This window comes from Pagrus pagrus (assembly GCF_965226575.1).
Source record: "Pagrus pagrus genome assembly, chromosome: 8".
In the NCBI taxonomy this organism is placed as follows: Eukaryota; Metazoa; Chordata; class Actinopteri; order Spariformes; family Sparidae; genus Pagrus; species Pagrus pagrus.
The window spans coordinates 12,063,311-12,207,489 of record NC_140192.1 but is presented as its reverse complement, the minus strand read 5'-3'; the positions used below and the strand labels follow the sequence as shown (position 1 = coordinate 12,207,489).

Here is a 144,179-nt window from a genome sequence, read left to right as displayed (position 1 = left end):
ACACACATAACCTTGTGGAGTTCCTCAAAGTTCAATTTTAGGCGCCTTTTTCATTTATTTACATATGACACACAATGAAGCCTGCCTTAGCAACTTCGGCTTTCTTGTTGAGATTGTGTCACAAGGACCATGAAATATTTTAAATCTTACATACAAAACACAGGTTCAAGGATTCCTGAAAGAATCACACCACTGGATATCAAAAGATATCTAATTTATCATTTGAATAAACCCATTGCTGATTATTCTAACTTTTTAAAACCTAGGCTACCTGACTTTAACTCTCTATTTTAGCATCAAGTCACACATCTCTCACATTTCCACCGTGCTTTGAATGCAGCACCTTGGCCCAACTAAATGGTGAAAGAAGAGTAAATCACAGCATTTCTATTCAGGCATCTCCTCACGGATTAACCCTTTAGAATTAATTACCTTTAAAGCACGCGGTTAAATCTAGTCCTGGGGCACAAAGTAAACATTTTAATTCTGCAAGCCTCTATTTGTCCTCAGCAGCCGCCCCACATGCAGAGTTAAGAATCAAGATGAGAAGTTTTTTTTCTACTTTGGAAAATAATCATGCATTATGAATAATTTTCTTTCAGACTTTTGTGTTTCTTTTATAATAATAATAATAATAATAATAATAATAATAAAAATAAACTGAATTCCACCTTAAAAAAATCAAAGTGACAAAGTGGTTAAGATAGAAAAAGATTAAAACATTAACATTCAACACTTAGTTTATTTATTGAAGTACTGTACTTAAGTACAATTTTCAGGTACTCGTACATTACTTAAAAGTGCAATATATAATAATTGACCACGTGACCACTTGACCGAATTCATATTACAGACAAATACAGGGCAGCATAGCACCAAAGTATCATTAATTGCTGCTAATTGTAGCTGGTGTTAGCAAGTCAATCATTTATTATTAATTATTAAAAATAATTGTTAGCCAATGATGGATGGCCTAGTATTAGCCGACACTGCCTGGACTGAGCCCTCGGAGTACTGGGGGAGTGTTGGTGTTGTTCACTACACTTACATATTGCACCTTTAAGTGTGTTCATTTTCTGTTTGACAGAAAAACCTTGACATTAAGAGGCAAATATCGTACGTTTTTCTCTACTACATTCAGTTGATATCTCACTTGGCAGACTCAGATCAATAATGCAATACATGAATAAACTAACTTATAATGATGTGTTATTGTAGGTTAAGATACAATTTTATTGAAGGAAAAGTCACACCCAGTTGTATATAAAGAAATTAAAATGAGCTCCACCATTACAGTGATGGACACATTAACGCAACAATACTTATAATCCAATAATATGATATACATTATTCTGTAATGGGCCATTATGTAGGTTGAGTACTATACTGTAAATATATGTGTATATATATATATATTGTAATTTAATGTAAAAAGGTTGAATGCAGGACATTTTCTGGTATAATATCATCTTACAATATCCCCCTGCTTTTATAATATTGTTAATAGCCTTATCAGTAGTAGTAGCGGCAGGTGCAGTCTTGTTCCATTGTATGCTGAAAGGATTTTATGAACTATTAGAAAAGCACTATATATTCAATGATGAATGCTATTCTCATTATCTGTAAAGGCAGATTTTCTGAAAAGATGGTGGGCGATAATCTTTTTTTCCCGGCACAATCATCCCCACACACAAAGGAGCGGTGAGAGGACTGTGAAACATATGCACAATTCACCAGCACCTGCTGTAGAATTCAAGTAATGGAGAGGGAACACGAAGCAAAAACCAGTGAACCAGATAGCACATGAATAAAGCAGAAGGGAGACGGATGGAGCAGGGGCTCGAGTCCTCCCTCCCCTCTCATTTCCTTCGGAGCGGGTTGGGAGGCATCCTTGGCTTTAATCAGGCTCACCTAAGCATACCTCAGCGCTGCCATGGCACAATGATGGATGGCCTAGAGAAATACCTGTAATGGCAAGCTCTGTGCTATGCTTTGTGTTTGGCAAAGCAGGTGCTTTCTCTCAAAAAGAATGGTAGTGAACCAAGAAACTAATGGAGACAAGTAAGGCATATACTTTCTAACATTTTCACCATTTTAATTATTGCTTTTCCCAACTCCGTCTTATTTGTATCTGGGGGAGATAACTTTGACGCTCAAACCTGATGCCTGGAAGTACAGACACAGCTGAGAAGTGCAGGTTCTCAGGGCATGTCTGACATTTTTTGTGATATACCACACAGCAGTAACGTGTATATCATTCCTTTTTGCCTCTGGACTGACATCATGTAGGGCTGATAGAAAGATGTCTTTTCGCCTGGTCCTGAACGATACATTTTGTTCTCTGAGAAGTGCCAAAGGCTCAGTTTAATCTATTCACACACTCTTTTTCATGCTGTTGCCTTCCAGGTCTGAGGCTACCGCTGCACACAGAGCTGCTCTTGTAATTGTAATAAATAATGTATGATTAATATGGCTGATTAAACAGTCTGGGAATCCTCTCCCTGTGGGCAACACTACTTCTAGCAGAATAACAAAGATTACCTCAGAGCTTTCCGCTCTTGTCAAACCATTGTCTGATAAGAAGTTAGACAGCCGCTCCAGATCAAAGAACACCTTTGTGCAACGTAGCTCTGCAAGTCAACTTTCAGTCACTTTGAAAGTCTTGGTGTGCAGTTTGGTGACTCTGAACAGACGGTTTTCAGGTCGACTGTGTGTGGCAGATAGAAGGTATTGCACATTGCAATTACAGCAACCCCAACCACCTGGTTTGTGCCTGGTCAGTGACCCAATGCTTCTTAGTTTGACACAGCAGGTTTCCCTCCAGTGTCCTACAGAAAACACAATATGTGGTTCTCCTGTTGTTCTGACCGTTTTTTGTTTTTTTTCCCAACTGTACACCATGAGTCCGACAATGTTGCAGGTGAGTAATACTGACTTGATGGAATGCTATTTTAATTTGTACAATCCATTTTATACGATTTGGAAAACCGGCTTTGGATTAAGGCTAAAACTTCTTGTAACATTACTTTGTGACAAAAAAGTAGTGTGCCCAGTGTCTGCTGCCTCTTATCCACTTTAGTAGTACTTATCACCATTTCTGGTTCGAAAAACGCTACTAGAAATCCTTTTTATTCTCTCAATGTTAACATCACCTGTTGAAAATTGCATTTAGTTCCTGCGCTCCACAGCTCCATGCCTCCTGTCCGCCCTTGAGTCTCACCTTCTCTTGTACCCTCTACTTCAGTCTTCTCCTGGAGCCGGTTACACATCATCATTACTTGCGGAGATAGAAAATTCTCGCCTCCATTTCTCATTTAGAGTTTTTCTTTTTTTTCTTTATAGGACTTTTGGAGTGCTCTGCTGTTAAGACCATGACATTCTCCATTCAATATCATACACAAAGTATAACAAATTACATTTCCTGTCTGTTCTATGTGATGAACACTAAAACTTTCTGGATATAAATTCTCTTTTAACTGTCAAGTTTCAACGGACTTGAGACAAGGTCGGAATCTTTGTCCACGAATAAGCCCCTGATGTATGAAGACAAAATGCTATTATAAACTCAAATGCTTTAGAGGAACAAGCTCTGTCCCTGCACTTTTGCTAATATACCTGATGGGACCACTACCACAAGCGGTCAAGCGAGAGTGAGACTGGCGCGTTTCTAATTTAACTGCCAATGTCTTTGACAGACACTGACCTTTCAGTGGACAGAGGTCCTTAAACACTATTACAGGGTTTTGGAGGAAATAGAAGTCATTTAGTCTAATGTCTGGCTCAGGCACTCACAGAATCCAATAAAGCGGAAGGTTACAGGCTGTCTATTGAAGTCTACAACAGAGCACTTGCTAAGTGCTGTTATCTTGTTGGGACTCCTGGAAGCTCAAACTGATCCGACAGCCCAACACATGAGAGCAGCGGCTTGATTTACTGCCTTGAAGTCAAGTTCAGAAAGAAGCTAATTTGTTATAAAGTTGTTACCGTTTTTATTGTCAAAGTAATCAGGTTTTAAAGCTAAACCAAGTGCTAAGTAAAGACGGTTTATGCTACGAACCCAAACAAAATTTTATGTTCAATCTATGCTCAGTTTTTGAGAAACTCCATGTAATGAGGCCTGGTATGTCTGAAACAGCAAGCTAGCTTAAAGATTGTATATGTAGGAATTGTGTATTGAAACTCCTGTCTATATCCCAACAATGTTTACAACAATGTTCAAACCCAGAGAAATCCAGTTTACTCAAGGTAACGTTGCGTTTCAATTGGTCGCCATCGCTACTTCTAGGATTGAGAGGTCGCTGAATTGAAGGTGAATAAAACATCTGTGAACATTTGTGTCTGAGTCCCGTCAGATAGATTTTCATGAGCAGTGGTGGGTGTTAAATGGTGTGTTCACCACCAGCAAAACAAGTTTGACTGCAGGATAAATCAGCCAGATTACTTTACTACTTTAGCCGTGAGCTAATGTTAGCTACAAGGAGTGTGTCTGTGTTTAAATTCAGGTAAACTCTCACTATTTGGCACTTACCAGCCACTCCCATTCTGTGTCTTCTTTTCCCAGCATATTGAACATTCAAAGGAAAATTTAAACATTTTTCTTCCTGGGTCTCATTCTCATATAATGTTATGTATTTTTGTGGGTCATTATATTAACCTTGCACTTGTCTTGCTCGTTTCTGACTTAAAGTAGGTCTGCAGACAGAAAGTTACCCGTTACATGAGCTGTTTTTGCTAGCTGCAAAGGGATGCACAAGGTAGACAAACAGCTCGCTAGGCTAGCTCTTTGATCAGCCAACTAGCAGCTACCTATTTCTCTGCAAGGATAACACACATTCTTTACCACTAATTTCATATATAGCATGATTCAACTTAAACAGAGATAAACAGACAGTACTAAAAACATACTGAAATGCTTTGACTGCTTTGTATGGGTTGTATTAGCTGCTGCTTACCATATTGAGTGCTGAATGTTTGCAGCGCGCTTCTGACTTTCCTCAGTTTTATCTTTTTGAGAAGGTGAAAAGCACAGCAACATCAGGGCATCAAATTAATTATTTGTAGCGCTGCACAGTTGGGATCACTCTCATCCATGGACAAGTTGAGGTTTGCAGCAAGGCTTTCCTCCTCAGTAAGCCATGGAGAGCAGTGACCACAGAAATATCATAATTTTTATGAGGCACATTGTCCTCTGCTGCCTTTCTGCCTCTGCCTCTATTCTTTGTCCTTCCTTTTCCATACGATTAAGCACGTCTGTGTACTATAGTCTGAACGAAGGAGGTCAGCCATCAAAGTTAAATAACTTACAATCGTCCTCACAATAGACTACTAGATACCCAGCCATAGCATCTTCCTGAGACCATAAATCTCTTGTTTGCTGCTACTTCTCTCTAGCATTAATGCATGCAAAATCAACAGCCACATAAAACCTGACATATAAATATAACCTAGATATAAACTAACCAGTGTTTGCATGTCAACAACTGTTTGGTCAAACAACAAATCATCCATGTGTTTGTATATGCAACCGAGAGAGATTTTTTCACGTCACGTTACAATCCGCTCACCAATAAAAAAGTGATTTATACATGTAAATTGCTGCAAATTGGTACATAGAGCCCATTTAACCATAATTTATGCAGATCTAATTGGATATAAGATTTAAAAATGTATGCAAAATGCTTTGCTGCTGAGTGTAGTCTAGTTTACTCTCCCCACAGGTCAGGATCTGCATCAAAATCCATCATAACCATTCGGATATACTTTTAAACTCTGAACCGTTGGCACCTTATCTCAACTGCACTTGGTGGTAGCTGCAGGTTTCTACCCCTATTTGTTACCATGTAGCAGCTGACAAAAAGACTACCCACTATGAAAACATACCTTAATCGGCTAGATCTCGATTTTTATTTGGATCTGCATCAAGTTGTACTGACTCATAGATGCCAGCCACCTACATATGCCTGATTTTTGTCATCAATTTCCATGGATTATTCCCTGAGACAAAAACATAGAATCTCTTGCAATGTTAAAGAAAGTGACAAAACGTTTTTGGATCCGTCCCTTTAGCCGGATCTGCACCAAAAGTTAACGGGGTCTATTCAGGGCTGATCCTCCATCCAGGTTTCGTGGAAATCTGTTCAGTTTTTATTTAATCCTGCTGACAAACCAACCAACCAACCTACAAACAACACGGACACGGGTGAAAACAGAACCTCCTTAACAAGCTTAGATACATATGCATATGCTGGTATGACTCATCATCTTGGTTTCTATTGTGTACTATTGAAATGTACTATTGAATATACTTTGACAGCAAATTGATGCTGTGGTAGAATCGTTGCAATAGACTAGTTGACCGAGAGTTGGCTGGACTCCAAACAAAACACACTGAAAAAGAATATGTGCATGCTGTCTACCAATAAAAGAGAGCGTAGGAGGCATTGTGGGATTCATCACAATTTTAAGACAGAGGGAGTGTGTGAATAAATAGATGCAAAAATCGTGCAGACATATTGGCATTTCGTAACAATACAATATGACAAGTGAACCAGACAGTGAAAATGAAGAATGGCTGTGATGGTATTTAGCTAATACCAGTGGCATGTGGTAAACCTTTCCATACATTAAATTATTCATTGTCTGGCTTGTTTGCAGGGACCTGAAGTACCTCTGCACATGCTCTGGGCAGGACTCCAGTTGATAACAGGGACGGCACATATTGACAGTCATTCACACTGTGGACAAAATATGATTCCAGTCCAAATAACCTGCAAGTGTTTGGACAACATCCAAAAGATATCCACACAAACGTGGTAAAAATGTGCAAATGCAATGACAGTTGAGCCAACATGTCACATATTTCCATTTGTAGCCCCACAAAATTTTAAGATGTGTTTGTTTCTTTTCAACAACAAATCCAGCAGTCAAAATAATATTCAAAAAAACAACAACAACACTAAGCTGTCTCCAAAGAAGGTCAGCAAACAAGGTTAATGGCCTGCTTGCTTTATGACTTTGGAGGATGATTACTTTTCGTGGTAATTTGCTGTTTATATGAATAGAAAAGCCTATAAATAGTGCAGCCTTGCAGAGTGACAATGTGATTATGGCTTTGGCAACTCAAGATAAGCAAATCGCGTTGCTCTAAGTAAAAGCTTTCCCTGGGATTCACTTTCCTTGACCTAGAAAGTCCCGTCACTCCCACTCATCCACACACTTATTTCCCCTCAGGATGGTTTAAAAAGACATTTACTTCTGGAGACAGCAGGTTCTCTACCGTCCACAAGTACCCCGACTCTTTAGGGTTTTTTCTAAACTACCTACTTTTATCCCCTCAGAGTACAAGACTAGCATAAGGGAAGTAAAAATCAGAAATGAAATGAAACAGCTCAGGCTGTGAGGTGAGGAGTGTGTTTAATACTCCCTTTCACACCAGACAAAAACCACCTAACACCCGCTCACATCTGGCTTTTGTCTTCAGCAGGGAAAGGTAAAATCGCTTTCATTTCTGGGTCAAATGACTGCAGTTGTCCATGGGTATTTATCGACTCCAGCTCCAATCAGCTTTGATGGGAACACCATCGCACCTTGGTGAACACGCTAAGTTTTGCCCCTTTTTTGGCGCGGTATGTCACGCAGTGGCAGACTCAGAATGTTTGAGGGGCTGTGGCAAAAAAAAAAAACGAAAAAGGCACCACATGTATGCAGGGGAGCACCAGCGCTCAGAAAGTCTTGATATATTTACAGAGGGCACTTCACCATGTGAATGGAAAGGGCACCCTAGAGGGCACTTTATTACGTTTTGTCCACTGGAAGGGCACCCAGGCCCTTTTCCACATTTTCTCTACTGGAAGGGCACCCTAGAGGGCACTTAATCATGTTTTATCTATCAGGAGCTTCCAAGACGGCACTTTTGCTGCGTTTTGCGAACATGGGGCGACCAGGGGGGTAACTGCTGTAAAATTGTCATTCACCTCCATGCTGTTCTTTACTGGGACCTGTTTTCCTGTGCTTTTGTAGCACACCAAACAAAAAAAAATGTGGGGGGGGGGGAGTTATTGAAATTTGTAGTTTTGAGTTGACAATATTGACAATTAATGGATGCATTGCCATGAAATTTGGTAGACATGCTTATATCCTCCAATAAGCTATCTGCATACCTAATGACATTCCCATCAGTCTTACCTGTACTCCATGCTTAGTGCTACCAAATGTTAGCAACCTAACATGCTAAGCAAAGATGCGTTTAGTATAAGCACAGCCTTACAGAGCTGCTAGCATGACTGTAGGCTCAAGTCTTGTTAAATAAGTCCACTGTTATTGTCCTTTCTCACATAAACAACTTGTGGCAGCTAATATGACACCAAAAGCAGATCTTGTTTTATGGACTCTTGGATAATCTACCATATAGGATTGAAATGTATCATGCTACAGTTATGATAACTGCTTTTCTCCGGTCTGCCTTTTAACTCGTCAAGCATAAAGTTGTAATGTATGTGGAAAAACGCTGAGTTTCTGAGCAACAGTTTAAAAGGCTGCTTCCTGTGAAGAAGATGATTGGCTTTATACCGACTTGTTTACGACAGGCTGCGGAGCCACAATAGCTTGATTTGACTCAATCACCCTTATGTAATGCAGTCCCTAGTGAAGCATGCAATGTTTCTCCTTTCATAACAGCAATACATGCTCGCTTCTAAAGTGAAAATCCTCTGTGACTCAGAAAGAAATTCGGGTTCGATGTGGTTATCTAACAAAAACTAGATAAAAAATGCTGCATATATTACACTGTGGATCTGCTACTTTGAGATTGGTCACATCAATGTAATGCCTCTTGCCACAGGCTTCGACAATATTGATCATGTTTCCTAATTGTAGATATCTAGTTCTGTGAAGGGGTTCTCATTTTAGGGTTTGTCCATTATCTGTAGCTGCTTATTCTGTGCAGGGTTGCAGGGGCGATGGAGTCTATCTGAGCTCAGTACAAGAACTGACAAGAGACATGAAAGAGGCTGACCGCGGCTCAGGATTTACAATCAACCCGGCACCTCAGGCGAGAAACGCATAAAAGAAATCTGCTAAAACAGCTATGTGGATCCATTCATTCAGCAAAAATGATGCCTAATCGGCTGGATGATGATATTTGCCCCTTTTGCCGTTGAATGTTTCAATGCCACTATATTGTCAGAAAAAAACAACTTCAAGTTAAAGGTCATATTGACAACATTTTTATGGAGACAAATCATGTTTTTTTAATAATATATCTACAGAGCTTGTAGTAAAGGTGCAGAATGAAAGTATCTCTTTTCTTTAAAACATGTCAAGAAGATGTTGAAACCGAACAACAGAAGGTTGTTCATAGAATAGCTGCAGTTTTATTTTTTCAATTTTAAAATCGTTTCTTAAGACGTGAGGTGGGATTAAAAAATTAATGAAATACTTGAAATGTCCACAAAGTTCAACAGCTAGTTGTGTTTAAGTGAAGTGGTGCCACAAATTCTAAAAAAGAAAAGAAAAGAAACTGCTTTTAACTGTCGACTGTTGGTACAAAATACATTACATTTCTGTGTGAGTAGCTCTTGCAGTGAGAACATCTACCTGATGAGAGCAGAGCGATCAGTCTGTCACCCTGTTGGTTTTGCATCTGCGACTATCTCCCCATCACGTCACCTAAATGACACCCACAGATGGCAACTGCGATCCAGAGCTGTTTAATGTGTTGTTTTTATGAGCTGGTCTATAGGCCTCCCACATCATCAGTGCAGTTTTCTCACGATAATATGGAAGTCTGACTACTACACCATACAAACCAAATTCTTTTGCTGAGCCTATTTCGGTGTACAGTGAAGATATTTGAGGCCCTTGGATATTTGAAAAAAAACCAAGTCTCTCTACATTCATTCACTGACATTAATAGGAGCGTGCCTTCTGATGTTTGCCTTTAAGCCAGGAATTATTGACTTCATCTTAGTGGCATTTAAATCAACTTTATTTTCACTTCACCACTCTGTGAGTCACACAAACTCCTGTCTGTGGAAAAGGACTCATCATTATTCTGAAGTCCCTCCATCAGTTTTTCTGCCTGCAAATTTAATGATGTGGTCCCTATCATATTTTGCAATGCAGTCATGAGTGAAATGTGAATATAGAAGTGAAGTAAGGATAGACCTCTTGGGTGCACCTGCGTTCATTACCACTGCAGATGAAGTGAAATTATCTATTCTCACTGCCTGTTCTCTCCCAGAGAAAAAGACTGAAATACAGCCTCACAAAATGTCCGCAGTCTATATATGTTTAAACGTACACGCCGGATAACGATAGTGGTTAATTAGAACGACGCTGTGTATGTGTGACCTTTCATATAGGGAGGAGGATGCTCGGAAGAAGGCAGTTTTGGCATTTAGAAAAGTGAAACTGAAATGTAACCTGCCTGACAGTATACTTTTGGTGACACCTACAACGAAAAACAAGAGTGTAAACAGATCTTGTTGAAGTGCAGTTTCTCAACCCAAGAGTAAACTATATTTACCAACCTAACATCTCTTTTCATTGCTGTCACAGTTGTTGAACATGCCGCAGAACTGTCTAAATAATTGGATTAGGTTTGACTTATATCAGCTTGAAAACAACACAGAGATAAGATTAGTCTTCAAGTTTAATAATGCTGAAAGAATTGCTTGTGCTTTTAAATCATTTCCACCCTGTGACTCCGGCACCTTGTCTGTCTGTCTATCTTACTGTCAGGCACAGTGCAAAGCCTGGCTGCTTTGTCATCAAAAAGTAAACTTTTAATGTCTCCCTGTTGTACATATTAATTCAAACTGTCTCTTTAGCAGGTGTTCAAGTCCTCGCTCGCTGTAGGAAATGTGTGATCTTCCTTAATATTCAATCGTTGGAAAGAAGTTATCTTCCTGAGCAGTCTGATGTAAACACCATGGTACATTTGGGAATAGCTATGTTTCTGAAGGGCAACAACAATGTTAGTACATTTCTGAACAGGATGGCAAGCTGATGATAACAACGTGCAACTTTAAAATTATAATCTCAAAGATTTTCATTTTAATAAATGGTTGTTAAGTCAGCCGGAGAGGGTAGGCAGAGGTTACGCAACAGATTCACTCTTCAACTCACTTGTGGGTGGAGAGACTTACTGTATCTTCAGGCTTCTGCTAGAGTTGGAAGTAAACGGTTTCTATGGTCGAAGATACAGAGAAAAGATCGATAAGTACAGAAGATGAGACTTCAAGAGACAAAATAAAACAAGAACCATACATAGCATACCATACAGAGACTGTTTAGATCTCTAGGCAGTGAGATCCAAAACCACACCTGCAATTACTGCTTATCGTCACAGGTGCTGCCAAAGAAAAAAAAAAAAGAGATATTTGAGATTGATGCTTTAAGTTCATCGTTCCCAACCTATGAGTCAGAACCCTAACCCCAAGGGCTTTCACAATAAATCTTGTGCTTCGGCTCAGTTTCCTACAATGATCAATGTTGGTTTATTGTAACCTTGGCAACAAAGGTCCACTAACCGTAATAGACTTGTAATTTTAAACCAAACCATGATCTTTCCCTAATCTTAACCAAGATGTGTTTGTGCCAAAACACTTTTGCTGCTCTGGAAGTACTTTCTCATTTAATTTGGTTGGATCGTGGATATTTTGACATTTTCAGTGTCCTCAGCTCTAAAATGTATTCGAATGAGTCACTGTAAGAACTGCTCATAACTCACAGGCATATGCATGACCCTGTGAAGAGGGCGTCTCTTTTCCATGCTACTTTTTTTAAGGGTTCACAAGCCAAAATGCTTGGAAACAACTGGCTTACAGTAAGCGTACTCGGAAGAGAGGAGTTGAAAGTGTTCGCAGGCGCATGATGATGGGTTTGGTGGCATGAAGCGCAGTGTGCGGGCTGTCTGACAAAACCTGTGAAAAATCTCACACAACTTCTCTCACCTGCAGCTTACAGTGTCATGTGACAGGTTGCATCATCTCGATAATGAGCATGGTTTGTCTTCATTTTTATCTGTGCCACCCACTTAACTTCCCCTTTTTTTGCTTCTGGCTGCCATCCAACATCATTTACACTTGCTCATCCTAACCAGATGTCACACCCTCAGCACACACCTCTGCCACACAAAACATCCTGAACATCACTGAGAGCCATTTATAGGTGAACAAGGGAGAGCAAGACCTGCATGGGCTGATAATGTGGAATGAACCCAGTCTTTATATCGCTATTTTAATGCCAAAAAGCTCCAGGTTGCCGCTGAAGCAAATGTCGCTGCTGGCTTAGCACTGGCACATTTCCCACTATTCTCAGCTTGCAACTGTGTTTGTATGAGCTCCATGATTTCCGGATGGCAGCACATTCCTGACTGTCAAAAACTTAGAGGAAATTTGCTTCACAAAACACTGTACATTTCCAGTGTAACGACTACATACCATCTTCTCCATCGAGGAACCTACAGAAACAAGCTGTTCAGAGCTGACCAGACTCGACCCAGTGATTGACCCAACTTGCTGAGCTCCCTGTCCCTCACCTCCCAAAGCAATATTCTGAGCCCCTAATTGGGAAGACTGTGGGCTTATGGCAAAGTATGAGCCAATCAGGATGTCTGTCTCTCCACAGGAGTGGAACTGCATGCTGGCTGTGGAGCTTGTTAAGGCATAGTTACTTGTAGCATCATGGGAGCAGCAGCACACAAACACACACAGACGCACAGCAGACATGCAGTGCAGTCACTTAAATCCCCACCTGTCTCTGCACCATTAGAAGCAAAGAGTAGGAATTTTTATGTGGTAGATTTGAGAAAAGTACATAACATCATAGTGCAACATTCTGTAGTAATCATTTTACTGTCCCATCCTTTCAAATGAATGGCATACGGCCAAGTCAAAGCAACATAAAACCCCAGTTCCAGGTACAATTCTTACCATGTTCACCATCTTAGTTTAGTGTCCTGTGTCAGCATGCAAGCATTTGCAATGAGTACATGACACGAAGTACAGCTGAAGTTGATCTGAATGTCATTCGTTTTGCAGCTATTTGATCATCAACCACAGTACTGGACTGGACTGTTTTGCTGATCACTTCCTCATGTGTTATGTTTTACTTTCCACTTCCTGTCTTTGTCTTTTTTCCCGCCCTCTTTTCTGCTCGTCTGTGTTCCATTAGTTAATTAGTCTGTGTTTTTCCTTCAATCTTCATTAGTTTGTCTGTGTCCTCTGTGTTCCTGCTGTGTTCCCTGTGGCTCTCTGGTTTGTCCTCAGGTTTTGTATCACTCTGTGGTTTTTCTTGGAATCTCCTTTGCCTGCCTTTTTGTTGTCTTCCATGTTATTGCTTGCATTTGGATTTTGGGCTTTGTTATTCAAGCTTGTTTTTTTTAACCATGCCTGCCTCTGCCTCGCATTTGAGTCATTTTTTTGATCAACCATAACAACATCTAATAGTTGTTGAGGTATTTCAGTCCCAAAGTGGTGATCCAGTCGAGCACAGCGTGGCTGTAAAACTCGTCCAAAGCAATAAAAAAACTCTTCTCAATAGAAAACTAAACAAAACAAATTGGGCTGTACAGCATTTTGAAATCTTGTAGCGTGAGTGCAGCCTGAGTGGCTGTGAGCTTAAAATATGAGACCGACATGAGTGACAGACACCCCGTGGAAAGATCACAGCACAGGTCACATCAGACCTCGCTGTCCAAAAGAAGGCAGTGAATGATGAGAGCCAGAAAAAACACATCTGTCACATCAAGTTTAATCTTTAGGGGTGTCTGTTTTATGGCTCCAAACACATTTAACACATTGCAAAAGTATAAAAAAAAACAATGTTATCTGCATATACAATAATTTCACAGGATTTTAAAATAGTGTGAGAAAGAGAAAATTCAGTGCTTCAAAATATGAATACAATTATATTAATATATGCTGTTATCACTGTTTTCTACAAAGACTGAAGAGGGTAATTATCGCAAACTCCACACACTGTGTGAGACACACACCGATCACTAATGAATGACAACCTCAGCAGGTGCAAAGTTTGTTAACAAAGTTTGCTAAAAAAGTAATTCAGTTTTTTTAATCACATAATTTAAATTGATTTTCATAATTTCATAACGCTCAGCAGCTGGCACAACTCTACATGTGGTGTGCTGATAGGTTTGACTATTTAGCATAATGCATAAGCCCCTGGAGGCAACAGGGAGGCCAGATGTGTCTCATGATATAAAATCACTACCAAAGACCATGGGAAAAATGCTTTCAGCTCTCCTGCAATTACAAAGAAGGGGGACTTTTTTTGGAAAGCTACCGTGTAACAGAAACATGCTTTTAAAAATGGAAATGAAAGCAGTGGGGTAAACTATGTCATACTCTACAAAACCATGTTTCAACCACATCTCCTTGTCTTTGTACACATCAGAAAATTAAGAAAAACTTACCTGCAATTTCAATGGCTGTATTTTATTTTAGATGTAATGGTTTTTCCAAAACCAAAAGAAAATGTGTTATTGTGAGATTTCAAATTAAAAGAAAATGCACTTGTTTGAAAGACAAACCTTGTAACCCTTCAGAAAATTGAATATTTTGGAAAGATTGGGGGATCAGAAGAATCTTTTAGTCACCAAACACAACATACGCAGATGCTTGGTCAACAAAAATTCCAAATAAAAAGACTTTGGACACATTTACTGGCACGCTGCCTGTTTGCTCTAAAGTGCAATTCTGAGGTACAGTACATTAAATGAGCATTTCTTTACATACTACTGTATATACTCTGCTACATAACAGCCACAGTTATAGGGAAGAGTTACATTTTGGATTTGAATTCTATCCAAAATAAACAGATGAAGGAAATATCTGGCTCTTTAGCTGCCAAAATACTCCACCATGTCCACCAACTAGTTGCTGGAACTTTTCTGCCGGCTGCAGCTGTGAACAACACCAGAGACAATACAGAGGAGACAAACCACTTGAATAGACACATCTGTAATGCCAGAGATGGCAGCTGTATGAGTGACCTTCCCCCCAACAACCAATTGTGTGCTTTATCACAGGCCAATCACGTTGTTGAATTGATGGGAGCACACAGTTAAGATTCAAGACAATTTTAACATGATGAGCAAGACAGGTGAGGTTATTCAAACACGAGACATTACAGTGAACTTGAATTTCTTCAAGAGCTCTGGTCAGATGAGCTGACGAGGTCACGTCGCGGCGCTCTATATTGAGCTGTAAAAAAGGAGTGTGTGTTGTGAAACCGTGGGGAAAAGGCGTTTAATCCTCATTCTGGGGCAAAGTCACCAAACTTTTTAAGTGTTTTTTATTGGATTTGATCAGTGATTCTATACAGTTTTTATGATCCGGTGACCATTAAAAGTGAAGTGAAGCTCTCTCCCACTTAATTTAGATAGTGCCTGGTCCTGTTAGCATGAAATAACTGCCAGGGGGAGTTGCTAAGATGGCAAGACTTGCCTATAAGGACTTTGACAACACTATGAGAGTAGTAAGAGTGAACCAAAAAAAATTGTTGGCTAAACAGCTTAGCAATGAGCTGAAACTCACTAATAAGCTTCATAAAACCGAGTGGAGCTAGATATGAATAATAGTTATTTGAAGTAAAAGAGCTGATATCTTCCAGTGCTGCAACATAATTCCTGTCACAGTGATTTTACAAAGGCCTTGATTGTATTTTTTGTCTTTATTAGTTAGTTGCAACTGTGGCAAACTTTAGAGCACACTTAAAGATTAGGCATCTCAACACTCACAGCAGATTGTTGACATTGAGGAGCGATAATTAAAGCCCCCATCCCTCTGATCAGCGGCAGTCATATCTGAGAATAAACCACAAGGACAAGAGCCCTTAATTTTGAAGTCGCAACATCATTGCATCTTAAACAGCGAGCATCATTAGCACTCTACAAAACCCCAGGCTTTTCACTGAATCAAAAGGCAGTCATCATTTCGCCCTGTATGACAGACGTCTGTGTGGGCTACACACTGTATATACCCACGACAGACCTTATTAAATCTCCAAGCTCCAACATTCAGCCGATCCCTCTCTACACAGCATCTGAAATCTAGCATGACCTTTCAGGTCCCATCAGGCTGCCAGGCTGTCTGCTTGATGTGTTTGGGTCCACTATGTGCTGACAGGAATCCAGAGGAGGAGCAGAGCGTAGCCAAGTCAGAGATGTGACGCTACTTATTCATATCTGCCCTGCTTTGACATTCCCCCCCTCTCTGTACCTCTCTATTTAGGACTCACTTTAAACAGCCCCCCCCTCCCGACCGACTTAAATTTCATGTGACATTGAATGATCAGTATGTAAAAGATTCAGACTAGTCAGAACCACACTGTTCTCAAAGAACTCATGATCGCTCTTTATATAATGATCTATGACTTGACAGCAATAATCCTGGAATAACACTTTCATTTTTATCTCAGGGTAGCAGGAACAAAGTGCTCATGGGGCATGGAAGTTGGATAATCAGCATTCAGCCTTCACAAATGTCAAAAGACTATATAATTAAACTCCTGCTTTCTTTTCATGTCTGAATGTAACGGATGAGTGCGCAGACTCTCATGTGTGTTAAATTTATCTCATTTCAGTTTTGAGTTCTTGAGGCTGATAGCTCGCAGGCTAGCTCCAAATCCTGTGTACCAACCTTACCATGGATCAAGATGGGAAACATCGAAGGAAAGAAGTCTTCAAAGGCATTTGTATTCTATAGTTTTGTGCACAATCTTCTCCTCACACAGTATGATTTCCGGAGTAATGTGATGATGTTTCAGATAACTGTACCCTGGTCTTATATGTGGAGTCTGTCTGCTTTCGTTTCTAATAAACAAAAACCACAGGCTATTTGAATTATTAATATCAGAACCAAAGATGTAATGTGGTTAACAATTTCAGCTGAATAAGAATGGCAGTGTAATAAAGCATTTTCTTCAGTTCTGTGTCGTGCAGTGGTGTAATTTCAACAGAACTAGTTGGTTTATATTTTGTTGCCTCTTTATCCTCTTTACAAAAATATGTTTTGTGTTTATTTCAAAATGATGTTTGTGCTTAATACATTTTTATCTGCACATACTCAGCCATGCTATCAGCGTTGTGAAGCTGTTGTTGTGCTGATGTTAGAATGCCATCATGCTCACAGTGACAATACTAACATGCTGATGTAAGTCAGATATAATGTTTACCATGTTTACATGGAGTTGAACTCAAACTACAATGTTTCCCTAAACCTAACCAAACTGCGACCACATGACTAAGATCATGCACACAGACACTGGTGTGCTGCAACAGTCATGTTGAACATATATAGATATATATCTTGAGATTACCAAAGTTAGTAGAATTCATCCTCTGGGGAACATCAATATTTAAGACAATTTCAGTGCAATCCATCCAATAGTTGTTAAGATATTTCAGTTTGAATCACTACAGTGGACTGGCTGGTCGACTGCTATCGTGGCTAAAAGCTAAGCAAATCAAAAAAAGGCAACAACCAAGTAAGTTAGAAATAAGTCACTATCACAAGTAAATAATACAATTTAATACAGCAGCAACATGGCGTCCTGCAAGACAACAGAAAGGATTTGGCCTGGGAATTTCTCGATATCGAGTGGCTGCACTGTTCACTAGTGTGTGATCAGACCTGCAGGTAGAGGCTGTACTAGACAGGACAGTGTATGACATTACACACCTCCCAAATCAAAATCAGAGCTATTGTGCGTCACCCAATGGAGGTTTAAATCTCCTGCCTCCTGTTAACTGCTATATTCACTGCTGGGCTTGTTCCCCAACACAGTATTTAACCTGCAGCCCTGACTTCAGCAGCAGAGATAAAACTCAAGAGTCTCCACTTTCCCTTCAGTCTCAGTGCTGTTTGCCGTTAAAGCTGCTCTGCCTCCTCCTCCTAACTGATAAAGCTGCTGCAGCAGCTGTAATAACTTCATTGCTGTTTTTTCCTCTCTTTCCAAACTTCTAATCTCCCTCATGGACATTCACTAATCTCTCATTTATATTTAAATCACAACTTTATGCAGAATGTCTGGCTCATGAGGCAAATGAGGCTTGTTACTGTTTCAAGCTCAATTTAAGTGAGTGATAGCATGATGAAGTGCAGGGAAAGCCAGAACTTTTGCCCCCTGATGGTTCTGTTGGAACACAGTCGTAATGAAAAATGAGAAATAAGCCACTGTATATGTTTATTTCCTGAAATTAAATCGACCTGTCTAATATGTAATTGATTGTTTATTACCTTAACCTAAGCTAACCTAGCGTGGAATCGTTACGGACCTGTGTCTGCTCCCTAGAGTACATCTGGCCATATAAAATGGCCTCATATTTCCTGGTTGCTCCAGTGCAGAATAAACATTGGAGCAGTGACTGCCACCAGATGGGTGCCAAAACCATTACAGAATGACCATCACGTTTAATGGTGGGCAGCAGACATTGTAGGTTAAACGCATCCTTTGGCTTTCTTCAAATTCAAACCGTTGCGGATGAAAAGAGGCTGAAAGATGACTCATTTGTTCTTCATCAGCCCCTCAGCGCCTCCGCTCCTTAGACCACATTATGCACCGCTGTGTGTTGACCTTGTATACAAGCGGTGCACCAACTTTCTGTTACAGGCTGTAACTGTGGGTTGCTTATGATGTGCAGTTTTATTGACACTGGGATGGAAATTCAATTCTACACGGAGTGAGCAGACAGTTTGCCCATGCTAGAGTGTTCCCTCTGCAGCATTCAATAGTTCTCAAGCTGTCTGACAGATGCACCTGCAATTTGAGGTGCATCTATTGTTCCACTTTGTAACTCTGCTGTCTTTTGTTTTTAACACTCTGTGCTACTAGTTATACCACTAATTAGCATGCAAATGAATATGGCTTCTCTGTGTGGCTGCTTTTCATTTTGCTTTTGGCTCATTTGAATACAAAGTCACGGCATTTCAGCATTTTGTCCGCTCGTATTGAAATAAAATCTGATTATCAATTAAGCTTCTGTGTCTATTGCTGTCTTTTCGTTGCACACACATCTGTTCCCGACCTTTCTGCAGGGTCTAGTAACTACTAACACAATTCAATAGATGCATACAAAGCATTCAAAAGAAAAAAAAAATCAATGTTGGTTATAGTCTGAGAATCACTGAAACCTCTTTGTGTAGGTCAATCAATTAAATGTATTACACTTTATTTGTTATTTACTCGCTATAGTTCCATGACAAGATGTCTAAAAGGGTAAAAGGATGAAGTAGTGATATTTTGTATCGAAACTTCATAATGACATGATAATAATCTACAAAAAGTGTTCTGGCCATTATTAAACTCGATAGCTCAGGAACAGCAACCATTAGTTTTAAAAGTTGGCTCGCTTGTTGCTTTTATTTAATTGACTTTTTAGCTTCATGTTATTTGGCATGACTTTTTTTTTTTTTTTAAATGAATTATAATGAGTCATTAAATGGTTCTTACCCAGTCTAGCTCTAGGGATGGCAACAAACAGTCTTTCGCTCAGTTTGTCCACCGATTTGGTCCAGACTGAAATATGTCAACAAACACTGAATGGATTTCCATGAAATTTTGTACAGACATGTTTCCGAGAGGATGACTCATACTGGCTTTGGGAATCCTCTGACTTTTCCTCTTGCACCAAACAGCAGGTTGAGATGTGTGTTTTATACAGAAACAATCGCAAAAATCAGTAGATGGATGCTAACATGCCATCATTATATCTGCTTCGCACGCATTGTTGTTGATGATGCATGAGTGCGTGCTGACATTAGCATTAAGGTCGAACTATCGCTGTGCCTGAGAACAGCCTCCGAGCTGCTTGCATGGCCGTAGAGATAAGTCATGTTAAGCAAGGTGGGATAGGATCACATGAACACCAGTGTGTAAGGTACAGTAGCAAGAGTTAGATAAAATAAAAAAGTCTAATTTGTATTGTGATGTTGTGCTATTCATCATAATTCAGTACAGTTTCTCTACACTCACACTGTAGGATTTACCCGAGGAAAAAAAACAGCCATGCAAATAAGCCGAGCTGAAATTGCTCTCATGCTGTAGGTTATGGTGTGTCAGAGTAATAATCCTGTTAGATATGTTAGCCAAGAATCCATGAATACAAAAAAGGTACTTGCTTTGATTTCATGTGTGGTAGAAGTACAGAGTTATCCACTGTTTGAAATTTCAATATCTTAGACCTTGTCATTTTGGTCTAATTTGTCTCATTTAGTACAGTCACAGACCTTTTATTCTCGCCAAGGGGTGCACTCCACACTTAGAATATCGAGCGTCTTATTACAAGAATTTCCATTACTTGTCTTGTTATTGAAGTGGAAGGGAAGTGACTGAGAAATGCCCTGAAATATACAGTATACAGCTTTACGAAGTTTTGTGTTGAGCTAACCGGTGTTTCATTTTTCATTTCAATTTATTTCTCCCTTCAGTGTCAACTGCATCCTTTCAGAACAGTGTTCCTTAAATCATCTGCTAGCAAGAGAGGCAATTTCTATTTTATGAAATGAAGAGAGCAACAAAGACTCTTTGTAATGTACAGTAGACTGTTTGGGATGTACTTCGCTCAATTTAATGTAATCTTTAAGATACAGTTATAAAACTATATAAAGAATATATATGTAGAGAATGATTCAAGAGGAAGTGCACGATTCAACGAAATTTGATAAAAGCAGGGAGCACTTCCAGTGTATTAGTCTGAATCTCTTTTGTGTGCTTGTACTTTTTCTCTTTTAAGACAGAGAGTAAGAAAGAAAAGTTATTGTGAGGTCTCTGAATGCCCTCCAGTGACCTCATTCAATCTCATTTCCAAAGCTCAACAGAAACGCGCCAAGTAAAGAATTGATGTATAATTAGGTGCAGCAGTGTCCTCTTAAAAAAGAGGAATTAGTTGTTTTTTTTCTCCTCTATTTTGCTTTGCTTGCAAGTCTTTAATAGAAAAAAATGTAGATTCGGTCATTCTGTGTAGGTGGGTGTGTCTCGGCTATGTGTGTTCATTTTGTATGACTAGAAATCACCTTTCTCCGGTTTGTACAATTCTTAGATTAATCAATCTACCCTGATAGTTATGTTGCTTGTTGTAAAATGTGCTTTCTTGCAGAGATTGAGATGAGAAGATAGATACCACCTTCGCATGTGTCTGCTACAGTCAGGACGTGGTTAGCTTAGCTTACCATTAAACACCAAAAGCTGACTGACTGAACGTTGACCTGACGCTGTCCATAGATGAAAAAAATCCACCTACCAGCAAATTTAAAGCCTCTAACTCACACATTATATCTTGTTCTCTACCATTACATCTTAAAAACAACAGTTACATTGAATTAAATTGTCTTATTTACTTGCGATAGTGACATATTAAACAAGCTACTGTATGATTTTACCAGGGTTTTTTTGTGCTTCAGCCTTCAAGCTAAACTAACTGTTTCCTGGTTATATTTAACAGACAAATATGATAAATAGGCCTCAATTTTCTCATCCAGTGCTCACTAAGGGGGTGTTGATCAAATCTAATGCTCAACACTAAAATTACAGTGTAGCTGTTGAAAGTACTGAAGCATGCAGTTTCTGTATGAATTAACAAATGGGTCAACTGTCAGAAAATGAGTGAAAGAAAAAATGTCGATACATAACACAAAACGTAGCGCCTGTTGTGCAAGAGCTTGTCGACACTGAGGAGGATAACAATGTTAGCGATTATGAGCAGCCTATACTGTAACAATATGCCAATGAAAATAAGCTTTAGAAAACCAGCTGCTATGTAGCTCATTTGTGCTGAATTATTTCAGTTCACTCATCCATCAGTCCACAGTTGCTAGCATCTAGCTAGGACTGCCTTTTCAACTGTGCATGAAACACTGACTGATCTTGGCGAGTGTGATGCTCTGAGCAACGGTAAGCCTATTCCCACAGTGCTCAAAATTAACGGTTCACTTTGTTACAATTTACAAACGCACCATAAGAAAGCAAATTAGTTTAGTTCCCAAAACTAGTTCCTTATGGCCTGTGTTACTTTTTAGCCATGCTAGCAACATCTAAGTTAACTTTTTTTGGCATTGTTACCTCCGTCAAGGTGGTTATGTTTTCTCCTGTGTCTGTTTGTTTATTGGCTGGTTTGTCAGCAGGATTACACAAAAACTACAGAATGGATTTCCCCAAAATTTGAATGGAGGATGGATCTCAGCCTGAAATAGACCCCATTAACTTTTGGTGCAGATTCAGGAAAAGGGACGGATCTAGGATTTTTTTTTCTCACTTTCTTTAACAGTACGAGATGCGTTTTTTTGACATTTTTCCTAGTTTCTCTGGGAATAAAACACGGATCTTGATGAAAAAAATCAGGCGTATTTAGGTGGCTGGTATCTATGAAATACAAAAGGGGACTTCTGGGACATGGCGGAGGTATACACTCTACTGAGTCCCATTCTAGTTTTTAAATGTAATAACCAACATGTTACCATCATACTGACTCATGCTTTTCCTGGATCATCACCACGTGTAGACAAAATGTTATTTTACCAACTACTCCAAGACCAAACACCTGCAAACCTAATGACAACCCCATAAACCTCAACTGTACTTTCCTTTTAGTACTAATTATCAAATGTTAGCATGCCAACAGGTTAAACTAAGATGGTAAACATGGCAAAAAATTACAACTCCTAAACATCATCATCATCATCAATGTCAGCATGTTGATTTAAGCATTAAGCTCAAGAACAGCCTCGCAGGGCTGCTCGCATGGCTGGAGACTCTTAATCCTGTTTATTAGTTAAATATGAGCTATTGTGCCGTATGCACACTTGCAAAATAAATATTAATTCTTTCATCTTTTGGCCTCAAATGATTTGATAAGACTGGGTGTGCTTACAGCACAGGGTGATAAATACTAACGAGTCGCTGATGGATCATTTCTGATAAGGCATAAAGCAGGGAGTCATAAAACTCCCTCTTTCCTTGTATAAGAGAGAGGCTGCATATCGACAGTGTGCTCTGAAGCTGCCTTCATACAGCTGCTCTGTAGGAGAATTATTCATCTCTTGCTCTATTCCTGGGAGGATGCTGTTGACAGCGTCTCATCTCACTGTCTGAGTACCACCAGCTTCCATTAGGGCAGGAATTGCAATGTGATGTCTTTGTGGGATGTTCACCAGTTGCGCTAAATTTAAAAGCTCGGAAAGCACACGTAATTCTGAGGCAAAGAAAGAAAACATTTATTGTTTATGAATGTGGTGTCACACAGGTCCTGTCAGAAAAAGAACAGGGAGGTGAGGTCTTGGTTTGAGGTCTCTGAAATAATCCTGCCTCCCCTCTTCTCTTTCAACAGGCAGCTGGACTTTGGAGTTGTTCCCATCGAGAACAATCAGCACATTCGTGTAAAAGCGATACATTGCAATTGCAAAAGACAGTCTAACATTCCACATGACAACTAGGTTTTACATTTGTGATGCCCACTGTAGTTTATATCATTATAAAAATTTACAGAATAACATTTTTGTGTCTCAGTGCAAAAGATATATTCCAAAAGAATTTCAGAAAAGCCGTGCCCTTGATAAATGTCCTCCCACGTCTCCCCCTGATCTGTGCCCCGACAGTAAAATAATTGGCCTGTTTACAGGACCACCAATAAATAACCAACAGAAGCAGTTTTACAGTCACCGTCAGATAGCAGCAGTGTTTCAGCTTTGACTTTAAATACATATTCACAAACAACTGTGTGTCACTGTACACCCACAATTCATCAGAACAACTTTAACTATAGATAATAATAATTACAGTTGTATTGATAGTAATTACCATGACAATAACAACCAAAAAAGAAATCCAGAGCGTCACATCTGCATTAAAGTATTTACATTGCTTGTTCAAGTTCTGTGGCTTAATTTCCCGTGTGTGAATTTCCCAAGTAAAAGAAGGCAATGAAGTGTCTCTAAGGTAAAAGGTTGGGGGTGTGGTGGTTTATCAGCTAGTACAGATGCTGTTAATGGAGATGATGGCCGGGTCCACCAGACCCAGCTCCTCGTGCTCGTTAACGCACAGTTGATAGCCGCAGCCCCGCCTACGCTTCAGCGGGGTCACCTTGGAGTCGGGCTTGGCGCGGGGCGGCAGGAGGAAGCCCACGCTCCCTGCGATCAGCATGTGCCAGATGCTGTGGATGTAGAAGTAGTTCTCTTCTGTCTCCACGAAGGCGTAGAGGGCCACGGCAGACGTGGCGATCATGGTGCCCGGGAAGAGGAAAAACACCCAGCGCTTCCAGGTGGGCGGGTAGCAGCGCCGCCGTCGGATGGTGCGCACCGTCTGACAGGTAACAGACACATAAAACAATATTCTCAACTTTACCATTACGACCTTTTTATAATGCAAACTGTGAACTGTTGATGAATGGTCCCTGGGTTTTTTCTTTAAATGGAGTGGATATTCAACTATTGTTTCTTGGAGGTATCTTGCCCAAAAGCCCAATAAGACATTTTCAGACTAGTTCCTGTTGAGCAACAGTTCCTCTGCGCTCATCTCCGCAAAAGCATAATTCCATTTTTAAACGCTGTCTTGGCTATGCCAATTGAGAATAAAATGTGCCAATGCATGCTTCTGCAATTAGTCTCAAATTAAACAGTCCTTTAGAAAAAAAAAAAAAAAAACTAATCAAGAAATAACAGTTAGATATCAATTTTTTTCTAGAAAATTGTTAGCGAACCAAGGGACCCATAAAATACACCATTTCACAGTTTATTTCTTTTGCACTTGATCTAAAAGGCCCCATGCTTAATGTTCTGATATCCTTAATTTAATGAAGACATGTCATGTAGAAACAGGATATTGAAGAGGGAGATCACACAGGGAGCAGTCATTCAAACATGCAGACCAATTGGATTTCAGAGCGGGAGCAGCAGGCAGTTTACTTTGATTTGGAGGAACAGAGGGATGGGGTTCCTCATAAATCTCCATCGGGTTTATTGTCCGAATTTGTATTCACGCCTACTACTGCAGCATAAAGTCCATCATGACGATCATAATCAGCTGATAAATGTTTCAAATTGGTCATCAGTGATTGGCTAGTCACCGCTTTGGCTATTTTTGTTATTGATGCTAATGTATCTTTTGACAGTAACTGGATATAATGTCTCTATTAGAGAATGTGCTCGTTCTGTAAGTGGCCCACAATTTCTGAAAGTGTGGCGCACTGAGACTTGGACATTTCATTTCATTTCTGTCTAAACACCATTTAGAGAGTGCTTCATTATTGTATTCAGACTCTGTTTTCATCGCTTCATAAACACTGATTGCTTGTATTATATTTTTCCCCCAAAACATTACCATAAAGAATCTCCGCGTTGTCAGGGGAAATGTAAGCTGTTCATGAATGACAAAAATAATTACATGTATTCTTGCAGGAGAATGGCTGTGATTAGGTTATTACACTGTGTATATTTTAGGTTAAGGGCTAATAATCGATGTGAAACCAAGTGAAGACAAACATGAATGTGTTTTTACTCGTCCAGTCCCTTTGGACTTGCACATTTTTCTGGTTAAGACAAACAATTTCAGACCAGGGTGGTCTTTCTATGCGTTAGTCAGGGGCCTCATTTAGTGTGGAGACTCTGGGATATTTGGCATTGATAGATTTGAACTTGTCCCCTCCTTCTTACTGCTCATGACACCCCTGCAAAGCAGCAGGCGCTCTGTGCCCTCCGCTTGACTGATCTAATTCGGTAGTGTCTGGGAACATTCAGAATGCCAGGATTTGCAGAAACATGACAAGTTGAAATGAAAAGGGCTCTTGTAGAAAATGTGCTGTGCTCAAACTCAGAGGTGCGGCACTGAGGAGAGAATGCTGAAATGTAGACATACGCTATTGAGCAGGTGATAAATTATGGAGTGTCAAGTAATCAAATCAAGTGCCCCAGGTTTATGCTAAAAAACTGCGACACTGACATAAGATCCAAGTGATTTTACGTGGAAAAGTTGCTCTGCTGAGTTTACTGTTGTGTCTGGTTAGCATGTGGAGCATCGCCATTGGAAGATCAGAGATTATATCTCTGTGTATCTGTCATTTTGACACTGCACAAAATCTGTGTTCACTTCCCTTCTGAAACCCTGTAAAAATACACGGAGAGTGTACACGCACATCCAAACCAAAAAATGGCAGCTGCTTAATGAGAAAAACACGTAACAAAAAAACATCTCACACACTGTAGGGCTCCAATATCCACCTTTATTCCATTGTATGCACCAAAGTAGTGACGTTTCAAGCGTCACTTAAATTAAATGAGTGGATATTGGAGACCTGCGATGTCCATGTTTTGTTTCATGCTTCCCTTCTGTAGTCACATGATGATACATATGTTAATGAGCTAACTATAATTGACTGACGGATGTCCCAATGTCTAAGAAGAATCAGCCAAAGAGTGGAAGCCAATGGCTTAATGTAAATCTCGGATTACACTCACATTTAAATGATACAGCAGTGCTGTGCAAGGATTCTGACAGACTGCTATTAATCTCATCCGTGGTAACATATACTGTCTTTTACCCTTGGTGCTAAAACTTGAGGGTTTACATAGTGAAATTAGATAGAGCTTCATCTTCCACAGTTTTAGCAGGATCCTACAGCTCACAGAAAGATAACTCACAGCTACAACTCCCACACTTTATTCAAAGCAACGCTTTTTTCAAGGAAGCCACAAACCTTGTTTTCAAACTCTCATGTCAGAGGTTTGGTGTTAACGGCTTTTTTTCCAAGAACCTTGCCTGAAAGACTATTATTTTTTATCTTCTCAGTTCAGGGAGCACATTATGACTCGGAGAAGAGTCAGTGAAAGTACAAGCTGACTTATAATGGAACTACAAGCCATGACTAATACCCACAGGCTGCAAAACTTTTAAAGCTCCTTCCATGCTAATGTAAAATAGCTTCATTGGTCAGAAAACCCTCAGTTTTTAGCCATGCACATGTTTCAGCCCCATGTTCCAGCACTAAGCTTAAATGATGGATTAAGTCCTTTTACACTTAACGTGCATGAGGAACAATAGAGGGGCAGCGCTGACACATTTCATCTGCATGTTTGAACAAGCTTGTCTTGTTTAACACACATTATGTATTCAAATTAACGATGTTGTTTCCTGTGAAAAGAAGTCCCTTGACTAGTTGCTCACATATTGAGAAGTAACATCTCTTGAGTGGAAAAAACCTCTGAAATACCAGATTAAGAAACTTAAAATTGTTATCATTCATTTCCATAAACTGTGAAACTATGAATAGTAATTTCTGAATTCAGAGGCTACTGCTTTCAAATGTAAGCTCATGCGGAATAAACTGTTTTTCACTGTACTGTAAAGCGCTGGTCTACTGCAATAAATATAACAGTTGCCCTTACCCATGCCACGGCCATGATGCCCAGAGCAAACAGGCTGGGTCCCAGCAGGTTCCACAGACCGTGACGGTCTAGCTGCAGAGCCATGGACAGAGACATTGCCCCCAGCAGATACAGCACCTTTACAAAAAACACATGGATCAATAACAGCCCTCCATAAACACTGCTGATACTGTTACATCCACAGTAAATAAAAGAAGGTTTGTGTGGTCAAAAAACAGCACATCGCTGCTCGTGGAGAGAAAAAATACTGTCAGAATTGTAATTTTCTTCCCACAGGTGTTAAAAAAACGGTAACAAAAGCTTTGCAGTTGCACTACAAATCATTTAGAGATGATTGACGGTGACTCAAACACCTGGAGATGAGTTTTCGTGACTGTATGTGGAACTGTGTTTTAATTATTTCTGCAGCTGTGTCCTCTTATTGTGGATGTGAGAGTTCTACTTTTCCACACAGCACAGCTTGTGGATTCATGAGGGTCTAGTGGAAAAGCTGTGCTGCTGCAAAAAAAAAAGGTTTTTAAGTTACCACAAACAGGCAGGAAAAAGAAAGACAATGAAACTGAGTGTTGTGGGTGCAGGTCAGTTCAGTAAGGTTCGGCAAAATAGTGAGGGAGGATTGATTTTAATGTCACCATATCTGGAGTTACTTGGTGAGTCACTATGGTAATGCACCACTGAAAGAAATGATCTTTTGTTGGCTTCACCATGTCAAAAATCTAGCAAGTTTATTTGGAGAACCATTTATATATTAATGGTTACAACTGGAGCTTCTATATTTTTTGCCTTTGTCAAGCAATCCAATGAAAGCATGAACACCAACAGTGAATTGATCCTACTAAATTGCATTGTCTGTGCCGCCAAAGTCTGATTATACCTTAAAGCTTATTCCTTTGTGTCTCACTCTTAATAAAAACCCAGACTGTGGCACTGGGTGACATTTCCCTTCATTATCATAGGCATACACAGAAGTTCATTTTGACTTAATCCCACATACAGCACCCTGCTTCAGTAAATATGCACCAGAGCACCAAATGTTCTACACCTGTTTCCTTTTATTGTTTTAAAATCTTACTTACTGTTGTCCTTCGCTTTAACTTTATCTGCCATGTCTGGTTTTAATTTCTCTTTGTAAAGCACTTCGTAATGTTGTTCAGAAATAGAAAAAAACATTATTATTATTAATCTGTAGCTAAAAATAGTCCACGACAAATACACTTTTTACTATTTAAACTGCAGTGCTCAGCTGTTTAAGGAGATTAGCCTTCTTTAAAAATCGAACAATGTATACTTCCGATGCCAAAATCTTGTCCCTTGCCTACTGATTCTGCATTCATATGGATATATCTGTTTATAGAGATTAAAAGTGTTATTTTTTGCTCTTTTCAAGGGATTTGTTGACAATAAGAAAAATCTAAAACAATGTCAGACTTATCCTCTAACTGACAATTACTGAGTTCTGCTGAGGTCAAAATTAGTATTTCAAAGTGCTCGCAGAATAAAACACCAACTGAACGTCCTGTCGATGAGCAAAAGCCACAACATATCAATGAATACAAAACACTAACAATAGAGGCCCATGCTATAAATAATACCAGTTGAACTTTTTTTCTGTCAAGCTCACAATTTGACATAAAGCCACAGGATATAAAAGAGATAAAGTGAGAGGGGAAAAAATCAATACGCTGTGCTGCACATGCCTCGGGAGAACTTAAGCCTGTGCAGGATGCCTGAGGTCTGCACTCTACTGACTGGCAGGGAACGTGAGGAGAAATTGGGGATTTCGGAGCAGGGAAGGAATGACCCGTCTGCAGGAGAACAGGACTAATTGGCACAGAGAAAGGAGGAGAGGAGCAGCGTGGTGCAGCCCGAGGACTCTGTGCAGCAACAGTCATCAGTCATACCGCACCGCTGGATCATCCAGTAGCACCCAAACATACATGTATACATGTATTATATGCAGGCGTGAAAGAATTGATGCATGCATGGAGCCAGGGGTTTCTTTGTAATGAATCTTTATCTGTCACTGTGACGAATGAGCTTGTAGGAATCCTGGTAGGAAGTCTATTTTTATCTCCGTGCTAATCAATGTACAGTAATACGGATTTACACTGTATTTTTGCATGTGTAGATTATAACATGCCCAATGCCAGTGCCACAATAGGCTGTCCTACAGGAACATGTTTACAGACACAAAATACATTTCAAATCATTTGACCATGAACATTCTTTCGTGCCCCTTTGTGAACAGTAAGTGGTGGAGAGCAACTAAGCACACAAGTGCTTTCAAGAAATCTCACGGTCGCTCACTAAATGTAAGACCTTGGCGCTTCACCATACTGAAATTAATAATTTATTAATGTTGAAACATCGTGTTACTGTGTTATTACATGTGCTTTCACAACTCCCTGCTCTGGTTTTAAAGGTTTTACCAGTCTGCTGATCTACATCTATCATTCGTTTCCCTTACGGTTGCTCCACATAACATAAATGATGTTTCATGCAACATCAAGTTAGCTGCTCAGAGTTTCTACCTGCACTGTTGATTCCTTGTGCACCTGCTGATTTGTTGAACCCCTTGTCTAACTATTAGAACTAATTGCATGCACCTAATTTGCATGAACATTAGGTATAATTTGAATAACAATGCTCGAGGAGTCGAGCTCTCAGAATGATTGAATGGCTGAATTTTGAAAATGTTCATTAACGCTATAGCATAAAGAAAGATTCTGGCTTTTTCTTGCAACTTGCTGTGGCAGTCAGTCCCATCAGTAACTGTAATACTTTATACTCGCCAAGCTAATTGGTAAAATCTGGGAAAGAGGTCTAATGGGCCAAGAAACACAATCAGTCAGACAGTGTAGGTTTTAAATACTTATTTGAAAGAGAAAACTCAATTTTAAAATCAAACAAGACGTCTGTTTATACATTCATCACAGGATTACAGACCGACTTCCTGGTTCAACCAAACGTGCCCCTGTTTGGTTTTAGTAGTTAAGATCACCTGACTAAAATGATCTTTTAACACTCCTGTTTCATGTCGTGTTATACCCGGATCTCAGTGGTTACTTTGGTAAGAATAAGGTTACCATAACTGGTCAGTAAATGAGGGCCAAAACTTCAAACATGAGATCCAAGATGTAATCAAACGTAATTATCCTTTAGAACGATTCATGTGATTCTGATGCAATCACCTTCTGCGAGTAGAGATTCAAGGAGACCTGCTGTTTCTAGTGCACGTGCATGTATGAGCTCTTGAAAGTTAAAAAAGCCCAAAGTCCGTGCCAACGTGAGCTCCGATCTCCCACAGAAAACACTCCTGCTCCTGAAATGCATCAAATGTCACACTTTGCATAATGTATGTGTATGTTCATGGAAGAAGTGAAGCTAAATGGAAGCTGAAAAACAGTACAGAGCCAACCGGAGACTCAAGTGGCTTAGGCCTGTGTGAGCTAACCAATCAGAGCAGACAGGAGCTGAAACAGAGCATTTCTAGTAGTCACCCGAAAAAAAATTATGAACCTGAAAATGAGCATATTGTGTCTCCTTTAACAAATCTCGTGAAGCTCTTTCTTTAATGTGAACCTTTAAAAACGCGCTCGCATGTTACTCTGTCGACATATTAGTGAGGACTTTTTGACCTCTGAAGGTCCAAAAGTCATACACACACTATCAGGTGCTCCCGAGTCCTTCACCCTCTGCTGCTGCTGCTGTGGTCATGGACATAAACAAACAAACAAACACACACAAACAAACAAGCAAACACACACACACACACACACACGTACACTGTCTCACTCTTGTACACATACACACACAGCTCCACTTGCCAGTCCTGACATGTGCGATTTGATTAGTGACTGCGTACTGCAGCGCTCAGCAAAAATGAAAACTCTAGAGGACAGCAGATGTTCGTATACTCTCCCTCCCTCCCACTACTCCGCCCCCTCTCCCCCTCCCCCGTCTCTCTGTCTCATTTATCGACACGGACACACATACACACACACGCACACTTTCCTGGAGACTGCTCCATCTTGGTATGCAGCCAGGGAGTGACCCAGGGAGAAGGTGCACCTGTTAGTGTTTACTGTGATCCGCCGCAATATGTCAACAACCAGAGGATTTAGCGCTGCGCGTCAACGATTCTCACACATTGATCTTTTCATTTAGAACTAAAAATTGAGGCATATGCGGCACTCATTTATGGCTCTCCTTCACAGCTCTGCGGCTCTGCTCCTCAGTCCTCGAATCCCTCAGTGCTTCAGGGCTTATCTCAAGTTGCCCACCACTAACACGTGGCACTCAGCTTAGGTGCTTCCAGACTGCAACACATGGCAGCAGACATGCGTTATGGTCTGAGGATGTCTGGTTCCAGACGTCTGAATCGCTGCCCACGTCTAAGAGTTCGTCAAGCAAATCAAAGAGGTCTGGAGTTGCTCTTGCGAATGGCTGCTTCGTCGTTTAGAGACACAAACGAGCCAATCGGCAGGTGACATATTACAACACTGAATTCCTATCAGCTTATACTAAAAACACTTTCCCTTTTCCATGTAAAGTATGTGTTTATCAGTCTGTGCTGTTAATGTTTAACGTGTGTCCATATTTTCTTTATGTGTTGCAGATGCATTGATTCATGTCGGCCCGACTGGCATGTGCTGTTCCCTACAGAGAATTAATAGAGAGCACAAACCAGCATTGTCAGATTTTGAGTGCACTCATTATTAAGCTGTTTCAGATGGTGCATTTAAGTGGGGTCATGTATGGCAACCTACCAAAAAAAAGATCATTTTAACAACCTACTGACATGTTAACAACTTTTGCGAGTGGCTCACGGCTCCTACACTTTATCGTGACTTGATCCACCTGAATGCAGAGCGTATAATGTAGTGTCCTCGACTTCCCACATGGAAAACACAAGCTCACAGTTTTATTGAAGTGGAAACAAGATAGCAGTTTGAATATCAGGACAAACGGTGCCTACACTCTCTGCTCTCTGACAGTCCTTGACTCTCCTTTAAGGATAAATATAGGTAGAATTACAGGAGGCGCCTACCTGTTTGATGATAGACTTTAGTCGGGCCATAGCGATGACAGTGACCCACACTGACATGAGCGAACCGAGGAAGTCGCAGAACTGCAGGACGTCATACTCCATGATGCAAAAGACCACGATACCCGGCTGGTCACATGCATGGTAGAACTGTCAGAAGAGAGGGGAAAGGTAGTGGTTAGACCAACAAGCAGAAGAACATCCTGCAAAGCCGGCATTAAAGAAAAACAAAAGTCTTTTTCACAAAATGTACTCTGATAATAGATGGGTGCATCACTGTTTGATGAGCTGAACGTGGTCCGTCTGTATTTTCAGCGATAAGTCTTTCTGGTTTGGTGTGAATTTAGCCCAAAATTGGTCGTCTATTTTAGCCACCATTATTAAAGCTAATTACTTTCTGTACATCTGTTTTGTGCTTGTACGTGGTCCAACTTAAAAGGTGCAGTATGTAAGAAACGGCCACCTGTCGAATTCATACTCCAAACGTACAGGAAGCACCTCTTTGACATTACGTAAACACTGTTTCTTCACATTCTGTTGATAATTTGGTAAATTTTTGAATGTTGTAAATTAAATTATTATTAATTATTGCACATTTAATGTGTTTAAAGGCAGGATTTTAAAACTCAAAAAGGTTATCGTGTCAGCAACTATTCTATCATTAGAAGGGTATGAAAGAGTAGAATATTCTGTTCCCGGTTCAAAGCAACCCACCAGGAATGTGTGCTTGCATGTGTTTGATTGGCCAACACAGCGCCTTGCTGGTTGATGTTGTGTGGCCCCATGCCTGCATTGGCACCCCTGCTGTGCTGATGGACTGCCCACATTCAAATGAACGAGGAGGCTGCATTTTATCATGCAGGGCTCCAGTCAGTCTGAACGCAGCCTTACAAACACTCTGAGTTCGTATCCTTTCACATCAAACATTTGCAGAGACAATATTTTAAACATTTTAAATGTACAATGTTTCCCATAAGTATTATGATATATATTTAATAGAAGATATACAGTATATGTCCCATATATATATATGTATATGTGTATATATATATATATATATATATATATATATATATATATATATATAGGTATATAGGTTTAGACTGTAGGTGAACAATATATATGTAATTTATATAATATATAATTTTTATAATTTATAAAGAAGTAACATATATGAAATAACCATATTCAAATTTGTATACACATACATCAAAAGAATATGTTTTTTTAGATATATTTACATAATATTCTACCATGTATATAGACTGCATTACACATTTCTACAAATATGTTGTATGTAAAAATAATTATATATGTGACATTTATGCCATAATATGGAAGCCCTAAAGGGCCATGCATTCATACATTTTATTTCCTCCGTTTTCCCGTGATAACGAGTTTTTCATTTGTTTTCTCGAGATCTCGATTTATTATCTCGAAATAACAACTGCCGTTTTCCCGAGATAACGGGATAATTTTCTCGAGATCTCCAGATAACGAAACTTTGTTTTCCCCGAGATAACGATATAATTCATTCGAGATCTTGAGAAAACAAAACGATAGTGTAGTATATTAAATCATTACGGGAAGCATCATTCAGGAAACATCATTCAGTGTAGAGATGTAAAATTATCCCGTTATCTCGGGAAAACGGCAGTTGTTATTTCGAGATAATAACTCGAGATCTCGAGAAAACAAATGAAATTAACTCGTTATCACGGGAAAACGGAGGAAATAAAATGCATGAATGCATGGCCCTTTAGGGCTTCCGTACCATAATGTAAATTACATATATAAAAGTATATATTTGTATGGGTGTGGCATACATGTCAGTATATGAAATTGTAAATTGGAACAGGTTTCATATATGGTTTGTACATACATCTACATATGGGAATTCCTTATATTTACATATACTACATTTACATATGGGTTGCTAGCTTACAGTCTTCTCATCACCTTTGCTACACTTCATTCCATGTTACCCGACTGCTCTCTCACACTGATGTGCATCGACAATAAAAAAAGAAAAAAAATCATGCATTTGTATGCGTGATCAATAACACAACGATTGGTGAAAAATTCCATTCTCAACCTTCAAAGTTCAACCTGTGCTTATAATAATCTGTATGTTTATTTCTATCACAGTAAGTAATGCAGCTGTACAGTTGTTTGTGCTGGCACCAGACCCAAAAATACTTTTTAGGTCAACTCTTGTTCCAGAGGATAGAACATGCGCTGCTTTGTTTGTGTGGCAGTCACTCACAGTGGAGAAGAACATGGTGAAGATGTAGACCGAAGCCTCCAGCAGGTAGTGGCTTCGGATGGCGATGGCCACCGGAGGGACGAACATCAGGTTACTGAGACAGAGTAGCAGGGTGGAGAGCAGCTGGAAACTGTAGGAGTAGGCCTCCGAGTTGTCTGTGCATCCCCAGCCCTCCCAGCCTAACACAGACAAACACACAGTGTCAGTATTACTGTATGTTGATCTAACAAAGAAGAGATCTGAGAGATAAGAGAGCTTCTGTGTCTGAAGGCTTTACAGGTGAGAATAAACTGAAGTTAAAATGGTTACCATCTTCCTTAAACTTTAAACAACCTTTTGGAAAGTCTTCTTACACTTTGTGTCTGAATGGGTGAGAAGAAACTGTGGATGAATCAGTTTGTTTCAGAGGCACATCCCTTTAGAATTTACAGTATCTCTTAAAATGGATAAAATATTTATCTCTTGACAAGATGAAGGCCACATCATCCGTATCTTATAAACACTTTTCTCTGTGAAAAATAATCCAAAAGAGACACGTGAAGTTGTTTATCCTGCACAATAGAGCACCTTGGTGTGAACTCCGTCCTATGTTAAAAACAGCCCTGCTCTGCCACTTAAATTGGATCCTTATCTAGTGCTGGATTGGATAAGACAGTGTGAATTAAATATTCGCGAGCACTGTTGAACAGAGGGTTTGCAGCGTGAGACGGGCCAAGGGCAAGTGCTGAATGCAAAGCGCCTGCCAGGAAGCAGTCACACATATGAAGTATGACAATGAATTTAACTGAAGAGAAACCAGCTCTGATAAAAGAAGATCAAAGGCAGGATTTAAAAAAAGCCTCAGAGGACATGCTTTGTTTAGTTTCATAAGCTCATCTTTTATTGAAAAGCTGTTCGTAATTAGGAGCCTGTTTTATTGTCTTATCAACACGGCTTATATTAGAAGATTAATACCGGGCCGCTGTATGACTCATTGGACAGCGGTGCGTACAATTTAATCGCTGTATTGCCAGTTCAATTCTTGAGGACGACCTGTGCCATCTGACCTTGCTCTCTCTCATTTTCTTGTCACTCTGCATGATGTATTTTCAACAAATTAGAAATTCCTTGCAGCAGCGATGACCCAATTTCCTCTCAGAAAGTTTTATCTTATCTTGTAGGGATAAAAAAAAAAAAAGCTTTTGACTGCTGAAAATCACTTCCAATTATTAATTCATGGTCAAGCTTTTTTTTCTAATTAATAATAACTGATTAATAATTAAAGGCATTGTTGAGCGTAAAGCATATTTACACAATTATTTCTCCACTTCTATGAAACAACTTTGTTTTTTCAGTAAATGCCTGACTACCGTAAATTGATTTACTGAAGGTAAATGCAATTTGAAAATAAAGTGGAAATATAAATGGACAACCTAACGCAAATGTTTGCTCAAATCAACAAACAAAGAGGACGAAAAGTTCTCTTGTTACCTGCTTTGCATTCACATGCAGCATAAAGGTAGTTGTTGGTGCGGAGAAGCTTGCACTGTCCATACGTCCCACAGTCATTGATGCATGGAGTCAGATAGGAGCGCATGTACACCTCAGCCGTGATGTTGGTGCACGGCTCAAATCTGGAAAAGTCACAGAAGATTACACGGAGGTGAACATGAGGGACATCACTGCAGCACTACTGGTAGTGTGGAGGAAGAAAGATTGGATTTTAAATGTATTTTCAACTGACATTCTGCACTTAAAGGGTAAACCCACCTATTTTTAATATTAAAGTGTGTTTGCAGGTCTTGAGGAGTACCACTGCATTATGTGAATATAGTGGTATAAAGCCTTTGGTAGCTCCAGAGGAAGCTGCATGTAATCTGATAAATTGCCTCCAGTGATGTCACTCAGTGACTTAGTTGCATTGTGGGTAAAGTAGGCACCAGGTTTTGAAAAGTAATCCACTGGTCTATCGTTTCATCTAAACAACAGTTAACATAATGTAAATGTAAAAATAAATGATCAAAATAGATAGAGCAGAACCAGAGATATCGCCTTGATAGATATAACATTATTCTTTCTTTTTAAAAACCTGCCGCCTACATAACCCACAATGCACCTTGCCACTGAGTGATATCACTAGAGGTAATTTATCAGATTACTGCAGCTTCCTCTGGAGCTACAAAAGGCTTCATACTACTTTTTTCACATATGCTGTAGTACTCCCTAGGACCTGTAAACACACTTTAATCTGAAAATTGGTGGAGTTACCCTTTAAGGTATCTGTGTGTAGAGGCATGGATCTACAGATGGCAATGATGGTCAGTCGATCCACCACTTTGGTTCAGACTGAAAAGTCTCAACACCTTTGTGCAGACATTCATGTTCCCCAGATGATTGATCTTAATGCTCTTTCCTGACATTTCCTCTAGTGTCACAACACATGGTACATTTCTGGTCTTGTTTGAGATGTCTCTGCACCTATCGATATACTTAAGGGTGAATGATGTGCAAGAAAAAAATCTGATTGCGTCTTATATTGTGATTTCAATGAGTCACAGTTGAAGTGGAAATGGTAATGTTTGCATTTCATTTTCACTGAAATAACTATAAAAATAGTGATGACCAGACAAGCGTGTTGCCTTACATCTGGAGAATATGATTTGTAGGCCGGGGCATCTCTGTAGCAACACAGTGCTTCATTTATGATAGTTTGTTGTCATGGCTTATTGGACCCTTATCAAAAAATTGCAGCTCCTGTGACGTTGATATCGCCCTATATTTGCTTCACACATTCATCCCCCCCTCAGGAGGAACTGTAACAGCTCTCTGAACTGTGCACACCTTCGCCGTCTATCTACCAACATCATCACCAGCAGGTCAAATCTACAATTTTTCCAACACATGGTTTTCGGCCAGGTGGGGAAAAACCAATGACATGAACACCAGCATCAACTGTACCGTAACATTAATAAGCAAATGAATAATGAGAGAATAAACATTATAATCAAATCTTAATTATAGAGAAGCTAGTGTGACTGTAGACTGCCTATCATCAACACAGCACTCGAGATCAAAAGGTCAGTCAGGGTTGAGGGTTGTCAGACTGCTTTACTCTGTTGGACTTCTGCAATCTAACAAAGCAATTACAAAAGTAATTTTCCACAAATTATACAAGATTATACTTTAGTTTAACCGTCATTAGGTATCTCACTTGGGTTCCCCACCTGGAATTCCTCACAACACAATCCCTCACAGCAGACACTACAGTATGTTTATATAAGAACTCAATTTCTCACTTCTCATCCCTCAGCATCTCCTTTTGTTTTGTACTTCTAGAGAACCATTTCAACTAAAAGGTATTTTATTGTGTGGATTCCCACTGTGATATAGGTTTTTGTTATGCCTGATAACTGCACATGAACATATGTATGCATAACTTATCTCTCACACTACATGGGATAAGAAGCAAAAAAAGGCCTTGTTTAATTGCGCTTGCAGTATATCTTTTCTAATTGCTAGTTTATACATCCAGTCACAAAGAATGAATCTCCAGGAGGTAACAAATCTGTTTCTTTGTCTTCTCCCTGAACTCACTTTTTAATTGATACAGCTGCTCACTTCTTTATTTCAAAATTATATCAATCAACTTAACTGTTGCCTTAAAGCGCACCTATCCCTCACGTTACGTCTTTTCTTCTCCAACAAGACCTGATTGATTCTGCGAGTGTAAACGTTTAGAAATCTAAGACGTAGCTACTGTATGTGACTGTTTTCCACATTTTCATACCTCAGCAGTGCTCTCATGTGAGGATGAGACCATGTCCCACACCATCTGTTATTATTTGTTGTTCAAATTCAATTTGAACTCCCAAGTGGCCTGCAAAAAAATCTGCTTAATTTCATTCTGTTCACATTTTCGTGCCATTAAGGTTTCGGCAAAACAGCTCAATCTGCTGAATAGCTAATACTTAAGAACTCGGGAGAAACATTGTGTTTGACAACTTAATGGAGACATTTCCTCGCTTTCTCTTTCAGATATTTCTCACAAAGACTTAAAAGAACAAACAAACAAAAGTATAAAAACTCTGTATGTCTTGTAGGTGTGATGCATTATGTAGAAAAACTAGTCTCTGCCTCTTTTACAATATATTTCGACATGCATGAATAGCAAATGCCGATGAAAGACGAAAGAACACTAAAATCCATCTTTCACCTTTTAGAAAGATTCAAAAATGTTCTGCAGCCTGATTCATTGTAGCAAGTAATACAAAGTTGTTAAATCACGTTGAACCAGAAAAATAGCACCGAAAATAAAGAAAGAAAACACATGCAGTATTCAAAGGTACTCTGGCAAAAGAAAGGTGGATTTTCAATTCGCAGGTCTGTTTGAACAATCTTGTTCACATTTACTCATATGCCAATGTGTAAATATGAAGAATCTGCTTTCTAAACCTCAAAATCTAACCCTCTTCCATGTCATATGGTAGGTAAGCAGCAGAAGCACATTCATGAAGCCAATCCCAAATTAATCTGCTGGGTGACAGATGGGAGAGGACGTAGCTGAATGAGAAAGGCTGCAACAGTGAGCACGGTGTGTTCATTACGGCAATGAATTATTAATTTAGGTAAATAAACTGGTGATTGTTATACAAAGATGAGTTTTTAAGAAATACTGAATGTCCTATTTTGCAATTGTCTTCCTCTAATTGACAGCAAATATTGTATCGCAGAGTTTGCTTTGGGGCAGTGGGCCAAGAATTGATTACGAGACTGTAAAGCATTTATGAGCAACAATCATTCCACTGGTGTCAGTAATTTTACGCTTGTAAATAATGTTTTGGAGACTTCCTGAGTTGACTCCTCAAGAGCGCAAATTTTACTGTTGTTGCCATTTCGACTGATTACTTTGACAGCTCTCTTGTTTGTACGCTGAATATGAATGTACAGCGAGCAGCTGGCTAACCTAGCTTAGCATAAAGACTGAAAACAGAGCCACTCCAGCTGTCTCCAAAGGTAACAAAATCCAACAAACTGTCACGGTTTGTTGTTTTCCTGTTTTATTTGTTTTGTCACTTTCTACTTCCTGCTCACCTGTGTTCCCAGTGTTCTGTTTCCCTCCTGTGTTCCTGTGCTCCTCCCCTGTCTCACATCAGCCTCTTTAGCACTGCCCTGTTCCTGGTTAGTTTCCTTGGTTCAGTTTGTGTTTAAGGCTGTGCATGTCCCTCACATTGTTAGTTCGTCTGTTGACATCCTGTTATCGTCTTTGCGTCAGTCCTGTGTCTCATGTGCTCCTGTGCCTGTTCCCCAGTCCTCATGTTTTCTCTGTGTTCCTGATTTATTCCCCTATTGCTCTCTGGTTTGTCCTCAGTTTTTGTGTTACTTTTGTATTTTCCTTTGCTTGCCTTTTGTTGCCAGTTTTTGTCACCTGCCTTTTTTGTTGTTCGCACTTTTGGGTTGTGGATTTTGGGATATTTTAGAAAACCAGCTCATTAAGACTAGCTTTTTGTTATGCTACCTGCCTGCCTGTGTGTCTTGTGTTTGGGCCATTTCTGTGATACAAACAGGGTGTAACATGTTAATCAGGTGCTCATAAGTGAATTCTTAGCACCAGCACCTGCATTAAGCTGTTAGTATAGAGCCATAGTAGCGGTTTCGATCTTCTAAAGCAGGTCAAGAGAGCGAACAAGCACATTTCCCAAAGTGTCAATATATTTACTGTCTTCTTTTAAGTATGCCAACAGTTTTTCGTACGGTGAATAATAAATGTAGTTCAGTGAAGCAGAGTGTAAGCACGGGATAAAAGAAATACAGACGCAGAACTGCCTGTCTTACCCGTGTTCGGTAGCACATAGGGAGCGCAGACTGAGATACCAGGTGCCTGTTTGTGGGTAGGGAATCCTTAGTTTGGTGATATTCGCCGAGGTATTCACGGAAAGGAAAAACCCGGCCACCGATTCTGCAACAGAAGAAAACCGTGACAGAAGACTGAAATGGAGCGTTTAAAAGAGAAAAAGCCTCTCTCTTAATGAGAAAAATTCGACATTATCTTGATAATAAGTTTATTTACTTAAACAGCTGAGGTCGTAGTCGTGAAACAAATACTGAAAGATGCTGATGTCAGTTGAAATAAAAGAACAGAAAAGAGTTGAAAATTCAGTTGAATTCAAATGTTGAAAGGTCATCCGTGTGTAGGAGATAAAAGGAGCTGCAACTGTCAATGAAGTGGAAGTTCTCAAAGAAATTGGCTCCAACTCAAGTAATTAAAGAGAAGGATGCTGTCAGTCAGTGTTTAAGCAAAACAGATGCAGTAAACTGTGTATGAACAGTCAAGGTTTTGTGAATATGAAGAGCTGTATGAGTGTTATTGTTGTTTCTAATTCTAATATTCTGAAGGAACAATCAGCCGTTTTATTGAATGTGAATACATGTTTGGTGATTTCGTTAAAGTTAGATTTGACTTACCTGATTCACATTTCAGTGAGGAGTTTTCTCGTAAGAAAAGAGGCATCCCGTGGTTCAGGCAGCCAAACACTGTCACATTGGCTCCTTTCAGGGTAGACTGCAGGAGGAAACACAGGCACGTGTCGTTCATCCTTCTATCCAACCATCAACCATCTGCTGCCACGCTGGTGAGCTAACACTGTTCATGATTACCTCTGGTCTCATTCCCCCTCAGTTGTGAGATAGTAAACTTTAAAACTAACAAATCAAGTGAAACTGCTCTTGTGCCCGAGGCACCTAAATGAAGATGTTGGCAGTTTATCTCCTTAAAGCATCAATTATACATTAATGCACTCATGCAATAAAAAAAAAAAATCCCGGGGAAATTATTCAAGCGTCGGGAACTGCATATGCTTAAATAAATTGGCTCATTCTGCGGGGAGGTGAAAGAGACCACTACAGCCCAATTTGGTGTATCAGTGAAGGAACAACAGGGGGAACAAACAGAAAGAAAATGACTGCATGTAGCATCAGTGTGCAGTCAGGCATCAAATATGACAAAACATCCTTTAATTTATTCGCAGTGTCTCTGTGTTTGGGAATGAAGAGGAGCGTTGAAATGTTTTTACGATTATTGTGGAAAGTGTCCGACTAACTTACTAAACCTGCCAGTCAGAAACAGCAGGAGTCATTCTTTGCCAAACAAAAACTTTACACCACAAAGCAAAAGCACATTTCATGCTTTTGCTTTGTGTCCAGAGAGAACTGCGCTTGGTGGTAGGGATAATTTCGGGCAATTATTTCTTGAATAAATCAGATTCCTATCGCCCCCCGAGCGTTAAATGAGGATAATGTATATGCAGGGAGTTGGCAAAGTTGTTGATTAATGCAATGACTCAACAAACACCCTGCCAGGTGCTGAGATTTCAGGCTTCCTAAACTCACCATCTGGCCTGTACTCTCTTGGTACTAAGACTCAATCACACCTACTGGCACTTAAAGATAGTCTCCTTCCTCCTGCTCCCATCTTTCAGCCTTGCAGACCTGCAGTGTACGGTGTCTGGCATGTTTGTGAGTTCTGCCCCGCAGTTTGAAGATGAAGGATTGAGCGCCGAACGCTCCAGGATGGATTACCAGACAGGCTCATCCAGAAACAGACCCAGGGGCCTTAAAGGGGTAAGGAGCCCCCCACAGCTAGACTGACTGATATAAACATTTATAGGTAAGTAAAAGTAGATATGCTTTAAGACAGGCTAGCCACATGGCGATATCTGTCTGTCGGCCCATTACTTTGGCCCAGACTGAAATATCTTGACAAGTACGACTGATATTTACAACAGATATTCAAGGCCGACAGTACATTCTCCAGCTACAAAGCGCATACTTCGCACAGTAAGCTGTATTTCAGGTGCAATTTTCAACCGATTCAGTTTGTCACTCAAGAGAAACAAACTGCTGTTATGGATGAGGAGACACCTCGTACACATCTGGCCCACTGTCCCATCATCTGTCCATGTAAAGAATCAAGGCCAGAAAAGTCACAGCAACGGCTAAAATTGCCTTGTTAAGCCTGTGTGACTGCGAGACACAGCATGTGATGAGACAGGAGAAAACAAGTTCCCTCAAAGTTGCTGCCCCTCCTCCTGGCCCAGATAAAGCTCCACAGAGGTCTTGTATGACTCAACTCCCCTTTAAGGACTTGAGTGTGTTTTTTGCTCAGTGTGGTTGGCCTACCCGACAAATATTTGAAAGCTGAGCCATAAAAGGAAAAGTATATTCTTGTGTTGTGGTTGAAATTCTTATTACTTGTTATTCCTGGCAAACAGAAAATCTTATAACATGTCATCTCTGTCGTCACTGAGGCGAACGGCCAAAAATACCATCAGAGATTTCCACAGCTTCAATGAACAATGAAACTAAATAAAAGACAACAACATAGAAGAGTGACAACACCCTGCATATTCTCACTTTCACTGGTATTTTTCTTTAACTTTCAAAATCATAATGTCACATCACTCCTCTCATAGAATCAACACGATCAGTATACCCTGGAAATATATTTATATCCACAATGAAATGCCCCAAAATGAGGCGAAGAAGCACCCATACTTTGTGCACAAGCCGTGAAATGACAAAGTATCTAAAACAAAATTCTCTTAAACCCTTTTGATAACAGTCATAATCCCAGTCTCCCCTAGAGGCAACTCTTTGTAGTTTATTCTCAAAAGTGATCCTGACCCAAATTCATGGGCACACATTAAAGGTGCAAAACAAATGTTTTTCTTCCCCCATTTTAAACTCACTTCATTTTATTGCTGGGTATAGAAGGTACTGCGATTTGGGATGCATGTGTCCAAGCCTGTGGTGAACAAACACTCCCCAGCTGTGTGTTTAGGTTTGCTTTCAAGCCACTATTTAGTCCACAGAATTAAACATGTTTCCTGGCGTCAATCTCCTCCACCATGGCCCCGATCTCGTCTTCCAATAAGTTAGATTTTCTACCAAACCCTCGTTGTGCTGGCATTATATGAGGGGAAATTGCAAGGCAGGTGTTGTCAATTTAAGTTGATTTGAGATTTAGAGATCACAGGTGTGTAGGTTACAAGTGGGATTTTGAGAACCTGCTTGAGCAAGTTTCTTATGCTCGGCATCTTTTATGAATCGAAAGTAAGCACACCATCTCAAAATATCTTAAGGCAAATTTCAAGTATAAATCTAAGACGATTTCTATAAAAGAGGCCCCAGTTTATTTACATCGTATTGACACCGAGCCTTTAAACTCAGCCTCCAGCATTAGGATCTCTCGTATCATATCGGTTAACGACTGCCAACAGCATGTTTCAACAGGAAACATCTCAAATTGAGGAGGATGGATGCTCTCAAGATTATTTTGCGATATGTTTGATCCTTCTCAAATCTTTCATCCGAACCATTCATTTGCTGTTAAAACCAGGAAATGTCTTTGTCCTCTGTGTGTGTGGAGCTGATATCAAGATTTTACTGATAAAACTGGAGACTCAATCTATCTTCTAGCTCCATCTCATATAACTTCACCTGAAGACGGATGCTGGCATGCTGGTTTCGCAGCACTCTTCATCATTGCTGTCCAGTTACCAATTAGAAAAGGATTTCAATCACTTCTTAAAATACCTTTCTGTTGTCAGGGCATCTTTGTTATTATATTTCTATTTCTTATACCACATTTAAATTAATGCCTGGAATTTTAACATTAATTTTGTTTGGGGATTTATTTATTGCTGTTACTTGTAAAGCACTTTGTAACACCGCTGTGAACATTGCTGCATTAATCATGTGTTATGTTGTGATTTATAGGCCTGATCCATTATGCAGCTGTTAGTTATGATTGTGGAACGTGAGTGGCAGGAGCATAATTCAGTCACAGTGCAGTGCTCAAGGTTACTGACTGAACGAACGACTGTAGAGATTCTTTTGAATAAACATGTCTTCAAAAAATCCCTACTTTAATTATAAAAAAAAAAACTTTGATGAATACCAATTTATCTCTGTTGTCTCCACATGTGGCGTTTGCTTTGCTGAAATTTCTCAGGAGTGTGTCAGGCAGGACATCACGCCAACAGATGCAAGAACATGGCTGGTGCTGGCATGTGTACTATATGCTGCACGTCCCAGTGCCCAAACTAATTAAAATAAACTCTGTGATGAGTTTTGCTCAGTAAAATACTAAACTCTCTTGTGTTTTAACTCATATCAGATATCATTATCTAAAAAGAAAAAGGTTCCTCACTCACTGAAAATAGCTTTTTCTTTCGGCTTTGGTTCACTTTTTTCTTGATAGATTAAAGATATTTTTAAATTCAAAAAGAATAAATTAATGGGCAACATATATGTAAAGCATTTTAAGTGTTTTGGCATATATTTATTTCCACATTTATTCATTTATATGTTTGTTTTTTTCACATTCAATGCCACATTTCCAAATCTCCTGGGTGATAGTGAGAGATGGTGTCACTATCTACACCCTGTCGTGGTGTCTCTTCGCTCTCAAATGGCTGATTACAAGTGTGGCAAGAAATGTGGGTGCATATATATAAATAAATATGGACATCAATAAATATATAAATACACGTGGAGATAAATATACGTATGAATAAATGCAAAAATTCAGAAAATATGCGTATTTATTTACTGCCATTGCCAATTTATGTATTATTTTTGGCAACATTTCTATTCATTATTGTATTTACCGAGTCACCATTGGGCCTCTGTATTCAGAGGAGGGTATTACTGTGAAAAGACACATGTGACATATAAAATGTAACAAGGCGTACACCGATGCGTTCTCAAGGACTAACACTCATTACAGTGCTTACAATCTCTTTCTTTGCATAAGCTCTACCTAAAGAAGACTTTGAAAAATGGATCTAAAGCGATTAAACCGATCCTCTGCCAATTGAGATATCAGTGGAAATAAAAGCCATATGCATTCCTTTTGCACTCTTTCACGGAGAGTGATGCAGGGCAGACAAGCAGCTCCAGCTATTGTCTCCTAAAGCCCTGCAAATCTGCCAGAGTCCCCCACCGGCAGCGGCTGACTGGATTCTGTGCCTGTGACAAGCAAATGACAGATCACCGCCGAGGGGAGAGAAATCTGTCCATAGAATAATATAGTACGACAGTCTCTCTGTGGAAAACATCTTGCGCCTCATACAACAATCGCAGTAACCACGTTTCATCACAGCATACTGTCTCTGTAACATCGGCAGAATCCACTGAGTTAAAATCAAAGTCAAACAACTATCACTTAAGCCACGTTTCCACCCGACGTACCAGGGCTTTTAGTCCTTTTTCAAGGAACTAAAAGGCTCCTTCAGTCCGTTCTTGTCTGTTTTCATCTCCTTCTAAAGACTTCCGAAGATTAGCCCACTGACGTATAAAAAAAGCGACGGCTGCTTTACAGATAATATTTGCATGCAGTCGATGATGGTCTGTAATTTCATGTGGATATGTTAAAGCACAAGAAACAAAAATAAATCGGGTCTTGCGGCTACAGTTTTTTTAAAAATGGTGGCTGAAATAAAATGATTAAAAGTAATCGACTAATCAGAAATGTTCAGTTCTGTAAGCACCACCCCCAAAGATCTTGTGCTTTTGGAAAGTAATACAGGGGCCAATACAGGGAAATTTTGGGTGGTAAAATACATAGTTCTGGAGACTCCCTAAGAGGAACTAGTAGTGGTAACTGCAGTATACAGTAATTATTTTACAGTAATATACATGAAAATTACAGTAACATACTACTGTAATAATCATCTTTAATTATTGTAAATTACCATAAATTTACAGTAATATTACATACATTTACTGTGTTTTCACAGTCACCCTACCAACATTACTGTAAAACTACAATATTGGATTGCTAAATTACTGTATGGTGCTGTACCCTAGTCACAGTCTTTACTTGTAATTTGCCATTGTTACTGTATTCATGAATTCTGAGAAATATGATCATGAGGGGATAACTGTTCTTAGCCTAAAATGACCCTGGAACTATATTTAGGTTCTGGTTCTTGTGGTGGATATGCACTTGCTGAGACTCTCTCCTGACTGGACTGTGGGATAAAGGTCACGTAAACATGGAGAAAGCATGGAAACATACCAGGGAATCCATATAAACCGTGGGCCATCTTTCTGTGAGGTGACAGTGGCCAATAACCCACCGTGTCGCCACACCAAACAGCAATCAATCAATAAACCACCAAATGAATTACAGTCAATTATTCTCATTTCCTTAAAAGACAGCTATTTGTATTTTTCTCTGACATTTTGGGAAATAAGGCTGTTTGCTTTTTTGTCGGCGGTTAGATGAGGAGATCGATTATCAGCTTCATCTCTGTGTGCTCAGTGGAGTTGAAAGATGTGTTTAGCCTAGCTTATCACAAAGTCTGGAGGCAGGGAGAGACAGCACGGTGGCTGCAAGACAACAACTTTAAACCATTTTTTATATGTTGGGCTGCGACAAACACATTTTCATTATCACTTTATAAGACATTATTTTCTTAATTAATTGATTACATGTTTTTATCCATAAACTCTCAGAAAAGCAGGTTCTTCAAGACGTTTCTCTTCATCACTGGCTCTAAATAAGACTCCAGTAACTCTTCGATTTACTGGTGCTCAGAAAAAAAGGAAATTTTAACATTTATGATTCACTGACCACTGGCCAACTCCATCTGTTGAGGAAGAGGACATGGTCCAGTCGAGAGCTCCAGAAAAGCTTTTGGATGGACCATGCGGTGAGATTTTTCTTTTAGTTTTAGAGTCGCTAGAAGGGGATATTTTCCCCCTTTATTGAAGGCCAGTTATTTCCACCTGCCTCTGCCTTTTATGCTAAGCTACAGGTACTGAAGGCTAAAAATACCGTCGACCAATATCTCCTTTGAATGCCGAGAGATAAAACTGATATCAATCTGTCTCCCAGCGAAAAAAAGCACATTTCGCAAAATGTCAGGACATTCCTTTGAACGGAACAATCAAAGATATTTGTTGTGGTTTTATGCTTCATCCTCGAGTTATTCAATGTTGGCTGACTTGCTTTCTATTAGTAGAAAATGTTAGAACCTCCATCTGCCAGCCTGTAGCTCTGCAGTTTTCGGTTCCCTGTAGACCACCAGAGCAGCTGCAGGTGCATCCCTAATGCCATTATGATCTGAAGGACAGCTTAACAAAGACACATCAAATACTGCATGGCTGATTTTTGGTATTTTGTTCGCTCTCAATTATAAGCATATGTCACATGCCCAAACACTGGCGCCTGGTTCATTGTGAACTTTTTCAGCTCCCAGAGCAAAGTCTTTGACCATACGTGCATCCATATTTAGCAGGCGAGCTCAGCCAGACACTTTGTGAGCCCAATTATTCACCCTCGCTCGCTGGGGATTTTCCCTCTGATGCATGTTTACTTTACTGATTACTATCTGATCTTTTTGCAGTAGTTAAGTGTACAGCAGGTGAAGTGTGAGGGAACAGGGTGCTGTCCAACACGTTTGATCAAAATATCTTATTCATCTAGGTGCCTGGCACAGTACATAAGCAATGCCAATAAATGTCTGCATGATCAAGACGTTGAATACAAACACCTAAATCTTGCTGGACATAAAACTGAAGGTTGGTTTACATATATGTACCTAATTCAAGTGTCTTGATGATACAAAATACAAAAAAAACAAACATTGTGTTAAAATGTAATCTTCTTTAAAGCAATCAAGCAATTTCAAGCGAGAGATGTGAGTGCAACACTTCCCAGTTTTGCACACTTGACCAAAACAGACTCCACCCTCCAACAACCATGCAATCACTCACTGGCTGCACCTGATTGGATGAAAGACACTCATGGGCCGTTTGCTCCTGGATTTCAAACCAGACTAACATTATACATGACAAAAATCGCTCAGCAAAATGTGTTCCTGAAGACATTTCAGCCAAGAAATAGCAGAATCCTTCTTCATTCTAACTTGACTATTGTTAGTTTTTATGGGTTTTTTTCAGTAGTTTCCAGAGACGGCTTGTTGTGCTTGACACCCCTGATTTGCATAAAGTAGCCATAATTCAATGTTATGCATCCTGTACTATCCTGACTCATTGCACGGCTTCCTACATAGACAGTGAATGGGTTGTGTGAAAAAGACGGATCCTGTGGACAATTATCTTTAGATTTAGTGTTTATGAAAGCACCCATCGACCAGTGTGAGTAATAGCAAGTCGTCCTTTAAAATGGTCTTTACAGTACCATAGATTATAAAACAAGCAGGAATGGTGTTATCTAAAGGATCTTGTTACTGTTTGTTTTTGTTTTGTTCTGTTTTAGTAGCTTTGTGTGAAGATTGTTAACAGGGAGATTTTGTTGGAAAGAAAGGGATGTCTGGGGGATACATTTTTATGTGCCTTGATGTGCTAAAAAAAAATAGCAATAACAATATTTGAAGAGCAAAAAGGAACTATGAGAGCAACTCACCATGTTGAGTTTGAGCTCCATGTTGAGGACTCCTCCACTGTCTAAAACAGGCATCAGGTTGATGGCGAACACGGCGGCTCTGTCCGGTGGAATCGATATATTCGGACCGAAGAAGACGTAGAAGTGCACCGAGAAGGTGTCCAGCTCGTTGCGCAGAGTCGGACGGATGGGCCAGCACTTGTTAGTGTCGGCGGTGGGGGCAAGGTACACGATGCTGTCCTCCGAGGAGTGCAGTTGACTGGCGTTCTGCGCCGGGCCGGGCAGGGCCGCCATCGACAGGGTGTCAGACAGCGAGAAACCCATCGCGGTGCCAAAGGACTGAGGCATGTTCATGGAGGAGCTGGGCTGTGCTTGATCCTTTGACAAATTGGACTTGGAGCAATCTAGTCGAGAGCAGGAAGACATCAAATTCACAGAGGAAATCAATCAAACTGAATCCTGTACAGCAGGCTTTTCACTGTCTTGCTTCAGAAGGTTTTTAAAAAATGCACCTTGCATCAATCATCATCTTGTGTAATGTCATAATCCCTACGATAAAATCAATCTGTGTCTATGAATGAACAATGCAGAACCAATCCCTGGCAAATCTCAAACAAACAGACAATAACCAAGTCAGTTATTTGACTTGCCGTTATTATGCATGCTAAGCAACCGAGTCTTTTGCAAATGTTTGAAATGATCCCCTTCGGCTGGCTTCCATAATGTAAACAGCAAGGTTCAGCGCTGTACACTGCTTTTTAATGAGACAAAGATTCACAGTAATTGCAAACAGTATGCTTTCACTCAACACAAAGCAACTCACTGCAAAATGGTCATTGATGGCAACTGGCAAAGTACCATCAAATACCGCCAATCCCCAAGGGGAAAGGATTTCAAAGGCTTTTCGAGCTCAGCCTCGTTTGCATAGTGTTGTCTCTGAAAGGGTTTGAAGTATTTTGATGTCCGTTCAGGCAGCTGAAGCACTCCTAAAAATACTCAAATACCAAATACTGCTGGCTCCAGGCAAATGTAACTTTGGTAGAAACAAGAAAAAATCTGTGCAAAATCAATAAAATACGACCCAAATATATCACATATATTTATGGATGAATGTGTGGGTGGCTGGGAGTGAAGGGGCTGTGAAAACATATCGTTTCATAACATTTATAATCCAAAGGACTGGCTTCTGTTTGCTTGTATAAAGCATAACACATAAACTCTATTCAATGCCCAATCTTCTATTGAGGGCAAGACACCTCCAGTGAAAATACTGTACAAACAACGATAATAGATAACCTAGTTTCAATGCTTCCTGTGTAGCCAGCGACCGTGGTGCGTGAAAATTGGACTGGATTCAAATAAGGGCACATATTTCTGAGACAGCGCAAAACAATAACCAATAACAGCGAGAAAGCAGGAGAAAGGTGGGGACTCCAGATGGTCCCTGAACCTGAGGTGTTCTTCAATTTAAATCCACAAAAGGTCAAGTGAGATCTGCCTGGCAGGCAAGGAGAGAAACAGAGTGTGAATAATTAGTGTCTGTGTTTCCATGGTGACAAAGTGCACCGTATAGAGGGAGGGGATCGCTACACGGGAGTAGACTTCCCACAGATTTGTGAGCCATCCCTGTGGAGTGAGCAGAAAGAATATCTCGGCTCCGCAGAGCCCCAAAACAGCGTGTAGCACTTAAGCGTGGTATCACTGGCCTCTTAGGGATCCCATACCAATCGCCTGAGTTTGGGCTGTACAAGCCTCTTAATGGTCTGATTTCTCCCAACAAAACACATGTTCAAACTAAATTTCCCAAAACATCTGCACGCTATACAAGACATCTGAGATTTTTTGAGGACACAATAACATTTGAAGGAGGACTCGTGCAAGCTGAAGGCTACAATCCTTTTAGCGTTTGGCTGCATCATTTTGGATAGCGGATGTGATACGCTGCAGAGATCTCCTTTGAGCTTTTGCTTGGTTTAATTCATGAGCGCTCAGGTTTACAGAAACGACTCCAGTATCATCTTAAATTACACATCAAAGCAGCAGGAAGGAAAATTATGAACAACGCTGGAAGCAAACATCTCGAGACGGTGGCAACAAGCATTATCACAGTTCATCTGAAAATGATGAGAGAAAAGAGAAATCCAACATTACCTCTAATCACCAAATAATCATTAACAAAATTGGTTTAATTGGCGAAATTGGTGAAATACTCTCATTTACAAAACTGTCTGCTCATTGCATTTATGGGAGTAATAAATAAAACATTTTTTACAAGTTATCTTCACATTAAGACAAGAAGCAAGAATACCAGTGAGCTGAAATATCCTTGAATGCACACTGCTGCTGTGTTTTACAAAGACAAAATAAATAGAGCTCAGAGGCGGCTGAAATTCACATCAAGCCAAATATAAAAAAAAAAAAACTCTGAAGACTCATCCATCATATTTCTCCTAAAAAAACAAACTCACCTGTGATCTGCACCCCGATTCGGAAGTAGACGTTGCAGTTAGTGAGATATCGCTCCACCAGGATGTAGTACCATTGTTCCCAGGCAGGTACGAGGGTGTCTAATTCACAAGGGTTCCACTCCCTGCAGTCGAGGGCACTCGAGTTATGCACCGGTGGCGCCCGCGCTCTTATCTTCAGCACCACGGGACAACTCTCGCTACTCTTGTTCTTGGTGCTGCAGTTTACCAGCTGAACCTTCACCTTTGATATATAATTGGGGATGAACACTCTGCACAGGCGCACACACAGACAAAAACACACACACAAGAATAGATTTCAGGAAACAATAGTACAAACCTAGGCCGTATGATATATCACACAGAAAAATGTAGAGTAGTACTAAATGTAAATGTATTCAAGTTAATGTTTATTCATGTTTGTTAGACAAAAAGGCCACAATAATTATGATAAAGGACTGCGCCTCTGCTGTTATAGTTTTAATTATACAAATGATTTTTATAGTAACTTTGCTGTTTTGTGGCAAAAACTTTGCAGTAACGTCATCTCTAATGTAGTGTTAATTTGGTTTAAAGGTGCAATATGTAAGAATTTAAGTAAAAATGTTAAAAGTAGTTGTAAAAGTATATAATGTTCATATGTACACGCAACAAAGACCAAAAACCCACCAACAACTTAATCATGAACAAACTTTTAATATTCTTCTCATCATTTGTTTATGCAGAACAGGTATAATATTACATCTTCCTCCTTCAGGCACCTTCAAAAGTTCATGAAAAAATGAACAATAAACCTTGAAATAAAAAAATCATATTGCTCTGCTCATATAACTGAGGTGACTTTTGGAGAGGAGGGGAAGTTAATAAAGGTGCTCATACTAGAAGCACACACATGGAAATTGCATCTTTTTGGAAATGAAAATGTGAGATAAGCTCACAGAGAAGACTCCAGGAGAATCAACTTAAGAGGCAGATGAGGAGGTGGACTGTTCACAAAAAACAATATTTTTCATGATTAAGTGTGTACTTTCAAAGCCTTTTCAGGCTTTTGGTTTTTGGAAGCTCATCTGGAAGACTTACTTGTAAAGTGCAGATCTGTTGTGGACGGGGATCATCTGGTCGATGAAGTATCCAGGATAAAGCACTGAGATCCCGATTAGCCTCTGGACGATGAGCTGAGGTTGGAACAGATACTGGCACTCTTCAGAAAGACCCTACAAAGGACGCAACAGTGGTTTAAATGGCATTTCCGTGGTTAACTCACTGGTATTTCTTAAAAGCTGGTAAGGAGGAGATTAGATATCATTCAGACTGACCGAGAAATCCTAATGGACTGTGTGCATAAAGCCTGTCACCCTCTTGGATTAATATCACTCTGTCCTCCCTCTGCCTGCCACACACAGTAACATGCACCCACTATTTCACTCGTGTTGTTCTGAACCATTAATGCTTGATGTGCATTACTTTGTGAGATGAGCCGAGCAGACCGAATGACTTGGAGCCAGGCGAGCGTGCATTGTTTTCAACACATGATCTGCTGTGAAATTTGTTTTAAAAAGGACTGGGGGCCTTTTGCACCTGATTCAAAAGGACAGGTGTGAATGCCAAATGAGGTCGTCCATTTCTGTCAACCAGTCACTAACCCCTCCCGTTTGGGCCACAATTACTGTGGCATGTGGCATTAGTCCGGGAGCTGCGAGGTGACCCTTTGATTTATTACAGCCTGTCAGTCGGAGCGGCACGTGAGTCTTGTAGAGCAAGTTGTGTTTTAATTAAGGCTTGACCAGTATGGGTTTTAAAGTCCAATGTTTTAAGCGCAGATGGCTTTCGATGGTTTTTAATAGCTTTAAATTTGAACATTTTCATGGCAAAAAACATTAATTTATTTTCCCCTGAATTTCAGTCTTGGCAGGATGTTAAAGCCTATAATAATCAGTTAAGGCCACAGAGCACTCAAACTCCCCATTGAAACTGCGACTAATTGCATTATTTTAGCGCTTTCAGTCAGAATGACCCACAGAGAAAATGCAATTTTGGGGGAAACTCTGGGGTATACCCAGAGTTTCCAGTTTATTAGGTACACCTGAACAATCTAATGCAATCCTCTGCAATAGTGCTGCAATAAATGCAACCTTTTAGAGCACATTTTCAGCTTTATTGAACAGAAAGGAGCACTTCGCAATATAATTTTAAGCCAGACTTGGGAAGGATTTATTGCAAGAGTAATAACTTAGATTGCATTGGATGTAAAGGTACATTTTATTAGCTAAGATAATTTAATGTGTTTGGATGGATAACTAAGCTTATTCACAAAATAAACAAATATACAGTATATATGAACAACTGAATTAGGAAATAATGTTTGAAAAACAGATGTGCAACTGCAGCATTTACAGACTGGTATAGTAGATTTTTGCATAAATAGCGCCATTGAACTGACAGTAGACAACGCTGAATGGCCAATGTCTAATATATACTGGCAAACTGCTATGTCAAACCGATATGTAAACAATGTAAAGATCATCATAAAACACTTAAATAGAGTAAGTAATGGATAAGTGAGACAAAAGGAACTGACTGATTAATGGAGACCTATTCTGCTTTTTCGCTTTGTTTCCCTTTCCTTCAGTGTTCTATACATTTTGTTCTTGTGCATAAAAGGTCTTGAAAGTTAAAAAAGGTCCACAACCAACAGAAGCTCCACTCTCCCACAGAAAACACTGCTCCTGAAGTGCTTCTTCAGTAGTCCCGCCTTTAAATTGGTCACCATGTCACACATTCACATAATTTATGCCTAGCCGCTGGCTGGTTATACGAGGGAAGGGCCTTAAAGAGACAGGAGCTAAAACAGAGCATTTCAGACAGACGGCGAATACAGAGGAACTGGACAGTATGAGAAAACTGATGTGTTTTTTGAGCATTAAAGCTTGTAAACCTATACTAGTAGTGACCCCAAAACAAATTATGAGCCTGAAAATGAAAATAATATGTCTCCTTTAAGAGTTAGTCTTTTTCACATCCCCATCATTTGGATCAATTTGTTGCTCTATGCTTTAATTAAGTCATAGCAGCAAACAGCTGGGGGCACAAAAGGTGCTCAGATGGATGGGTAAACAGTTTATATCATTCACCACTCTTGTCACTTCCCATCAATTTCCTCATTTTACAGTGAGCGTTGTTTGATTATCCCTGACTTCAGTCAGGATATGATGCACCTGATCTTGATAAGCAAGCGATGGAAAAAGTGTCTGGATGGTATCCAATGTTGGATACGGAAATAATAATAATTAGCTAGGTATACAGGTCAGATAATTAACAAAAAATGATGCCTGAATGAAACATAAGAATTTGCCTACATACAGAGAGTCATTACTCTCAATCTTGCTCTCAAAGGGAGGCATTTTGTGTTTCCTAATTGCAATAACGAGATCACTGTTTCTTTGTTTTTGGGTGCTAATTACTTACATCCTTTGTTTTAAGCTCAATACATAACTGAGATGGTTATAATTGCAGTGTGCATCCCCTCTGTGCTCCTTTTGCTCCCACCCATGTTTCCTTTCTGAACTGCAAACATCACATCTTTGTTGCTAGAAAATTGCTTCAGAAAGCAGAATCTGAAGGAGGTACGCTATTTCCATCTATACTGTGTGTCAATGCAGGCTGGTCGCATTTTAGCCGTCGCTGCCTCTATTCCCAGTGCCCCCGAACCACATCAATTCTTCTGTTGAAATGTTGATAGCAACTTTTGATGATATTTTTGATTGTTGTGCATTCCAGGTACACCTTTTCTAGCCAGTGGGAACCACAAAGGAAGCACAACTGAACACCATGCCAATGACAAATAAATTGCCTGAAATGGAAATCAGCAGGTGTTTATGTGGCCAAATAGGAGAACACGATGAGATGAAGAAAAACTCTCTGACACTGTTCTGCCTCTTTAAGCTCAGCAGCACAGGCTGGAATACTAATCCCAACGAAGACTTACATCATTTTTATTTGATTTTTTTCTCTACCATGAATGAGAACTAAGTAACCATGAAGAACATATTTTAGATGTAAATCACACTTAAGTTACGCTTCCACTTTTAACAGGCTCAATTAGTGAGTGATGTAAAAGAAACAGTGTTTCAAGCTTTTCATTTACTGCTCGAAACAGCAGAAGCTGGATGAGAGTTTTTCTCCATGTTAGCATGGCTGCAGGGCTGGCAGTGTTGGTCTGCTGTAGTTGCGCTGTATCTCAACAGCTATTGGATGGACTGCCATGGCATTGGGTACAGACATTCTTGCTACCCAAAAGATAAATCCTACTGGTCAAAATTGTCTCTTATCTAGTGGCATACCTCAACCTCTATCAGTTTGATTGCCGTGACTTTTGATACAGATATTCATGATGCCTGTCAAATCTTTCCAAATGACTTTGGTGATAATCTGATTGCTAACAAGTGGCTAAATAAGACTACAGAACTTGTCGGTGACATATAACGTTGAACACTCATCTACTCACTAGTCCGTCTTTACAAGGCCGACTTAAGTTATTGTTGTAGTCATGTGATTGCTATGAAGTGACATTAGTTTTTTACTTCTAATTACATTTGTGCTTCAAACATCATAAAAGTGGTCTTCATCTGTGAAGATTATTTTAGTGAACAAAACGTGTAAGTATCGTAAGCTTGTGTTTGCAACAGAGCTTATTTTTGGCAATAATCAAAAATCCAATATAGCGCCGTCTACAGGACACAGTGTTGTTTACACTGTTTGTTTATATCTAAGACATCTAAGAAGTGCAGTGCAGCAACCATGTTGCCAAAATAGCAACTCACAGATTAATCTATGACTCTGACGTGTGATAAATGTTCAGGCTCACCTTGACTGAGATCTTGCCTTCATCCTTGGGTAAATGTGCGGCCAGGAACCAGTCTCCAGGGAGCGGGCTGGTCACGTTGAACGCTCCTGTTGTACGGTTTGGAAGAGTCCAGGTGAGAGTCACAGCAAAGGATCCTGGGACGACTGTATCCCGAGGGAAGCGGGTGTACAGGGGGTTGATTACTGGAGGAGCCCCAGACCTGAAGTACCTATTAATCACAAAGCCGACATTCAATCCCTGTGTCAGGCCTAATATTTTCACAAACAGCTGAGGCACCTGCCAAATATATAATCCATCCATAGGAACAGCTGACAGCATGAGCACAGATGGCGTCTTCTATTTGAAATATGAAAAATTCAAATCCAAGACATTAATAATCATATCCAGTGTCACATACTTGGATGTGATAACCATGTCTACGTCAATCATAACATCACAGGGACACAGAGGAGTCAACTGAGATACCACTCTCTTGACAAATACTGGCCCACAATATGATAAAAATAGACAAGCAAAATTAAAAGCTAAATGCAGCAAATGCTTTAACAGCAGCTCCTCCATATGTCAAGGCTGCCAGTAATAGCTGACACTGCTCAGGTTTAACCAGTCGCTACTGTATAACCTTTTTCCCAAAGGTAAAGTGTATAGGATGTTTTTTATTATCTCTTTTGAACCGAAAGAAGTAGGAGGCTTCAGCTTCAACAAAAGACAGGGCTTTAAGTTAAACACAAGCAACTTCCGAAAAAGAGAGAAGGATGTTGTGACAAACTCGGCGTCTTACACAGTCACATTGCGGTTCGGGCAGCTGTCTCCAAACGTGCCGCCTTGCTCCTTGAAGGTGATGAGGTTCCATACGGCCATCATGGTGTCGTCAGGCACATTGAAGTGGAACAGTTCCACACTCGCAAAGGAGTTGAAAGCATTCAGCTTACGAGGCGTGCGGGTGAAGTATTCAGTCACAAAAAGGCAATCTGTAGGAAAAAGATAAATATGTGTGAGGATTTGCCAAACTACATTTTATTAACAAAACTAGATTGATTGATTGATTGATTGATTGATTGATTGATTGATTGATTGAAATCTTTATTTCGAACATGTACATTTTTTTTCATTAACAAACAAAACAGCAAAAGTGTAGTGCATATGAAAACAGGCAATTGTAATGACATGTTCGAAAAGTGTGTAACGTGTAACATGTGTAAATGTATCTAATCCCAACCCCTCCCCATTAATCTATAGCTAATAATTCTGCATAGGCTTCCTTATTCAATCATTCCTTGTAATGAATGAATAAATACATTGGTAATAACATGTATACATATATACCAACATACAAATATAATATGTCCTGCAATTCAACTTTTTTTGCCACTCCATATCGTAGATGTTGAGATGTTTAAGTGAAAACTCTGACTAAAAACTTTCATAGCACTAGATTACAAATAATACGGTCACCAAAATCATTATAATTCACCCTCTGAGCATCTATTTGTACGAAATTTCACAGCAGCCTCCAGTGGGATAGACCTGGACGAGTGCTCGACAAACCAACAGATTGACACTGCAATCCCTAGCCACTCCGCTAGCGTGGCTAACACAGAGTTGATGGAGACTCCTGCTTATGAAGACAAAACGTTCTCCATGTATTCTCGAAAAACAGAACAGAGGCACAAGCACTCTCTCTGAGTCCACAATGATAAGCTTCTCCTTGAACCCGAAAAGCTGTTTGTAGAGAGCTAGATCATCTAAATATGTGACCACAGACTGCTTTTAAAACAGCTGAGGGAGATGTAGGTATGCAGGCTCACTCGCGTCCTGCATAATGGCAAATCCTTGGATTACATCCACCGACGGCACTGCATATAAAAGCCGCAGAACAAGTGACAGGTGTAATCTCCTATATTACCTACATGAGCAAAGCTGGCATCGAGCACGCCCAGCCGGTGGGCAAAATCTGAAGGAAATTGTGTGTGAGTCATTTAATTGCCATACGAGAACATATCGCGTCTGTTAGAAACGTGTTATCTTTAATATAAACATTAGTAGATAAGAGATAAGGTAATATTTCATGGGGAAAATGTGTTGCAACTTGATGTTTCACTGGAGAGGATTTTTTTTCCATTTGTCACACACTATTTTTTGAAATTTTTGCATATCAGCCATCTGCACTTGGAATACCTGTGGTGAAGTCTTTCACTGTTCTCCTTCTGTGGGGGGGGGGGATAATTTGTCTCACCTGATATTTGTACAAAAATAGCACAATTCCACAACACTGTTTTGGGGATGCAATGAAAAGCCTCTGCTGCTAAAACAGCATGAATTCATTTCATCTTAAGAATTGCAGCAAGACAACGAGCGAGCCCGCTGTACTAATGCTGTCATTTGCAGCTGCATGTTTTGCTGTTGCTTCTGCTTTGCTGCCTTGATGGTGACACAGAGTAAAGAAAACAAAGTGACCCTCGACAGTGACAAGGCGGCGAGCCGCGGATGCATAAAGGGAAAGGTTTTTTCTCGAATGTGCAGTGTGTTCTAATGTTTGTTCGGAAAAAGAGCAAAATGGCTCTGCTCTGCCCCCACACACTATTACCAGTCCTCAAAGCCCGCGCCGGCTCTCACCTATGGAAGCAACCTTGAATACTAAAGGCGCAGAATAAGGAGGCAGAAACTCAGAAGAATGAAGCAACCTCGCTGTCGAGAGTTGAAGCCTAATCCCATAACAAAGCTCCCAGCCTTATATCCACTCTCATCCCAGCCTTCCTCTGCTTTGCTATCTGCATTATATGTGAGTCTTCTTCACGTCAAGGATCTTCATTACCTTTCCATTACATGGATACCTATGACTAGTCACATGTCGCAGGCTGAAGTGCTACAGCTTGATAGATGGAGTGTGGCACAAACACTGCAGTACGCCTCATCTGCCTGTCTGATTCAGGAAACAGTCGTGGTTTCTCCCACATCACAGATAACTAAAAATCATTGACGTGCTATAAATAGTTGATTGCGTGTCGGTCGGACGCATGTTTGACAATCCCCAACAATTTTTCCACGATTGGATATAAGCAAGCCTTTCAATTAGGACGAGCTGCTCATCGCCACATTCTTCCACTGCCCAACCTAAATATTGGTATCAGCACATATGTTGTCCGATATGTGCCGATTTTTTTTTCCCAAAACATGATGCAGAAACTAAGTACCAGTGAAGTTTATTGTTTTAGTGCACTGATGCCATTTTGCCAATAACGTTTTTTGCTAAAGTGAAAAATATCCTGCCTCCATTATGTTGTGTTGTGTAAGTGTTTGATAGCCACATTTGACGGATAAGTGCATAGTGTTTAACGACATATTCTGCTTATATATGAGTATCGGCCAATATGTCAACATTTAAACTTCCAGATATTGGTATTCGCATGGGCCCCAAAAATCTAGTATCGGTCGGCTCTTCTGTAACGTCAATAACAAGAAAGTCACAATGTATTATATAAAAAATAAGCTTGAACCACACACCCTGTGAAGCACTTCTGTATGTTAAGTGTTGACATGCACTTTAAATGTCTGCCTGGACCATGAAGATTGATTGATGATGGCTGCTACAGATGATCTTTGGTTGTTTTCGATTGTCTGATGTGTCTCAGAGGACACAGTAGTTTTTCTGAGTCTAAGTCAGTAGTTCCCAACATGTGGGTCAGAACCTCCAGAAGGGGCTCTGAGATAATAGCTGGAGATAGGAAAACCAAATCCAAGGTATATTTTTCAGACGTCTCTCACAGTCTTTGCTCTTTTGGACTTTTATCTCGTCAGTGTACAAGATATGAATCAAATATTTCAGTGAGGAAAGTGAGAAAATCACTCTTTGATTGAACTTCCTCCAACTCAAAGACAGGCACCCTGCTGGGTTTGTGGACGTAGCTTTGTGCGAAGCGGTGGAAAACCAAAAGAGTAAAGTAATAAATCACCCTTCTCTGCACTGCAAATAAAATACTGATATCATATAATACATGATCGATATTCTGAAATAGGGTGTCAATACCCCGTGTTTGCCAGATTTCACATGTTAATTGTTTTGTCATATATAAGATACACGATACAGTTACACCAAATAAACAAGACAGGCTTAAATTGAAACAAATCGGCATCTGAGGTTGTCATGACAAATTAAATGCATGAATGAAACCCACATAGCAAGCTATTTTTGGAAGATTTGAATAATAAACTTGCATATTTATTTTCAAACCCCCTCTATGTGAAAAAAAAAAAAAAGGAAATCAGCAGCGCCAGTCTCAGTGACAATCCAGCAGCCACACACTGCGACTCGGCTTAATGTGGAGGTGTAAACATGCCAAAATATCTAAATAAGCTTGTTTTGTTTGCCAGCTAAATGAAGACGTTTCATTTTGAAGATAAAGGCAGCGGAGTGCTTACAGGCTTTCTTACAACATGGCTCTGAATTCAGTAATCTTTCCAATGAGCGCCTCCCAACCACTGTTTTTACTCTGTTAGAGGCTTAATACAGACATAATCCTGCTTTTTGTCATTTCAACTGGAGATTTATCCTTGAATGCTGAGCTGGATGGTCTTTAAACTTGATTTTTTTTTTTTTTTTGGCGTCTGTAAAAGCTGCTTTTCCAAACTCCTCCTCTACTAACATGATCTTGTTGGATTACAAAAATCTTTAAAAGAACAGATGTAAAACAGGAACCATCTGTAACAGCAAACGACTGGCAGGAAAACAAACAAAAAGAAAGGATCGATCCCGACACCTGGTCAAACACACTATATTCTGCTTCATGTTGCTCTCGCTCATCAAACACAAAGTCATGAAAATTACACGACCTTCTTCTTTCAACCTCAGAGACGGCAACATCAGAGCTGCCACATGTGAAATCCTAACAAGATCAAACTGAACGTCCTATCTATCCAGAGACAGACAATAAGCATTCAAATAAACAGCAGTTGTTTTCATCGAGTTCTGCAATAAGACCCCGTCCTCAGATATCATTCTGATCCTCCTCACTACACTAGAGAAAAATAACCCCAGTAAGCCAGGAAACGAAGGGCAGAGGGGGAAATTGATCTGACTGACTTCAACAAAGTCCAAGGATTTACCTCAACTGATGGAGCAAAACAGCAACAAGTCTGTCAGGCGACTACAACATCCTCAGACAGACCTGAGAGGTCTTGTGTGACCACAGACAGTACAGCGTGTGCCTATAGGTATGGATTCATTGTTGTCCCACAATTGAGCTCTGAGGTTTTTTTTGTTTCACGCCTCTGCCTTGAAGCAGCAAAGACAGTCTCGGTGGATGGAGAAAAACACCTTTCATGTCTTTCTACACATGGAAAAGACAATAAATACACACAAGGTTGAACATTTTGGACTTTTTGGTCACATTTCACAACAAAGGGATGTGACATCAGAGGGATTTAACAGCTCTAACTTCAACATAATCCAATTAAATATGCTCATTTTCAATTAAACACATGAAACAACAAGATGTAACTCCCAACATTTCATTCTCTGGTGATACTCTGCGTCCTGCCAACTTGTCTCTGTCCTCTTTAACACAGCAAAACAACGACAAACAAACACACAAAGACCCAGAGGCGAGCACCGACCAAAGCGTCCAGCCTGGCGTGCTTTCTCGCGGCCACAGCCAGATCCTCAGCACCGTACAGCGCTACAACCTTACAGGAGCATCTGTCAATGTGTTGCGTGCCATTATTAGCAGCAACCATGCGTCACCTAACTGAAGCCAGTCTGTGCGCGTGAAATCGGGGTGTTTTTTTTTTTTTTTTGACGGGAGAAGAGAAAAGCAGCAGCTGTGGATGTTCAGGAGATTGAATTGAAAGCAGTGAGGACGGGATCCGATCCTGCTGCTGCTGCTGCTGCTGCTGCTGCTGCTGCTCCTCTCGGGGAGGATTTCAGCACCCCCGACAAAGGGAACAGCTCCTCGTGAATCAAAGCAACACACACCGAACGGAGAGCACTCACCTCCAAGAGCGCAGAGAGAGGTGTAAACAAGCAAGAGGAGCCACGGAGGGCTACATCCTGAGCCCGGACGCTCCAGCTGCCACATCGTTGAAAGCCAAATATTGAGTGGAGGGCTCCAGCCCGGGTGCAGTTCTCAGTCGCTGTGCTGGTCTACATTTTTTCAGATTTTTGCCAACGACCAGCTGTTTGTGCATGACGTAATCCAGACGAGGACGGGACAGCGCCTCCCCTTTGGCTTTGATTTGACAACCTCAATATGTCGACTCGTTTTCATTGGACCTCCGGCCCTGTCAGTCCCGGGGACGGTGCTCACGTAGATTGCACCACAAGGCTCGTCACTTCGGCGTCCGGGCCACCACACACACACACACACACATACGTACACTACACCGACACCAGGGCTGCAGCTGCCCCCGGAGGCTCCTCACCCAGGACCCGGGACAGGAGGCTGGGAGGGAGGATGTGACCTGATGTGATCCTGAGCAGCACTCTGGACTCACATGTGTCCTGAGAAACTGAGTTCATCGTGATGGATTTGCAGCTTCTGCATTGCAGTGTGTTTCACTTGCAAAGCAGATACTTGTGTTTCTGTCTGTTCATAAGTTCAGATTGTTCTTTCTCTCATGATGTTAACCTCCCTGTGTTCCTCTCATAGCTTAACTCTGTTCAGCTGTTTAATATTATCACCTTGATACTTTTTAAATGTAGGATTATAAACCAGATGTGGGACTGATGGTGTAAAATACACTGTATATTTCTTTGTCTGTGAATTACTTTTTAGCAAAACAAGACTATATTTGTTCATATCTGATGTCCTTATTTATGGTCACCTTCATGAGATATTCAAGTCTAAGTCAAAGGGATGGGTGTCATTTTGCAATTCTTAAACCTCAGAAATAAGAAGTGAAGTCAGTGTTAAAGGGTTTTTCATTTTACAAATTAAAGTCTGTTTACGGGTCCCGAGGAGCACTACTACATATACATAAACAGTAGTATGAAGCCTTTTGTGGCTCCAGAGGAAGCTGCATGTAATCTGATAAATTGCCTCCACTGATGTCACAGAGTGGCTAAGTTGCATTGTGGGTAATGTAGGCCCCAGGTTTTGAAAATGCGAAAGAATGCAGTGAATGAAAAAGGTAATATCTCAGGTTTTGCGGTATCCATTTTGATCATTTGTCCATAATCCAATGCTGATCTCCCCAATTGGCTTGGTAGGATTATGGGTAATGTAGGCACCAGGTGTTGAAAAGCAGTCCACTGGTCAGGCATTGTGCTCTTGTAACACTGTTGGACTCATCATGGCCATCGGTCAAACATATTATTTCCTCAGTTTTCCTGTGATAACGAGTTACATTGTATTTGTTTTCTTGAGATCACGACTTCTTTATGTAATTAACACGAGATAACAACTGTTGCTTCCCCGAGATTATGTTTGTCGAGATCTCCAGATAAGGAAATTTGTTTTCTGGAGATAACCTAATTGATTCAAGATCACAAGAAAGCAATATCAACTGATGGATGGCCTGAACACTCATGTAGGCAGGTCAATCTTTATCCGCATTTGTTTTGTGCTTTTATGCTTTATCTAAATTAGTGTTTGAGTGAATAAAAACAGCAGATGAACGTAATGTTGTAAATCGAGCTCACATCATATTTTGTTGAACACTGATAATGACAAAATGATCTTGTTATCTCAGGAAAACAACATTGTTGATAACGACATTAATACCTAATGATCTCAAGAAAACAAAGTTTAACTCATTTCACAGGAAAGCGGAGGAAAGAATATGATGAACCAATGGCCATTCAGGGCATCGGTTACATTGGACAGTTTAAAAACGATGAACAGAGTACATGCAGCTTCCTCTGGAGCCACAAAAGGTTTTATACGACTTTTTCACATATGCAGTGGTACTCCACAAGACCTGTAAACACACATTAATTTGTACAATTGGTGGCATTAACCTTTAAAGAAACAAATTGTTTAATGTTCCACAGACCAATAATGACATTAACAAAGCAGCACTGAACTGGAAGTAAGAGGCTATTTAAATGATTGTGTTGTTATTGAGTTTTATTCAAATTGAAAAAACAAAGAATATCTTTTCTCCCAAATTAATACACGGTAGTTATCTCCAGGACTTTGAAATACTCATTTTCTCTCTCGTGTTTCAGTAGGTGATTTCTGACTCAGTGGGAAAAATAAAATGCATTTTTCATCAGACAATAATCCATTTCCCTCCAGGAACTGGACATTAAGACTGACCCAAATTCTCAGTCATGATTATTTTTAGGCTGTGGGGTGACTCCAACATGAGTCATAATTGTCTCGGCAGATCTGTCAGAGAGTGAATGAGCTCCTGAATCACACTGGCTCTAATTTATTTGACATAAATGAATCATTTATCTGGATTGTTCGCACTGAGGGAAGAACAAATGTCTCAGGGGTTAAGAGTGATGAGCGGGCTGAGTTTCACATTGTGACAATTCGCTGCTGACCTTAAACTAACCCAACACACAGCAGACTTCAGTTTATTGGGTAAATTAGTTCACAGTTAGGTAACATGATCTACCTGTAACTACTGACTACGGCATAGTTTGCTCTGAATTCATGTCATCTCTTAATTTATGTTAACAGTCTCACAAAAGCCACTTAACAAAGGTTTGCCTTGCAGAATGAGAGGGATCTAAAGGGAGAAATTCGTCTTCTACTTAGCCTCCTCCACAGGAAGGTCAGAGCAGAACAAAGGGGGCGATTATCAACTCAAAATCAAAAGAACCTTATTCAGAACGAAGAGTTTTTATTTTGTTCTTGACACCATTTCAGACCGTGATTTAGTCACATCACACGATTATAGTCTAAACCAAAAAAAATCAACAAAAAGATCCTGACTTGTCGGGATGGAACATAAATATACACATGATGTATATGTACTTTTAATTATATTCAACATATTCAATTTATGTTGAGCAGATATGACATATTGAGGTAAACGATGAAGACAGGCACTGTGAAATCCTACTTTCCTGTCACTTTAATGAGGAACAACACAGCAAGAAATGGTTTCTTGCTGTGTTGTAAAGATTGTCGGATTTCCTGAAAAGCTCAACCCACTCAGAGCCACTTATTGTGTATGAAGAGGTGGAGGAAGTTCTCAGATCTTGTACATAAAAGGTCCAATTTGTAACGCTGTTGACTGTTGCGTGTCATCCCCTAATTGACAAATCCTGACGCTTTGGGCTGGTGGCTGGCCCAACCCACCAAGCCAAGTATTTCAACGGTTTAACAGTAATTTATCTGGCGGTTATCTCGTGAATTTGCCGGGGCTGCTGTGGTTCAGGAGGGAGTGCGGGTCGTCCATTAATCAGAGGGTCGGTGGTTGGATCCCTGAATCCACCAGCTGCAAGCTGGTGAACCCTCAATTACTCTCAACGAACCGCTGAGCATAGATATTTCATGCATCGCTCCTGATGAGCAGGGCGGCACCTTGCATGGCATCTACTGACATCAGTGTATAAATGTGCATGTGAATGGGTAAATGTGATGCGCTCTGTGTTGTTGGTAGACTGGAAAGGTGCTATATAAACGCAAGTTCATTTACCATACTGATTAGATGCTGTATTTGTTTTTTCCCACTAAAAATGCAAACTAACTATAGTTGTCAGATGCGTGTAGTGGAGTAAAATGTACTATATTTGTACAATTACTTCTAAATTGCACCACCACAAGTTCACTCCTGGAGTACATGTAATGTGTTACCATCTGCCACTGAGTATATGGCTCGCCTACAATAATTACCTCAGCTAGGAAGCAGCTTCACTGTATCTGACTAGATGTAGATATAATTTATCTGTATGACACTTAAAAGATATACGACAAAGATGTTAAAAGGATTTCTAACATGAGAAGTTTGACACTTGATCCCTTTTGATGTGGAATGTGTGGTTTTTTGAGCCTCTTCCAGTTACTTTAATGTCCTCCAATGATCCAAAAATATCTAAGTTTGAGAACACCGACTGCACACAGCCGTTAATGAGAGCATCTGTCGGTGTGTCTGGCAACCTGTCCCGATCGCCCTTTTAATCCAGTGTATGCTGGGGAAGCCTGTCATCCTCTAGGTTGTGAAGTGTTGTGCAACCTCAAAGCCAAAAATACTCGACATCAGACGGAAAGCTTGCCAGATATTCTGGCCAGACAAAAGGACGACCTCACCCTTCTGTCAGAGGAGACCTGGAAGCCACCCAGTGAGGGATCATTACTGCAATTAAGAGCTGTTTGACAACAGAGAGGCATCATAAATACTCCTGATTGACATTTTCCTGCTGTGTCTCTTCTTGGAAACATGAATGAGACTAAGCTTTTCTGAATCTTAAATCTCTAGAAAGTTTTGCTCACTTCAATGAAATCTAGACTCTTCAAACTGGTTCATGCTGTTTGGTAATGCCTCCCACGTTGACATTTGGTGGAAGAAGATGAAGGCATGACCGGCAAACCAGTTTTAAAAATTGGTGGTAGGAGGTGGTGGAGGAGGATGTGTGTGTGGGTGGCGTATACACACATGCACATCATGGCCTGAGTTATTTCTGCTTTCCCTAAGGTGAGGCTCTCCACAGCTTCAGTGCAGCAGCCACACAGTCACACACAGAGGAGGGCTTCCAGTTAAGCATTTTAACCAGCTGGCTACATAGGAAGACAGTCGAACATTCAAATCCACTGCTGCACCTAATCCTTGGCCTCTGGAAATCCAATGGAGGGGAAAACTGTAACTTGTTGCCAGAGTGAATTCAGAGGGTCTATATCAATATGTGAGCATACCGACTGTGTGCAACATGCTCGCTTAAAGAGATAAACGGACAAAATGGAAAAGAGGGAGAGGTAGGGAAAGAAAGAGGGGCCAGTTGGTGAAGTTAATCACTCCTCCTATGTGGCTCAGCTTGGGCACACAGCACACTGCCTGCAACATGCCATCTATAGACCACATCCTATTCCTGCCTGCTGCAACACAAAAACAAACAGAAGGGTGGCTCAGGCTGCGTAATAAAAGCACTAATGTCTCTGGACAAGTAATTTTACACTAAGTGTGCATTTAGAGATAATTGCACTGGGCATGGACATCCTTAAAAACTTTATTTTGTTAGGATTTTCCTCAAAATAGCTCCGCTGTCAATACCAGAACACCATTTAGCGTCATCTAAAAGGCATTTAGCTTGACAAATGTTGCTTCTGTCACCCCTCTAGCTGCTGGCCAATCGGATATTTACAGCTAAACAGCGCCCCCTTATGAAGATTTAATTTCCTCTCATCACTAAGCAGCAGTTATGGTCCTGAATAAAAAGACAGCACTTTTATGTTCCACATTTTTATGATTCAACATTTACAGTATTTAATAAAAAACCCAATCCATCAAAGAGAGGAAGGAAATCGTTTGCATTCACACTGGAATAGTAACAGTTAAGGCACAACTTATTAGTGGAAATGTCCCACAACGACAGCACACCATCACCATCCGATCACATGGATCCAACGTTGTGTGATTCTACTTTAGTGATTTTTCTTCTTTTTTTTTTTCTGTGTTTGTTTCAACTCACAAGTAAATCTACAAAAACTAGTATAATTACAGTACACGTCCAGCTCTTGACAGGAAGGTGTGAGGGCTCTACATCCTGAACACTCCAAAACGTGTCTTCTTCGTTGGTGCATTCAGTGCGGCACTGAGGCTCAGTCCCAAAACCAGACGAGTATCAGCAGGATCAATAATCCCGTCATCCCACAGTCTGTAAAATAAATAAAGAAATGGATGAAAGTGCATCACACCTCACTCATCTGATGCTTCTTGCAGTGTTTGTGCGAGTCTCATATCAAGAGTTTGTATTCCTCTCTCTCAATAAGTCCCTCGCTCATCAAAGGTATATCAAAATACATCACAAATTCATTTTCTTTTGTTACCTCAGCCAAGGAGGTTATTTTCACCCGTGTCTGTTTGTTTGTCTGTCTCTTTATTTGTTGGTTGGTTTGTCAGCAGGATTACTGAACGGATTTCAACAAAACTTGGATGGAAGAGGTGTCTCAGCCCAGAATAGACCCCATTAACATGCAGGAATTTTCTCTCTATTTCTTTAACATTGCGAAATAGGTTGTTTTTCGACGTTTTTGTTGTTCTGCCACATCACAACGGAGATCTACATTGTTCTGTCCTAAAGGTTGGCCGTTACACATCTGGAGAGCTTAAACTGGCAACAGACAAGTTTTCTGCTTCAACATATCATGAAGTAAATATTGATTGCACAATGTAATGGATATAAAATAATGAAACATCTGTGTTTACATTGGTTCCATCGCTTAATAACTTTGTCTGCAATCTGGCGCGTGGTCACCTGAGAAAAGAAAAGTTAACAGGCAATCCATTTCTAATATAAACTAATTATTGAATAAACTCACGTTCTGTCTCATAACATTGGTATTTAAGACTCTGAGGAAAGCGGAAACAATCCAGTTGTTTTTATATCAGCGGCGCCACAATAACACCATTTGAGTTAGGAGGGATTTGCCACTGTAAATTATGGTTAGGCAGTTATGGGTGGTTTGAAATTAAGAGCGATACACAGCTATCGAGTTTGATATTCGATTGGGCTTGATTGAATTAAAGGGGACTGTTGGGCCTCGGCCGAGGTTTCACTCTACTGTATTTATTATTATAGTTTTCAGGCATCCATCTATGTGCATTGACGGCCAGCAAGAAATTCGATACAAATCATTTACATAATAAATTCTAACAGGACACCAGGGCTAAAGTTTGAAACAAATACTTTGCTGATAATTATGAATAGCCGGTGTCTTCAGTGGGACCACAACTGGTGGTCAACACAGCCAAATTCTGTTGATTCAATGAAGTCATCAACAGTTTTTATCCATCTCACAAAACACATCAGTATCTTTATCTCATGCCAGTATCTCTACAATAAATGTGTAAATAGCCTCATTAAGTCATTTGCAAGATCATGGCTGAACTAGCAGGATTTTTCTTGTTTTATTACTTATGTTGGCCAGCATACTCCTGAAAAAGACATTTTCAGCCTCAGCAAGGGCCTGCAGTTAAATAATTCTGACTAATTTCAATATTTGAAATGCGTATTTTGTTTGTAAGAACTCCATCATCTAATGTTTGCTCTACTAACAAACACCATAAAAAACAGACCACAGGACTGAATGAAGAGCATATTGACAGAACAACAGGACATCTAATGGAAAAGAAATACACTTGAAACACATCACAGCATCATCCTCATGCATGAAGAGTCATTGTTGTGGTTTCTCAGTGCTTGGAAAGGCAGGATCACATGATTTATTGAAATGAGTTAAAAATAAATCAGAGACACAGACTGATGGCCTGTTGGTAGAAAACCTCTGCCCTATATTGTTGTTCCACAAGGAACATCTTCTCTCAGACATAGTATTAAACTTCTTACTTTAATAGTGTCGGTATATCATTTAAGACACACCAGGTTGTGACATACAGTATGATATGTCCTCACCTAGCACTGGAGTAGTATGGACTGCCTTCCTCTTCAAACCGGCGCACTATGGGTTCCTTCATGGCGGCCTCTTGTTCTGCAGTGAACTGTGAATAAAATGTTAAAACAAAAGATGGTCATCAGACAACAGCGGATGGGTTCTGAGATTGCTGTTACACTTTATGTTGGTTAAAACCACAGTGAAAAATACACTTTCCTAAACCTGAGTCACAGCGTCCATTATTCAGACAGCCCCTTGATAAATAATAAGTACAGGATAAAAACTATTTTGAGTATTTTAAAATCAAAAACACTCAACGTTACAATATTCTTCATGACTCATCCTGAACCTGGGGGTGTATACATACATTTATTCAATCAGATGTGATTTGGGGTGACAAGCGAACAGTGTCCATCATAATAAGCCACTTTTATGCATTAGCCTGTGGGTAGCAGCAACTAGAAGAGTGATATCATGGGTCAGAGGTCTGTGTTTGAATGAAAGTTGGCAAAAACTTGAGGTCCAATTTATTCATTTTTCCCTCTCCATCATGTCCTGATCTAATAACAAGGTTGGGGAGGTGTGGGAGGAGGCTGACAGTCCTAGACAGCTCATCTTACTGCTGTATTGGCTAAGCCAAACCATCTTCCATTACATTACAGAGGACAAACACACTCCAACTGCTGTTTTACTGAGACAAGTCAAGTTGATGTATTGGCAGGAGGAAGAAGGATGGGACCTGTCTACTTAAATTCAAAATTTTGTGTTTCAGTTTTTTGCAAAGTACTGATGCCTGGATCTTGTTCAAACAAAGCATGCCCACCCTTAATCCTACAATAGCCAATGAGAGATCATGTAGACAAGTGACCCACTCTCTCTTCTTTCTCCTCTCTCCTGAATCACTTACACGCCAGCCTCCGAATGATTGATGCATCATGTAGCATATCAAATCCATCAATATATAGTTTATAACTGTTTTGAAAGCCAGAAACTTAGAAATTATGCAAGATTATATAGTATTTTTGCATTTTGCTCTTTGAATAGGCCATTTTTCCACCTAAGCACTAGTTTACTAGATTAACTAATGTTTTTTTTTTCTACCCTTTCAGTCATTATAGTGCCACACTTAGTTAAACTATCTTCAACACTGATTGAAACGCCTGCCACCAAGGCGTTGATGTCATTCTGAAGCTATTAATGCACTCTTAATAGACCCATAACAGCATACCTGACACTATTTAATTACAGCCATTTGATGACTGCACTATTCAGCACAAGCTGCCACTGTAACACTTAACACTGATATAATTGTATCCTTGTACAAGTATCATATCAGAGCCCTGCTGAGAGAGAAGTATCTTTCATAATGTTTATGATTTTGGCAGAAAATGCACCAAAGCTAATTTAAGCCTTTTCAGCGAAGCGCAAATGGGATGATTAATGTGAATCATTACCTCCTTTCCCTCGCGTGCCCTCTGATCCTTGGTAATGGTGGCCAGGACAGTGGCTGCCTGCTCACCACCCATTACAGAGATTCTGGAGTTTGGCCACATGTACAAAAATCGAGGGCTGTGAGAGGAAAATAAGGAAACGTCAATTTCGTTGCTCTTGCCAAGCCAGAATAGTCACAGACGAACAATTAAGAAGATCAAAACCAAAAACAAATCTACATTAATGAACTAGCATACATTTTCCAACAAGCTGAATCACCTGCGTTTCTTGCCACTAGATTTCTAAATGTATTTAAATTGAGAACAACGAGAGAGAGTTAAGTGAGACAAAGATAAGGAAGATTTACATTAATTCAATCCTTCAATATGAAAACATATAGCTCGTCTCTAAGCCATTTTATTTAATATATGCAAATCTTACTATTTCTATTTAAGTGTTCACAATGCGAAACAAAAATACATAACAGGGGTAACTTTGGGTTTACATGTCTTGATAAACTGTGTATGGAGTTGTCATTTGAGGCAAAATCGGTTTAGAAATGTTAAAAAAAACAACTAATAATAATAATTATCTGTGGTTCTGCCACCTCGATATTAATGCTTTTTTTCACTGTCCATCGTGAGTTTGACAATGTTATACGAGTCCACATAAATCAGTGGAATGTCTTATCATTCCCAGAGAAGCAATAATGTCGGGGGACGTTATCTAAAGAAAACAAACAATGAAGCGACGAGGGCTGGTTGGTAGTGTGAGGAAATTCTAATTAAAATGCATGGCTAAATTATAAAATGTCTTTTAGCATTGAATAAAGATTTGCCTCTGAAAGCCTCTTTTTATGCTTTTACTTTCTCCTAAATGTAAAAATCTCTGATGCATATTATTCTGCATACTGAACAGGACGGTACACTCTGTGCACTTAAATTATGCACTAACAACTCAGACACAGCTAATGATCATATTTATGTAACAGGTCTTGGCCAGGCTTCTACTTGTGATGCCACCGCTGTCGTCTTTTTATTCAGCCCAGAAGACTCATTAACTCCATCATACCTGTAGGCTCTGCCGCACATGCCGTAGTTTCCTGCACCATAGGAGCCCCCGATGATAACAGTCATCTTGGGTACATTTGCACAGGCAACTGCAGTCACCATCTTGGCTCCATCTTTGGCGATACCTCCGGCTTCATACTCTCTACCCACCATGAAGCCTAAGATGCAGATGAAGAGGAGAGATTGCAAATAAAAACTCTGTGTTTTCTAACCTATAGGGAGGCACATAAAAACTAATAAATAGCCTCATATAAAAATTATATATAAAATTATTTTGTTTACTCTGAACTGAGGCGATGGAGTAATAGGAAGAGAAAGTAAATCTACAGCAACAGAACAGAATCTCAGATGTCAATAATCCCCACTGACCTGTTATGTTTTGGAGAAAAATAAGTGGGATGTTTCGTTGGCAGCATAACTCGATGAAATGCGTCCCCTGTAAACGAATTAAAATATTTATTGAATCTAGTATATTCTCACTGCTGCAGACAAACTGCCCAGAGGACAAAATGCACAGACACGTGTTAGTACCACCCGATATATAATGAGAAAACTGTAACCGATTTGTTTTTCTAGGTACCCAAAGATATGAACAGCAATAACACCTGGAAATCAATCATTAACAGAGAATGCAGACTCAATATGTAATGTATAAATAACTAATATACAATATAATGAAAGCACACAAGTGTAGATGCTGAACTGTGACACAAAATGTACCATCTGGACCATAATTGGAGGCTGGAATAATCTTAAGGAGCTGGATGAAAAGGCTGCAACTAATGATTATGTTTTTTATCTGTCGTTTAATTTTTCGGATTATGTGATTAATCATTTAGTCTACAAAATGGCCAAAAGTGTAAAAATTGCTTATCGCAATTTCCCAGAGCTGAAAGGGACTCTCTTGTCAGTCCAAACCCCAAAGACTGTTCATTTGGCAGCAAATCCTCACATTTAAGAAGCTGGCACCAGCAAATGTTTGACATTTCTGCTTGAAAACCGACTGAAAAGATTTATCAGTCATCAAGTTGGTAAGTTGGTGATTTATTGTCTTTTTCTTTTCTTCTAATTGGTTGACTAGTGATTGCAGCTCCACTGGATACGAAACAAATGCTTCATGTTCAACAAATTATTCATTATGCGTTTCCGTGAGCTGTTGTCCTCACCTTTATGTGAGTCAAGACCAGTCAAGACCGAACTTTATTAATCTTATCAAGGTGTGAGGGAGGTCATCAGGTTTCACATTGGCTTTTGTGTTTGCTAGATTTTACTTTGAATACGAAGGAGCCGAGCGGCCTCCAGCCTTGCCAGAAAAAATGTGCTGCACAACACAGCTGCCAGGAGCTATTGCAAAGAAAAACAAGCACAAAAGGACTGCTAACGCCATGGAGACACCTCATTTCCATATACTTTGTATTGCTAAATTACTCAGGTGTTTTCCTTATTTTGGCAGTTACCTCTGCTGGCTTTCTTTCAGCAAAGCCCAAACAGAAGTTGCAGACAGTGTGAAAGACGTCTGCCTATTAGAAACTGTCACTTGGTGAAAAATGATCCAGCAGTTTTGGTGCTCGACAACAAGAATTTAATCTGTCTGTTGCCTTTCACAAACACCTGGGGAGAAGCTTTTAGCAATTTAACTGTTAGCATAATAAAGCCCAGGCATGTCTTTAGGAATGACAGCGTGTCTCAAAAACCTCTCTCTAAATGCAGGTGCTGTATTGATTTTTCTTGGATATGCTCTCTGAGCATGTCTGTTCCACATCTGTGTCTGTCTGAAGCACTGTATCAGTGCCTATTGACTGTAATTACACTGATGCGATACCCGACGCACGTGCTGTCATATTGAGACCTCACAGAAAAACTGAATCAAATAAACCTTTTTTTTTTTTTCTCCAGGTCAGGCCTGTAATCTAATTCAAAATGTGTTCGAAAAACGTATTAGTCCATAATCACAAATTCAGCTCCTCATCTTTCCTAAGCCTGTGCAAAGTTCAGCTCTCTTCACGGCCGATTGGCTTGCAAATTAAGTGAATTATATTGAATGAAAATTATGATTGTCTCTTGTCCATGGTTTCTAAATGCTATGTTATTACAATGCCATTCATCAGAGCACTCATGAGATGGCCCAGACAAGTGCAATTTCAGAGCTTATTGTACGAGAGAAACTCGGCGCCTTGACTGTGAAAGGTCAGTACAAACCATCTATGAAGACTGAAGCTCCCTCCAGAGAGTAATATTGGTAGTCAGTGTTGTAAGCGGCAAATCTCTGTGGAAAATACTATGCTGCAGTATTGTGTTCAAGTCCTTGACATTTAAGAGAGTTGAGAGACACACTGCCAGTACAATGCTTATTCTTTTGGAAATTCGACATGATTGTGAGGCTTAGCTTTAAACACTTCACACCTGTTGCCTGTCTGTTCAATATCACGGAATGGAAGATGTACCATGAGTCTAAACGTTTGTGAAGCCAAGGATATACTAGGTTTTCTATTAACACCCTGGAGATACTCTGAAAGGACTTCAGAAATCTATATCCATTCTTTGGAGAAAATGTAGTTCAACTGTTTCAGTCATCTCTGGGTACAAACTATACTTACCTTTTTTGCTGACTCTGAAAACAAGACTCCGTTGTTGCCAATGATTCCGACAGGGTAACCAAATATTCTTGAAAATCCTGAACAGGAACATATTGAAAGTTAAACAGTAAGGTTGGGAGACTCCATGAGAAAACAACAACAACATACATTTCATGGGTTGAAGAAATGGGAAAAAATGTTATTTTTCATACCTGTGACGAGTGTGTCTCCATAGAAAGCCTTGAACTCATCAAATTTACTGCCATCTACAATTCTGGCGATGACCTGCAATCAAATAATGAGGAGAGTTGTAAAAGCCAATAATGCAGAAAATAGGCAAGACTTGCACTACAAGTTTACGGTGTTTGTTTGGTTAGCTATAAGTTAAAGTTAGCACACTGTATATAGCTGCTAGTCAACATTGACTGCTCGAGCAAGAGGGTAACATTAATTTTAATTCTTTAACTCTGACAGTAAATGTTTGCTTCCTCAGTGCAGATGAATAGATTATTGAAAAAAAAGACTCAAAAGGGCTCGTTCTGAGATGGCGCACAGACAATCTGGACCAGAGGTATTAGGAAAAAACAGCGTGCCTAGAAACTTAAGCAAACACACGTGGGAACGCTGAACAGTCCGACCAGGGAGATTAGTTATCCAATTAAATTCTTTTAATGTTTTAAGGCCTCAACCAGCGTTGCTGTGGCAGCTGAAGCAGCAAGGGAGGGTCAGGAAGGAATAACTGTACTTATAAAGAGAGAGACGTAGGAGGAGGACAGCAGCCAACATGCCGCTGTGGCAGAGTCAGCTAGGGCAGAAGCAGTAGGTGAGATTGACAGCACTCAGGTGTTTATCATAAAGTACCTGGCAATTAAAGTATTAACTGTAGGCAAATCATTTATTTGTTTAATTTAAGAGTGAGTGTGCTTCTTATAAACCAGAATGTTCATGGTATTTAAAGAATAAGTTACCCAGTGCAAGAGAGAGATACAGCGAGATGTACAATTTAATATACAATTTAAACATGTTTTACTTAAGTGATGTAATGGTTGTTTGTGCTGAAAAGTCGATTAGAGTTGGAAAAACTCCTGTAAACACGGAGCAGCAAGTTGATCCTGCATCTTAAATGGACTGCCAATACTGTTCAACACTACAAACACTTTGACATCTCTTGAGTTAGCAGTAATTCTTGCTCCTGGGTCTACATCAAGGATCAAAGGCAGGGGCTTTAAACCAAATGAGAACATCTGGCAAGCCCTGCCAGAGAGAGCAAATACAAAGTGATTGATGCAGGCGGTACATTATCGACTGAGCTCCTGCTAGAGAAACCTGACAGTTGTTTACAGTTCAGTCTGAACCTGTGAAAGCCAGATTCATTTGTTTTATTCATAAATCTTAATTGTAAAACAGTGCAAATATGTCTGTGTTCTATAAGTCTTGTTTTGTGGTGTTTAATCAATGGCAATGCTCTGCTAGACACACCTTAAATGTTTAATAAATCTAACCAGCTGTACAACAAGAGCTAAAGAATGATTTTAAAAGGACCATCCTGTGGTCCCACGTAGTAGCTGATCAAGCTTTCAAAAGCCACTTACACCACCAGAACAATATTCATTTCACAAAGCCCCACATCACTCACTTGGACAGATCTATATTAGAGTGTTGTTCAATAACTTGTGGAAATATAAAAAGCATTTCTTCCCTTTCTTTTTTCTTTTTCCCCTTTGAGACAACGTACAGGAAACATACCTCTCTGACATCAAAGTTGCGTTTCAAGTTATCTCCGACTATGCCGTAGAGTTCATCTGCAGGGTAGAGAGGGGCTTCTGTAGGTTCTGTGGTGACCTAAAAGGTAAAATAGACTGAATGTCAACAGAAAGCACGAACGGCTCAACTTTTTAGATATTAAAAAGCGATTGTTAATGGATATCATCAGAGGACTGACCTCAATATTTTTCCTGTAGTTGAGGCTTCTCACCGCCTTTCTTGCTAAATGGAGTGCATGGTTATCGTCTAATGCGTAGTGATCCGTTACACCAGATTTCCTGGAAAATGAGCAACAAATCACTGTGAAATTATTACAGCACAAGAATCATTACTAATAATAACACTGATAGCAGCATATGTTTCTCCAATTTAAATAAAATCAAATTATGATATCAATCACAAAACCATTTTTTTTCCTCAAAAAAATGAAGTATTTACATTTGTAAATGCAGAACGAATCTGCTTGATATGTTGTGTTTTAAAAACACTGAAATCTATGTAAACTGAAAAGCAAATTACACCGATGGAGTGATTACTGTAAAAAACACATTCATCTAAATTAACATTGTTTCAATACCAGTCGGGTTTTCACACATCAAAAAGATTTTGATCTGCCATAAAACTTTATATCTTCCTTTTGATCAATGCTGATTTCCAATAGCTGTGGTGCGATGTGCATGTTAATACTTCTTCTAAAGAAAAAAAACATGCAAGGCAACATACAGTCATGAATATGGAATAGTTTACCACTGTACACTGTACCATCAACATGATGTTGAAGCTGTTTAAGATATTAAAAAGTTAACTAATGTTGATTTAACGAGTAAAACTTTTTTTAAAAAAGAGTTTGAAAAACTCTAATAGAACAGAACACCAGCCCCTCTCCAAATAGGACAGGTATTGATACATAATATCTGGCTATATAATCAATATAATATATTCTACTTTGCTTTTTACTTGTGTGGATCACAAAAAGAAAAATATTCTACCTTGGTAGTGGTAAAAAGGGAACCTAAATGAATAAACGAAAACAAATCCCTACTACAGTATTGATTATGATATTACACAATTACACATTATACCAGAGGAAACAACCTCCTCACCCTGCTTGTAAATAGCACAACTGGAAAATTCACCACAGGATATTAATCCTCCACTTCCTCCACTCTGGTTTATGTTTTTGGACTAAAAAGAGTCCTGTTTTATCACGAAAGAAGATCTAACTTACACAGATTTTAGGGTTGAGTCACAAAATCTGTACATCTGTACATCAGCCTAATGATTGTAAAGACTGATGAGTTCTTTAAAAGCAGAGATCAGAAGCCCAACCACGTGTTGTTAAGAGAAATACTGTTATTTTTCGTACTTGCAGTGAAGATCAGCGCCACCAAGGTCTTCTGCCGAAACTTCTTCCCCTGTGGCAGCTTTGACCTGTAAACACAAAGGCACGGATACTCACAACTATACAGAAATAACAAACACAGTATCACATTAAGTAGTGTCTGCTAGCACAGTGTGTCACCATTTACTGTACAGCCTGAATGAAATTACATAGACAAAAAAGGACATGCTGTTGTGAAGATATAACCAACCAATGGAGGTCCTCCCAAGAAGATGGTTCCTTGCTTCCGCACAATGATGCTCTCGTCTGCCATGGCAGGTACATATGCTCCTCCAGCAGTGCAGGAGCCCATTACGACAGCAATCTGGAAAGACGAATGAGTCTAATATGAACAATGGACATCCAAAAGTTCTGCCATCACAAGAAGCTGATTTCTACGATTGTAATACCAGCACACTATAAATTATAAAACCCACTTACTCCAAAGGTTGTAGAAAGAATTCAGATTAAGTATTGATTTGACGCAGTATTGCGGGCCTGTCCTGACAGGACCTTTTTGAATGAAGATGTGAATTGTCAATGAGATTAATAAAAATATAATGGGCAATGGAAAGTAGACTCGTAAATTTGTAATACTGCAATCTAACGGTAAATCTGCCTGTAATACTAAATATGACTAGGGGAAAAAAAAAAACCTTTAGACAAAAAAAAGATGCCGCAGATGGGAAAGCCTTGAATAATATATCAGTTTAATCATTAGGAGAGACAATATTAGCATGAATAAATGGGCATTCAGTTTAAAGGTGTATGAATATATTCAGCTGTGTTTATCACCTCTAGGTCTACCGAGTGCGAGACCTGACTTCTCTACATCATTTATCAGCTCCTTCACACAACAGACTCGTTTTGTTTTGCTTTCTAAAGACAGGATGTCTCTTCTTCAACAGTCAATAGCAAGATGGATTTTAGCTGCCAGCAGACAATGAAAAGATGAATAACCTACAGTAGTGCAGTTCATTTACAATCACCATCTCTGCTCTCTCTGGTATAATTTTTCAGACAACCCTTTCTCCTTCGAGGAACTAATCCATGAATCAACCCCAAAGTTAATTCAAATACAAGAAATAAACCATCCGAGATAACAACACTAAGCTGCGGAAAAACAAGCAAATTATGAAGCCGTTTCCCCGCGACTGTAAGTGTTTTCAACATGTAAAATCACCTGTGATAGTCCCTCTGAAGACAGCCGGGCTTGGTTGTAGAAAATGCGTCCAAAGTGATCCCTGTCTGGGAAGACGTCGGCCTGTCTGGGTAGATTGGCCCCTCCAGAGTCCACTGCAGGAGTCAACATGCCGATATTTAGAGAACTCAATGATTATTATTAACATTCAGACTCGGGCTGTATTACAGACACCTAGTCTCCACTTTTATGATGAACTGCAGCCTCAACAAGGGTCCTCTGGGATGTCTCAAGACTACACTGACGAAAAGAAAAAAAAAATGGATTTTTCCCAAAGGGCTCTTTGACTTTGGAACAAATGTAGAGGAGACCTTCAATTTCTGGTATGTTCATTTTATAGACTTACAGATATAAAATATATATTTTTTCTCCTGAGTGACTTTCATTGTTGTATGTTTAATTCTACTGGTGATCATATGAAATATTTAGAGCTTCAACAATTAATTGATTAGTCGATCAGTTAATTCATTTTTCAAGCAAACATTTCAAACATTTTCTCTTCTCAGCTTCTTAAATGTGAGGATTTGCAGCTTTTGTGTAAATTAAGAGTCTTTTGATTTTGGACACTTGTAGTGATGTCACTCTGGGAAATACTGATGAGCATTTTTTTTTTCGACTTTATAGCCTGAGCAGTTAATTAATCATGAAGATAATCAGCAGATCAATCAATAATGAAAACAACCATTAGTTGTAGCCCTAAACTTATTTAAGTCTATAAGTCTAAAACTCACCCAAGTAAATGCATGGCAGGTGGTTCTGCTGGGCTATTTCCTGTGCACGGAGGTGTTTCTTCACTGTCACTGGGTAGTATGTTCCCCCTTTGACAGTAGCATCATTTGCAACAATAACACATTCCACCCTGTGAGAAATAACAAAAGAAAGAAAACATTGAAAATTATCAGGTGCACCTGGAGTACTGCAGTGAATTCTCTTTGGAAATTAAAGAAAAAGCTAATTACCAGGCACAACGATGAAATTAACACCCCATGTAATTTAATTTTGTAGTCAGTGTTATTTTAGCAGAAATATTTGCTCTCAAATATGTGAGATCTCACACTGCGAAAGATTATCACTTAATGGTGCTTACCCTGAAACCCGCCCAATCCCGGTAAGTATACCGCCCGCGGGGACTTCCTCTTTTCCGTACAACTCGTATGCTGCAAACTGAGAGAATTCCAAGAAAGGGGTCCTGCAAGAAAACCAAATTTTAAAAAACATGTAATACTCTGACTTTTAAACTGTGGAGGAGAAATGTCCTGGCTTGAATTGTTTGCACTTTTACACTTGAGATGTTCAAAGTTGAGTGTGTCCTGACTGTGGATTATTTTAGTAGTCTATAGTAAACAGGAAGATAAGCGAGGCAATCCTGCTTCCCTGTTCTCAGCGTTCAGGGGAGTGTGGTCAGAATCAGTCATGAGAAATACCTGCGCCATAGTTTGTGTAATGACGTCAAACCACCACAGATCTATAGCATCTGGTCTGCTGTGTGCTGTATGAGTCAGCCACGAAAAAGTCAAAACTAGTGAAGGAAATAGAAGTTTGTACCCTGGATCCAGCAGTCTGTCAATACGCTCTCTAGGCAGCAGTTTCCCACGAGAGGTATGAAGTCTTCTGGCTTTTTCACCCCCACCTGGATTCATACAAATAAACAGTATGTTAACAAAATGTTAAAAGCAACACGTTGCATAGTCCAGTGTGTGATTTTAAACTTATTACAATGTGTTAAAGTGTAGATCCAAATTCAAATCACATACTTGGATCCTACACATTTAAACTATGTTAAAAAAATGTGTATGTTTATTGTGCTTTAGTATCAACTTTCATAAAACTCACTGTAGTTATTCCCTTTAATATGCTCAAAGTTAGATGAGTATCAGCACTGAGATATCTACTGTAAATAAAAGTGTGAGCAATGTTTGGACACAGCGACAGCTTGAAGTTTTCACCCTTCATTAATCATTTGTACAACAGCACAATATATTGTTTCAGCACGGACAATGTCAGATAAGGCAAATTAACTTAAAAACATATTGCTACCAGTTTCTCGCTTCTTAATACAAAAGCAAAACTCAGAGACATGGGAGTTTGGTGCTTATGAGGGGCATGCAGGCTCGGCACGCGCAATGAACATTGATTGATCGTTCTTGATCAGTTGATCTAACAAGCAGGCTGTGCTTTGTATCTTTGATCAAATGAACTCCCCTACAAAATCACTGCCATCATTCTATCATGATTGATTATTTTCAAACAGAGCTATTCAAGTTATCTGGAGGAAATTCCCAGAAAAACTAAATATCTCAGTGTCAGTTTTTCCCAATATTGAGCAGCTCTAATTAATTGTTACTTCCAGTTTGCACATTCACACTTGACAGCAAGTCCTCAAATCCTTAATATATAAAGACATGGAGCAGTTTTACTAGAACAGGTAGGGGAAGTAAAAGTGTTTTTCATCACCGAGACTGCATGAACACTAATTTGCAATGTTGGAATTAAAACACAGAGTGTAGTGGAACACCTACCCAGTTTAATCTTCTCTGTCCTGTTTTTCAGTTCATCAACGAGAACTTTCATTCGGTCATAATTCTCCTGAAAAGCAACAACAACAACACAATTGTTTGTCTATATGTAGTTTCTTAAGATGACAATTTGTGGCAGACAAAGCACCATATTAAGAAACTGATGACAGAAATAAAATAGGCGGCTGTAACTTAATCCATACAGGCAGGTAGGAACGTTTCAAAGTCATATATACATAAAACAGTGACGGCTTTAAGGCTTTGGGCAACAAAATTATGTGTATTTATGTAGTAATAGTTTACTGCTAATGCCACAAATACCATTTATTCAACGCACCATTCAGCCCTTACAGTGACCTGTCACACGATCAGGCCAACAACTACTCAACAGATTAATAAAGAAAATTAAAAATTAAAAAAACTTGTAATAACACCCAATCAACCTCTGAGTTGGCGAGCATTGTGACTGATTTTTTCCCCCCATTACAAAATGGGACAAGTTATGATTATGGCGCTTATTTAATTCTTAGAGTCAGCTCTTAGATTATTTGCAATAAAGAAAGTTTACAACCCCCTCAGCGCTCCGTCATCAAACCGCATTTCTCAAGAGGAAATGAAAAAGGTCAATAACACAGCTGCAATAACACTGATTTAATGTAGGACATGATCACCTAAAAGACATGTTAATGTTGGTGTCTCTCTCCCAGCTAGAAATACATAGAAAATGTGTCTGTGATGCCATCCAGTGATATTTTTTGGGGTTGCATCAGTGAGGATAAAAATAAGAAATGGATGCCGGTTACTGAATGTGGACACTATGTACCAAGTGACATCGATGCACCTTGTGATTTGAACGGTTGAATTATGATTTAAATGTAATACTCGTAAGCAACAAAACCTTGGACATTAATAAAAAAGTCAACCTAATTTGCATTCTATGCTATTTTGTCACTATTTATTAACATCTTCTATTTATTACAGATTCCTTTATTCCAATTAACTCCTTGGCATATTTTATTTAATTTCATTATATTGCATTTCATTTATTACTCATCTGTTTTTGTGTCTACATGTTACAGGTATATGTGCCTGGCAAGCTGTTCAAACAAATTGGTGGGATTAATGAAGTTGTCTGAATCTCAATCTGATATCTAACCGGTCATCGAAAAAGTCTCATTAATTTAAATTATTTTGACTTATCATTGCCACTGTTTATACTCTTACAAGGGTTCACACTGTACAATAGGCCTGCTGGTTGCCACTCCTCCAATTTATACCTACACCTGAGATGTCACAGTTATGAAAAGTTTCACCACTTAAAAATAATGATTACTTGTTTAGGCACTAACTGAGGCGAGGATGCATACAAGGAAAGTACATTTCACTTGACTTGGTTGATGTCTACCTATGTCAACCTGCTGTTAAGAAAACAGTTGTTCCTAGAAATGCATGTCAGACTAGTATGATGATGCTAAGACCTTGTGCACAATGCAGACTCAAGGTTTTGACCTCTTGCAGCCACTGAACTAGCTAATGTTAGCCTCTGCGTGGTTTAGCGACTAAACAAACTAGTCTTAACGCTTGTCAACAGTAGCTGTTAACCTCAGCTTGCTTATTCTGGTCAGGTGAGCCACCAAACCTAACTAGCATAACAGTGAAGGTTGACATTAGCAGCAACTGTAACGTTACAGTGTGGCTAGCTAGGGTTAGCAACAGGCTAGCCTACCTGAAATTCAGAAGACTGTTTATCCGGCTGCGAGCCGAGTCGAGCTACTTTATCGGCGTAGTAAGACCTTGAGCAGGCCGGAGGCAGACTCCTGCATCGGACCAACCACGGTCTGGCCGTCCGTAGAAGCATTTTGATGCTCACGTCTGACTTACTATACGTGCACCTTGCTAGCTTGCTAGCTAACCTAGCAGTGGTCTTCTTCAGTGGGTTATGTCAGTAGGAGTGAAGCTCCATACTGCCACCTGCTGTTGGAGGTTAGACAAGGTAAAGGCTGTGGTGATCCACAGGGAAAATCCAGGTGTTGCAGCAGCACAAGAACATAAATAAGTACAGATAAGTAAGAAGTAGATAATTAGAAGTCTATAAAATAAAAAAGAAACAATGCAACAGCAAGTTAAGTCAAAATTGACATTCAGATCTTCCACCAATTTTACACATTAACATGTATTTACAGGTCTTGGAGAGTACTACCACATATGCCAAGTACTATAAGTAGTAGTATTTAAAGTAGTATCAATTCATAATATTTTTTCACATATGCAGTAGTACTCCCTAAGACCTGTAAATACGCTTTAATGTGTAAAACTGGTGGCGTTAAAGTACAATCAGCATTACCAGTGTATAAATACACTGTTACAAATAAGAGTCTTGCATTCAACATCCTATTTAAGCCTAAGCAAAAGTATTGGCATCAAGATATATAGATATAAGTATTAAATGTGCAGAATGGCCCCATTTCAGAATATTATTTTACTGGATTATGATAAGTGATAAATAATATGTAGCATCACTAATGTTGCAATTGATATAATTAGGGCTAGCCTACTTTATAAACTGTTTGGTATCTTAATCTATATCTATAATAATTTATCAGTTGATATATGTTTTGTATTAATAATCTGCATTTACAAAGCAACTAATGTTGTCAAATAAATGTAGTGGTGTAAAAAGTACAATACTGGCTTTTAAAATGTAGTGGCGTAGAAGTGAAAATACAAAGTACAAGTCCCTTAAAACAGTACTTAGGTAAAGTACATGAGTTAATGTATAGTTAGATTCCACTAGTTCAGAGGCACTGTCATGCTCTCAACATCTATTCCTAGTCCCTGTTTACAAATGTTCATTTACTTGTGTGTCAATATGGTAAATAAAAAAAAAACACTGAGTACAACCTCTGTACCTGGCTCAAAAGTGCAAACATCACATTGTCCCAAAAACATTAATATTCATACGCAGCATAAGTACCCAAGGAAAAAAATCAGTTAAAATTTCAATGATCAATTAAAATGTGATGTTTTAAGAGCATATTGAAGTGTAAACCAAAGTTTGTGGTTCATTTTAAGCTGCCAAGCAAAAGAGAGAGGTTCAGATCATTATTCAGATCCATGCTGCCATCATGTGGATTTTACAAACACTACACCCTCAAAGTCAGAGCATCATTGTGTGTGTGAGAGAGAGAGAGAGAGAGAGAGAGAGAGAGAGAGAGAGAGAGAGGATTTATTGTATTAAACAGACACTAAGGCAGGAGCTTCAAAAATAATAGCTATAATTTAAAAAAATTTACATTTACATATATATACAGTTGACTGCATATAACCTGTGTTTGAAGGCAGATAGCCTCCACTTACCTTGAATCACAAGTGTCTAAAAAGTGTAGAAGAAAATGTAAGTATAACACACCACAGTAACTCTGTACACAGATGCAGAGAAATGGCCTTGTCTCGTTCAGAAATGGGAACTAAAGTTGGTTTTAAGTGGGAATCAGAGTTAGCCTAAAAGCTTCAACGAACACCCCATCTGACCCGAGTGCTTTATTCTAGCTAGAGTACATTTGGCAGAGTACGGGCTGAAGAGCATTCAAACCAAGAGCTTTTAGTTCATTTAGTTTTAAGAGGCCTTTCTCCTCCAACGCTTCCACCTATTCTATCAGCATGCATAGAAATGTCCATGACCTCCACTCAAATGGCTGCTCCTGTTTTCTTAGGAAATATACAATCCTCCACTCTCTGTGTGAACTCAAACCCTCTCACTCATCCAGCTCTCTCTACTTTGCCGTGACCTTTGAGCCCTTCTAACTGCCGCAGCGCTGAAGTGACAGAATAGATGTAGAGGTATGAAAAGCCTCTTAAAAGTGAAAAAAAAAAAATATTAATAAATAAAATATTTTGCTTACAGGGAGTAGAGTGCAGGAAAGTGTTTGAAAAGCACACCAGGGTGGGATGAAAAAGAAAGGAAGAGCAGGTTATCATGTGTTCATGAAATTTGTGGATAATCAAAGGGGTCAAACGAGGGATTTATCTTTCAGAACATCAAGAAGTATCAGTATCAGGGAGCATTGTCCTTGAATGTATTTTTTGTTTGGTTGATATTAGTGTTTTATTGCTTGACGCAGTTGGCCACGTGGTTGCTCTCTTTTAACAGGCGCAATTAGTCCATTTTACACAGCATATGTGCATGGACAAGCAACAAATTAAAGGAGAAACCTGAATAAATCAGAGGACAAACATAACAAATGCAAATTACTCTACACAGGTGCACTAAAGTTAACATCCAATCATCATCTGTATAATAATGCTGAGCAGGCGAGAGGAAAAGATCTGAGTGACTCTGAAACAGGGTTCATTGTTGGGGCACAGACGGCGTCAGTCACTAAGAATACTCATCTGGCTAGTATTTCAATAGAAACAGCGACTAAAGTGACATCTGTATTTAGATCAAAGGGAAAGACATCAGTGGGGTTGGAAATTGTGGTCAACAGTGCATATTCGATTGAGGACTTCAATGCAGGATGTGATCAGAGAGGGTGCTAAAGTGGGGCTGCAGCGCATAAACCCCTCCTTACAAAGATGAATGCATATTTGAGGGTTAAGCCGTGCAGAACCCATAGGCTGCTTTATAGAAATAACGAAAAGTGATATAATCAGTTGAGTCATCCTTCATTATATTCTTGATAAGTGGGTGAGTGCATGTGTGATGTACTGTACACCATGAGAACAATACAGGCCTGGATGCCCGACCCCTCCAGTGACGAGATTCTGTAGAAACAAACAAGCTAACAAACTAGCATGTACAAAGTTTTGCTAACTCGCCTATGAATTGGCTGGGTGTTTCAGTAGTGCAGCAAACTCCAACAACCCTTCTTTTATTCCCAACTTCACTTTGGTAACAAAATGGCAAAAAAAAACAACCTGCGATCGTGAACAAAGATCGTGAACACAGACAGCTGTTTGATTGACAGCTCATTTGCGGAGCTAGGAGCTTCTATGCCCGCCCTAGAGCCCACAACAGCCAAGTACATACATTTCCAGGAATGTTTAAACAACTACGAGAGAACACCATCATTAAAACCGAATGGTACCATTCAGAATCAGTACCAATGTGCATTGTTGCTGTTCTGTTGGTTTTTTCCTTTAATTTGGTGCCCGTCTGTAAATCTCAAAGCTTCCTCAATCTGAATTCAGATTTAACACATAGACGTGGGCATTTACTAGGCTGACGGGTCTCATAAAGATGCTACCCACTTGCATTATGGGAAATGTTGTATCCAGCTTTTCTTGGAGCTTGATCCAAATCACAGACTAAAGTCAGGAAATTTCAGAAAATTCATTGATTTTTACCACTCGACTTTTCGCTGTTTCTTGCAAGTCCCCCAACTTTATGGGACTGGAACATAAAATCTTTTGATATGAAATATTTTTAATATTTTTTTTAATTTTATTATTTATTTTACCTCAGGTTAATTCTACTCAGTGAAACCTGTTTCAGTGTTAATTGCTGTTCGGGCTGACCTGTACGCAGAAAAGCTGCATCTTCCATCCTTCCTCTCAAATGCAGGTTGCAATGCTCAAGTGTCAGTCAGTCCCTTACTCCCACACACACACACACACAGACACACAAACACACACATACACACACACACACACACACACACACACACACACACACACAAACACACACAAACACACACATACACACACTAAATGATTCCTCCCCTGTCTTTTTACAAGCGGAGCTGAAATCTCCCATCCTTCCCTTTTTGAAAAGAGATAATGATGCTCGTTTCTCAGCTCAAAGAAGTCATTAATGTGTGACACGGCCTTGAATGTAGGAAATCAAAGCGCCACAGAGTGCGTCCCCCTCCCGCCCACTAACGGCCACAACCTCGTTAAGATGGCGGAGACATGAATTAATCATCAGTCTAGCCTGTAATAGGGCGAGGGATTGTTAGCGGCATCAGTTGTTGTGAGAAATGTCCCTTTTGAATCGCTCCGAAGTATAAAGCTCCTTACAAATCTTTCATCTCGTCAAATTTACTCCACCAGATAAACCGATGGACGTGCTCCCTTGTGTACCCTCGTCCACTCTCTTTCACGGACATGATAGCACTGGTAAAGTGATAAAATGGGAGGAATTAGTGAGTCAGATATGAAAAGGACAGATCTGTGTGAGTCCACAAGTGATACAAGGCCTTTAAAAGAGAACACTATGATCTTTGTGCATTAACTGTGATATAACACACTAAAGCAGATCCTGAAGCATAGCATAACCTGTCCCTCCAGATACCAAAGGAACGGATCTTTATTCACATGACGAGACACGTTTTTGCAGCAATCAGGGCCTCATTTTCTTTCTTTCATATTTTTTGGTGACGAAAGGGACTGACAGAAATGTACTTTCATCCTCGTGTCCCAAAAATGTGAATAAGTGGCCAGAAATGCTCCCACTGCAACAAAATTCCCTCTTCTAATGCCTTAAAATGTCACTCTGAGTTATTGTGTTGCTTGTCAGTTGTTTATTTGCTGCTTCTCTATGTGGAAAAATCCTGTCGCATTTAGGTTTCTGAAATTATTAAGAGCACAGTTTCTCTGGTAATGTCTTGTTCACAGCGAGTAGTTATTAGTACTAAAGGAGTATAAAAGCTACCCATTACTGCTGGTCAGCTGTTATAGGAATTCATCTACGCTCTTTATTTAGATGGGGGAAAAAAATCCTGGCGTTTCCAGGAGTAATTATTCCTTTTGTGCAGAATGTATCCTTTAAGGGAATAAAAGACCGAAGATACACAGCAGCGTATCCACCGCTGTCTCCTGGGCTTTTGTGTATCCCATCAAAAGGACGACCAATGATTTTAAGTTCAGCTGAGGTTTTATGATCAAAGCCAACCACCCCGTTCCTGTTATCAGGTGGTGTGGTTTTGTCAAAAAAAAAAAAAAGAAAGAAAATCTCCTAGCAACCACGACTGTGCCAGAAGAAAGAAGACTTTCATTGAGCGGTTTAATCTGTCCGCAGAGGGCAAAAAAAGCTCTGCTGATGTCGTAATTGGCTCAAAGATGTTTGAGCATCAATATATTGAAACGTTCGTTTAGGATGTTAGGATGCAGTTTTTCTTATGACCTCAGTAAAGTCAGCAGGAGTTTTATTTGGTGTTTGGATGCAGTTTAACCATGTAGGAGAGCGACATGATATTTGTCTCTAGCAATGCTCGCCAGCTAATGTCTGTGACAACAACAGATGGATTGATGGAATTTAGCACAAACACTCATGATTCCCAGAGGAGGAAGCCTGCTGACTTTTCCTCTAGCGCCACCATGATTTTGACTTTGTCGTTGTGAATTGGATGACTAGTAAAAAAAAAAATGTTGATCCCTTAACTCTCTGTATGGCATTCATCAGGTGACATATATTTCAGCTATACTTTGTATTTAGTGCTAATTCTCTAATCTAATCTAAACAGTAATGGTGAATCTGCTAACATCGGCATGTGAACGTGCTGACATTAGCACCTGAATACAGCCTCACAGAGCTGCTAGCACAGCTTTAGACTCTTGTTCAGTGCTTTTAAGCAATGAAAATATATTTTTCATATATGTAGGTCTTATCTATTACTAAGTTTTTATTATTATTATTTGTATCAGTTTAATACTGTTATGACACAAGCTTTGAAATTAGGGTCATTTTCATATGCTTTATATCATCATTTTAATTCTTATATTTGCCTGCAATGTATTAATACATATATGAAATGATATATTCTCTCTATATTGGCGAATATAAAATGATTGCCGTTTTTCATACATACATTTATTCATACAATATTGCCATGTATTATTATACATATAATATAAATTATAAATATATTATCTAGTAATATATGCAAAATATATTTTAATTAATAAATGTTTAAAAAACATACTAGTATACAGTATGTTATGTAGTATCACAATGTGCATTCATTTTATTTTGTAGCAAAATGATGAATATATGTATGACATATACGAATAATGCATTTTTTTTATATATTACATTAGTTTTTACCGTATGTGTCTATACACTATATGCTTGTTCCATCACATACTTTGTTTTGAACTGTAGTAAATATGCACTCTTTTGCATGTATAATCCTCTTCCGCGGACTCCAAAGTGTGCTGTCAGTGCTCTAAAAGTGAATTAATTAATAGCGATTCTGACAGTGCTCTGAAGTTAGTGGAGTATTGTAATGGTTCTGTAAAGTGGCACTTTGCAAACATTATACCAGCGGACTGCGAGGTCGCTAACATGGTCATGAAGGTTGTTGGAAGGGCAGCGAATGTGACAGCGGTGATCACGAACATGCATACTTTCGACATCCGAGTGTTCAGTCTGGTAAGGAAGTGAATTAATGCTAATCTTTGCAGCTTCGTGAGCCAAAAATCTACCAGCAATGTGATGCATCACATACAAGCTACAGCCATCTTGCTATTGTGTGGCCTGTTTGTTTAATCTATGTCTGTCAGGAAAGTGGGCAATTTGCAAGCTGCAAGTGCTCTTAATATAAAAACGTTGAAGTAGGGTGGCTCATTCCCACATTGCATCCCCACCTTTCCTCCTTCTCTCCCACTTTTGGCTGTTTGAAGTGGCGGCTGGAGAGCTGTAACAGGAGTATCATTCACTGTAATGGTGGAGCGTCCTCCTCCACAGCCCTCACTTAGATCACTTAATCCACTTCAGCAGTCCAGCGCTGTGCTCTGCGTGAACACAGCACGTTCACAATGGGAGGTGAGACAGAGACTAGCGTTGACCTGTCAGCATGTACTAAAATGCCACTAAAACACTCTTGTTTTCCAGCTCACTTAATATGGATGATGGACTCTGCCTGCCGCACAGTTCGAGTCAAAATCTGAAGCTTTTTTGGCCAGAAGTTTGTAACACTATATTTAAAAGAGGACATAACATAATTATTGTGATATTAGTGTTGTCCATAACATCCACCACTGCTACTACTTGTTGTATTCAATTCCTTTTTAAATACAGAGGTTTGGGTAGAGGTTTGCAGTGAATGCAGATAAAGTGACTGACTTAGAAGTTCAACAGTATGTTTGGGCACCTATAGGGTGTTTCGGTAGTCCAGAGCTGAAAAGTTAACAAATCAAAGGACGAACTCGAAGCTGTTGTTCTGCTTGTTTTGCCACAAGACAGAGGTGTTAATGTCCTTCAGTGACAGAGAGCCAGAACTCAATGGAAAAACCTTTAATGCTAAATGTAGGATGGAGCCAGTGGACTCCTGTGTCACACAAAGTCCATCCCAGCTCACACCCTATTTTTTCATTTCTGCTATATATGATCAAATGCTATGGATACTCTTCAAAGATACATAAAATCCCTCTTGATGCACCTTGTAACACCATGGAGGTAACACAAGGTCATTTTCTTCAGCTAGGCAAGAAGAGAGGAGTCAAAAGATACTTTAAAACAAAATGTTTTTAGTTGAGTTAGTTATAAACTGAATTAATAAAGGATTGTTCAAGTTGTCCCATTTTTGAATGCAGACAAAGACCTAGTCCACAAGTACACAGGTATTTTTAAAAATGAATTTTTTCCCTCCAGTTTAAAGAAAAATCCCATCCAACTTCTGTCCACATGAAAACACAAACGCAGGCTGTCAAACGATGTCAAGTGCACGCCAAAGCAACAGGTGGTGATATAACCTCTACCACAAGGCCAAGTTGGCCCAAAGTCTTAACCGGAAATGGCACAACAACAACAATGGCGCCTCACAGGGGAGAATCATACGTGTGGACTGACACTGAAGTGGAGTTACTCCTCAGTGTCACACTTGAATATAAAGTGAACAAAATCCAAGAAAATGTGGTCTGTACGTGTGTACAGAAGGCCAAAACACATTTGTTTTAAGAAATATCCGTGTACGTGTGTACAGGGCCGGCTGTAATGATTAATCGACTAATTGATTGTCATGCTGAAATCAAAGAATGGGGACCCAAATGCAGAAGACAGCAGGCCGGAAAATCGATGGATGAAGTTTTATTCAGAATATACTCCAGGAACAGGCAAACACAACAGAACAGCAGGGACCAGAAAACACAACAGATGACTCTACAAAGACTGAACTAAAGGATTTAAATACAAACAAAACTAACGAGGGGGATGAGGTGCTGGTGGAGTGAGGTAGAGTGCCTGAGGGTAATGAGAAGGGGAAACAGGCAGGGAAGGAGCTGAAAGGCTGTGGAGAACAGTGGAGACGGGGCCAGACTAACGAAGGTGATGCAGTGCAGGTTTGGAGGGAAAGCAGACCGGGAGCACAGAAACACAGGAACACAGGAACACAGGAGGGGAACAGAACAATGAAAAAGACACCACAAGAACAAAGAACACACAAAAATGACGGGAACGTCACACTGATTGATTCTCAACTATTAAATTAATTGGCAACTATTTGATAATCAGTTAATTTTTAAGAAGAGTCAAAATTCTCTGTTTCCGGTTTCTCAAACGTGAACATTTTCTGGTTCTTCTATGACAGTAAACTGACTCTATTGTTGTATTGTTGTTGTTGTGGGCTCTGGGAAACTCTTATTTACATTTTTCACCATTTTTGGACGTTTTATAGACCAAACAACTAATCAATTAATTGAGAAAATGTTCAACAGACCAATTGACAATGAAAATAAGTATAAATAAAAGGACCCTTCCTCTTCCAAAGGCTTGGCTATTCTCGCCTTCATTAGACGTTTAAGTGAGACTCATTTTAAAATGGATACAAGTACTTTTATTGACTGTTTATTTCCTTTTTCATTCATGTTCAGCAGATGACTTTGAAATTGATGAATAAAAAGCACAAATTGGTGCATAAATATTGGCAAGAATGCAGGAAATTAAGTGTCTGATACTCGAAAATCTCATCAGGTTCCCCGGGCATGGGGCCACTGGCTGGGTGTCCCTTATTTTTCCAGCAGTGAAGGTGGCAACCCTAATGCAGACATACGTTTTCTTCAACATCTGGACACAGAATCATTGATGCAGAACATTTTTGTAACATGCAGCAATGAATCCGTCCACAAACCCTTTCTCTGAAACAGTTTGGCAACAGTATTTTCATAGTAGTTAGTTGCATTATTTGTTAATTACCTAGATACTAAATCATGAAATTCAAGCCTTAGTCAGAACAAACAGTGAATGAGTCTCAGACAAAATACTTCACACAATAATTTAATAAAATCAACCACAGACTAGAAAAAGAGAGCAAAGGCATTTTGTATTGAAGAGGGGAAAACTAGCAACAGGAAGTTTCTTTCCACTGTAAGCTTGAATTATTACATGTTTACAGTAAATTCATAACACCTTCATGAGTTCAGTCAAGCTAAATGCTCTACACACCATCATTGTACGTAACATCTCTGTATCAGCTCATGTTAGCCAGCTCGCTTGTAGCAATCAGATGAGACGAGTAACATTGAGGTTTGACTCTTGACAAGAAGTATAACCGAGGCGTACTTTATATTTTCTATAATTAATGGAGATGAAGGTTGCAGTAGCTATTGAGTACAGAAGGTACAGGCTTCATGACTCATCCGAGAGCAGAAAAAGCAGCCGGGGTTGTCGATGTCAACAATGTGAACAAATAGTCATTTTCATTTGAAAGCGTAGCTGACTGCAGCAAACACAGAAATGGTTCAGGTTTAAAGGAAAGCACAGAATACGGCGAACACTGAAAAACAAATCAATATCTCGAGGACCCCATCCGAATATAATATGCCACCGTGTGTGGCTGTCAGAGAAATTAGAAAAGTATCAGTCATGACTGGTATTATCGCTCAGACAGTCTCCATTCAACTTTTCCTCTTGAGAAGGGGCTTCACAGAAAATAGCGCCTTTGCATTCACATCAGTTCTTGGAGTTATTGTCACTAGTCTCTTCAACTCGAATAGACCTCTATCTGTGACGCAGCTGAAAAAAATCATATCATACAGAAATTTAAAAAAAAGAAGTACTGGCCATCTTCGAAAAATGCTTCTCCTTTGAAACATTTTCTTTTCAATGCGATACACTATCAGACCTTTTTTTCTGCAAGGAGACGTGCTCAGAAACTTTGAGAGGAGTTAATACTTGCATGAGAGTGTACCAGGCTGCCACCAACTGATCTCTTTCAGATTATATTTAAGTATTACGACCTGACAGTAAAATAAGACTGATAGATGGGTCTCAGGCAGATTAGCACTGAGCATGAGCACTGCTCAGTGTATCAGTTTGAAAGGGAAACCAGATGATACATCATTAAACACATTTAAAGCAACATTATTTAACTTTTTAACATAACAGTTTCAAAATCATTTTGATGGTACAGTGTCTTGTAATACAGTGAATGGTGTCTCTGTCTCGGCCACTCCGCCCCCCTACCTGTATTTAGCCAGAAACATAGGTTTTAGGCTACATTATATCAACAATAACATGACAATAGCATGTTCTAGCACATATGAGATTATTATTATTATTATTATTATCATATTTCAATCCCATATTCAAAACTCTGGAAACTTTGTTTTTCTGTCTTTTTGCACTTTGAACTTGAAATTGAAGCTGTAATATGCAACTTCTGGGATAAAAATAACAATATTCAAACAGATTTCTGCATCCATAAATCAGCCTGTTTATAGTTCTGTTTGGTTTCAAAATAATGTAGCTGGCCTCAAAACAACCTTTCTGTGATTACAATTATGGGTCCCACAAGAGCGGCAATAAAATGATTAAGTTTTCATAGTGAACTTTCAGATAATTAAGTTTAGTCTTGTAGTGCTTTTTCGTTTTTTCCTCTACTTAAATGTATTATATCAGTTTTTATGCATGTAAATAGTCTTGAAAGTTAAAAAGCCCAAAGTCTGCGCCAACGGGAGCTCCTCTCTCCCACAGAAAACACTGCTCCTTAAACACCTTGTCAGTTGTCCGCCTTGACTTCTTGACATCATGACAAATGTCCCACATTTGTATAATTTAAATGGACAGGAGCTAAAACAGAGCGTTTCATACAGAAAGTGCTGCAGCACTGGACAGTATGAGAAAACTGATGTTTTTTGAGCATTAAAGCATGTAAACATATTCTAGTAGTAACCCAAAATAAAATTATTAACCTTAAAATGAGCATCATATGTCTCCTTTAAATGGTCGTTTAAGGTTAAGATTAGAGATGGTTGGTGTTGTTGTATCTATCAGGGACTTGCATCCCTGCCAATAAATACTGTTGTGCTGTGTTTCTGGAGGTCTCTCTGTAAATAAGTGTCTTGTGGTCAGGGGGTTGCAGCAGAAATGAAATATTAACACAACAAGGACAGAGCCTGAAAGCAGAAAGAAAAGCACAGTGAAGAATACGTCAAAAACATCTGGTTAATGGCACCATGCTTCAAACAATCAGACTGAATCAGCTGTAGTATGTTTCACGTGCATGTGTTCAGCAAAAAGGACAACTGATACAAACTGAGCTGGATATTCTTGGTTACCATTTGTGTTACTTTGCGGATCTTTTTTTTTTTTTTTACTAAAACCCATCCTAAAATGTTGCAAGATGTACAGAACGGTAAATTTTTTTTAGAAAAACACTCCAACAGCAGAGTCCAACACATTTCATCTCCGTGTAGTTGAACACTCAGCAGGACGAGATGGAGTCAGAAGCGTAGCAGCATAAAGGCACTGTGTTATTTCTACAAGCCAACAGACGTAAATCCAAGAGAAATCACGAACATATCGCTGACCACTTGTTTTTGTCCAAAAGGTCCAAACAAAAAAGATCCAGGCAGGAAATGGAGGGCTGGTTGACCTCCAGACACCAACCAAACAGTTTTTTACTGTAATCTGTCGGACAGAATCCAGCGAGCATCCAGAGGAGTCTGAACGGAGAAGAGTCTGAACTGAGGGGGCAGAACCAAGTGCAAAGGGCACACAGTAGTGAGGGCACTGAGGGCAATCTTGTTAGTCTGTTTGTTCATCGCCCACAGGATCGAAACACACACACACACACACACACACACACACACACACAAGAAGACTGAGCTCACACCTTGCTAATAATTATGAGGGTTGTGAGAGAAAATAAATAAAAAACATTTAACGAACACATACAGCAGGTATGTATAGACACAGGCTGCACTTAAAAGATTGGTTTGACTTTTTGGAAAATATTAGTTTGCTTTCTTGCTGAGATTAAGATGAGAAAATCTATACAACTCTCATGTCTGAACGGTGAATATGAAGTTACAACCTGCAGCTTAGCTTAGCACTACGTCTGAAAATATACGGGGACCTCATCATGCTGAGCTAAGCTAACCGTGATAGCAGTCTACTACTTGAATGATGATGCAACCATCCCTATGTGAAATCTGCTAAATGTAATCGGTCCACTGGCTTGTTAAGGAGATTTTTTTTTCTACACATGTAAGGCTGATGAACATAGCGAACAAAAAGTTGTCTTGACATCAAAAAAAAGGCAAATTTGGTATGAGGTATTAGCATACAGTGCCCGTAGGCAAGAATGAGACAGATCCACAAAAAACAACAAAAGGTCGGCTGCCTTTCGAGCTCATACTGATAAAACAGTTCAGCTTTTATGCAAATATAGAAGGGGAGGCCAGTTGCTTGCAATCTGCCACCACACAACTACATGCCACTAAATCCTACACACTGTTACTTTAATATGTGCGCAATGGCTACCACTGCGTATCACCAGTGTTCCTGAAGTAGCAGTATGCAATAGCAGAGAAACTTCTAGAGCTTGTCATCACAGCTGCTTGTTCTCCCATGATATTTACATTAAGACAACAGTAACCCTCTCAAGTGTTTCTATGTTTAATTGTGAATGTTTATGTGTCGTTACAGAGGAGATATTCTGGTGTCAGTCAGGGATGATCGGGCCCTATTCGAACAATGACAAGCAGCTACACATGTGTTGATAAAACAAAACAAGTATATCAGAGGCCTTAAAGTATAAAGGAATGTTATCTGGCGTAACAACAGCATCCTCTCACATCCAGTGCACAAGGACATTCACTCATCCTCACAACATCAAAAAACCACTCAGTAGAAAAAGAAAAATCTCTGTGTTCAGTTCTTCCCGTTTTTTTTTTTATCCCGGTAGAATAAAAGGTCAAAAGGTTGTTGTCCAAGAAAGACTCGGTCTGTTTGGTTAGTTCCTTTCAAATCCATTTTATACACATTAAGAATTGTACATTGATGACAGAGACATCACATAGTGCCTGGGTGGAAGGATGGCCTTGTCAGTGAACAACCGCAGCCCTCCTAGTAGTTGACCTCGTAGACAGTTGCTTTCTTATCTCCTGAGCCCGTCACGATGTACTTATCATCTATGGAGATGTCGCAGCTCAGCACTGAAGAGGACTCCTTTGACTGTAAGGGGAGTAACACGTGTGGAAATGTAAAAAAAAAAAAAAAACAAGAGAGAAAAGGGATGAAGGCCATGTGTTTGACAGACAGGGGGACTTTATTCAATTTATTTCTCAAGTTCAGTCACACATTTAACTCCCACTGCAACTTTGTGTTTCCTTGCTATAAGGCTTTTTGGTCAAATTTTTGTGTCCTTCATAAAAAAAAAGTCCCAGAATGAGAGCTGAGCATGTGGCTACATTTTTACTTTTAAAGATTTCTGATTTTCACTCGAGTGTACACCGTTCACGATCGTTCCTGTCTATGGATGACCATTTAACTTTTTACCTAAGGTTTTCCACAGAAAGCTGACAGCCAGTAGGCAGAACAGTTTTAGATGAAGTTTGTAACTTTCTGACTATTAGACGTTACTGTACTCTGCCTCTCAGCTTCCTGTCATCCATGTTTATGTTCTTGTGCTACATCTTTCCACACTTACCTGGAATATGCTGGCTCCATATGGGGTTCTCCATGCGTTGAGCAGATTGTCTTTTCCTGTGCTCACAAACCACTTCCCTGGGGAGGATGGCAAACTTCATTAGGCCTCATCAAGGCAAACTATTTGCCACAAATTTAACACACATCTTAACACTTAATTTACATAAATAGGACTTAACTGAACCATTAAAACTCATCTTATAAATCTAAAAAAATGCCCAAAATGTATTTTGCTCTTATAGAAGATTTTGCCAAAATACAAGGGATGCTTTTGGAAACTGAAATACCAAAGAATTATATATATCATAATCTGGTCCATTCAAATGACAGTTCAATTGGCACAACAACTGCCTCAAACAAATCTTGTCTTAACAACTATCGGCATTAGATTGTTTTATTTTTGGTGCAGGGGTAACTATTTATTTGATAAACCTAATGGTAGTGCAGTCACACACTGAGATATTCAGTGGAGAGTGAAACAAAGTGTAACTGAGCGGAAATGTTGCTTGTAGTCTTGTTAAATACACAACTGTGTACATTTGGGAAAGAAAAGGGGACTCCATGAGGTGCACATTCAGAATTACCTGTCGCATTCACACTTGAGTGTGTTAATGAAATAATTCTAGTTATCTGTGTGGGAGTGTTTCAGCTGTGTGTGTGAAAGCATCACACTTGTATCTCTGCGTTGCTTTCAGTATAGTATGTGAATTAGTCTGGGTTCATGTGTGTATGTGTGAATATTTTAATTGTGTGCGTGAAAGTGTTTCCACTTATTTGTGTGTGTGTGTATTTCATTAAATCATGTGATGAGTTTGGTTTTATGTGTGTATGTGAGAGGTAATTCTGAATTATGCCCCTAATGGCTCTTCATAGTTCTGGAGGCAAACTTAGATAAACAGTGTCTCAAGTCTACCTACCTACACTGTTGGTGCAAAACAATGTTACCACACAATGTGGTGAAATCCTTGAATAGTGAAAAATGTCCAACTGAACACCAGCTCCTTATTTTAACCACTGGAGGGCGGATTTAATCACTTTTATTGTGAAACCAACATATAATACTCAAATACTGTCAGCATGAGCTCAAAATGCTTATTTTTAGAGATATTTCTTAAACTTTAGTGTGGTCGTTATCTGCAGCACAGTACTGGTAGATTCAAAATTAAACAATAGTAGAGGCCTGTTGGTCAATTTAAGCATTAAGTAATGACAATGTAACCCACTGAGGCAATGCGATGCAATTTTGGGCTATTTAAATAAAGTTTTGATTTGAATTGAATTTAATGTAAAATGTCAAAATAATCCATTTGCTCCTGCAAATAATTCATGCTAACACTTCAGTTTATACTATGCTAGCTAATTCAAGTTTATGGAGTCTCAATCTTCACTGCAAAAAAAGTAATTATTGGTTTGGATTCATGTGTTGTAGACTCGTCCAGCATGATTTCTGACTGTGCAGTGCCTTCTTCTGAAAATCGCCTTCATTTACATTGTAAATTCACATTTCAGCTCATTTTCACGGTCTCCTACACAAACCTGCCACATTTAGTCACATTCCCACATCCTTTACTTACCATGTAGCACTATAAACCTGCTGCAAATTGTTATTTTCACTCAACATATATAACGGTTTTCATGAATTCACACATAATACAATTAACAAGCCATTTTTCCCCAGGACTTGGTGCATATATTCATGTAAGATCTTTCCATACATACTGGTAGAAACATGTCTGAAGACAGAATCGTGTTGATAGATTTGTTGATTCTTACCACAATGAGCGAATCTGAGTGAGAGCACACAGCTTTCATGCAGGTGGAGCTGGTACTTGTCAGGTTTGGTGACATGTAGGACCTCCACATTGTTGTTCTCCATCCCCACTGCCAGCCACTCTCCCGTTGGACAGTATCCCAGTGAGAAGATCTGCAACCAAACCCAGCTGTTATGACTCTTATAGTTCATATAATTGAAATACATAATAATTTCTTATCTCAGTATACCTTCTTTTTCTTCGCATGAAGACTGTGTTTGGGTGTGGGGGTGGGCAGTGATATTAACATATCTATGTATGCTGGCAAAAGTCATTTGTATGCTTTTCTACTTCAGCAAACATTTCAGTCCCTGATGTGCTAATCTGTTGAAACAGATGGTTGTTTCAGTTTCTAAAATCATGTTAAGTAACAGCAAAAGTCCTGCTGGAAAAATCAGGAATTGACAATTTAGTAAATTTTTTTAAAAACTCAACATTTTATTTTCTGTAACAAAGACCAAAATAGCACACGGAGAATACACCTTATGTCTCCATAAACCTGGTAAATACAATCACATTTTTTCTATGCCAAATCTCTTGTCTAAAAATTACTGAAGCTGTGTTTTTGGGGAGGTTTAGCAGTCTAAGAACAGATATCATGAGACAACATCAGCACTCCATTGTCCATCTCTCTCTCTCTGTCGGCCCTGCCCTCTCTTCAATGCACACTCACCTCCTCCAGTGCACACTGAGTTTGTGAAATGGGTCTTTTCAGGAAAAATTGCAGTAATGGTCAATTATTGCTGCTCTTCTCCTCACCTGAAAAAAAACTAAATTCCAACTGCCATTATTATTAGTGTTAAAGGTATTTGAGCGGACGGCTCCATCTGGCCTTTATTGTGGGTTAAATGTTCTGAACTGAGCTTGTAAATTACTGCAATAAAGCAAAGCCTGAGAGTGTAATCACACAAACTGCAAATGGCTGCGACTTGTCCTGAAATGGACAATTTTCAACAATCTGTGCCTTTTTCTTTAACCACCAAATAATAATAAAAAGCAATCCCGTGTGCAGCTTACTGACTGAACAAACTACAAACCACACAACTGCGACACAAACTATGACCCGTACCATATTCTAACAGCAGTAGATATAGTTTTGCACTAATAGGGTGTGTTTGTCTGTAAAAACGTGTACCTGAGAAGTGAAGTCGTGCTGCTGCAGCTGCCGTCCCTCCCTTAGGTCCCAGGACCGCACGGTGTTATCCAGGCCTCCAGTCCACAGCTTGGTCCCGTCATTAGAGATGTCTATACAGCTCGCCCCGTCAGTGTGGCCCTGGAACTGCCTGCAGAGAAACACTCAAGTCAAACAAAACCATGCACAATGTTGCAGTTTTCATCAAACCAAAGAACCTGCAGAAACACTGGTCTACTGTATGTCTGCAACTGAGTGACACTGACTCTGGTATAGTTATTGATTATAACATTGATCACTGATTCGTCCAGCACTAATCAAACCCAGCTCCATACCTAACCAGAGTCTGGTTGTGAAGATCCCAGACGGCTATGTTTCCATCGGAGCAGCAGGAAAAGCAGACCTTGGAGTCGGGGCTGATGGCCAGAGCGTAACATGCAGGTGCCGATGAAGTCAGTTCAGCCTTGATCCGCGGAGTTGGTGTAGCCAAATCCCAGATTGACAAAGTACTCGCCTCGCCCCCCACAATGAGAGTCCGCCCATCCGGAAGTAACCGACAGGAGCGGATGTAGTTATCTCTGTTCTGGTGTGACAGACGCACAGGAGTACTTTGTTACTGTTAATTAATACGTTATATTGCAGTGTCATGTATGTAAGGGTCACTGCACTCACAAGGCAGTCCAGCTGGGACACAGGGGTCTTGTTACCCGGGTGACTGATGTCCCACACCTTGACGCAGCCCTTGCCGCCGGTGTAGACATGACGCGTGGGGTTACTGATGGTGACAGCACACACCACCTCCCCGTGGCTGAGAGTATTGATCTGTCGTGCGTGGCGCGGGATGCCAGGACCGATCAGTGAATCCGGAGGAAAAGGCACAGGCTGCATTTGTCCATCAGCGCTCACATGAAAGGAGTAAGCTCTGGAGGAAAGAAAAGTGTCATGGGGTGGTGAGAGAACAGAGAATACACAGAAGAGGAAATAACTTTTGACTTATTTAACACTGTGTCTGTATTCGTGCGGAGGAAACATACGGTTTTCCACCAGGAATGCCTGACAGGTTGGGAGGAAGGCCGGGGACACGTATGTGGTGGTGAGGATCAAATCCCACCTAGAGAACAGGAGGAAGAGAGTTTAGAAACAATTCAACCACAAACACTTTACAGAAAAACCAGAGCTGTTGGTATCTTGACGATTATATTCTGTTTGTCACTGACGATGACAATATTTCAATGTGAGGCAGGCTCATATCATCATTTCTGATAGCTACCCACTAAAATAATACTCTCTTTAAATCACACACATGGGGTCAAAAGTTGTAAATCCAGTAATAAAAGTCACATTTAAAATGATCCTAATTGGAACATGTACAATGTGTGTGTGTGTCGGGGTACCACTTGTGTGCGTCCATAAGCTGCCACTGCAGCGGCAGCCACCGCGCTCATCTGTGGAGAAATGTTATGTAGGCCGGTGTAGGCTGCTCCCGCTCCACTCAGCTCTCCATTTATACCCGGGTGGGGAACCATTCCAAACGGACTGGGGTACGAGCAGGGCACCGCCAATGGTGTACGGAGACCAGGAGCTACAAGAGACAAAACGCTGTCTGATAAGCTGGGACTTTTACATTAGCCTACAGGTAAGAGGGCATGTTTTATCTGATACATCTGATCTGATACAGCTCGCGAATCTGGTATTTCATCAAACGTTATGATGTTCTGGCTCAAAATGAGATGACTATCTTTATGCTAATCAGAACAGTTTCAAGAGAAGTTATTTGTTCTGTTTGAAAAACTCACCCAGCGCCTCGACTCCTGTCAGTTTACCGGGTGCTGTCCTGAGGCCTGGGGTGGAGGTGCTGCTGGGTGTCGGGGCATCAGAGCGGGATGTGGGGGTGCTGGACTTTGACACAGGCGTTGTGGACTTCTCGTTCTACAACACAAAGTGGCAAAGTCATCTTACTCACAAATGGTTGAACACTAATCTAAAACACTGAAACACCTTCATTCTCTTTTATAGCTTACATGATTATTATAAATGTGTAAAAAAAAATAGAAAAACTACCCAGAGAAACGATGAAGAAGAAGATCAGAGGGCTATAATTACCCAGATGACTCACCAAATTAATCTCTTTGGATTTGGATGAAGGTGTGCTGCTGGAGGAGGCGATGGAGGAAGGACTCAGCGGAGCGTCCTTCTTCAGCAGACGACGCTTGTCCAAGCCGTTCTCCCGAGGTGAGTGGGCGGGACTTCCTCGAGGAGACACTGGATCCTGTGGTGAGTGAGCACAAAGATGAGAGTTAGATTATGTTTTTTCTGATCAGGTAACGCAAAAGACGGCATCCTGCTAAACTGCTGTACCTCGTTGGAGACGTCCACTACCAGGTTGTCATCGCTCTTCTCTCCATCACTTTCCTGGGAGGGGACACACAGAAGACGAACACTTGACGCACTCGTGTATGTGTTAAACTTGCATGTGCATTTCATGTGCTCAGCATTTTGGATCAAATGGATGGACTTGGGGTCTTGAAAACTTCCTCTATGCGTCCATTTATGAAGGGTCCTTCGGAGAAAATTAAACTATCTCAATTCTTCCTCTCTAAAAATACAGATCTCAGTGCTTTTATCAAATGTATCATCCCATTTATTTGATAGTAAAATGGTGATCATAAAATGTAATTGTTTTGTAATAATAAAATTTGAATTTAATATGGATTAATGAATGTTCTGAGAGAAAACCATAAAGACTAATCATCCCTGTGGCATTATTCCTTTTGTATCTTTGCACGTTTTAATTATAATATAAAGTGGTCAAAATGGTTCCATTGTGTAGCATCCAGATGGCTCATTTGGCTGCAGTACAAACCATAAACTGCAACACACTGAGTTCAAAACCAAGCAACAACCTCTGACATGTCAGGTCTCTCTCTCACTGTGTTTTAATTGCCAACTAGATACTCAGAACTCTGCTGATGTAGTAGTTCTGCCCTTCCATCGTCATCAATTTGAAATTAAAAATGTACTCATTAAGACAGAAAAAACAAACGTGTGTTCACCCACATAGCGTGTAGACTCCTTCTCATCTGTCTTCTGTTTCTTGCTGTCGGAGGAGTAATCGCTTGAACTCCTGTGCTTCTCTCCGGTCCGAAAACTGGCCGAGGGAGACACGGACGAGCTCTGGAGGAAACAAGAACGGTTTACTTAAAAGAAGCTGGATCAGCAAAAATTTCCCTGGACTGAAGATTCTCTGCAACTGCACAAATAATCATTGCTACCTTTTTTTTATTTTTCATGTCTTAGAAGCAGCTGTGAGGCTGATCTTTAAACGGTTTTCCTTGAAACTACCTTTTCACCAAAGCAGGGAAGCTTAAAAAATGTTTTGGTGTATGTGCCACGCGAGCAATTCTCATTGGATTGAATAGGCGCCATCTTTTGCGTCTAGTTTTACATAAATCTGTGTATGAGGAATGTTACTGACGTCTCATGCCCAGTGAAAAGCACCCACTTAAATCCTAAAAATCTTTTGCATGTGTCAAGACTTCCACTTTGAGCTAAATTAGAATAAATCAGCCAGAAAGCAATGCCAACCGTGCTCCGCATCACTTTAAAAACTCCTCTGCCTCTCAAAACATTTCCACCGTATCATACAATAACAAAGCAGCGCTGCGTCCTTGACAGCTTGACTACCCCATCATGGCTTGAACTCAGCATTATTTTGAGATGCGGGGTGGAGGGGTGGGTGGTTGGTCCACTGATGTCTCTCTCTCCTTAATCAAATATGGCATCCTTTAAATACCATTACTGAAGGATTAATCCTCTTTGAGAAGCAAAGATCAAAATAAGGTCAACTAAACATTTCCCCTCTTGCTCCGCCTGTCCCTGCTGATCTCTCTCCCTCTCTGTGTCTCGCATTGGGAGGCGCTCCTTACCCCGGCAGACGACGGACAGAGAGAAGAAAAAATAAAGCAGGACCTTTAACTCGACCTTTCCACTAACTCACGCTTGTAACCTTTCCGCTGCCCTTTGCCGTGCTGCAAGTGTTGATGACAAAGATTCTGTGGGGGAGGAGTGAGGTTCGCTGTGTGCGTGTGTGTGTGTGTGTGTGTGTGTGTGGTCATGCAGCACTTGTACCTGTTTACATTTTAGTACTCCGTATGTGAAAACAACTTTGAGACGTCAGTGTGTTTTACAGGTGTGTGTCTCCTCTTGAGTGAGACAGAGCAGGTTGAGCCCCCTCTCTGTCTTTCCCTTCCCAGACTGATTAGGTTAATTAGCCTGCAAATTAGCTCTTTCAAAAACATCAAGGCAAATTAATTTCGCTGCAGAGACAAATGAAGGCTCTGCCAGGCAGTGAAAGCATTGTGAGCATGGAGAAGTGTGCGGTGTTGCTGGGTGAAAGTATTCATTTAGCAGCACATCATAATTATATTTGCCTCACAGCTTCAAATTGATTCTGATACCTGCTGCCTTCACTGCTCAATTTCAGTTTTGCAAACAGCCCGACTCTTTGGTGTCTCTCCAGTAACGAGCGTCTCAGAATAACCGAGCTCTTCTTGTATATATTAACGTGAATGTTAAATGTTAAATGAAGTCAAGGTCTGCAATCCTCAAGGTGGATGTTTGGGTTGCATTACAGATTAAAAACAAATTAGAGGGGCATAAACTCATTAAAATATGAATGAAATTGCCTGATTACAGATTAATATCATAAACATAATAATGTTCTGTACTTTTACGTAGTCGTTTTTTGGTTATTTCTAAGCAGATGTGTTTTTTACACTGCATCTATTGAGGGAAGTATCACAATCAGAGTCAGGTTTATTGCCAGGCACGTTTTCACATACAAGGACTTTGCCTTGGTGATTTGGTGTAAAACAGCAAACATATAGAAGAAAAATGAAAGAAAAGTCGAGACTCTTCAATATTAAATTGAAAATTTTTCAATAAAGCGTGAAAACTAGAAGGGCAATCAGAGTGTCCCCTCCACTATGACATGCAAATCTCCAAGCGTTGAGTTCATGGTCAGTATTATTACTTGTTCTTGTAAAGCGTAAGGTTCAAACATTTTTCGTTATTATCTCTGGTGGAGTTCACTGCAGACAATTCACCTTTGGACCTGAGTGAGAGTATATATTTAAAAACATTGCATGGTATGTGTGTATTTACATTTCCATAACCACAGAAGAGAAAAAGGCGTTGTTACAATTGTATTGGTTAGAGAGAAGAAGAAAGCACGTTTGTCACTTTACAATCTACTGGATTTTAAGAAGTATGGCAAAGCACTTTTTTCATATTGTGGTATAATTGGGTACAAACTGAGTACAATAAGTGGCACGCAAAACTCCCATTTTTGGACATGAAATAAGTTAATTTAAAGAAATGTATATTTCATATGCATGTCATGCGTAAATACGCCAACCAATAATTAGTTACGAGCTAAACTCAAACTTTGATGGCAAGATAGTAAGCAGAGGTCAATAAAGGGTTCAAAAACACTACAAACATGGCTCCAAACTGGAACTATCGGCAAGAGAAGTGCGGAACAGGTGGAGAACATTTTGAGTCGACCTGACGAAACTGAAGTGGACAACAGTGAACCGAGCACGAGTGTTAGTGGCTAATTAAGCAGCGCTGCTTAAGCATCCACAGCACCTGCTGAAGTTAGCAGCAAACGGCTGTATTGAGTAAGCCTACGCTACGCTGTATTTTAACATTGGTTATAATGGTGGTACTTAGGGAGCCTAATATTTTTTGAGATGGTACACGATGTAAAAAGTTTGGGAAACACTGCCCAGATCCACTCTGAAAGTTAATGGGTTCTTCCTTGGCTAATGCTGCACTCTCCCACCAAGTTTTAATGAAAATCGGGCCATAGTTTTTCCATAATCCTGCTGACAAACACACAAACACAAACTTATGAAAGAATATGTAAAATATATCGGTTTTGAAAATGAAGATATCATTTGAAACGAGGGAATGGAATGTGCAAAATAGTGACAAATGAATGTGCAAATGTTCACAGCAGGAAGCATTCAGAATATGTGCACTGTGCAGAGATAATATCCAAAAATTAATGCAATGCAGTGAGTCAGATGGGGAGGCTTCACATTAATGTGGAGTCTAGGGTCTTTTGGGCGGAATAAGAGTCAGTGTCTTGTTGATGAGACTAGCTGCAGTCAAGAAGAAGCTGATGTGAGGTTTTGGTCTCGATGGAGCGCAGCGTCCTGCCGGAGGGGAAAGTTTCAATCATTCTGTTTCTGAAGTGGGAGGGGTCAGCCACAATCCTTCCTGCTCGCTTCGGGTCACGATCGCCGATAGTAACACTCTCCTCTTTTTAGGGACTCCCTGCTCATGATCACACAGTTCCCATCTGAAGGCTGGCTGATCTGATTGGCTTCCAGCAGCTCTGGACCTTGCTCAAGGGCAGCTCGGTTGTGGTTCTGAGAGAGTCGCTCTTTCGGTTCAAGGAAATGTAGTAGTTAAATTACTCAAATGCCATGAAATGTGATACAACATCATGTAATATGAACAAATTAACTCCGAACTTCAGTTTTCATGCCTGCGTGGATGCAAAGTGCTGCAAGAGCTAAGAAAAAAGAAATGTGAACATCTAGACAGAAAATATGATTGAGAAGCTCCATGAACACCATGACCGTATTTGTCTACAGTATACTTAGTTTTTTTTCTACCTTCCCTGTTTTCTTTCTCTTTCTCTTAACGAAGACTGTAGTTTGCTTCATGCAGCCGTGCAGTGAGAAAAAGACATGTCTACTTTTTGGAAACACCACAAAATCTCTCTCTAAGTTCAAGTCAGCGGTTCTGATCTTTCACCTCTGATCCTTCTGTTCCATTCAATTTGCTTCTTAGTCTGCAGCCAACACAGCGTGGAAGACTAGACCGTCCACTGTGTACAGACTTTTTAAAATAGCATCCCACCATGAACAAAGACACAGACCGCAACTGTAAACCTCATTTACCAGTGAAAGAAAAAAAAACACAACTAAGGAACAAAAAAGAGCAACTGTTGATACACTCTAAAGGTCAGTCTAAACCTGAAAGTGACCTCTTTTGGAAATAAGTTCTTCTAAACATAGAGCACATAAAAGGATGCAGCCTTTGATCATAACTTAGATCATTCCATTTTTAAAATAATCTCGTGTATCTTTTAATTGCAACTACTCCAAACCATTTATCTCCTTTCATCACAGAGTTGACTGAAAAGGGAACGTCTAAGTAACAATAGCAGAAATGAATGGCGTTGACAACTGAACCTACAATCAAGCACACTGACAGGCTTGAGGAGTCCTTGAACACACCGCAACTACAAAACTGATGATGCAGCCAACAATGAGTACGCAGACGCACATGTGCGTCTACACCCACATACCTTCATCAGTGCGTGAGGTGCTAACACCAAGGACATTAAGGCACAGATGTTCACACACACACTGTACCCTGTGAACTGTTGCCAAGGCAACTGTAGACCACTGACAAGGGGCTTATTGCTTTCATGAAGTGACTGCTGGCCGTGCGTGCATGTGACTGTTTGTGTGTGTGTGTGTTTGTGTGTGTGCATGTTCTCACAGGGCACTAATGAAAGGCATTCATCATTCTGGTCCCTCTATCTTTACTTCTGATATCTGACGACCTCACACACACACACACACAAACACACAAACACACTCATGGGCACACATGCACCCTGCTAATCGCTCCCATCATAGTGCCTACAGCTCTGTGTGTGTGTGTGTGTGTGTGTGTGTGTGTGTGTGTGTGTGTGTTTGTGTATATGCGTGTGGAGGAGGATGAACTACATGGGGGGCAGGAGATAACATATTAAACATTCCTCCCATCTCCACCTAGTCCAAAACACCAGAGAACACACACAGCACGCTAACATCATGCGTATGCGTGTGTGTGTGTGTGCGTGTGTGCGTGTGTGTGTGTGTGTGTGTGTGTGTGTGTGTGAGCTCAGGCTGCCGGAATAAAGAAATGCTAATCTGCTCATTGAGTATTCAACAAACCAAATGTTTGCCTTGGGAAAAAAGCTCTGCTTAAGGGACTAATTACTACAAGTGCTGGATGTAATGTTGCTCTGTTGCCTCCTTTTGCTCCCTCCTTCCTTCACCCATCAGATGGGTGATGTTTTTTCCCTCTGCTCACTTTGGGGTTTCTTTTTCAGCCACTTCTTTCTTCCTCTTTGTGTTCATTTCCAAAAATCTTAATATCCACCAGCCGTGACGTGTCAGCTGGTAATGTTATCATCTTTAAGTCTACGTGTGTGTAGCTGGAACATCCATAGAAGCAGTTTTGAAAACTCAGGCAGGTGTTTATATGTTTGTCTGTCTGTCTGTGGACAGATTTTGTTTGGGCGATAGTGAAACATGTAGTCACGTAATTTTACAAGTGTGTAGTTAAAATAAAAATGAAGACCAAGTTTGATAATGGCTGGGGAACTACTTAGTACTCATGTAATAATGTTGTAATGAGTACTTAGTAATAGTGTAATACTGTTGTCATAAACACTTAGTACTCATTTAATTTCCTTTTTTTATCGGATAGTATGTGTTGAAATATACAGCAGGGAACATCAAAAAGGTTTTATATCTACGTATGTAATGCACATTTAGTATCTAACATTAGAAACTCATCTACAGACAGTAACTGTTTTCTACACAACACTGTTGTTGCATGTTTTACCTGAACACATTGTAGAAGTACATAGAAACACTTTTCGTAAGGAAATCAGAATTTTCAACTGTCATTTTCGCTGTGACTTTGTACAGTAGCAGGCAAGTTGACAAAAATCTTATCTTATAAATATGGTTAAGACATCAGTCTCACTTTGCAAAAAAGTTTTTTGCATAATATCAAACATTACTGTTCAGCCACTAGCAGTCGTGTTATAACTGAAAATGAATAGAGAAGACATTTCTTTCTGTGGATTACTTATTTGAATAGTCTGTCATCCACTAAAGAAATATATTTTGAAAAAAACTTAATGTAAGAAGAAATTAGAGCAGACACATCAGTCCATAATAAAGACAGCATAAAGGTTGGACTTACCTTGACTGAGTCTCTGTCTGAGGAGGTGCAGGGCAGGAGACAGAAAAAAGGAACCGATTAAGGAATGTAATGTGCAAGCACAAAAAAATACAAAGACACACAGATGGAAAAACTGACAGATAATGGAAAAGTCTCACACACAAAGACGTGAGAGAGATCGTGACATTATCTGAGATAATATTGTGAAATGTTATGAAGGGAAACAAAGAAAAATCACGTGACCCATCAGCCAAGTCATTCTCACAATACGCACACTGTTTGCATAAGACCCATGAAGTATTAAAATAGCTGCGAGTGCAACAAAAAGCATTTAGAAAGTTGAATCATGGCTTAGAAACTATGAAGTGCTCAAAACCTGCAGGAGGCTACAAGAGGAAAATCTGACCCGAGTTCATCACAAAGAAATCCACAGTCGAGAAGCATTAAACAACTTTAAAAAATCATCCACAGGCTTGTGTAGGCAACTGAGAGAGACAGGGAAGGTCTCATTTTCCACCTCACATTACAATCCGCTCATATATGGCCGGTAAAGAAGTGATAAATGTAGGTAAATTGCTACAAATTGTTTAATCCAAAAATTGCCTCTGGACTTTGCACTTTGCCATGTTGCGATATCGATATTATATATAATATTGCGATGAATTGTGCAGCCCTACTCAATATAGATATTATCCACACATGATCAGCTGTTTGTATTTACTTCAAAAAGCTGCTAGATTTGTGAATTTAGGCGCTCAGGGGGTCGAAATGACACTAAATCTGGCAACAAAGTCACCGAACAGATAACAGCCTGCTTTACAATAAAGAACTGCATTTAAAAAGACCTGTAATCCCGCACATACACACCCACTCACAGGAACTCAGCTAGAGATGGAATAGGATTGTTATTGATTTTGCTCCTAATGGGGCTAAGTATTACCTGAGTTAGCTTTACTGCAGCTACAGGGCAAGGTTAACAGCTCTGCTGCACTGTAAAAAACCTTCACAGCCATGCTGCAACAGAGTAATTAAGAGCTGGCACACACTGTTTCTATCACACACACACACACACACACGCACACACACATTCTCTCTCTACAGTCTCTATGTACTGTAATTAAATGCTTGAGCTCAAAGTCAGCTCGGAGAAGAAATAGAGGCGTTCTGCGTGTAGGAGAGACAGGAGGCATCATGGTGTTTGTGTATCGCTCCTTATTAGGCCAATTAAAACGGCATAATGACAAATCAGTTTTTAATTGCTTTAACTGCTGTTCATTCGGAGCACTAACAATTAAGCATCAGCATCAATAACAGAGGTGGTATATTTCATAACCTTGACTGAGTTTTCCTGTCATGTAGAATTAGTTTCATGAGCCGAACAAAAGATAAAAGATTCAGTCTTTCTGTCTTTTAAACGCATTTGACTTCTGCTTATCAATAACCAGCCATTCACATTGAATACTGACATGTTATAGAGGTTTGTCTGTATTCTTTTTAAATATCTCACATAAAAAAAAGATGGTGTTTCAGCCTGCTACATACAGCAAACTAAAAAGCTAATATTTAATATGATGCAACAATGTGACATGATAGAAATTTCAACAATGAAGAAGAAAAGATCAAATTAAGCATGATGCAACAGTTTCATAGAGATTTACATATCTCCACTCATGTGTTTGTATCTTTCCAAGATGTGACTGCAAAGTATAATTACAATAAATGTTTGTATTAAATAAAAATGGAGGAGGAAAACAAAACTTCCCACTGTGACTGTTTAACACACAAACAACCACTAATACGTCCTAAGACCTGCTGCAGACATGAAGACGCCAACACCTGCACACACACTGACATAAACACGTCAACACCTACTGTACACACACACACAGAGTGGACCTTACCTCTCGGCTGTTCGCCATTGTTATCGTGGTGTTTCCTCTCGTCTTTGAGCGGCAGCTGGTGGCTCAGGGCGGAGGACAGAGCCAGCAGACTGGCAGTACCGGCCCCGGGTGGCAGAGGGGGCTGGAGGCCGGCTGGGTGTGGCGTGAGTGGGATGGGGATGGCGTGACCATGGGAGAGGTGCTGCGCCTGGAGCTGCTGCTGCTGAACACCGAAACAATAATTAGTGTAATGCTCCTCTTTGACCTGAAGCAGTCTGCATGGTGGAAGACAGACGAGAAGGAGAGCTGAGGAGGGGGTGAATAGCAATATTTTAAGTATTTCAGTTTTCTCAAAACATCGTAAAAGTCTCTGGACACCAAAATATGTGACAACGAAAATAAAATAGAAAAACCTCTCACATAACGTTGATTAATTTTTTAAGTCCCCATCTACTTCAGTTGTTTAGACAAAATATTGGTCTAATTTATTGAACTTTTGGTGAATGAATGACTCCAGTTGTCCATTGATGCTTTTCTCTTGCGCTCATTTAGCATTAGCATCAGTGTCTGGCTCCTCTTCCACCTTAAACATGATCTTTTTGTGTGACTCTCTACCACTTTTTCTACATTTCCCTCCCTTGGGTATTGTGTGCATGTGTGTGTGCAGTACACCCACTCCTATGATGGCGTTGAGTTCGGCCATGGTGACCTGCTTGGCCCTCTCCACCGCCTGCACCACCTGCTGCTGATGCTGGGAGAGAAACAGACAGACAGAGGCAGTCAGAGAAAGTGAGATATCAAAACAGAATGTGGGACTAAACGATCTGCGCATCATTCTTCACATCTGTTTGGGATTTTTTTTTCCACAAATCACAACAAAGCCACTGCTAAATCACTGCTGTCAGTGAGTCACACACTTTCGACTGACTGACGCACACTTCACTATTCATCGGCAAGGCACTGATCATAAAACCTAACAAACTGTCTCGCTGTTTTTCTGGACAAAAACATCCAGCCCGCAGCTCCGACCAGATTCAGTTTAAATGCCATCAGACAAGAACTTGAAACACCTCTGAGTCATCACTGCTGGCTGCTCTTTATTTATCCTCACAGTTTGACACTTACCAGTGCGTTCATTAAAACCCAGCAGATATAACAAATAAGCAGCTAATTAGGGCATACTGGTTGCTCAAGTGTGACTTGTAAAGGCCAGTTAATTCCTGCTTTGGGGAGCAGAATCTGAGAACCGGTGGAACAGGTGGAGGTCATAAGGGGAAGGATCAAGATCCACATCTGCTATACTGCAGCACACATGGCCAAATATCCTGATGTAAACACCAAAGTACATGAGAGAGATTCTGCACAATAGTTATAACCATAAATTCTTGGCAAATCTGTTGTCTGCCCACATGTCTCACAATGGTGTATCAGCTAAAACTTCGACAAAAACGGACATATTTGTCGAGAGACAGACACCCAGAGAGACAGACAGCTAACAGGGCAAAGTCATCCAAAGGGTACAGAGCGAGAAAGACGAGAGAGAGCAGCGAGATTCATCCAGGAGCGCCAAACATCAAAGTAGGGCTGAGATGAAAGAGCTTATCTGGTGTGGAAATGAACCTGACCATCGAGTTCAGCTACACCTCTGCAGACCGAGTCTAACTGGCCTGAACGTGACCCACGAACCTGCAAAGATCCTCCGGGCTGATGAACGTTGGCAAACAGCTTTTATATGATTATTATCGATAATTGTAATAATTAAAGATCTGGGATGTGCACCAGAAATTCCATAACTCAAGATTCGCTGTGTCGTCTCAGCCAAATCATACGCTTTACAGGACTAAACCTGTACATACTGCTTTGTTTCTTACCTTTCCAGACTAATTAAAACAGTGTTTCTAACTGTCTGCATTAGCTGAGCGAGACGAGCACAAATTACTTCAACTCAAATGCAGAAAACAGGTGCACAGATCACTGAGTTACTGACTGTCATACTTTTCTTTTATACAGTTGCAAAGGAAAACAAGATGGTAAATGTCAAAAGCTCCCTGTAAAAACTTCACACAAAGCTAGATTTCATTTTTACAATAGTACTGGCTGGTAGAGATGCACCGACCGACCAGGAAGGGACTGGAATTGGCTGGTTTTCAACATGACAGTGTCGGATATATCTGATTCTGTGCTGGTCATATTACACACGTCTTACTTTCAGTTTCACCAGCTGACACTGACTGAAAGAAACACAATATTTGATGGTATTTACCAAAAGTATGTGGACTCGTTTCATTTTCAGGTCAGTGTTTGTTTTACCATTGGAGCGGAGTTCAGACGGACACCGAGCAGAGCTGAGACAGCAATGTTACTTGAGTTGAAGACAGGATGTGTTGTGATCTGTTCTTTTGGGTAAAACATTGTAGCTGAGGATTATAATTATGCACATTTACTTTGAGGATAAGGATCTATTGTCTGAACCAGAGCAGTGAACTTTTATTTTTACCTTCACAAAAAGAGTCCCAGATATACCAGTATACACTACCTGAATACCTGTGCTAAAACAGACATTTCAGGCCATTAAAATAGCTTCCAATGTGTTATTTATATTATTTATTTAACCTTCAGTGAAAATTGGAATCGGCAATTAAGACACAAAATTGGAAATCAGAATTAGCATCTCGCTGGTGGTAGCTGTAGCTGTATCTGTCAAAACGATACAGACAAAGTCACCAAAACTCTTCTTAACTTATGTCGTATTTAAGGCTGGGTTTGTTAGAAAATATTTGCTTTCTGGTGCCACAGCAGTAAATCAGTTTTGCCATGACACCAAAAAACTACTTTAATCAATTCCATTTCTTACTGAGTGCAAACATTTGTCTATAAAACCTTTTATTTCTGGACAAGACAGGACAAAACGTCGATACCAAAAAACATATGAAGAAAAGAAGTACATAGAAAGAAAATGCAGTATAAAGACACATCTGACTAGAGACTGATCCAGGATTCATGCCAACTTAAGTTAGCAAGACAGTTTTTGGGATGAGGCCATAATTCTGTATACCTGATGTATAAATGCACAACTATATGTAGGCATAATTCTGATATTGGTCCTCATACCAAGCAATTACTGCTCGATACAGTAGGTTGACGGATACATCATCCTATTAGCGATGACAATGCTGCTGTCAAAGAAATTTCCAAACTGCGACCAGGAACAATATGAGAAAACGACAGGAATAAAAATAAAAACAAAGCGCTCTAACAAACACGCGCGCGCACAGTCGATGTGATTCGCTGCACAATAATAATATGATTGTGTTACACTTCGTATGCACAGCCAGTAAACGAGGCTGTGCATCAAAACAAAGCGGTAAAAGCCGTTTCCTCTCCCTGCCTCCCCTCTCTGCGGGGCCTCAGGGCTGTGTAGCAGCACCACAGTCTAATGCCATTATTCCTAATCCACCCTAAACCCTCCTAATCCATGGCTAATCTGGAGGAGAGCTTTGGAGTCCCACACTCACTCCTTCCTGCTGTTCCCACCCCTACACATACACACACACACACACACACACACACATGCACATACACACACACACATTCAACTCCTCCAGAGGAAGGATTTATCAGCTAAACACACACACACACACACACACACACACACACACACACACCTTAAGATTCCATAATAAACACACTGTATAAAACACACGTCTCACACCCACAACTGTATTTTACACACATATATAGCGTGTTTTATGTGTATGCAGGTGGACAAATATTCACACACACACACACACAAAATCAACTCGAACAAAAGAATTGTTTCACACACACACAAACACACACGCGCACACACACACACACACACACACACAAACACAAACACATACACTCAGCCGCTGGCTCCTGCATATGTTAGTGGGAGACATTTAATAAGTTCAGAGCATATCTGCCTATCCCGAGCAGGGAGGATTAGCCCAGGATAATCTGTGTGTGTGTGTGTGTGTGTGTGTGTGTGTGTGTGTGTGTGTGTGTGAGTAGGTACAAGGCAGTATGGATGCATGTGTGTGTGTGTCCACAACTGTCTGTTTTGCTTCACAATCCACCACACACTTCTCCTCCTTCTATGGACCCTTATTTTCTCTCTCTCTCTCTCTCTCTCTCTCTCTCTCTCTCTCTCTCTCTCTCCCACCTCCGACTTAACTCACACTGACAGCCATTTTTGCGTCTCACCTCTTGAGAGAGGAAGGGGATGACTTGGGCGCAGATTGCGTTCAGCCGTTTGACGATCTCCGCCTGCAAGACAGAGAGGTGGGCGAGGGAAACACAATCAGCATCAAATTGGCCAACAGACAAGAAGGCGTCGACGTCTCCATGTAACCTACAAATGAAGTCGGTTAAATGTGTGTTAAATTCAAGTAACAGCGCACAGTATTTTCAAATCATGGCAGGTTCATGTGAAACAACAGTAATTTGATGTTAACTGTTGTTTGAAGCTTTCAAATGGTTTGGTTTTTCGTTTGGCTCGCAGGAAGTCAGGCTTTCAACTTACAGTATGGCACTTAAAGGTTCCCTGTGGAGTTTTAGTAGCTCTTTGGGGCTGTTTTTGTATGAGTGTGTCCCCATTTTGGTTATCTCATGCACATGTTCACACGAGATTTACAATACACAGTCACACAATTTCAACAGGTGGTGGTCAGGCCAAGATATGCAGCAATGCGCCAGCAAAGACAGGGAAGAAGAAGACGGCAACCAGGTAAAGATGGATGTAAACAATCGGCTTTACAGAACAACCTCAAGGATACAGAAAATGAGTTTTGGTTTCCCTGAATGTAAACATAAGTGCAAGAAAAAAGAGACGTCAAAGTACCACCCACACTGTGTGATTTAAAGATGATCTCTGGAAAGTGCACAGGCGACTCGGCATCGCCAAGACAGAGAAAAGAAACCTCACAAAGACAGCACTCTCTGAGACAGAAGCCAAATCGATTGACTCCAAAGAACATGAGACACGTTTTTTAAAAGATATCAGCTATTATCTTTTTAATAATCTGATTTTGTATACTTCAAACTTTTTATTATACATTACAGTCAAAAGTGATTTTGCCAACTTACTGAAAAACATCCGCTGCAGGCTATAAATATCATGTCTTCCTCAGTGTCATTTTTGTCGAGATGCCATAGACTTAATATTCACCCCGCTGTCTGAACCATTCATGAGAGAATAATGGAGTAAAAATAACCATCAGTCTGTCCAGCAAACGCCACAACAGAGAACAGTGGGGTTGTTTTTATCACTGAGTGTCAAGAGAGTTTTATTCTTTTTAATCCACACTTTCATCTTCCTTGTCAAAACCTGGCATAACATTACCCACAGTGCAACCTGGGAATCAACGGACTCAACAGCCTAATGTAGCCTTGAGCTGCTCGACTTTTTTCATTTTCAAATTTGTAATCTTAAACCCCATTTAGGGATGGGGGAAAAAATCAATACAAATAGGCTATGTTTAAAAAGTAGCAAGAAGTCTGAACACTGAACAAAAGAATTGCTTTATAATTGCACTGTAGCCAAAATTTTGAGGTCTATAGGGACCTCCCAGATTTTGCACAGGTCCCTCTGGAGCCACAGAAGGCTTTATTGCAGAAGTCCACCCCTAGACCTATAAACTGACTTTGACATGTAAAATTAGTATTTTTAAAAGGTGCAATGTGTACAATTTTAGTGGAAAACATTTAGAAATTAACAGTTTTGACAGCATGACATCTACATATTGTATTGTGTTGCAGAGATATCTACTGAAGCTAGCATGCTAAGCAGATAACCCTGATTTGTCCTGGCCCAAAGCTCCTGTACTAGCAGTATAAACACCAACACTTCCCTGGTGCTCCAGGCCCCCAGTTCAGACCACTAGCTGCATGGCTATTTTTTGCAAACTAGCTTACAGCAGCAACAGCAAGCAGCAGTTAGTGGTTACTCTGGTGATTTGCTGCCCCCTATTTGTTTTGAGCATGAATTCCTCAGGTGGCCAATTCTTACATATTACACATTTGAATAAAACCACAATGATCACAAATGTCAGTTAAATCTTCATCTTTATATTTTGGAAGTGGAGTAAGAACATTGTAATAACAAGATTTGAGAGATAAAACTGAGATATATATTACTCAGCAAGATTTAGCACTAACTTCAGGAAATTTTAACTTCCGTATCCTACATTCACTGACCACTTATAGTCGGTATCAATTCCTTGCAGATAAATTGATATCGAGGTCATTTAATCTTAGAAGAAAACAGTGCAATCATAACATACTTTGTCCACCAGTGAGCACTGACATTCGTCTTCTTCTTCTTAAAAAAAAAACGAATCTAAATAGGTATCAAGATTGATATCAACCAGTTAATGATTTTTTAACTCCAAACATCAATATCAGTAAGATCATACAGGCTACACCACTTATCCTTCAGCATGTCTGTAAGGTTATTCCACCGCTGCACTCTCTTAACATCAATCAATTCCAGCCTAATGCATGATCTGTAAATATAAACCCAGGATTTGGCCCTCGTGAGAGTCCACTGAGGCAGACAGCTGAAGGGAAACATGACTTTTGTCATTGTAGTCAGCTAAATTAAGAGCCAACTGTACTGAAAAATCCATCAAGGACTGACAGAATTCCTCCAAGTCCGACACAAATGCAGAAGGAGCTGCATCTGTAACCTTGTCAAGGGCTTGTTTGTTTGTATGTAACCTTGATGGAGGTGAACTTTGCTCTGGTATCAGTGGTAACAGAAGCCCCCAGAGGCCATGAGAGCAAACCTACAAAGCAACACTGCAGCAGGGTGGAACACATAAACACAACCATGTGCACACCTGCACAGCCTTCTCTGTATGCAGCAGATGTTTTTACTGAACCCAAGGGTTGGCTTTTAAAGATTACACAGCACTCTCTCTCTCTCTCTCTCTCTCTCTCTCTCGCTCTCTCTCTCTCTCTCTCTCCACATCAGGTCGGATTTTTATTTTAACAGGAAATTGGCTGATCCACTGTCCCAAAGGGAGTGCTCGTAGTGCAACTCAGATCCAAACACAAACAGACATAAGACACAGACTCACACAAAAACACACGCTAAGTGACACACGGGGGTACACATTACCTGCTTTGTTTGTAAGATCAAATACGAACAACGAGAAAATCACAAAGTCTTTCCTCGAGAGAGGTCATGTGACCTGCAAGCGCGATGATCAGACGACTCTGGGGCTCTGATTTGACAAATGATTTGACTTACAGCAATATTTTTCTTTTTCTTCTGGTCGTACAAACTCAATAAAATGTTACGCAGCAGGACACAGTTTGACCCACGGGCTAAAATAACATCGGTGAAGCAAAAACAACCGGATGCTAACTGCACCTATGGATGTTAGCATAGAGGAAGCTACCTCTTTAGCCCCTGACCAAACGGCAGAATCTTCTGGGGGAGTTTGTCACTGTGCTGTTTAAACACCGTTAAAATCTCCTCACAGAAACTGTCTCAGGGTTCTTAACCCTTTCTCCAATTTTTATGTAAATGCCCTCAAATTAAAGCTGAAAGTCTGCACTTCAATTTCATTTCGATTATTCCATTTCAAATCCACTGTCGTAGCGTACAGGGCCAAAATTATGAAAATTGTGTCACTGTCCAAATATTTCCGGACCTAACTATAAATTAAACTTGAGCCCTAATCAACTAACCATTTCAGCTGCATGGTGGAGAGCTTGGAGACACCAGAACTCAGAGGGTCTGACATCAGTTTCAAATAACAGGCACCTTTTTATAAACCTATTGTTGAGTTTTCGGGGTTGCAGACGTTTTATGTCTGACTTTATCTTTACTGGGGCAGAAGGTTCGTGCTCTGCCAAAGAAGCAGCAGCAGCTGTGGTGAAGGTTTTACTAGCCATGAGAAGATGCTGCAGAGAAGAGGGGCGGCTAGAAAAGGCAGCCATGTCGTCCAAAGACAACAGACACACGCAAAACAAAACAAAAGGGCAGAAGCATGGCTTCAAGCTGAGGCTTATCCACTCGTCAGACTCTTCAAACACACTCAAGAGGTTCCACTCAGTACACTGATTCATTCAATGTTCGCACTTAATGATTCACTTATTGACAATTATCTCATTATGTCAGAAAATACCTAAAAACATCAATGACATCCAAAGGGATCTGATTCTTTCTGCTGATGTACTTTTATTGAATATACTGCTGTGCTGACATTTAAAGACAATACATCAGAGGCCATGAATGTAGTCTTTTTCAGGATGTCTGTGTACCAACTATCAGCAGAATTAGGGGGCCCTTTCAGGTCAAGCAGATTGGGAACCAGAGGCAGGGCGGCAGCCGCTCACACTCCCACAGACAACATAAAACACTGACATTTTCATTCTATATTTAACGTTTACCCTTGCAGTGCACACATGCCCTTTTTCAACTCCGTACTGCTTCACATTCATACACACCGGGGAGCTGCCCGCTACATATCAGCCTCTGAGAAACTTCACTGTACGAGTTAGTTGGGGTTAAGTGCCTTGCCCAGGGGCACCTTAGTGTTAGATGTTGAAGGCAATGGAGGCTCAGTATTTTATAGCTGCGAAATGAGTTGTTGATCCTCCAACTTTTATGAATCTGCTACAGTGGTGAGCATCACACTGCATGAGCTGTTTGGATATAAGAGGGCTGCCAAGCAACACCAGAATTAAAACAAAATCTCCTATCAAGCTCCCAAAGTTAGCCAAAACATACCACAGGCCACGCCAGTGATGCTATGTTTTAAAAGTTTGAGCTCTGTAAGTGTTATTATTGATTTTAAAGGAAATGAGCAGAGAGGGATGGGGAATGACCAAACTGTGGAAGTTGTTATTACACAGTCAGCACCTGAAGCCATTAAGCCACCAGGGCGCCGCAGCCACAGCTTTACATTTTTGCAAACCATTTCTAAATGTAGTCTCTTTAGCTGAAACTTTTGGCTGCATTTTCTGTACCCACAGCTGTAGTGTCTGCTAATAATGGATGAAAACTAATGGCTGTCTGGATCACAACTGCATTATTTTTTTTCGTGCTTTTAATTTAAAATGTATGCAATTTAGTACTGAAACAATGAGTTGATTAATCGATTAATCATTTAAAAGGAAATTAATTGGCAACTATTCGATAATTAATCAACTGTTTAAAGGATAAGTTCATCCAAATATGAAAATTCAGTCATTATTAACCCTACCGCATGCCGAAGGAAAGTCAGGTGATGTTTCGTAATCCAGAAAACATTTCTGGAGCTTCACAGCAAAACAATATTCATTCTCCTAAAAACCTGAAGTAGACGGGGACTAAAAATTTCAAAAACAACCAAAAGAAAAACATAAAATGGCTCCATACAGCTTGTCTGGTGTAATACAAGTCCCTGGAAGCACCAATGTCCCAAATTGATTTCAAAAGACTTATTTACATCCTTTTTAAAGCCAAAATCTATACTGTAGCTGCTAAGCTAAAAGCGTAGCATGTTACACATAGGGTTGGGAGATGTCTGTCGAATTGGCATATGACAATGTCAAACCACATCGTGATGGACGATGACTTCGTTGTTTATGAATTTGAGGCAGCGTGTCCCCTCAGTGTTGTTATGAGGCAGCAGTTGCGTATTAGCTCACCACTGTAGCCGTCGCTGTTTCCCACCTTGGTTTTGAAATGAATCTCGGTCTCACCCTGCAGAGGAAACTATCTCCCATTACCACCAACATACTTTAAAAGCATCCTTGTCTCCGCACCACATGTCCGTGACTTAGCTTTGTTCAGCCTCATAAGAATAAAACAACGTTGCATCTACTTCAGTTGTTTCTGAGAACGCTGCAACGCTTGTTTGCTGTGAAGCTCCAGAAATGTTTAAAAAAACGTAACCTGACTTCTCGTCCACATGGGGGTGAGTACATAATGACTCAATTTTCATTTTTGGGTGAACTTATCCTTTAATGCATTTAATAAAAAAATGTATGTAATTTAGAGCTGAAATGATAAGTCGATGAATTCTTCTATTTTCTGGGGCTGTATGGACCCAAATATGAAGCAGTTTCATCAATAATGACAATAATAATGCAAAGTCCTGCATGCAAACCACTAATACCATAATAACTAGAATTATTTAAAAAGACTGTTGGACAAACATAGTATTGTCAAACTAAATAAGGATCTTAAAACTACTCATTAATAAAGATGCAGATCTCCTCTAACAACTCTACAACCTGAACCTCCAATCGATCCATTTTGAAGAGGTGACCCTGAGATGTTGGCACAGACATGGAAACAAAAGCAGCGGAGCAGAAAAGGAAATGGAGATGCTTTTCCAGGAGGAAACACAACCAATTTCAGGTGACATTTTACATCAATGGCAGACAATCGTGACTGTCGGCCAGAGTGCAGGGATGTCAGCCTATTTGCCCAACGCGTCTGTTCACACCGCAGAGACCGAAAAGGAAAAGCAGGGCTCCTTTTATTTCCTGAAAAGTGTCCTGTGATTTGAGCAAACCTGGAGAATTTGTTTCTGCAGCGAGCAGGCCTTGACTTCGACCTGGACCCGTCGCCGTCTTGACAGTGAATAAATAATAAGAAACGGCTGGCCAGAGAGGCCTCTAAGGTTAGGACTCACACCCGGTCGATCTGGGGAGCTTATTGCGAGATTAGAGGACTCTGTGGTCACATAAAGCCCAGTAACCTCAGAGGCGAGATCATGTGCACTGAATTTATCTTTGACCCTCAGTGTGAGGAGCTGGAGAAATGTTCCTCCAGTTAAAAAAGAGAAAAATCAGTGAGCAGTCGCTGTGCAACATCAAACACCTCATTTTATGGTTTGCCCCCTGCGATCAGATCAACAACATGCAATAAATGGTGTGATCTTCCTCAGCCATTGACTTCTAACAACTTCTGGCACTCTGAAAAAGGTTTGACTTCAGAATTTGCCACTGAATATGCTTTCATTATTTACCTGAGAGCACCTACTTGGATTACAGTACTCTCTTTGTTACAACAGGATGGCGAGCTAGCATAACACAAAAACACCCCAGCAGTAACCACTTATCACAAAGATGTTGCCCAAAAGAATGAAAAAAACAGCTCAAATACTCCCACTCTAAGTCCTAACAACAAAGAAATTAGATCAGGCAGGAGCCCCGGAGTCAGATTGGGTCAGAGAGAAGATCAAATGTCCATCTCCCCTGTGGAGCTTTGTAAGCACCACATCAGCACCACTTTTCACCACCAGCTAATACACCTAATGGACCCCACCATATAAAGGCTGTACTCCCTTGTGACTGCATGTGTGTGTGAGTGGGTGTGTGAAAGACACAGCAAGATAGGTCGAGAGGGAAAGAGAGGAAAAACAAAGGGTGTTGGACACAGGCTACAAACAAATTCAGCTGAATTAGCGCTTAATGTAAAGATTTAGTTTGTTCTTAATACAAATAATCAAAAACCTTCTATAATATGCTTTTAGAGTATTTTTTGCATCTTACTGAAGTTTAAAATAATCCCTCTCTTCCTCCAGACTGGGTTCGCAGTGATGATACCTGCTGTCTGTTGACTGTAAATAAGGGGACATTCAGTCTTGGCTTATTTATGAAACCAAAAATAAATACACCAGTGATTTCTTTTTGGCTTCTGTGTGGCCAAATGTCAAACTTCCACATGTCTAGATATTTTCACCTTTTTCACCCAATTCACATATTGCAAGCTGCAGTTTGCAACATATGATCATTTCCTATGCTGTCCTATTTTTGTCTCTTTGACATATTAAAAAGAAAACATCATTCTATAGACCTATGCGTGAAAAAGAGATTATCTGCAATTCGTGCACAGCAGTCATATGTGAAACGTGATGTTGCCACCAATTGTAATGGGTGTGTAGCGCTCTTTTCACATTAAATGAGGCATTGCAGCATAAACACCCCTTGATAGCACATTTAGTCTGCAGTGGTGCGGACTGCAGGAGATGTCAGAAAAAGTGCATCGACCGTGTGGCAAAAAGTTGAAACAGAATCAACTTTTAGAGAAATGCTCATGACGTTCAGACATGAAGATTCAAGGAGAACCTTGAAAATCATCCAGCACTGCAGTACTATTATCATTATTATTATTATTATGAATGGAAGAGTGACTGATCAACGTCATGATGAGCTTACCAGCGATGGGCGACCCTGCCACGAAAGACTACAAAAACATGAATTGTCATGCAGTCGCTAATCGCCACAATGTCTGATTTGGTGTGAAAACAGTCCGTGCAACACTCAAATTGCCTTTATGAAACTGGCCCTGAGCGTCAGTTCAATTGACAAGAGATTTGTTTTAGAATGAAATTCAGAATTACACAATATTTTACAATCAACAGACAAAAAACAACTGGAAAAGGAAACTAGCGGGAACTCGAGAAAATCACTGCACCTGGCCAAAAAATTGCCCTAGCTTGTCATTTTCACACCACACACAAAAGAAAATGATGATGAGCTTCAATTTGAATTGACAGATTTTATTTACCTTCGGAAAGAGCAAAGCTAACTGCTTCCACCTGTTTCCAGTCTTAATGTTAAGCTAAGCTAACTGGCCGCTAGCTGTAGCATCACATTCACCTGACAATTGCAGAAGTGGCTGGTATCAACCTTCCCTCTAACTCTCAGCAAGAAAATAACAAGCGTATTTCCCAAAATGTCTGACTATTCTTTTGTCACTTGGGCCTGCTCAGATTAATCTTGTGACCCCTTGTGGGTTCCCGACCCACAGGTTGGGAACCACTAAATTACACTCAATTTTACACTCCAGCTATATAAATAAGTGATATTTAACGTAAAAAGTGAATCTGAAGAAATTAAAACAGCTTTATATGAAGGTTAAACAGGTCTGTCATTTAAAGGTGCCGGTGTGCTTTTAAATCTCGTTCTCAGTGCGTTTTCTAGAAGTAAGTTCAAAATATTAAAATGCTGGATAAAACGTTACGTGAGCAAAATCCTCAAAATGAAACAAATGGCTCCCTGTCGGCTGCAGTGAAATGAGTTGTCAGAGCTGGTTGCAAACACTGCCAGTCTTCAGTATCAGAACGTCTTATTGAGCCTGCTTCCTTATTTCACCGCTCTCTCCTCCCGCCTCCTTCCCTTTTTTCTCCCCATCCTTCCTTTGCTTTATTCCTCTTTCAGCCTCACTAATTTGCAATTGATTAGCTGTCCTCTCTCTGCTCAGTCCCATGCTCTACACCCTCCTCCCCCCTCCCTGCCTCCCTGCCCGTCCTCTCCTCCATCTACGAGTCAATTTCTCTTTAACGAGGGCACCAGAGCCCTTCTGTGTAAATAAAACAGAGAGCGGAGCCAAAAATCAATGGGCTTATTACCCTCAGAAAATGCTAAACAAGCAATATTAGCAATTCGCCTGGTAGCGGAGGCTGACTGCCTTAATGGGACTGAGGGCCACACACACACACACACACACACACACACACCTCACCCTCAAAACATCACCACCACCACCCCCCCTCCCTTCAATCTCGGCATCCACTCAACGAGCCACACACACGTCGTATCATCGCATTGAATGCCGTAGATGGAAGACACACATTAACGCCCATGCACGCTGGCAAAAACACAACCTGCACATCAAAATCATTTGCTTCCAAAACTCTCACACACACACACACACACACACACACACACACACACAACTCGCACAAAAACACACACACACAGACTGCTGGCAGAAATTAGGGATTCACTCTCCAGAACTGTTTCCTGACAGAAATCATCGGGCCCCACACAGAGTCACAGGCCACATTTCACCTCTTTTCATTTTTTCTCCCTTTCCCCCAATACATACACACTCTCTCACACACACACACACGGACACGGACACAAACACACACAACAGCAGACTGCAGAATTTATAGTAGACAGCCCATATTTCATCAGAGAAGTCTGATTAGTGTTCCAGTAAAAAGCTGCATGTGTGTGCAACACTCACACACATAAATACACACAAAGACCAACACACAGAGCCAAGTAAACCTAAACAATATTTCAGCACATACACAAACACACACACACAAACAACGTGCACAAATACACATATAGTACACACAAAACTAAATAAACAACCACAGTGTGCATACAGACAAATACACACAAACACACACACACATACTAAGCAAACATGTACGGTATACATACAGGCTGTTATACGTACATCCCATCACACACACACACAAACACACACACACACACATGCACATGCAACAAAGTAAACACACGGTATAGAAACACACAAATGGAAAATAATACACGCAACAAGACAAAGGCCAAGCATTTATCACTTCCACTCACAACACACACACATTCACACACTTCACACACACACACACCGTGTGTGTAGCTGGTTAGCTGTGGCCCATTTAGCCTGGCAGCTGATGTGCGGTTAACACAGACATTTATGCTAATGATCCTCCATGTTAAAAAAAGGCAGCAGTAATGTAAAGGCTCGTTAAAGGCCAAATCCTCGTTCACTCCACTCATTTTTCAGCCCATTTTCTCATTCAATTAAACTGATGAAATCATTATTCACACGAGGAACGACTGCTCGGCCTCAGCAGGCAACACAACTGTGAATACGTCGCACTTCAATATATATTGTGGGACGGTTACACAACACTAGCACCAGTTTGTGCCTCGTATGTTTTATCTTTACATTCAACTCACAGACAAATAAGTACGTAAGTTACCGCTGTGCTGTCCGGGATCTTCAAAGACTCCTCTAATCATCCGGATGAAAAAATATTCTGCATGTTGCACTCTTTCTCAAGCTGCCACTGTATTTTATGGTTGCCAGAAATGACTGTTTTTGTAACACACAAGCAAAATATTAACTCATTATTTTATCTAAAAATGTTAAAGATGCACTATGTAGTTTTGGGAAAGAAATGTAATCATCATTGATTGATTTTCATGATGATTGACAGGTTTCTATATTGTTTTTACTGCTTATATTTGCAGGACCCTCTAAGTAGCCACCTGTCTAGCTTCAGACACCTTATTTCCCTCTGAGGACAGCTTGTTTATTCAGTTATGGAAAGATTTTCATCAAATAAATATTTCTGAGTTTGTATTATTACCTTATTAATATTGTAAATATTACCTTTGTCTGAATTTCTTTCTCAAAACTACATAGTGCACCTTTAATACTGTAAAAGAAGATCAACATATGCCAATATTAATGATTATTTTTATTTTGGTTCACCTTGTGAAAACTCAATGAGGAAATCTGTCATTAACATCTATCGTTTTTGTTTGGATTAGGAAACACGTATTGTTCTGCATGATAAATCTTTTTTAACCTCTTATTCCACACAGATGGGTAGAAGGGTCTTTGAGGATTTTGTAAGTCGTCAAAAGAGAAGAAAAAAAAGACCTTTAGTATTTTTTCCAAAGATCATCAAGGAAATATTAAATCTGATGCGTAGCTTCACATATGTAATGTAATGTAGAGTATCACTGGCAGAGAAAGAGGCAAAGATAATGAGGTAAAAACCGTTAAGATGTAGGTGTACTTGTAGAATTTAAAGGAGCATTGTGTAGTTTTGGGGAGGAAATTCTAAACAGAAGAGAGAGATCTTCATTAGCTGTTTTTTTATGCCTAAACAAAGTCTTTGTTTTCATGTCTGAATAAACTAAATGAACAAACTGACCTTAAAGGACAACACAATAAAAACAGTGTTCTGGGGACCTTATTTTCCTCTGAGAACAGCTTGTTGATTCAGTTATGGAAACAATAAATATTTCCAAGTTTGTGTTATCACCTCATTAATATTTTCAATATTAAATTCTGACTTTGAATTTCTTTTCCAAAATGACATAGTGCCCCTTTAACAAAAACATCAACAAGATTTCGTATGAAATGAGAAGCTGAACTGGAAAAAAAGACATTCTGAAATCTGAGATACTTTGATTTTAAATTTCTAAACTTCCATCAGCTGACTGCAGTTTGGTCTTCCTAGGTGATGACACGGCAGCACTGGTTGTGATAAAGAAATCCAGATTAAGACGATTTTGTAATACATATATTGCAGGATTCAACAGCAATTTCAAACCAAGAACTCGTGTCCCTCTGACACTCGCTGCGGTGTCGTTTGAATCAGTTCTGCTTCTTTTTAACATTCGAGCGAAAGAGCGCTTCCTACCTGTTTGTGCATCTCGATGTTCAGCCCGTATGACATTTCGTAGTACTGAAAAAAAGCAACAATCAAAGCAAGGTCAAAAAAAGTTGTTCTCTGTTCCTCTTTTTTCGCATACACCAAAAAATACTCACACATTAATGCACAAACACACACACACACACACACGCACACACACACACACACACACACGTAATCAGTGAGACTCACCATGACATAGTGTCTCTGCATCTCAGTTTTGTCACTGGCCAGTTTCTCACACTCCAGTTTCAGACTGTGAGGCAGAAGAAAAATGTTGAGTGTATGTCATTATCAAACACACACAGACACACACACACACACCACATTTAAAATGAAATTTAAAAGAAACATCAAATGTATGACTTTAAATTATGATACTCTACAAGATAACAAGTCTGTGTTAAAATGTAATCGTAGATGTCACTTTGCAGAGCGCCGAGTCTGAAAGTGTCTACATCCTGTTACTTTACATTTGCATTTCTAAATTTAAGTGCAACGAAGAAACAGAAAGAAAAAAAAGGAGAAGAGTTGCTCAGATCACACCAGTTTCCCCTGCAGACACTTACTCAGCAGGTACACAGCAGTAATTAATGGATCAATAGACGACCACACAAACCTCATCATATATTCTTACAGTGTGAGTGGATGCCAAAACTGCACCATCGACAAAAAAGCAACCATATAATGAGGATCCATTTTACTACTGTGGTTACACAAAAGCTTAACTCTTTCTAATGTTGTGTGTTACTGGAAAGCCTCCACGTATTACCACAGGAAGTGTACGTACGTGTATTTTATGAGGAAATTGGCAGGTGTGCAAAGTGCCGACAGAATTAGGACACAGACGTAACAATTACGGACATCTTTGCTTTGAACATTTCAAATTAAAAGTTCGAATCTTCAATGCGTCAGAATACATGTAAACCTTAATTTCAGCTGGATGATGGTGACAGAGTCCAGTTGGTTTTATCTGCCTGCGAGGTTGGAGGGTTTACTCAGCCAATAGTGAAAATATTCAGTCCTTTAAATGAAGTTAAAAGATCACCAGAGGTCGAGATGCAAGTTTTTACACAATAGTGGTGTCAATAAGTTAAGCTTTATCAGTGTTTAAAAAACCGTTCCATGTGACAGGAAAGCAAAGAAAGTTTTACTTTGCTGAATAAAACCCCCAAAATCTCTGGATTCAGTGTGCATATCTGACCAAACCTGACTTCCCTTTTTACCAAATCGGTGTCTCCCTGCAGTTTGGATTTCATGCGTATATGCAGCAGTCTGATCGCAGTATTACACATGCAGCAGACACTGTCCTTGCTTCAGCTCATTCAGCTCCAGGTTTGGCCAGCAAACTGGACCGCTGGTTCATCTCACCAGGTGATTGGGCAATAATTACGTGGTGGCCAGAGGTGGGCGATTATTATGCATTGGTATCGTGCTTATGGTTCTGCCCCCCGAGCAATGTATTTCACACTTCATCATGTCGGGTAAAGAAGTATTTCACACCACTTGAGCTCGCAGAGAGAGACGTGCATACCAAGGTTGATGGGGTTTACCTGTGGTTAGTCACCGGTGATAGATGAGGCCTGAGACAAATGTAGCAGCAGCTCTGCGAGGCTCTGAGGAGAATCATTTCATGGGATCTCCAGATGGATATTTACCTCTGACTAGAAATATTTAATTTCTTATTTAAACCCCTTAACAAAAAATCAATGCGTGTCTTGGATTTCGTGTCATTGCATCATGCATTTCCCAGAAAATGTTGGTCACACTGCATGACTGGAGCAAGGCAGGTCAGCATCCCAGAAATGACCCTTCTCCTCACATAATACAGAGCTTTCAGTGTATAATAAGGCCTAAGGCTACACACTAAGGGTTGTGTCACTATTATTAATCTATTCATTGTTTTCTCAATTAATGGTTTGGTCTGTATTATGTCAGCAAACATGTAAATGAATCAGAAGTATTATATTAAGTTTCATTAGTATGTTCTGTCACTGTCTGGTGATGAGCAGATGTTTCCATGCAGATGTTTTCCATCATTCAAACTCTCACCTGTGATACTGGGCTTGCAGGAAGTGGAACTCCTCCTTGATCCGGTCGCAGGACTCGGTGACGGTGAACTTTAACGGCTGTCCCGGCTGGTGGGGGACCTCGACCCAAACCAAACAGCGTGTAGGGGGGGAAGAGAGGAAGAACTGAGCCGCCAAAGTTCAGTGTCACGACACAGACACACACAGACAAGACTGTAGAATGACAATAGGCCTCTGTGATAAGGGTGGCCTTTTGGTTTCGGGCTCCTCACACGTTAACCCACGCACACTCACAGACTCACACATGCAGCTGCAGCAGTTTGACAATGAGCGCAATTGTCCGTGCGGGCGCGCAGTGGCACGGAAACTTGATCTAAACTGATTACGCATCAGGCGCGCGGCTGTTAATCTGCGCTGTTTTGACATACTGCCTCTGCTGCTGTTTGCTCTCTACTTACCGGATGCCGTGCCGGGGGGTACATCTTGCTCAGATCCCGAATCATTAAAAATGTATTGCAAAGTTCGTCCACATAAACAAGAAAACAAAATGTGCGAGCACGGAGCTTGAGCCGTGCGTAAAAAGGTCGGTCAGTCAGTGGCCGGTTTGCGGGCTGCGTGCAGGTTCCGTGAAGAGTGGAAACATCCTCGAACCCGTCTTTCTTTTTTCATCAAAAAAAGTCCAGTCAGTGAGATAACCAAAGCAGGAGTTCTCCAAAATCTCCAGCGCGTAATTCTGTGCGCACAAAAGCTCAATATTCTCCCCCTGAACTAACAACGAATCCTCTATTTTCTCTGAATTTCCCTACAAAGCATCGACTTCTGGCACATCATGACCCTGCTTGTCCGCGACTGAGCTTCTCCGCTGCGTCCCGTCGTCACGCATTTACCGGTTAATGTCCTGCAGCCTCCGTTCAATGTTCACATCCTCGCACAGCAGAACCGGCGGAGCGACCACCTCACCGACTGTGGCAGCCTGCCCCTGCGAAGCCAAATTTAGAAAGCAACCAGTCGCACGAGCGCAATTACATATTCACAACAATTAGAGGAGCCCGTACCGTGACGTCGGGACGTGTAGTTTAATTCATATTAGTCGATAATAAGCACTACAGATGTGCGTCGGCTGTAAAGAACTACAACTTCCCGGCTTCCTCCGCGAAGCCCCCCGAAGCCAATGGTGTGTGGTCTGAAGGAGGAGAGGCCATTAAAGACAGCCAATAGTGTTCACTCTGCGCTCCATGCTCCTGCCAATCATCGATATGTTGTCCAATCACCTCCGACATGATGAGAGTTATGCGGACACCCCACGTGGGGGGCTCGGGCTGCTACTAAAAGATGTCACATGGATTAATCTGGAAACTATCTGTTGACTTATGTGGTTTTTTTTTTTATCAGGACATCCAGGCAGAGGCGAACATATGGCCCCGAGGTGTCTCGTGCTTTTCCTGTGTTTTTAATTGAATCGCCTATTAAAACAGTCTGCTGTTATGTCCACAGATTGCACTTACAGCCCTGCAATTAAATCCTCATTGAGCTCCGCTGTATGAAGCCCGCATCTGCCTGTCTGTATATAATGTAAATCACAGTGGGGTCGACCAAATATTGTAAACACTTAATGAACTTCAGTTTGAATTATTACGACTGGCTGCAGGCTCATTGGCACTTTTCCAACTCCTTTATTCTGTCTTCAGGACGTGTGTGGGAACATATTTTCCAGGATTGTTTCCCTTGGCATACAGATTTTTTCTATTTTCTGAGTGTTGGAAGAATTGTTGTTTTAAACGTACCAACATTTTAATAGTAGAAGTAAAATAGTATTATGTAAGATATTTAAAATATAGGCTAAGTACCAAAAGTTCTCTTCAGAATAATGTTTATTATAGTGTTTGATTATAATTGATGATTACTTTAGTATTGATGTGTAAATCACTTCACTGCTGCAGCTTGTAAGCCTGAGACTAACTTTAAATCCTTTTATATACTGCAGGGTAGCGTACCAATATCCCCTGATGGATAAACAGGGAAAAGGCTTACCTTATCTTAAAGGTGCAATATGTAAGAATTGTCCACCTCTCAAATTCATATCACCAGAGTAACCGCTAACTGCCGTGAGCTATTTCGCTCACTTAGCTGTGCAGCTAGCAGTCCGGACTGGGAGCTCAGAGTGGTATTACAAGAAAAAGGACAGGCCAAGGCTAGCTGGTTAGCATGCTAACTTCAACAGATATCTCTGCAATACAGTGCATAGACATCATTGATATAATGTCAAAACATGTATTTCTACGCATTTAATACGCACTATAAATTGCTCGATTTGAAATCTCATTGCATCAATTATCCGGAGGCTGGAGTGTAAGTGACTCAGAAGAGACGATAAAGAAGAGAGAGTGGGTCACTTGTCTACACGATCACTATTTGGCGGTTGTAGGCTCTAGGTAGGGCTTAGCTCAAATGAGCTGTCAATGAAACGATTGCGTCTCTTCTCATAAAAAAGCATCTGCAAGCTCAGGTTTTTTGCCATTTTTTCACCATTTAATCATGGACTACTGTGTTTTGGAATCAATATGTTACTGAAATGGATCTAGTGGACATTTGGCAATAAGAGGAGACAGTTTTCGTTGGAGTTTGATGCACTACCGAAACACCCAGACACTTTATTGGTGAGTTGGCAAAAACGCTGGTGGTTTTATCTCAAAATGATTTATATGAATAGAATAACGAGACTCTAAGCTTTCTAACATGTATGGTGTGACTATACACTTAAATTGTGGTGCTGGCCCTTTTGCTTAGCTGTGTTTATATTGTTTGGTGACGCTTCAATTTAACAGCTTAAAAGTAGACGTTGATGGTCTTGTTTGCTTATGTAGGCCATATAGAGTATCAGCATTAAATTCAAATTGTTTCATGACAAGGTAAAAGCTCTTTGCAGTATGTTTAAGCAAGGTGAGTGTGAACCGAAACAGTTTTGAGCCGGACAGCCAAACGATAAGCTGAAAATCACTTTAAAGTGTCATCAAGGTGAGGGCAGCTGCAGATTCGGGTGATAATACTCATATAGTTTAAATGTTATTGACTCCAGCTACTTTACGTCATGTAAAATGGCTTAAAGGAGCTAGAATCGGAAATACTTACATGACATTTTTGCATTATTTGACTACCCAGCCGCCTATTAGGGCACCTATTGCACAGTAAATTGAAATGGTCTTTTATGATTACCACTCTCCCTCTCCGCCTCTCTCCGTCTACAGTGTGCTTACATTTGCTGCTGTGAGTAGATGTTTAGTGTGTGTAGATGAAACACACTGTTGCTGGGTCAGCAGCTCACTTAACCACTGCGCTCAGTCATTTAGCTGCACTAACTGAGTGTGTCGAAAATCTTAATCATCTTCTGCTGCACTGCACTTCATATTCATTCATGTTTCTTTTCTCTTTCTTTGAATTTATCACCTCTGATGGAGACATTTAGGATCAGATCTGTGCCTGATTGTCTCTTAAAAATTCTGATCCGTCATAGTTATATACTGTATACTTTTATATGGTTTTCCACAACATGACACCACATCAGCCCTCTCTCCTCTAGTCTGTCTGCCTCTGTCTCTCTGTCTTCCCTGTTGTCTCTGCCGCTCCCTCATACATACACGGGATTGTGCACACATATACACCGCCTCAGCCATTCAAATACACATCTCTATCTACCACACATACAAACTAATATCTCAGGTAAGCACAGGGCCTAAAGTGACCTGCTGTCGTGGTGCGTGAATCCACTAAGGCTTGGAAAAGGTAATATCATGCCCTCCCTCTCCCCCCTCCAAGGGCTGAGCCGATGATGTGGGCGAGCATGGGAGGTGCAGAGGTGAGGGAGGGGGGCAGGTGAGGAGGAATAAACAGATTTATTTGCCTGCGCCCCTCTCTGATTATTTTGCCCCTGCCTTTTGTTCCAGACCTTATGAAACCCAAATGTCAAGTGGAGCGAGGGCCTCATATCGAGCCCTGTCAATCACATCCCTCTGCGCACCTGAAGCCCTGACGCCGGATTATTGGCTTCAACACAAGGGCTGCCTCCGCCGCCAGCCACGATGCCTCAGACGACTCGCCAGCCAAGTTTTTTTTTTTTCTAAAGAGGAACTTCATTTGGCAGCTGATGCGCGGGAGATTGCACGGGAGCGGATTTTGAGGGTAGATGGGTTGCAGGCTGTGTGTGTGTGTGCGTGTGTGTGTGTAGATGGGGGGCCCGAGTGGGGGATTAAGGGAAAGGGTAGGATGGACTCGGGTTGAGGTGGGGAGTGGGTGGCCTTAACATCTTGCTCAGTGATCCTGACTAGCTATCATCACCTGTACATGTGTCTCTTAATCTCTTTCCAGCCCTCACTCACAAATACACACACACACACACATGCATACTTCCTACAGCATCTCTAATATTATACTCCCTCACAATTACTCACTTTGACCTCATGCACCTCAGTCCACTGGTATGTTTACCCTCTTTACTTTAAGGCTTTAAAAGAGGCCTCCAACGACTGCACTCGTATCACATTGTCGGACTCAATGTTGCTCAAAATTGATGCAGCAGAGCTAGAGATATTGCCGTTTTATATTCCACGTATTCTCCGTCTTCGTCATAACCTGGTGACTGCATTACCCACAATGCAACATGCCACTGACAGTTCTGTCAATTTGGGTGTGTCGTGGTTAGCCTTGAGTTACTAGGTTCAAGCAGAGATAAGGAGCTTGCTACGAGGTATTTTTGGCTCTATCTCTAACTTTTTCATTTTCCAATATGAGACAATTGAGACCAATCAATCATAACTACATTGAGTCGAAGGTCTGTAGACAGGCTTTGAAATAAAATCGATGGAGGTCCCCTTTAGCTGCACCATGAGACCAGAGAAGCTGAATGCTGGGTTTAGCTTGAGAAAGGGTTCATACCAAGGAGCTATAACAACATTAACACAGTCACCATCACCGCTGTAAACTCGCTTTACTCTTCACAGCAGCACCAACTAAACATTGGGCTAAAAACATTGTGTGCATCCAAGTTGTTGCTGAGATTTACATTGAACTAGCTGATAGCAGTTTCGATGAGACGGTTTGTGGAAATACTTGCTGAATAACGCAGGCTAACAAGACCTTGTTGAACCACCAGCAGCACGCTGATTAGCTGATAATTTGAAACAGTGTTCTTCTCATAAACGGACAGAGGAAACTCTATCACCAGACAAGAGCATCAAGATCGGATGATTCTGCAAAACTCCAGTTTAAAAACAATCAGATTTCTTGCTTTCTATAATCTCTGTTCGTGGCAACTACATCCAGGTTACATGTCGGGAAATATCATGTTATGGTTAATGAAAATGTTAATTCCTCATCGTAGCATCTGTCAAATTAGTCTGATGGCATACTGACAAAAAAAATCTACAAAAAAACTACACGTTGCTTCCCAATTCCCCAAGTCATTGGTGTCTGCCATATTGTCTTTTATGAGATTACCATTGGAGGGTCTAAAGTCAGAAATATTCAAATCCCACACCAAGTTACTTCATCAATGCTCTCAATTCCTTTGAAAGCTCTCGGAAATCCTGATACGTATGGGTCAATTAAATCATGCGTTTTAGGGGGAAAAAAATAAGATTGATGGCTTTTCCAATGCAAAAGCCAGCAAGCAAGTTGAAATAATGACCACACGCTCCTCTTTCAGACTTTTGGCTGGTTTGAACAATGACATCTTACACAACACTTATACATGTTTTACATATATGCACAGAACTGCATGCTCACCATAGTTTTCATGAATAAGTACATACACTGTCTGTCTCCCTCACAAAGATAAAGATCCTTTGTTGTCACGGACTGAAGGTCGATCAAACGCATCTCTTTCTCACGATGTCCAATTCACAGTCGTGGGTAAGACAAAGTCATTTTGTTTATATTCACAATTTAAGGTGCTTTCAATAAAATAAATATTGCATATGACTTAAAACGCAAATTTAAAGGATAGAAACCGTTTAACAGAAAATTGAACACATTTAACTGGCTTCATGATGTGGACACTCAATGAAACTGCTGCTGTCCCACATGTCAGCAGGGTTACAGAGGTACATTTGCTATAAAACAAGCACAATGGTATTGTCCTTTCACCGCCACATCATCCTCTGGGTATATAGAATAATAAAATAGCACCTGCCTGTCATTGTCTGTGTATGTGTGTGTGTGTTGGGGGTACAGTGTCTAACTAATCATACTTCAGTGAGCACTAACCACTGGTCCGTGTTCTTAAATCTCCTGTCCTTACAGCAAGCTGCGTCTAAATCCCCCATGCTCGCCCCTTTAACACGTCATTAATCCCCGACGGCCGCCCCTTTGAACAGGGAGCTTGTGTGAAGGGATAACCAGGCCTCCTCAGACACAGAGACAGAGAGGCGGAGGCAGCGCTGGATTTACTCCTGCTACCAGCAGGTTAATCCTGCCTGCACACTGAGTGAGCGAGGGGAGGCGATGTGTGTGTGTGTGTGTGTGTGTGTGCGTGTGTGAGGAAGTGTGTGTCTTTATTGGAGACAGTTAAGGATCGACTCCATCACGGTAACGACTCTGGGGGAACATCAGCATCTGGTGCTCAAAGTCATCCAGTCCCCCAAAAGGAACGTACAGATTGCTGCCATTTCTTTATTAGATTACAAATGGGTGGATGCAAAGTGTTTGTGCTGATAAAAACCGAAATAGCATGGAGCGACCAGATGACAAACAGACCGGGATGCTGAAAGCTAGAAAAAAGGGAGACGGACCTCGATGAAAAACAATTAATTACCAGGGAAGTGGTGACATGGAGAAGAGCAGAAAAAAAGAAATCCTGAGGGTCTTAATAATGCAGCGAGCTAATCAGAGCTACAACATCCCAAAACGTGTAGATGACAAGCACGTAATGCAGGAAAATACATCATGGGTCACACTTTCATTTAAGGCCTCTCATAAGCAGTATAATGCTTTACAACACACTATAATAATGACATTGTATAAAGATTTGTTACCAATTATCACTTAATAAAGACACATTTTATATCATGTATGTTATTAAACACTGATATTTGATCACAACTACATTATACTGAGTTATAAACCATTAGTTATGTGTATATGCCACGACAGCCAACAAGGAGGAGCTGCTTCTTACAAATAGCGACAGTGGGCATGCGTGAATGGACATCATCGTTTCCCAAAACCCTCCATTTTCCACGTACAAACGATTACACAGAAAAAAAATGCACTTCAGAAGGCGTTTAAAGTACCTAATACACTGTTTACGTGCATACAGAAGGCCAAAACAAATAGAAAAGCTTTGTTTTAGAAATACCCACGTACGTGTGTACAGGGTCTAAAACAGGCAGCCCAGGGGTCCTCGAGGACTAGGATCGAAGATAACAAAACATAAATACAGTGAAAACTTTTATACATATTGGACTGGACTAAAAGTCATTAGTCCACCTAAACTCAGCCATGTCTGCTCCACTGTAGAAAAACACTTCCTTAAATGCATGTCTAAAACTGTGTATCTAACACTAGTAGATGCAATTATTGTTCAGTTCCGCGTTTCACATTCACCAGGCGTTCACATCGCGGCTGCTCACTTTATTTTTAATATAAAAAGGCTCTTTGTCTGCAGTGCAGAAGAGTCGCAGATAGGCAGTTGGACTTTTAACATTCTGTCTCCTCTTCAGTCTAAAAGACTAATCAGCCACTCGGCGGGGCTCTGGCTGCTAACCAGGACTAATTCTGCCTCCTGCTGGCTGGTGACACACACTGGGACAGCCATGATTGGCTGTTTAACACCAGGGGGTACACCTCTGATTGTCTGCTTAGCATATTTTCTCCGCTCATTCTGCTGGCACATTCTCGCTCTATCCCCGTTGCACAGCATAATGCAAAGGAAACAGGGGGAAGTTATAGATGTCTGTGTGTGTCTCCAAGTGTGTGTGTTTTACATCGCGTGTGTTTGGGGAAACAGAAAGCCAACTTCATCAGCAAGTCAAACCTCCCTCTTCCCCTTTTCCTCTCTCCTTTATTGCCCCCCCCCTTCCTTTTTTTTTTTCTTTCCCACCGCAGCACAGATCAGATAGAATGTCACCTCTACAAACTGCCGCGAGCTAATTAGCTGTTAGCCATGTTTGTGTTCTTGACTGATGACAGGATCATTTACTCTGGTCTCCAGCTGGCTCTGTTTGTCGGAGCCATCTCATTAGCATGGCAAATTAGTCCCACTCAGTCAGGGTTCTGCCTCGCCCAATGAGAAGTGACTGGAATGCAAATCAATCAAGAGGGCGGGCGAATGGAAATCATTAAATTGTGGTGGAGAGGGGAGGATGAGAAGACTGTGTAAACTTTTATTTTGGAGGAGATGAAAAATCAAGTCGGCTTGTGTGCTGGAAATTAGACGCAAAAGTAGAGAAGGTCAAGATTGAGCCAATTTTGGGATGGGTTTGTGTGTGTGTGTGTGTGTGTGTGTGTGAGGTGTGTGTGTGTGTGTGGGGGGGGGGGGTGTCAGCTGCCGTCGCCTGAGAGGAAACACATCGAGGGCGATGCATGGCACTGTTGCCTGTGATTGCTGTTAGGCCGAGGAGATTGACTGTAAATTCTAGGAACTCTGACTTTGTGAGCGTAATTCCCCTAAAAGCGAGAGCCAGATTTAATCAACAGCGGCTATTCATCAAATCAGTGACAGGCCGGCCAGGTACAGTTTGTCTCTGAATTAAATAAGACGAGCCAATCGTGGAGAAAAACAAAAATCTATCAATAAATAAACAAGGTTCAGCATACTGACGAGCAGCATTGCCTGGCAGAGGAACCTTGTTTGTCATCATTGCTTCGTAATTCTGCTAAGTGAGCCGTTAATACATTCCCGGCGTAAACCAATCTCTTTAATTTAATATTCTGTCATCAGGTTTTTTTCTCCTCATCAGCAGGAAGTTATTGATCATGCTCAGGGCTGCTTTCACAACAAGACAGCTGCATTTTCTCTGCACGTCGTTCAAAGCAGGAGGTGCATGTGCACTTCCCTGCGAAAGAAGTGGATGAAAGTTTGTGAAACGCATATAGCAAATGTTGGAACCTCCACAGAACAATAGATGATTGAGCCGCTGGGGTTTTCTCGGTACATTCATGTTGTTAGAGGTGCAGGAGGTGTGTGTCTCGCTCCCTCTTTTCTCTGTGTGTGTTTTACTCCTTCAAGTCAATCTCTGTGAAGCTGCCGCTATCTCTAGTTTCATTTGTCGACAGGTCTGGCAGCCGGGAGGGAGCGAGGAGGGAGGAGAGGCTGGTGGAGGAGAGAAGGACGGAGGTGGAGAGAAGGAGGGGGAGCAGTAATGTAAGAAAATTGGTGGATTAGACGGCGAGCCCTCTTCCTGTCTGCTGCTGCACCCCCCCTCCTCCTCCTCTTCCTCCTTCTCATGCCTCCATCCAACCCTCAGACTATAATAACACAGCCTGACATACTGACGACCATCTCTCCCCTCTCCTCCTCCTCCTCCTCCTCCTCCTCCCCTCTCTCCCTTATCCCTAACAGATCTGTCATACCTCTTCTTTCTCCCTGCAAATCTGAAACCTGGACTCTCTCCCTCTTACTTCATCTTTTCCAGTTAAAAGCAGGATTACGCTCTATTTGTGTCTTTCTCGCTGTCATTCTCAATTACCTCACTCACCTCCCGCCATCATCAGCCTCTCTAATCTTTACCCAGGCCAGGTCCCTGCCGTAAAGAATGTCTGTATCTAAGTTTGAGGCAGATTTTCATAGTCACTGTGCTTTTGCATGCGGGTAACAGAGCGTAGAGATGTGGCGCTGACACGACACAAGAGGTAGTAGTGGTGGCAGTGGCGGCGGAGGAGGGAGGGGATGTGAGCAATGGGCGAGAGTTTCAGAGTGTACGTGGAGGGGTCTGAAAGGGCCTAAATGGATCTGCGATTGGACTCTCTGAGGTCGTCATCAGCCCAGATTGGAGGCCATTAGGGCCTATTTAAAAGAATTACTTCCAGGATGCAATCAAAAACCCTGATAGGTAATCAATGGCAACTAGATCAGGGCACAAAGGCAGTCCATGTGTCTCAATCAGCCACCATTCAGCGGGACAGGGAGATCAGTACCGGCCAGAAACGGCAGTCACTTGCATGCGCACACATGCTGCACATAATATCACAAGAAATACCTGAGACACATGTACAAATGCATGCACACAAATACACACTGTTATAACAGTGTACAATCACTTCCATGGCCAGAAAATCCACACACGCACACACACACACACACACACACACACACACACACACACACACACACACGAGAGTAAGTTGATCTGCAGATGGCCATGATACTCTGACCTGCTCCCAGACAGTGATTTATCAGGGGGCACGTAATGCCTCCAACACCACCCCTTGAGCTTTAAAAAGAAGAATTACAGGACATAAAGGAGAGAGATGGAGGAAGGAGGGAGCAGAAAAGATGAGTGGGGAGGAGGGAGGAGGGAGGAGTAATGGGGGAATAGGTAAGAGCAAAGGAAGGGAGGAGGTTGTGGACAGACAGGTTGATTTATTAGACCTTCTAGTTAACCGAGGCACATACTGTACACACACATGCGCACACATACACCTGCAGCATCCAGCGAGAGTGATGAGTGGGGAGAGGTTGGTAATGCCGCTCAATGATGCGTATGGCGTTTAGTTCAGTCTGAGTGCGCCCGTCTCTCAAGCCATGCAGGCTCACAATATGCCCCGGCAGGTGGACAAAGAGAGAGAGACAGAGAGAGAGAGAGAGAGAGAGAGACATAACGCCAAGGCCACAAATTGGGTCAATATGCCTGGTTCATAAACAGAGCAGAACCCTCAAAGCAGCCCCGGCACGCTGACGGGCAAAATTAGCACCCACATCCGAGCTGCAGGGACCTCAGGGTGCACGCAAACATGCACACATACATATGCAAACAGACACGAGAATGTGCAATAACTCGATTTATTAGGTTATATACACCAGCGCATATAAATGCAGAAACACATATACCAATAGGAACAATAATAGTCCTGACATGATAAAACACCATCAAGAAGGGGATATGAAACACAGCGCGCTCCCTGCAATAAGATTACAGGCTATCAGCCCTCAGTAGATTTGCCAGCGGGAGTCCCCAGTATAATAAAATCAGATTAAAGGACAATCATATTTATTTCTAGTATATACAATATATCAAGGTTGCTCAGTAGCTCTTATTGTGATAGGCTGTGAAAAGGCGAGCCTCTGTGTACTCTCCTTCTCCTAAGTTGACGTTAGGCTGTGTTTAATGAGCTTCAGGTGTCAAGGAGTCGGGGATGTAACAGGATATGTTGGCGAGGCTTATTGATTTATTGTTTTTCAAAGAAGTTTTTGTACTTTTGTTATTGCCTGGCTGTCACCGGTAATGTCATTTCAGAATGATTTCAGGTGAATAAAAGTTGAGGGACGGTGTGTAAATGTGAGCGTGTGATTGCTCTGCCGCTGGATAAAATATTAGAAAATAAGATGAGTTGGAGAGGTTAATATGACTTCTGACACATAAACACATCTCCCGCTCTGGGGCGAGGAAAAGGTATGGGAGCATTTGCTAATTTATGTGGATTCAGAATAGAGACAAGGGGTGAAATAATTAGCTGGAATAAGTCTTAATTACTTAATTAATTTTACCTCCACTATTGCTTCTGTTGCTACCACCAATGCCACTACACACTGCACACAGTATGGAGGACAGCAAATCAAACCATAAAACTACTTACATGAATAAAGAAATCATCACATCTGTCACACAAGAGCTAAGAAATCTCACTGATTTAGTAGCCAGCACTTTTATAAATCATCTACAGTTATGCTGCATGTGTAAATGTTACCGAGTAAAGTGGTTTTTGGCCCAGATGCTCTTCAGTAGGTGGTCAAACAGTCCATGCAGGTGTCCTTCCTCATTAATTAAAAACCTCAGAAGGTTACCAAACTAAACTACATTGGAAGTAAATACACAAACCAAGAGAATTATTCACTTAAATGTCAACTCTCAACCTGGAAAACCCAGAGGTTATCATTATTTGTCATTATAAAAGCTGATATCTGATTCATGAAACATTTGTGAAAATGTAGTAACAATTTAAGTTCCAGTATGGAGGATTTAGTGGGGTATAAGAGAATCTACTGGCAAATTGAATATTCAAAATTATGTTTATATTAGTGTAAAAACACCTGAAACTGAAGAATGCTACACAGTAGATCTTTAAAGGGGCAATATGTAAGAATTTTAGTTGAAATAATTACAATTTACAACAGAATGTGAATGAATAGCAGTTTTGACACATTGTGTCGATGTATTGTTGAAGATATATCTACTGAAGTTAATATGCTATCCAGCTAGCCCCGGTCTAAACGCTAACATGCCCCTGTTCCCGGAGCACACAGTTCAAACAGCTAGCTGCATGGCTTACTGAGCTAACTAGCTAACGGCTGCTACAGTTAGCAAGCAGCAGTTAGTGGTTATTCTGGTGATATGCTGCCCCCTATTTCTTTTGAATACGAATTTGAAAGGTAGCCATTTCTTAGATAGTGCACCTTCAATAAAGTCAGTAAAATGAATGAGTATTTATTTTGAGGCTGGAAAATTTAGTAACAACAGTGAACAACGTGAAGCATTTAGCAGCTTAAGAGGCACATATTTCCATCCAGAGTTGGTGGAAACAAAAACAGAGCTAAAGAAGAGTAAATACTGGACTCACACTCCATGACTCCGAAAATGAATCCTAATTTATCCATATGTACCTAAAAGAGGTAATATGATAGTGCCATGTTTACAGTTTGTTTCTGCTGCCCCCAAGTGGTCAAAAAATGTGTTGCTGCATCTTTAAGGGTTATATAAGACACACAGTTGCGCTATGTGTGTAATGTTCAATTCAAAAAGACCTTTATACAAACAGAAGTGATCCTGTCTTGAGTTTGATAGCTATGTTATGCTTTTAATTGGTTTAACTTTAAATGCCAGAGTGATTGCTCATGTGGCAACGAGACGGAACAGCCCCTGAACTAAACACAACCACATTACATTTCAGAAACATTTCACTAAAAAACAATAAGTCTTCTGAATTGACTGGTTCTCCGTTGTAAATTGTATGATTCAGGAAGATCCTTAATTAGAAATTGAAAGCCTACATGACAACAAATGCAAGAAACATATTAATTCAATCTACAGTGTACTTGCATAAAGATTTGCCTTTACATGCTTTATCATGATCATGAAAGCTCTTTTCCCTCCATCCTTTTGCCTCCGCTGAAAAGAGGCTCCGTGCTCTCTAGCTCCCATCCGACTTTGTGCTTATGCAACCAGCTGTTTGTCTGCTTTGCTCATCCTGTCCAGGGAAAGCAACTGTCTAAACAGCACTTGTATCATTGGATCGTAAAGGTTGTTATCAGAGCCTGATGATACAAAGAAATGGAAATAAATATATCTGACTGATTCCACCAGAGGTAGGGCTGCTTCTTTTGCATTGTTTAATATTGTATAACTCAAAGCATTCACCCATTCGCACACACATTCATACTCTTGGGGCAGAGACTACCATACAAGGCACCACCTGCTCATCAGTAGCGATAACCATTCATATACACTCACACACTGATGGAAGTGCCACCAGGAACAATTTGGGGTTCAGTATCTTGCCCAAGGACAGTTCGACATGTAGACTGCAGGGGCCAAGGATGAAACCATCATTTTCATTTCAGTCTCATACAGACAATACACCTGTCAAGAATGATTCAGCAAAAATATGAGACTTAGTGAACATTTGTTAGTCTAGGGTAGTCACACTCACCAACCCACCAAATGAAATAAAAATGTATTGCTGTATATAACATTGTTAAATCACATGGCAATAAAGAAATGAACAAATTGTACGAAACGATACGATGCAATATGATACGATACAAAATTATACAAAACAATACAATACCACACCACACCATACCATAGGAAGCGATATGAAACGAAACAATACGATGCAATATGATACATTGTGAAACCATACAAGCGAAACGATACGATACATTATGATACAAAACGAAAGGATGCACTACAATACAATACGACACGACACGATATGATACGATACGATACGATACGATACGATACAATACGATACGATACGATACGATAAACTGTATTGTCCCCTTAGGGAAGTTTTTTTGGGCTTAGTGTTGCTGACAGACATCATTTACATGTTAGAAAACAATTCTATTTTGTTTTACACATCCAGCAGACACTGAAGAACATTAGCA

General features: G+C 40.3%; 3 protein-coding genes across 5 annotated transcripts; all 3 read right to left on the bottom strand.

Annotated features, from left to right (window-relative positions):
* Positions 1-23,217: 23,217 nt before the first annotated feature.
* Positions 23,218-67,660, bottom strand: tmem8b (transmembrane protein 8B). The gene is made up of 13 exons (XM_084359234.1): positions 62,419-67,660; positions 57,211-57,400; positions 56,430-56,637; positions 52,646-52,779; positions 51,569-51,837; positions 49,122-49,504; positions 41,150-41,246; positions 40,520-40,643; positions 36,179-36,321; positions 34,709-34,887; positions 32,446-32,592; positions 27,396-27,512; positions 23,218-24,318 (listed from the first exon to the last, which is right to left on the bottom strand). Exons 1-13 carry the CDS (start codon positions 62,501-62,503, stop codon positions 23,983-23,985), a joined length of 2,412 nt encoding a protein of 803 aa, XP_084215360.1. The 5' UTR covers positions 62,504-67,660; the 3' UTR covers positions 23,218-23,982.
* Positions 67,661-67,762: 102 nt separating this feature from the next.
* On the bottom strand, positions 67,763-83,809 carry mccc2 (methylcrotonyl-CoA carboxylase subunit 2). The gene is made up of 17 exons (XM_084359235.1): positions 83,597-83,809; positions 81,874-81,940; positions 80,900-80,984; positions 80,442-80,543; positions 80,086-80,213; positions 79,337-79,449; positions 78,365-78,478; positions 78,139-78,203; positions 76,951-77,050; positions 76,755-76,850; positions 75,221-75,293; positions 75,030-75,106; positions 72,802-72,868; positions 72,434-72,590; positions 71,386-71,500; positions 69,952-70,037; positions 67,763-68,193 (listed from the first exon to the last, which is right to left on the bottom strand). The coding sequence occupies exons 1-17, from the start codon at positions 83,726-83,728 to the stop codon at positions 68,076-68,078; spliced, it is 1,695 nt and encodes a 564-aa protein (XP_084215361.1). The 5' UTR covers positions 83,729-83,809; the 3' UTR covers positions 67,763-68,075.
* A 9,214-nt stretch (positions 83,810-93,023) lies between these two features.
* On the bottom strand, positions 93,024-130,893 carry LOC311260796 (transducin-like enhancer protein 4). 3 transcript variants are annotated; one of them, XM_084359015.1, is made up of 20 exons: positions 130,318-130,893; positions 129,882-129,979; positions 128,022-128,085; positions 127,818-127,862; positions 115,831-115,893; positions 112,280-112,354; positions 111,625-111,826; positions 109,745-109,761; positions 103,739-103,855; positions 103,040-103,093; positions 102,798-102,950; positions 102,478-102,610; positions 102,076-102,263; positions 101,716-101,792; positions 101,354-101,603; positions 101,017-101,264; positions 100,685-100,832; positions 99,512-99,662; positions 97,740-97,816; positions 93,024-97,264 (listed from the first exon to the last, which is right to left on the bottom strand). In XM_084359015.1, the coding sequence occupies exons 1-20, from the start codon at positions 130,360-130,362 to the stop codon at positions 97,157-97,159; spliced, it is 2,313 nt and encodes a 770-aa protein (XP_084215141.1). In that variant the 5' UTR covers positions 130,363-130,893; the 3' UTR covers positions 93,024-97,156. The 3 variants fall into 3 exon arrangements, with proteins under 3 accessions (XP_084215141.1, XP_084215142.1, XP_084215143.1); XM_084359016.1 differs by having other exon boundaries at positions 111,625-111,823; XM_084359017.1 differs by having other exon boundaries at positions 129,882-129,967.
* Between the last annotated feature and the right edge of the window lie 13,286 nt (positions 130,894-144,179).

Excerpts from the sequence above, each read along its gene's own strand:
- tmem8b (XM_084359234.1), bottom strand. The coding sequence starts at position 62,503 with ATGTGGCAGCTGGAGCGTCCGGGCTCAGGATGTAGCCCTCCGTGGCTC. Across the intron at positions 56,638-57,210 it reads CCGAACCGCAATGTGACTGT|GTACTTCAGGTCTGGGGCTC; the intron begins GTAAGACGCCGA and ends TGTGATTAATAG. Across the intron at positions 24,319-27,395 it reads GCATCATGGCCGTGGCATGG|ACGGTGCGCACCATCCGACG; the intron begins GTAAGGGCAACT and ends GTTACCTGTCAG.
- mccc2 (XM_084359235.1), bottom strand. The coding sequence starts at position 83,728 with ATGCTTCTACGGACGGCCAGACCGTGGTTGGTCCGATGCAGGAGTCTG. Across the intron at positions 80,544-80,899 it reads GACAGACTGCTGGATCCAGG|GACCCCTTTCTTGGAATTCT; the intron begins GTACAAACTTCT and ends GTTTTCTTGCAG. Across the intron at positions 77,051-78,138 it reads GGCGCTGATCTTCACTGCAA|GAAATCTGGTGTAACGGATC; the intron begins GTACGAAAAATA and ends CTCATTTTCCAG.
- LOC311260796 (XM_084359015.1), bottom strand. The coding sequence starts at position 130,362 with ATGATTCGGGATCTGAGCAAGATGTACCCCCCGGCACGGCATCCG. Across the intron at positions 102,611-102,797 it reads AATCCAAAGAGATTAATTTG|AACGAGAAGTCCACAACGCC; the intron begins GTGAGTCATCTG and ends TTTGTGTTGTAG. Across the intron at positions 101,265-101,353 it reads TGTCCCAGCTGGACTGCCTT|AACAGAGATAACTACATCCG; the intron begins GTGAGTGCAGTG and ends CTGTCACACCAG.